Below are 144,179 nucleotides of genomic sequence, written 5' to 3' on the forward strand. Positions count from 1 at the left end.
CCTTGCTCTTTAAGCCCCAGCACATCCCACACACCCCCACATTCACACAAACACACAGGTATAGGCACACACTAGATAGAGCCCACGGGAGCCAGCAGGAGGCTTGCTGGGCAGTCCAGTTCAGTTCCAGTCCCAGACATCTTTCCAGGATTTTCCAGGGCACGGACCTTCTCCCAGCATTCCCTTCCAGTCAGGTGCAGAAGCCTCACTTTTCCCACCCTCGACTCCCCCTACAGGCGGATAAGGTACATGCAACCGAGACAGAGCCTGGGAACCCGGCAGGAGCCAGCTCCGTAGCAGTGACTAGAACAAGCCATCCTCCTCACCCACCCAGGAGCAGGATGCTGTGCATGACCTCCGTGGATGCCCCTTTCCACCACCGTCTCCATGTGCCTAGCGGGGATGCCAGAGTCCTCCAAATGGGAACTCAAAGCACTGGTGATTCCCAAGTGCTTTTCTGGGCTTTGAAAAGTCCCAGGTTCGCCCTGAGCCAGGCTGAGACACAGTATATAGACTCCCTGGGACCTCTTGGGATCCTAAAGATGCCTTGGGCAAAGTATGAAAGGCTAAGAATCAAGGATAGAGGGGCTCTTTGGACTAATGGTTGACAGTCAAAATGTTAAGTCAGATTGCATGGGTGTGAATGCTGTCTCTACTATTTACTGGCTGTGTGACCTTAAGCAAGCGATTTAACCTCTCTGTGCCTCTGTTTACCATCTATATTAAAGGGATAATAATTCCTACTTTACAGAGTTGTATAGATTAAAAGGATGAAATATTAATATATGTAGAGCACATAGAACAGTGCTTGACAAAGGATGGTGCCTACTATTAGTTTCTATGATGATAATAATGATGACGATATTTGGAGCCTCCCCACCAGGCCTGAGCACAAAGGCAGACTGTCCCGGGTCCTCTCCTGCTTTCATTGTCATCTGAAGACAATCCTTCTCTTTCAACCTCCTGGGGTAAGAAAGAATGGGGGGGTGCGAGTGGGTGTGGTGTGTAAGTGAACACATATGGGGAGTCTATTGCAGGGAGCTTATAAATGAATGCGAGATGAGTGTCAATGTGTAATGAGCATGTAGGATTATATATGCACGTGAATACAAGAAAAAGTGTAGAGGGTGTGAAAGTATAGTTTGAGTGTGAAAGCTTAGCATGGTTGTGTGTTGTGAATGTGTAAGGCTGTGTGTGTAAATGTATGGGGTATGGTGTGTAACTTCTGTATAACTCAAGTATCGTGGATACTTGTGTATTTCAGTGTGTAAGGGTGAGTGTGCTTGAAAGAAGCAGATATGGGGTTACAAATGGGTAGTAGGGTTGTGGGTTGTGAATGTGTAAGGATGCATGTGTGCATGAGAGTTGTGTGAGAGTGTGTAAGATTCTGTGTGTGAATGACATTCCCCACCCCAGTCACACATCTCTTGGAGAAGGGGCTTCATCAGAGACAAAGATTCCCCAAGCTGAAGAGGCATTGCAGCTGGCTCTGGGGCAGCCTCAGTGTTTTACCATCTTCAGTGCATTCACGTTTCCTGCAGGGAATGTTGCTGGCTCAGCCTGAGCCCAGCTGTATACCCAGCCCCACTGATCGAAACTCTGAAGCCAGCACGGCCACCTCAACCCTGCGCCGCATCTCCAGCCTGGGAATGCTCCAAGCCTGCAGGACTTGGCATCCCCATTCCCATCCCGAGCCCACACCCTCCTTCTCACTCTGCCCCGTCCCTTGAGGGCATCCAGGGCAGCTCTGAGCAACTAATGAGAAAGCCAAAGCCTCTCCGAGCTTTCTTCAGAGCACTTTGCCTACCTGCCCAGCAGGCCCTGCTCAGGCACAGCTGCCAACTCCCCACCAGAGGAGAACGGGGCCGGGGCAAGGGGTCAGGTCGGGAGCAGAGAGATCAGCTTCAGAGCTCACAACCAATCCCCACCCCCACCCCCAACCAAGAGGCAGGCGCTGCATCCACCCTGCATCTCCTCAAGAAGGCAAAAATCACAAACGGGGGCAGGGTGGGGAGGGCATGTCAGGGAGAAGGAGCCAGTGGTTGGACATCAGAACAGGAGCCCCTCCTTTCATTTAGGGGTCCCAGAGAAGATCTCACTTCCCGGAAGTTATCTCAACTGTTAATACCACTCTATGTGTTAATAATAATTACCACTTAATGAGCACCTACTATGTGTCAGGTGCTTTACACAGTGTACCTCTAATTAACTCCATTTTAGAGATGGGAAAACTGAGGCCAGGCAGGTTAAATAACTTGTCCCAGATTGCACTACTACCAAGGGATAGCAGAGTTATCCAGGTCCGTCCATAAAGGCTGGACCTGCATCTGCCTGTCCTCCAGCATCCCTGTCCTTCCCTCCACCAGGGGGGCTGGGGGAATCCAAGGGAAGAAAGAGACCTGCTCAAAACAGGCAGACCAAGTAGAAGGAGCGCTGGGCTGGGACAGGTGGCATAGATTTACAGAGGAGGGGAGTATGGGGGGGCCTCAGGGAGAAAGGGGGAAAGACTGAAAGTGGAGGAAAGAAGGGTGAGAGGGACCCAGACCTCCGTGATACCAGTTGGGGAGGTGGGGAGGGTGGCCAGGTGCAGTATGGCACCGAGTCAGGAGCAGAGGGGGTGGGCACTGAGCTCTAACCATGTACCTGTCCACCTGGGCCACTGCAGACCCAAGGAGGCTTGGGCTGTCAGCCTCACTGGCCCTCTGGGACCAGGGGTCCCAGACCCCAGGGAGCCCAGTGCTGGACAGTGTCCTGGGTAACTGAACTCCTCAAGACTCTGAAATGTGCCCGGACTTCATTCCTCAAGCTGCCTCGTTCCCAGCAGCAGGGAGGAGCACGCAAACACCCCGGCCTGGGGGGAAGACAAACCCAGTGGACTCCTGAACAATCAGCCAAGGTGCTCAGATAGGCAGGTGCAGAGAAGAGGGCACCCGACTGGAGATGCATGAGAGCAGAGCAAGGCAGGGGCCAGGAAAGGAGTGGAAGTCGGGGGTACGGGAGACAACAGAGCGAGGCAAATGAAGGAGAATGGGGAGGGGGGGAGGGGGATTAATGGGAGGTTTGGAGGGCTTGCTGAGGCCAGGCTGGAGCAGAACATCTTGAGGAGGGACAGAGCAAATCTCATGTGGGGTCCCCAACCCCAGCCCCATCCAAGCTTTCCCAGGCTCAGCTAAGGGTAGTGTCAAAAACCACAAGGGAAAGCAGGGTGTCAGTTCTATGTGGGCTTCTCTGTCTCTCTGGGACTTTATTGGGGGAAAGGAAGTAACAAGTGTCACTTACAGTCCTCTGGACCTACCGAAGTTCTTTTCCAAGAAGGAAGCTCAGAAACCGCATCAAACCCTCTTTAAAAGTTCCTTGGACAGCCTGGTCTGGCGCCAGAGTGGCGGACTGGTGGCGCAGCAAGGGGAGTGGAGGTAGACCTCTAAAGATACTTACAACAGGACCAAGTGAATAAGCAGTAGACTTGGGTCAGGGAGACCCAGGTCAGGAGAGAGAGCGCACTGAGGTGGGAAGGGAATGGACGAGACGACTTCCCCGGCTCCCCTTCCCATGCCGACACAAGGAGTCTTTTTGTGCCAAACCACAGCCCAGAACCCCCTTCTCAGTGGGCTCTCGGGACGATCCTTCTCTACTGGGGGCAGCAGGAGTCAGGTAATGGTTCTGTTACATTATTTTCAAACTCACTTGATCGCCGGTGATTTGTGTGTGGAAAGGGGGAGACTCTGGGAAACACTGATCCAATGCCCTGAGAGCCATCTGTGAAATAAGAAAGATGGTACCCACCAGTGGTCACTGCGAGAACTAAGTGAGGTATCCCTGCACATGTCTGGGGGTGCCCAGAAGGGATCCTAGCCCCGAAGATGAGGTGGAGAGGTCGTCGACAAGTTCTCTCTCCACCCCACAACTACTGAAGAGGGTGTCTGGGCACAAACACCCTCTGGCTCTATGTAGAGCAGTAGCCAGACTCATTTGCATGTCATTTGCCTGTACTCTGGCCACCAATACTTGTCACTCCAGTCACTTCAGAGCCTCTGGGCCCTACATCATCTCCATCCCTCCCTCATGGCTCTTCCGTGACTCCTGAGGGCTGGAGGACCCCAGAAGGAAGAGACCCAGAGCTGGGGGACAAGGGACCCTGGGGCAGGACTTGGAATCTCAACAGGGCCTGTGCCACGGTGGCCACAGGAAGCCTGGTTTAGGGCGACCCCTACAGGGCAATGCCAGAATACAGGGAAGAGGAGAACAAGCAAGCGACTGGCCCCTCCCAGCTCCCAGGTGTCGCAGAAGTCACCGACCCCTTAGCCTCCAGCACGCACTACTGCTCCCTGGCACCAAGGGGTCTGGGGGTAGTACCACGCCCACCCCCCACCGGGATCATGATAGAATCCAGAAACGCACATCCTGCCCCCAATTAGCCAGAGCCCAGGGGGTCAACATGGGTTACACCAGCACCAATGTGAGAATATCTGGGGGCTTTGGGCTGAAAGCTATTCCCCTCCCAACCACTGGACCTATACCGTTGCCCACTTCGGGCGCCACACTTCCACGCTGCAGCCCAGTAGTGAAAGGGATTGTGCTTTTACCTCTGGAAGAATCTGGAACAGGGAAGATTGTGAAAAAGTGGGGAGAACCTCAGACAGCCTGTTCTGAATATGAACCCACCAGGGTCTCTCCAGGTGGGGCCCCGCCCCACAGAGGGCTGCAGCTAGCAGGACTGAGGTCAGGCCATGGAAGGACATCCCTTAGTGGTAGGGCTTTTCTGGGCCCTCTTGGGTAGCCCTAGTTCCCTTCCCACCCAGACTCAGTTCTGCCCATCCAGTTCAGCTGGGAAGGAAACGCAAGGGGAATGCAGCGACTGCAACACTTGATTAGTAAAAAAAATGTCAAAAATGCTCTGAGACTGCGGTTTTCTTGTTGACATACACAAATCTGGCTTTCTCCTTTGGGATCCCTCCACCGGCCGCCCCTGCCTTGGCTCGGCATGTGAATGGGGCAGAGGGCTGGGCAGGGCAGAAGGGCGTGTGTGCGAACAAGTGAAGTCATTCTCTCTGGGTGGCTCCTTTTAATTAGCACCCTGAAAAACTCCCAGCCAGCAAAATTGGGTCTTGCCAACTAGGAGCCCCACCTTTCTGGCTCATCCAGGCCTTGGGGGGAAAGGAAGGAAGGGATGGGGTCTGCTGAAGGCCTGGGCATTTACGCAGGTTCCCAGTCCTCTGAGAACCCATTGTCAAGACATGGTGGCTCATCTTTTGAGAGCCAGCTGGCCTCCGCAAGCCGGGATTGGGTCATTTTAGAACAAGGGAGTAGAAATTGGTAAGGCATTGTTGGAATCATCTCCTTGTCCCCAGCTCCCCTGAGAAGACCAGCCCCTGAGACAAGACCCTTCAGATTACACGACAGGTCATAATGTCAAGTTTCAATCCTGGCCAAGGCACTTGGGCCTCGCTCTGGCCATTTCCATTGTAACCAGCATTCTAAGCACGGAGTCAACTGGCCAAGCCCTGGAATTCAGTCACCAGGGCTGGAAGCAGCAAGTTAACTCCATAAAAGGGATGGAGGAAGCTTCATTTCCCTTCCACCAACACCCCTAGCCCCACCGCCCAAAGGCCATCCCCTTGGCTGTCCATGTCCCTCTTCTCCCTCCAGGCAACTTTGCCTGTTAAACCTCGCAGGATCCGTAAGACCTTCAGTGTTCAGGTTCCATTCTCGGCATGTGCCTCAGTTCCCTGGATCTGCCTCCCTCCTCCCCCCATCAGGCTGGGAGGGCCAGAGGACAGGGCCCAAGTCCCTTCCTCCCCTGGGCTCCAATCCCAGCCGCCAGGAGCAGATGGTACCTGGAGACCCAGACCTGCTCACTGTGAAAGGGGATGGGGGTGGGGACGGGAGTGCTGAGAGTCGGGGCTTTCCTGGAGCCCCAGGTTACATTCCAGTGCTGCTGCTCCAGGGTCACTGTGCAGCCTCAGACACAAGCTCTCCATGCCAGACTCAGTGACCACAGGGGGCCCTCCCAGCTCTGACAGTCCATGGTACCAGGATTATCCAGGCACCCAGTATGCTAATAGAGGAGGGGACACTGTGGAATGGGAAAGCACTGAGTGGTATGGCAGTGGCTTGCAAGAAAGGATTCTCACTGCTGGGGCTGGGGCAGGAATTCCTTCTAGCTTTGCTTCTGGCTCTGGAGAGCCATTTTCAAACTCCAGGGAGGGATGAGGGTCAGGCTAGAGCTGAGGTTGGACAACGCAAGGCAAAGTGGGGGGAGGCCGCTAGAAACCTGTTCAGAACGTAGAAGAGTCTAAATCTAAGGGGTGTTCCTGGCAACTGGTTGTCCCTCTCTGGCTGCTCCTGTAGTGGGATGCACCAACAGAAAGACCACACAATATCAAATTGCAAGCCAATTAGGAGTCTTTAATAGCCAGCCAGAGTCTGCCCTCCGTCCCCTCTACTGGGGTACCAAAGTGCAGCCCCCAGCCTGATTTTGTGCTGGCTTTTAAAGGTACAAACCACATCCTGGGGTTTCTGAAGCAAGTAAGCAAGCAGGCAGGTACAGAAGCGGAAAAGGCTGGGTTTTGTGACCCTGATTTTAGCTAAATTTTTAGCAATGAAAAATTCTCTCAACCCTTCACACTCCCAGGGCCAAGCAGCCAACTCTCCAGGCCCACCACCCTCGCTCATCCACTGGCCCAGAGAATCCGTGGGGAGAGGGCAGCCCCTGCTCAGCCACAAGCCCCGCCCCAGAAAGCCAGGCCTTCAGGGGCCCCCAACTCCATTGGAGCACAAACCCTTTGGAGGTCTCAGGCTGTTGGGAGAGGGTGGGGCCTGATTTCAGGTGACAGTGGAGAGGGGATGGGGTAGCTGCTCTCAGGGAAACAGAGAGGGGCGTGTTGGGAGATGAACGCATCCTCTCCCTGGGGCTGAGTGGGAGCAGAGCAGAGCCTGGCACCGCCCGAAGCCGAGGTCTCCGCCCCCGGCCCAGCTGGGCTGCCTGTTCCCATCACACCCTGGGCAGTAAAACTCGCTTTTATGGTTGTTGCGGGGGTTGCTGTTTTCCAAGGGGGGGAGGGGGAGGCTAGTTGTCTCTGTGTATCTCTGTGCAAATACCCCTGTGTCAATGTGGGCCTGGTCCTCATACATACATTTATGTCTGAGGTTTGGTATGTGTGCCTCTGTCTGTCCGGGAGGGTCTGAGGAATCATCAGAGCTTGCATTTATTATTACCGCACACCACACACGGTCCCGGGGTTACTGCCTTTCATCTCTACCAGAACCCTCTGCTTACTGATAAAGAAGCAGACTTGCAGACATTCAAAAATTGCCCCAAGCTCACATAACTACACTCGATCCCACCTCTCTTTGACTGCAAACCCTTAAACTGAGCATGATGTTGCCACAAATTCTGAAAACAGCTGTGTGTGTTTAGAAAACAGGCCTGTGTGTGCCTGTTTACACACACCTGCTCATGTGGGTCTTTGTCTGTGTGTGCATGTCAGGGCCCAGGCACAGGTTGGACCATCCTCAGCAAAGTTGGGGTCACCAGGGTCTTAGGAACATTCTCGAGGGTTTTCTGAAGCAAAGAACAGAGTATGAGGCCCGGCTGACTCCAAGACAGAGAGGACTTTCGCCATGGAGACTGGTGGATCCAGGGAACACCAGTGTGGGGCCAGACGGTCCCTTGGCCTGGGACGCAGGCAGTCTGTCCCCTCTGAGCAGCGCCCCGCAAAGACCATCCGGGAAGCGCTCAGGGGTCAGCGGGGAAGAAGGAGGGTGGAGGCCGCTTCCCCTGTCATGGGTGTCTCCTGCCCCCCTTAACAAGTCCGTGGTTAGCCGTGCAGCGTGAACCCAGGAAGGGCCCCGCGGAGCGGAGCTGAGAACCCTTGGCCGGCTTCCCCTGACAGCTCTGCACTCTGTCTCCTCCCGCCTCCCCCCACAGCCAGAGACCCCGTTTCGGGCTGGGTCAGGAGTCTCTCAGGGCTGTCCGGGGGGCTGGGGCCGGGGCGGGGGCTGGGGCGGGGGGGCGGAGGGGAGCTGGGGCCTGGGAAGCCCGGCGGCGGGGGCGGGGGCGGGGCCAGAGCGATGGGCCGGGTGGCAGCCGCTGATTGGCTGGGCCCAGCGCTCCCACGGCCGAGCGGGGCCCCGGGCGGCTCCCCTGTACCCGGCTGGCGTGACTCACCCGTCGCCGCGCCCCTGGGGCTGGCGGGCGGCCCAGCCTCTTCCCACCCAGGACCCGCCCGCTAAGCTGGGACAGCCTGACTCAGCAGGGGGAGCCTGGCGGGGCTGCCGCCCTGTTCGCGTCCTACCCAGGGGCCCCGGGGTGGGGGAGAGGCGGGAGCAGAATGGAGAATGTGGGTCCGTCCCTCCGAGAGAATGTGTCTTTCTCTAGAGGAGGGGCTTCTGGTGTCTGTTCTTCTGGGGGTTCTGTGTGTCTCTCCTTGGGGGGTGTGGAAGTCTGTCCCTCTGAAATGGAAAGCTGTAAGCCTGTCCTTCTGGGGGTGTCGGTGTCTCCCCTCTCCAAGGCCTTTGTGGGTCCAGCGGATGGACTCCGCACGTTGTCCCCTCCAGGGTGTCTGAGTCTGTTAGGTCCCCCTAGGGACACACTCCATGAGCCCATTTCAAGATAATCCCTGAGCACCGCACTCCCACCAACAGCTGTTAACAGGACCTTGACCTCGAGGTCCCTTCCTGGGATGGGTACAAGGCCTGGGTCTCAGAGAGGCCTGGACAGGCCTGTCAGGGGCCATATTTGGGGACTTTTTCAGCTCTGGCCTTCCACTCAAGCAAGAGGATACACACTCCCTCCACACTGCCAGGCCCCTGCAGCTCAGAGGTCAGATGCTAACGGTATCCCCCCTCCAACCTCTGCACCCCTTCCCTGCAAGGTCTTAAAATGGTTTAAGAAGAGAACAGGACCCACATTTCTCCAGAGAACTACTGTGTGCCGAGCTGTATGCTAGGAGCTTTATGTTCCTCTTATGTATTGCTTCTCACAGCAACTCCAAAAATAAGCATTATCCCACCTTACAATGAAGAAAGTGAAGCACAGAGAGAGGTGACCTTGGCCAAGGTCGCACAGCCACAGTACATGAGAGTCTAAATTTGAGCCCAGGTCTGTCTGGCTCTAAAACTTCAGCTCTTTCGACTGACTGCCCCTTGAACGAGCTGGTAGTGACCACCCATTATACTAAATCAAAGTTGGGGGGAAACCCCACCAACTCTGCAAGGAGACCCAGTTTCCAGCTTCACACAGGGTTTCCCACCCCAAGGGAGGACCCTGGATGGCTGTGAGAAGGAGTGGGGTACGGAGCAGGGAGGAGAGCAGAAAGAAGTAGAGTGTCAGCACATGTGGGGTTTGGAGGAGTCAACAGAATGTGCCAGATCCCCAGAGGGGAGAGAACTGGGAGGGACACTGTCAGCTCAACCCACACTCACTCCACAGACATGCATGCACATACGCAATGATCGCTGGACACACATTAATGCAATTGTTGAGACCCACACGTGTAGATGCACCGACCCAAGGGTTTGTAGGCATCAGAACACACACACAGGAGTGTATGTCCCACTTACACTTAAACCATGGCTGTGCACATGGTTTATAGAATTGTTACAATCACAGACGCATAAATACAGGAATCAGTGAAGTTGTTACACACAGTGGAGTTGTTACATGGTTTATGGTCGTTTTACACACACAGAGTCAGAAACCATTAAAAAAGAGGAGTTGGGGAGTGGAAAGGATATGTGAATTTGTTGCAAGAAGAAATCAGTCCACGGCCCTGGCCAAGCCCCAACCCAGGAAAGCCAGACCCTCTCCTTTCCCCACAGCCACTCACCCTGGCCAGACCACTGCCAACCATTGCCCCTCTGCTCGCTGGGCCTAAAACCTGAATGACTCATATACACACAGAGAGACACACACAGGCTTGCACACATACAGGCCTTCAAGAAATCACGCACAGGCACTAACACATGTGTCTTCCACAAACGGTAGATGAGTATGCACACACAGGGGTCACTCAGGCACACAAGCCTTCCCACAAACACACATCCATGCAAGACACTCACACACACATACCCATGGGTCAGTCACACACACACACAAAACCCCCCATGGCCCTACAGTCGCCTTGCCCTCACACCCACCCATGGATACATGTGTACAACACAGACAGGAATACAAATGTACAAACAAACAAATGCACAGACAATAACCACGGTTAAGTGTGCACAGACCATTGCCCCTCAAACTTCCATCTTTGCAAAAACAAGGCTCAGGCTTGCCCCATCAGCTCTGTCCCCTCCCTGTCCAAAGACGGGCCCTGCCCTGCCTGCCTGGGCCTGCTTGGGTGGAGCCCTACCTGCTCCCAGTGCCAGCTGCCAGCTCAGCACAGGGCAGGGTGCCGGGTGTGGGCCGCTGCTCCAGCATGTCGCCAGCCCCACCCCCTCTTCCTAGGCCTGCCACCTCAGCATCTGGGACCAGGCCTGGTCCCCACCTAGCCCATTTCTGCAGACAGGGTGAGCAGAGCTGAGGGGTCAGAGGAGGGACCCAGCTGGCAAGACACAGGAGTGGGGGGAGCTGCCCAACTCAGAGCCTCCCAGCATCCCCTCCTCACCGCCCTTCAACATGCAGCCCTGTACACACAACCACTGAGTCTCATGGTCCTGCATGTCACGCATAGTGTCCCAGCACCACCCAGACACACAAACACCCCACCACATGTGGCGTTTAGCACATCATCTCCATAAAATATGCACAGTGAGAAATAAGCATGTCCAGTCACTCAGACTTCTACAGTGTCAGAAGGCCTTTTCTAATTGTCCCAAGCACAGTCAGGCTAGCTCTGCCCTGGGAAAGGCAGTTCTAGAGGTCTTTACACCCCCCCCCCCTTATGTTTGCAGAATGGACACTGGGCTACACTTCATTTTATCCTGCTCCATCCCTATCATGGAGCTATGGTGACTTTGGCTGGGGCAAAGGGCTGGGAAAGGTCACCCCAAATCCATGATCTCAGAGAGCAGCCCCAGGCATGGGCCAAAGAGCAGAAATTGTTCAAAGGCCAGTTTGAGCCCAGGGCTGGAGGGACCCTACGGTGCCAGAAGTGGGTCTGGAAAGAAGAGCGTGTCCTGGACCCACGGCCCAAGGGGCTGGCCTTGCAAGGGCCCTGGCAGACGCAGGTGTTGGGAGGAGGAGGGTACTGACAAAGTGATGGAAGTAGGCTCCCGAGGACAGGACCTGGACTGAAAACCCCCTGAAGCTCCTAGAGCAATGCTGCAGGGGGCCAAGGCAGAGGATTGATGGCCCCAAAGGTTCTTCTCCTGGTTCCCCTCCTCCCTCCTGCTCTGAACTCGAGAGTCAGGCAGCAGGCATTTCTCCAGCCCCCACTGCAAGGCTCTTTCTACCTGGCTGTGGTAGCATGTGTGCTCAGTTTGTGAAAATTCATCAAGCTGTGTACTTATGACACAAGCACTTCTCTGTGCTTATGTTATACTTCAGTGAAAATACTTTTTAAAGAATAATTACCCCACTGTGTTTGGAGCTGTGTGTCTTTCCGGGTTGAAGTGAATATATCTATCCAGGCCTCCCTCTGCCTTTCTACCCAGGGCACATACAACCTCACAGAGGAATCATTTCTCCTCTCCAGAGCCTGAGGCCATACTCTGCACACTTACCACACACACACACACACACACACGTGCATACATGCCCACACAAGCACACACACACACCCGCCTGCCCTCCTACTTCCTCAGTGACAGAGAGGCTGCAGGGGCAGAGGGTGGGGAAGGAATGTAGCCATTTAAACAACTTTCATTTAAACAACAGATATTCACAATAACCTGCTCTCTGTCAGACACCAGAGATATGGGATCCTTTCCAGGCAAAGACTTGGCCCTTATCAAGCTCACTATCTGCCAGGGGAGACTGTAAATGCCATGGAAAGGGCTGTGGTAGCACAGCAAAGGGTAGTGGGGGATCACAACCTGGGGCGGGGGGCTTAGTGGAGGACCTGCGGAGGATCCTAAATTAGGAAGCCAAATGCTCATCAGATGGACAAGAGATGAAAAGTGCATTCCAGGCAGGGGAACAGCATACAGAAAGGCTCAGAGATGTGAAGGTGTGTGACTTCCTCAAGGAACTGCAAGGAGCTCAGTTGCTGGAGCAGAGGAGAGTGGTAGGGCGAGTGGTAGGGGATGCGGCTATAGAGGTGGCTCAGGGGTCAGGGTCACTCCACAGAAGGGATTTTGGCAGCGATGTGACATCATCAGATTCAAACTGAAGGAGTGCTATGGAGAAGGAGCACTGAACTGGGAGCGATGACACCTAAGTTCTCACCCTGGCTGTGCCCAGCACTCACTGACTTCCCTCTCTCTTCGTCTTTCAAACAACAGGGTGCCAGACCTGTGTGCTGCTGACTCACAGGTCATTCTGCTGGGGCAGGTGTCCCCCTTCTTCGAGAGCCAGGACCCACCACCACTACCACCACCACCGCCGCCAACCCTTCACCTGGCCCCAGCCCCAGACCAAGACCTGGCAATGCATCTCCTTTTGGGTCCTGGCCCCGCCCACAGCTTCCCCTGCCAGCCCTGTGCCTGCACCATCCTGCCACCCTGGCCTCAGCCTTCTCTGCTGATGGAGCCTGGAGCCTGCCACCTGCCGGGAATGAAGAAGCCATGAGGGTGGCACTGGTCAATGTGGCGCCCCCTAGGGGAGCCCCAGCTGCCTCTCATCTAGTACCCAAACCTCGAGCGCGCAGTGTAGCAGAGGTCACTCACTGCAGTTCCAGGGCTGCCTTGCCCAGCTCCCCAGTGCTCTCTGTCCCCTGCTGCCCGTGAAACAATGGCCCTTGTGTTGCCATGTGTACAGGTCATTGGTGGATGGAACTATAATCCACCCCAAGCTCCACTCACCAAGCCATCCCCCAGGAAGACGGGTGCTTCCTCTGATTTGCACAAAGGCACCCTGTAGGATAGCCATGGTCAGCAACGCAGGAGCTTCCCAGGTCAGGCCCCTGGTATGGGGCGGAGTAGCCCAGGTGGCAAGTTCGGCTCTAAGGAGACTGTAGAGCGCTTTTCCCTGCTCCTCTGCTGCCTCCTAGTGGACAACTGATGTACCTCTTCGTTTCTCAAATCAGCCTCTTTCCATTGGGCTATAGCTGGGTGGTGGTGCCCATTCTTTAGAGGCTGAGCAGCAGGCTAATGCAGCAAGCCATACTGCAAGAAAAGATGGAAATCCAGGGCTCTCCAGGTTGCTGCACTTCTCTACCTCCCTTGAGTCCCCACTGCAGCACTGCCCCAAAACCGGACTCTCGATGTCTTGGCAAATGGAAGAGGGAAGCTGGTGTTGGAGATTTCACATGCAGCCCCTTCTATCCACTTCTTGGTTTCCCCTCCATCCTTTCTATGCTGGCTCAGCCTCCTATGCTTCAGGAACCAAGGAAATCCTCCCCAGTCCCAACCCCCATCTCCCTATTTTGAACCAGACCCAAAGATGAATTTCCTGTGGCTTGGGTGGTCTTGGCCAGGACAGTGCTTTTTGAAACATTTTAATTAATTGCCAACATTTTTTTTTTTTGCATGGGCAGGCACTGGGAATCGAACCCAGGTCTCTGGCAGGCGAGAACTCTGCCTGCTGAGCCACCGTGGCCCACCCGAGAGCATTTTTTAAACAGGAGATTTCATGAAAAAAATGCAGATTTCTGATTTCTCTTGCAAAGTTGAACACTCTGGGCCATTCTGGGACCAAGTTCCTGAGTGGCTACGGTAGGAGGAAAGAAGCTGCCCTGGACCTGCCCCACACTTGGGGAACCAGGATAAGGGGGCAAAAAGATGCCCATAGGCCCCCGGTTTTTCTGATCCCAGCTCCATACCACACCTCCAGAGACCTCGCACACAAGCCAGTGGACACCCAGCTGCTCTTCCAATGCAGTCTGTACCCATCTGATAGAAATTCAGTATGAGCCATGAATGCAAATCACATATGGAACCTGTAATTTTCTAGTGGCCACACTGAAAAGTAAAAAGAAATAGGTAAAATTAAGTTAAATAAAATATTTCATTTGATCCAATATATCCAAAATGTTATTTCAACATGTAATCAAAGGAGATATTCTACATTATATTTCTTCTTCTACTAAGTCTTCAAAATCTGCATATCTTTATTCAGGCCAGACGCATTTCATATACAAATAGCTAGCCACGAGTGGCTAGGGACAGTGTGGTTCATGACCCTCCCCTCCCAAATAAGCCAGCCCTAGGTCACCTCCAAGCTTAGAAATGCCCAAGAGGAGGGGCTTGGGAACAAGCCACGCAGTTCCAGGAAACAGATTTAGGGGCATTGGGGCAAATAATTCAAGAGTCCCAGATACCTGGAAAATATCAACCCTGGAGTATGGGGAACAAAGCTTCTGTCTGGGTTGGACGAGTTCACTTGATCCCTTGGACTCCTCACCCAGGGTGGAAGGTCATACACAGAGAGGTACTAGCAGAGTCAGCTAAGGCAAGGATGCCATGGCAGGGGTCTCTCTCACCCAGATCTAAAAGTAGCTTTGACTGCCCTTTATATATCATAAAGAATTCTATTTTGCCATAGTCCTCACCATTCCCTTTTACTGTCTTAACAATGAAGCCAAATGTCAGGTGCCATTTACCATCATGCTTATTTTTTGCTTATCTTATGATAAAGATACAAAATAAAATTAAACTGTTCCTCTGAAATTTTCTGTAGTGCATAATCTAATCCAACCTATCTGTATAGCTCATTTGAACAATTGAAACACAGGGAGCCCAGAATAAGAAAGAGGTCCTTTACCGTATAGATTATTGTAATACCTGGATACATCCTAGAATACATCAGACAGATAATCAGAAAGTATTGGCAACGTCCCTTGAGGGATAGGAGAAAAAATATGGAACTATTAAACTTTGCCACTGGAAAAAACCCTGATACTGTGTCAAACTTTAAGGACACCCAAATCAACAGGCCATGCTCTTAATCCTGAGGCTTACTCTTGTGAGGCTTATGTAGGTAGCAGAGGAGCTTAGCCTACATGTAGGCATGCCTAAGAGTTACTTCTGGAGGACCTCTGTTGTTGCTCAGATGTGGCCTCACTCTCCCTAATCTCAACTCTGCAAGTGAATTCATTGCCCTCCCTCCTATGTGGGACATGACATCCAGGGGAAAAAGTCTCCCTGGCGACATGGGAGATGACTACCAGGAATGAATCCAGACCTGGCACCGTGGGATCAACAATTCCAGCCTGACCAAAAGGGGAAAAAGAAGAATAACTAACAAAGTATCAGTGGCAGACAGAGTTCAAATAAGGTGGAGTGGCTACTCTAGAGGTTGCTTTTACACAAGCTTCAGGTAGAACTTTCTACCTATCATAACCTACCAAACCCCAACCAGGACCAAAGAACACCTAGAGCAATTATATAAGATTCCCCAAGGGTTCTAGGCACAGAGTAACTTTTCAGAAACCTACAACCTCCAGATGGGTCCCTGGTCCAGATAAGTCCTGAAACCTAGCCCAGCCTCTCCAGAACATCAGATAGTTTCATCTCCCTACCTTATATTAGTGACAGACCTTTCCAAGATGAAGAATTTAGAATTGCCATAGCCCAAACACCCCTTAAAGAGAGGGATGGAAAGATCAAAGGTGATGGTGGAGTCACACAGTAAAGATAGGATTTAACAAATAAATATGAATGCTGAATCTTTAAATTGACATCTCTTTTAGTCTCCAGTATCTTAGAGCAGCTAGAAGTAAAAGCCTAAAATTGTGGAATCGTAACCCATGTCAAACTCTGAAATATATTCTACAACTAATTGTGGTGCCGTGCTTTGAAATTTATAGCTTTTATATATATATGTTATTTTTCACAAAAAAAAAAAGAAGAAAAAAAGTCGATTGTGATGACAAAAAAAAATATTTAAGCCTTCTAGTTAGAGCAGCTAGGAGAAAAAAAAATCTGAGAGGATCATATGGTCCATGACAAACTCTGGGATCTGTCCTGTAACTACTTACTACTTGTTGACGAGCGCTTTGAAAACTAGTGCTTTTTTATATCTTTGCTTTGTGTATATGTTATACTATACAATAAAAAAGTTTTTTAAAAAAACCGTGCTGCCTGTTTGCAGATGATCAGTTACAGTCCTGAAAGCTGTTACCGCGTGTGCCGGACCAGCCAGAGAGGCCCGGTGTGAGCAGTTAGTATCAATGCCCAGATCAGATGCAGACAATAGCAGCTATTGGGGGAAGGCTGTATTTTAATAAAACCCATAATTGGCGTTTAACAAGAAAAAAAATGAAACTGTTCCTGTACCTACATTTCAATCTATAGTGGGAAGTGGAAGACCCTCATGTTTCAAGAAAAATAGAAGAAAGTATCCTTCTTTGCGAACATGAAGAATATTCCAGTTTGTTTAACCTGCAAACAAAATGTGTCTGTGTCTCCATTTCTTACCCCACATTCCCTTCACTCTTTTACCTCACTGGCTTCAACACTGTGGCGTTTGAATTTGAGATCCTCTAGTCCAAAAGATTTCCAAAATGCCTTTCAGATCTAGTCTCACTGCCCCAGTAAGCCCCCAAAGGTAGACCAGTAGCTGAAAGGAAATACAGTGTCAGGAAAATAGTCCAGAAGAAGGGAGCAGACTACAGGTTTGACTGGGCGCTCCCCACAATGGCCTCCAGGGGGCGCCTGAAGTCTGGGTGAAGAGCCCATGGGCACAAAGGTGACAAGTTGTAAAGCCACCATCCACCACGTCAAGCCCACGGGCTTGGTCCTCTCCTTGGTCCTGTGTTCTAATCACCTCCTCTGCCGTTAGTAGGAGGGTCCGGGCAGGTAAAACAATCTGGAAAGAGCTCCAGATTGAGGAAGAGGATGAAAAGCAGGCAGATGTTTCCGGGGCTCCCTCCACCTTCTTTCTAACCCCTTCCTGCTTTCTGAGGCTCCCTGGGCTGTGTGGGAAGTGATGGTGATGCACTAGAATGAGCAAGAGACACACAGAAGAGGAGATAGAATTTATCCTCCTGTGGGAGCCTCACCATTTATACTTCACAGAACACTGTCACACACATTATTACATTTAATCCTCACAACTACCCTAGGATGTCAGTTTATCGCCATTTCACTGGCAGCAAACTGGGTCACAGATGCAGTGAGTGGCAGAGCCTGCATGTCATTCCAAGGCTTCAGACTTCTCATCCAGTGGTCTTTCCACTTTGCTGCTTTTAGTCATGCGTCCCGATCAGAAAATGCCAGATTTGTTTTCCTTGCCTCCCCCCCAAAAAAAAAATCCTCAGATGACATCTACAGCTATGGAGATCAAATACAAATTCCAGGTTCTGCCTCCACGACTCACAAAAATGTCCAGGGTGGAGTTAAAACCCTTCTTTGTTTAAGTGGAGTGACTGAGGCCCAGAGAGGGAAGGGATTTCCCAAACATCACAGAGCCAGTTAAGGAACAGGGTTGGAAGCCAGTTCACTTACCCACAGTCAGGACTCCATTCACCCTTGGGCTTCTCTGGTGAATGAAACAGTCTAATAAGCTCACCGTATTAAGGTTGGCTTTAGTGGTTTATACCTGCAAACGAGAAGCTAAGCCTACTTATAATTATGCTTAAGATTCACCTCCACAGAGCCTCTTTTGTTGCTCAGATGAGGCCTCTCTCTAAGCCAACTCAGCAGGTGAACTCACTGCCCTCCCCCTCTACATGGGACATGACTCCCAGGGGTCTAAGTCTCACTGGCAATGTGGGACCTGAATCCTGGGGATGAGCTGGGACCTGGTATCATGGGATTGAGAAAGCCTTCTTGACCAAAAGGCAGAAGAGAGAAACGAGACAGAATGAAGTTTCAGTGGCTGAGAGATTTCAGACAGAATTGAGAGGTTGTCCTGGAGGTTATCCTTATGTATTATGTAGATATCCCTTTTCAGTTTATGGTGTACTGGAGTGGCTGGAGGGAAGTAGGTGAAACTATTGAGCTGTGTTCCAGTAGCCTTGATTCTCGAAGACAGCTGTATAACTATATACCTTTTACGATGTGACTGTGTGAGTGTAAAAACCTTGTGCCTGCTTGCTTTTTCTCCCAGCTTCTTGTTTCATGAAGCTTCCCTGGGGACGTTCTCCTTCTTCATCTCCAAAGGTCTCTGGCTGTGGGCACTCTGTTGGTTCTGGTTGCTCAAAAGCTTTTTCCAAATGGTTCCCTCTCAGAGGGCCCCAGTTAGCAATGCCACCTTGAATGGGTGGAGACACATCTCCATGGAAACCATCTAATCAAAACTTACCACCCACAGTTGGGTGGGTCACATCTCCATGGAAACAATCAAAAGATTTCACCCAACAATACTGAATGAGGATTAAAGGACATGGCTTTTCTGGGGTACATAATAGCTTCAAATCGGTACAATCAGCTTTAGTGGAGTAACAAAACAACCCAAAATAACAGCAGCTTAGTTCAAATTGAAATGTATTTCTCTATCAATTTCCAGACATATGGAAATAACCTGTCCAAGGCTACTATGGCACCTCACGAGGGCAGGGTCCCAGGTCTCTTCTGTCTTTTTGCCCTGGCAAGAGTGGCTTCCATTCTGCAGGTCACCACATGGTCTAAAACGGCCACTGAGCTCTAACCCCTAGGTGTGCATTCCTGCCAGCAGAAAGGGAGGGTTCACGCTCACTCTCTCTAAAGATACTTCCCAGAAGCTGCACTCTCCACTTCCATCTACATCCCTTTATCCCATGGCCACGGCTTGCAAAGACAGTAGAAAAATGCGGTCTTTATTCCAGATAGCCATGTGCCCAACTGTAAAGCGGGGATTCTAATTATAGAGGAAAGGGGGAGAATTGGCATTGGGGACCACTAGCAGTCAGTGTCACACTAAATTGCCACTGAGGACAGCAATCACACTGACTCCTTTCCCTTGCCATGTGCTTCTCCCATCCGGGATCCTAATGCAGTATCTGGTTCACCCCAGACACCAACAGATGAATAACCTCGCAGTCAGGGAACAAATAAAATTAAATTTTCTCTGATATTAGTTTCCCAAGTAAGCTGTACGTTTGCAGTCAAGGACCCCATCTTGGTTGTCTTTGTATTCACCTCTTCCCACTCGCCCCTGACCCCCAGGCACTAGCCACTGACCCGCGGCCCACTGCAGGCGGGATTCAGCTCTCTCCAGGCCTTCCAAGCACTTACTAAGGCCCTGACTGTCCCTGCCTTGGGACTGGGCATGGTCCTGAATCTCCCTGAGGCCACTTAGCAGGGAGACCCTTAAGAAGAGCAATACTGCAGCTGTTTCTGAAATAGGCCTTCACAAATTGATATCTCCCCAGAAGGAAGAAGTTTAAAAGGATTAAAATAGCAGAGAAAAAGTAAAGGGGGGGAGGGGGTTAGTGACCATCAATATGGAAAGTTTCATTCTTTTATTTAACAATTTTTTCTTGTTCACCTACTATATGCCCAGCCAGCAACCTGCTAGATGCTGGAGAACCAGTGGAGACCCAGGAGGACGCAGTGTGGGCCTGACCCCTTGGAGCTCAGAGTCTGGAGCAGAAGACTGGCACTGATAAAATACCACTGCGGACGCATGAATATAATCGACAAGGAGAACAGCAGGATATTTGAGAGCTTATTCTGGAAATGCCCCACCCAGCCTGTGATGTCTAGAAAACTCAGAAGCTCCTTTTGAGCTGAACTTTCAAGTCACGAGCAGGAAAACCCGAGTGCTCCTAGGAAAGGCAGCGTGTTCCAAGCAGAGGCAGCACCATGTGCAATGAACCCAACCAAGAGGAAACAGGTTAAAATAAATATTAATAAAATAAAATATTTTTTAAAAAAGAGAAAGAGAAAACATGATGTGAGCCAAGTACTGAACACCGCAGTGCTGGCTGAGAGCAGGCACCGGCCTGTGGGCCAAGCCCAGACTCGGGGCTTCGTCTCGGGTGTCCACACCAGTGTTTTGAGTAAGCAAATCAGATTTGTATTTTTAAAAAGTATCTTCTGGTAACAGGCCCAAAGGAATCTTCCATGATGCAGGGAATCTTTTTTTATCCCAGGTGTGCTAGAAAACGTCCTCGAGCCGTTCCCGTAACACTGGCCCTGCACGTACGTTACTGCACGTATGTCATACCTCAGAGAGAGACAAAGATGACCCTGGGGGCGTCCAAGCTGGCTCACGCCTACCCTCGTGGGCCCAGAGGAGAGGAGCCGTGACTGGCAAACCCTCCAGAACCACGGGGCTGGAGCTGGAGTGCAGTTCCTGAAAAGAAAGAGGAAGTGGTGGGAGGGGTGGGGACGTGGTCCGTGGCCCGAATAAGGGAGAAGGGATGCTGGATAAACAAAGCAACCAACACCCACCGTAATATGTAAAGAGGCAGCCCAGCAGCCGACCCAGGAGACCACCCACCCGTGCTATAGTCCTCTTCCTTCCTTGCCCTCCTTCCGGGAAGAAATGTTAGCTCCCACGAGAAATATTAGCTTCCATCCTTCCTGAGTTTCCTTGCCTAAATGAGAATTTAATTTCTAGCTCTTAGGTTTAAATACCGAAATGGAGATGGGACGGTGTCCCCTAAATGCTGAGTGACCCAGCAGCAAGCAAGGGAGGGAGGGAGAAACACAGGGAGCGGATAGAGGGAGAAAGGGAATTCTCTCTGGCTGTTCCCACCCTCCGCTGAGCAAACCCCCAGGCTGCAAACACTCCTGAAAGGCAGCAGGAGCCCCAGGCCCACTTCCGAGGGCAGGGCCTGATAAGACAGGGGTTGACTTCAGCAGGAATCAGCCTGGGAGGGGCCCAAATGAAAACATTGACTTGGGACTCCAGTGGGCAGAGGTCCGTCTCACCAGGTACCACCCCTGCCCTGGGCTCTAACACCACCTTCTGGCGCCCGGGAACTGGTGAGAGGGCAGGCGCACCTGAACAGAGGGCAGAGGAAGGTGTTGTTTTATGAACATTTTGATTGTGTATGTTTGTAGGTCATGATTAAAAGGAATCTATTACTGCCGGCCACTGCCAAAATAGTTGGAAGGCCACTGCTCTAGATAATGGTGCTGCTCATTTTATCACCAGAGTGAAGTCCTTTGTTGTTACAAGTGTCCACAACCCTGGCCCTGGCCCTGGCCCCAGGACTGGGTGGCAGGGGTTGGGTAGAAGCACAGCTGCATGGAGGTAGCAGCTAGGGGCTAGTGAGGTGGGGCAGGAGAGCCAGTGGCTGGGAAGCCAAGGGCCCAGGAACAGGAGCCCTGGAAAAGACTCCACAGGAAGGCCAGTATCGGAGGGTCTTGCCGGTTAGCCAGTTATTAAAAGGACAGCTGTGTCTAGCTGGAACTCAGCGATGGTGGCAGTAGGAGCAGGAGTGTTGGGATGCACTGCCCCATCCTGCAGTGTCCCAAACCTCAGTTCCTGCCCTAAGCCTTGAGAAAGACAGGTAAGCCCCTTACTCGCATGCTTGATGAAATCTGTGCACGCCCAAACACAACACACCCTACGCATGCAAACACAGAATGCACACACACCTTTATGTATACACAGCCCTGAATACAAACACAGCATGTGAGGGTGGGAAGGGCTGGAGTGAGTAGCAAAGCAAAGTGGGTCTGATTGTGAGTGGGATAGGGAGAAGCCAAGTCCTATAACTTCCCTGGTTTTTAGAAAGTGTGGCCGTTTTACCTACCAATTGCAGGAATTTCTTAGTCCCCGGCAGGAAAAGATGGAATTAAGTTTTTTCTGGCCACTGTTAAAAGCCATGTGCCTGGCTGAGGAGTACAGCCTTAGGAATTGGGACAGTCCTGGGCTTGGATTCTAGCTCTGTCACTTTCAAATTTCCTAGGTTTCTCCAACTCTGCCAATGGTCCTGATGCAGATGTCCATGTGCTATGGCCTCAGCAAAGCAGACCGAAGTCTCTCCTGGTAACATCATCATAACCTACTCTGCCTGCCTCACAGGGTCTACTGCATAGATGAAATGAACCAGGCCTTCCGAGAGCTTATTGTAAACTGCAAAACACTGTGGTAGCAGGCGTGGACTCCTATGGCAATGACCAAGGTGGCACCAAGTTTCAACAAAGGAAGCTCCTTGGAAACAGCCTGCAGAAGCCCAGCCTTCCCGCCATCAGAGGCTCTTCCTAGGCCTTCTCCAGTTACCAGGCCCAGACACAGGCCAGACTACCCCCCCTTGCAGGCCCAGGAAAGAGTTGTACACATAAACATTAGGCTGGTTTGGCTGAGACAACTGAGGCTTTATTTTGGAAAAACCAAAATTTGCTTCTAGGTGGGGTCATGGGCAAGAAGGGGTACCCCAGGTCTCCTGTTCCTTGTGCCCCCCTGCAAAGCTCCTTGTCCCCAGACTCTAGGGCAGGGGGATGGCCTGGGAGAGGCCGCAGTGGGAGTTCACTTCGGCAGGACATCGGACGACTCAGACACCAGCTTCCCATCACGGGTCTCAATCTTCTTCACGACCACCGCCTTGGTAGAGCTGGTGCGGCTGAAGGAGTTGGGGCCCCCACCAGAGCCGAAGCTGGACTGGAAGGAGCTCAGGCCGTAGCTGTTGCCGGTGCCTGGGAGGGCCCCAAAGACAGGGCTCAGCGGACCTGATCAGGGACAGAGGCAGCCACGTGAGCACATGAGCAGAGGAGCCCATCCCCGCCTCAGGCCCCGGGAGCCCCTCTCTGCTCACTCCTTGCACAGCCCTCCACCCCTCCCAGGGATGGGGGATCCAGTCCAGGTCAGCCACACCAGCCACTGCTGGATACATTACTCCAGAATTACCAGGGCAAGAGTTTCAATGTTAGCTATGTGACCTTGGACGAGTCATTTATTAGGACCTCATCTGTAGCTTTCCCATCTGTACAATGGGAAACTATATAGGGGTTGTATAACAAATAAATAAAATAAAGCAATGTGAAGAATTTAGCACAATTCTCGGCACACAGCTACTGATTATTTGGGTGCTTTCTATTAGGAAATATATTATATGGGTCCTGGATGTGTCCCCCATCACCCTGGGATTGCCCCCAAGAGCAGGTGCCTTTTCCTTCTCTTGGGCTCTCAAGTGCTCAAGACAAACAGGATACAAGCAACTGGGGACAATCTCTTCCTGAGTCCATGGCTTCCTACCCTCCTGCCTTCTACCTGCAGGGTCCAGGACACGCACCTGAGTAGCCACTGGAGGACTTCGTGTGAATACTCATTTTCTGCATCCCAGCTTCCAGCCTGTACCAAGAGGAAAAGAGGGGAATCAGGGCCAACTTCTGGCCCTTGTACCAGGAGAACAAGACCCAAGTCCCGAGGGGACGACAGCCAGCGCCCGCCCCTCCCCATCCCAGATCCCAGTGACTGGGACACCAGGGCCAGGAGGAGACCTTCCCCCCAGCACCCACCGGCTCTCCTCGCCCTCCAGCAGCTTGCGGTAGGTGGCAATCTCCACGTCCAGGGCCAGCTTCACGTTCATCAGCTCCTGGTACTCGCGCAGCTGCCGCGCCATGTCCTGCTTGGCCTGGTTCAGGGCAGCCTCCAGCTGGGCCAGCTTGGCATTGGCGTCCTTGACAGCCAGCTCCCCGCGCTGCTCAGCATCAGCGATGGCGGCCTCCAGGGAAGCCCTCTGTGGGGGGCAGGAGCAGGGAAGCAGCGGATGGGAGTCTGGTGTGCCTGACCCCTGGGACCCAGCTACCTTCCCTCTCCCTGACCTGGACTAACCTACTCCGAGCTCAGACAAAACTCTACCAGCAAGACTAGGACCCAGAGCGGGAATGGGGAGCTGGAGCCCCCACCAGACAGCTACCAGGCTCACAAAATTCTCACCTGTGGGACTGTAAGTTATTATCTCCCACCCTAGCTGAACTTTCTTATAGCATCTTGTAGCATCAGAACCCTATTTTACCCTGATATATAAGATAGACGAAATAAAATAATGTTGGGGAACTCATCCTGGACACCAGCCCCCTGACACCCCTGTCATGGCCCCAGGACCAGCTCTGCATCCCTCAGCTTCCCAGGTGCTGTCAGAAGCTGGACTGTAGCTCTCACCTCCAACCCCCGAAATCAGGCCTAAGATTCTCTCCTGGAGCACCGGGCACCCTCGCCCCTTCCTACATTGTCTCCTCCCACCCAGGTGCCTGCAGATGCTTTCCCACCCCTGCCCGCACGCACCTGTCCCTTCAGGCCCTCGATCTCAGCCTGCAGCCGGCTGATGCCCCGGTTCATCTCGGAGATTTCCGTCTTTGTGCGGCGGAGGTCATCCCCGTGCTTCCCAGCCAGCGTCTGCAGCTCCTCGTACTGCAGAGACGAGGAGTGAGGCTCAAGATGGAGCCCCCAGGACTCAAGGTGCCCTCCAGGTCACGTCGTCCCCCAACACACACACCACTGAAAACCTTCCCCCGGCTTCCACCCGGCAGGCCCCATTCACAGCACAGGCCTCACGCACTAGGGCACTGGACTGGCCAGGGGGGAGGGGGCTAGTCTGGCAACCCTGCTCTTCACCTTGATCTGATACATGCTCTCAGCCTCGGCCCGGCTGCGGCTGGCGATGTCCTCGTACTGGGCCTTGACCTCGGCGATGATGCCGTCCAGGTCCAGGGAGCGGCTGTTGTCCATGGACAGGACCACGGACGTGTCCGAGATCTGAGCCTGCAGCTCCAGGATCTCCTACGGGGGCAGGGGGAGGTGATGAGATGCTTTCCCCACCCACAGCAGCTCCTTTTTGCAGAAGGGCCTCCCTTAGGGGACAAGGCAGGGACCACAGAAAAGAAGCAGGTGGGAGTGAGGGCACAAAAGGCCTGGAACACGGAGGGAAGTAGAGCGGAAGTGTGGCAAGCATAAAAGGAAATCTGGACTTGTTTGAATAACCAAAGGACAAGAGGCCATCCATTCTCTCAGCTACAAATACTAAGCCACAGAGGAATCCATTATGGGCCAAAAGTTAGGTCCAAAGGCCTTAGTTACGGAGGGGATCTGAGCTGCAATTGGGTTTCTGCATGATGACTCTGGACAGGTTCTTTCACTTCTATGAACCCATTTTCTCATCTGTGAAATGGGATAATAAACCTTCCCTCATGCAGGGGAATAGAAGAGGTAGAGAATCCATGCTAGGTGAGAATTGGTAGCAGTAATTATTCAGTGCTGGGCCGTTGTCTGTTAGTATCCTGGGGGCTAGAAGGAGTCTGTGGCTAGGCACCAGGGTGGGGGGGACACTAATGGGCTGGGAAACTGACCCTCCAGCCCAAGACCTTACCTCTTCATACAGCTGCCTGAGGAAGTTAATCTCATCAGTGAGCCCTTCCAGGCGGGACTCCAGCTCTACTTTGTTCATGTAAGCTTCATCCACATCCTGGGGTAAGAAGGGGACAGGGGGACAGGGAGCCTGAGCTGAGCGTTCATACCCGACCCCACAACCCAGGGGGACCCCACAACCCAGGAGGAGTCCCCAACATCCACCCCCACCTTAGGGTCTTGTCCTCCAGCCTAGCCTCTGCTGCATTGTTCCTGCATCCCCAGCCCACGCGCCTTTATCTCTGCCTCCTACAGCACACTCTCCTCCTTCTCACACCCAGGAAGCCTTCTATAGCCAGACCTCTGACAAGGATGTCCAAATGCACCTAGCTATCTCTCCATTCTCGTCTACCCTTCCATGTATGCTATGTACCTAGGAGGCACTCAATTGTTGAAATAAATGAATTTGTCCCACTCTTTGGAAACATTTAGGGACAGAACTTAATCGGAATCTCCAAACCCCCATCTCCAGGGCCTTGTTGGGGAAAGGGGTACTCTCTCACCTTCTTGATGAGGACAAATTCATTCTCCATCTCTGTTCGCTTGTTGATCTCATCCTCATACCTGGTGAGGAAAAGACTTAGAATCAGAGGATGAAGGCAAAGGTAAGGCTGTCCTGGGTCTCTTGGAAAGGGCATGAATATCTAGAAAATTTAATTCATGGGAGATGAAGGATATGAGAGGGCTGGTCCTCCCAACCTGACCTTCCTCACATACCCACTCCATGTTATCATCAGCCAGTGGGGAGGCCCAGAACAGGAACTCTCTCTCCAAACCCATAAATACATAGCGGTTTGGGTATATTGGGATGTTAGCATCAGGGACTGACATGAGACCTCAGAGGGACCTTACTGGAGGTCAAGAATAAATAGAGCCAGGGCTGAAAATCTAAAACCAAGGCCAGCTGGCTACCCATCTCTCCCACTGTAGATTTACTATATAAACAGCACATAGTAAATATATAATGTATTGTCCAAATCTGACAGTTCAGAGGTTGTAAGGGGACACTATTAACAATTATGCTGGGACAGTGGGCATAAACCTAGACTGTCCTGAGCAAACCCAGTCTTTTGGTCACCCCACTTATATAGGACTGTATAGCCCCAAAGCAAAGGGTCATAGGGATTGGCTTTTAGTCCCAAGGGACAGGGCAGGGCAACTTCAGTTGGAGAAGGAGAGGTGGCTCACTTATTCTTGAAGTCCTCCACCAGCCCCTGCACGTTGCCAAGCTCTGCTTCCAGCTTCAGCTTTTCCTGGCCCAGAGTCTCCAGCTGCCTCCGAAGGTTGTTGATGTAACTCTCAAACATGTTGTCCATGTTGCTCCGAGCCGTCTTCTGCTGCTGCAGCAGGTTCCACTTGGTCTCCAGCATCTTGTTCTGCTGCTCCAGGAACCGCACCTGCGCAGGGGAAGAAGGAGCAAGAAGGTCTGCATTAGGCCAGGGCTCAGTCTCAGGCGGAGGGGAGCGCATTCAAAGAACTTAACTTGAAGTTGTATTTGCAGAGCCAACAGGTCTTACTCAGCTTGCATATTACAGATCAATAAAAATGGCCAAGTTTTCTGAAGATACTTTTAAAGAAAACGTGATACTAAATAATATCATCTTTATTATACTTTGGAGTAACTTTGGAAAGACTCATGGAGATTTTAGGGAAACTTTAGTCCTACCCCGCTGAAGAGCACTGGAGAACTAATTCTAGCCAAACTCTGCTACTAACCTGTCTGCATAACCTTGAGTTGCTTACTCTCTCTGAGTCTGAGTCTCCTCAACTCTGCCACCGCCTAAAGGAACTCAGGAGGGCCCTGAGCCCCATTTCTGTACAAAGTCACTTTTAGCCAAGGAAAAGACAAGTGGTCTGTCTGCAAACTGAAGACCCCTCCCACCTTCCCCACAGCACTCACTTGGAGATTATTCAGTGCCTGCTAGAAACTGTCCAAAGACAAAGAGGACCTCAGAGAGGTTCTCGCACCCCCACCACACTCCACCCCCACATCCACATCCACAAGCCTTCCTGCCCCAAACACAAAGGTCCTAGGATCCTTGGGCTCAAGCAAACCAGGTCTTAGGAAAAAAAATAGGGCACAATAAGAGAAGAAATTTTAAGAACAGATGGTTCCAAGAAGAGGAATGCAATTAAGTTTAATCAACCCAAAGTTGTTAACTTTCTAAAAAGTGAGTGGACTTGAAAAAGAAGGATGTTTTAAAGGTATAGTTTAGACCCCACCACACCCTCTTTGTAAATACTTTTCTTCCTCAGGTCATTCTGCCCCAAAATAGTAAAAATAATAGTAATTAAAATATCTAGTCCTAAAGGTTTACTTAATGTAGGCCAAGCAGTGCTAAGCACACTGCATTTATCATACCCCCGAAGAGGCAAAAACTCTTTAATCTGCTAGGGATTACTGACGAGGACATCAGATTGAGCAAAACTACCCAGTTAGAAAACAGCTGAGCCAGATGTGACCCAGGAATTTTTTACTCCAGGGCCTGTGCGTAACTACTGGCTGCAAGGACCCCAGAGCTAGCAAAACGCAGTCAAGAAGTAAAGGCACAGGTGCTTAGAGACTTAAGGAACCAGTAAGCCCTCCATAAAGAAAAGGGCAATATCGTTTCATTGGTGAGGGGGTTGGGGCGTGGGGATCCTCCAATTCCTAAGGGCTCTATTCTACCCCAGGATTTCCCTCCTTCTTTTCCCACAATGCCTCCGAGGAGCCAGTCAGCAGGGCGGGGCCCAATCCTCCCACCGCCCAGGGCCTAGGAGCCCCTAAGGCTGCAAAACCCGGCCTGGGATTTTCTGTGAAGAAGCGGAGCCAGGTCGGTGGGGCGGAGCCAGGGGAAAGTAAAAGGGGACAAGGACCGAGTGCGGAGAGGGGCGTTGGGCAACGCGTTATCTGAAGCCATAAACGTTGGGCTTTATAACAGGGCTTGAAACCCAAGCGGACTTTGAGTCCTGAAGGCAGCGTCTCCGGAAGCCAGCCCGGGCCCCGCTAAGAGACCCGACGTGCAGGCCTAGCCCTTCCCACAGGCCACGGCCCCTCCCCACACGGTGGGGGACGGGCTGGCCCCGCCCCGCCCGCCCCGCCCGCCCCGCCCACGCTGCCGGCTCCCAGGGCAGGGGCCAAGTTATGTATGACTCACCCTAGTGCCCCCCACACGCAGGGCCCGGGGCGCCAAGGGCCTCGGTCAATATTTGCCCGTTTGAATCAGGCACCCGCTTCCTTCTAGAATCCTATCAAACTCCGATTTCAAGACAATAAAAATGTTTAGGCACCGGGACCCCATTGGGGGGTCAGCAGGGCAGCGCTAGAAGAAAGGGCTGAGCCTGGCGGAGGCCCCCTTCCCACCGCACAGCTTAACAGCGGTGACTAGTCCAGGACGAAAACCTTACAGAGAGATTAGGACTCGAGTTAGGGATGGTTTTTGAGGGAGGAAGCCCCAGGATTTGGAGGCCCAAGCCGGTCCAAGACCCTCTCCCTGTCCCCGCCCCAGCCCCAACCAGGGCGCAAGGGAGGAGCCCGTCGGAGGTGGGAAGGGAGGTGTTGCCAGGGAGGGTGGGGTCAGGCAGGCGGACCACTGGGGGGCTGGAGATGTGACCACCGACGGGGTGGCCCGGAAAGAGGGTGGGGACCCTCAGGGACCTCACCTTGTCGATGAAGGAAGCAAACTTGTTGTTGAGGGTCTTGATTTGCTCCTTCTCCTGCATCCGCACGGCCTGGATGTTGGGGTCCACCTCCAGCTTAAGGGGGCTCAGCAGGCTCTGGTTCAATGTGACGGATGTGATGGTGCCTGCACCCCCTGCCCCGCCATAGCCCCCGATCAGACCCAGGCCGGCGCCCAGGCCACCCCGGAAGTTGCCGCCGCCGCCCACCCGGGAGTAAGCCGAGCTGATGCGGGTGCCGGGCCCACTCGTGTAGGAGCGGCTGCTGAAGGCCCGGGGGCCGGAAGAGGACACCTTGTAGGACTTCTGGGTGACCCTGATGGACATGGTGGAAGCTGAAGAAGTGGGCAGACGGGCCAAACCAGATAAAAGAGAAAGAGCCGAGGACTGCTGCTTCGAGATTGGGGGACAGTTCCCAAGGATGGCCCTTTATAAAGGGCAACCCAACCCAAGGGGAGGGGGAGCAGCCTCATACCTGAGTGGCTGGGCCCAGAGGGGGCCGGGCCTAACCCGACACCTGCCACCTCCAGGCAGGGCTCAGGTGGGGGCAGCAGAGAGCTGCTCCCACCCAAGGGCCCAATCCAAAACTGCCCTAGAAACCTGGGGAAGACCAACTCAGTGAATGTGAAACTGGAAGGTATCTGCCAGACCTAGTAGGAGCTCCCCATAGCAAAGAGGCTTGCTCAGGGTCACCTAGCCACTGGAACCCTGACTCCTGACTCCTGCCTCCTTCCCTCCTGTGTAAACTGAAGAAATGGGACACGTAGCAGAAAAAGGACCCCTGGCATCTGGTCTGAGCAACTGGCACCTCACAGATACCCTCCGGGGTTCTTCTCCCCACTTTGGGGAACTGTGGGAGTCTGCCCAGACTGGGTTCCTAAACCCTGAACCCAATGTCAACCATACAGTGCCGTGCCAGGTACTGAAGAGGGGCTGGGTAAATATTTGTGGACTGAATAAATGAGCACACACTTTCTGGCTATCTTCCCGCTGTGTCTGTAGATGCAAGATAAAGTGAGATCCAAGGCAGTGCTTTTCCTGGGTACAATCCAATGCTCTCTTCTCCTCCCAAGATCTCAAGATCCTCCGGCCAGGCTGACTACTGTAGGTCTTGCTGAAGGGAACAGAGAATAAAGCACAGGGGCTAACGGGGCTGGGAGGGTTGAGGGAAACACAGAGGGGAAGGGAGCTGGATTGGGAGTCTTCATTGTTCTCATTCTTCCCTGGCAGCGTCATTCCTATAACCCGCAGTGGGTGAGTCAGTGAGAAAGGACAGCGTCGGGGATTGGGGAAGGGACGGAGGGAGGCACTGATATTGAGCAAGTCTGCAGCTGCAGGGACTCTCCTTCTCTTCCCAGGTCCCCACCTGGCCAGAAGAGATGGAGGAAAGTGCCCTGCACCTGTCTCCCTGAACCCATTATCAGACTGAGTCATGAGAGCAGGTTGGGGCACAGTGTGCACCTGTGAAGGTTAGAGAATGGGGAATTAAACAAGGCACCCCAGGCTCTCGGGCGGGGCTGGGTGGAGTAGACCGTGGGTAGAAGGCAGGAGGTTCATGTCCCCGAGGCAGAGATTCCAGCTGCAATTACCTGATGAGGGTTGAATTCTCTGAAAGATACTGCTAGGCGTTAGGTGGGGACTGGATGAATCTTAACTAGAGGGGGCAACAGGTGACGGATACCCAGATCCCCCACCCCCGGGGGAGAGGGACAGGCAGCACATAGTGCCCATTCCAGAGAAGGGGGATGATCTGCCTACTAGGAGGGCAGATATGGATTGCACACCCCCACCCTTCTCAAGGAGAGATGCCCAGAGGACAGGCACAGAACCGCTACCCAGAGGGTCAGTCGGTCCTCAGAGGAACAAGAGACCTGCAACCTACCTCCTTGGGAAACACATAAGTCCACACACAGACAAGATCTCCTCACACTGCACGCACATGCATGCACACACAGAGGGAGACACGCTTTGAAGTCCCTTCCAGAAAGATAAATCCAGATACCGCCCCCCCTCCCCCCCGCAGAGGGAACTCAATGGCCACGTCCTTCTTTCCCCTCCCTCTTTTTTCCCTTCCCCACCCCCATGCCAGGCCCGGGCCTCCTGCCAGTGCTAAACCAGCAGAGGAGAAATCCAGTCAGTGCCTGTTTACACCAGGCCCTCTCACAGCACCTTTAAACAAAGCTTAATTTTCCGCAGAGTGATTTGAGTCCTTATGACCCACTCCCCAACAAACCCCCATCCCTGGCAGGGCTGAGAGATTTCTCCTCCCAGCAATCAAAGGGAGATGAGGACGGGCCTCTTGCCAGGCCAGGGCCTGGGAAGGCGGAAGAGGAGAGGGAGGGGCTGGTCCAACAGGTATGGCAGCTCTGGGAAGGGGGATCTCCAGCTCCCCCTCCTTCCCTTCCCCCACACTGTGATCTGAGGGGCCTCTGGGGTGGAGCTCAGAGGGAAGAGCCCTGACTCAGGCAGCATGGGAGCTCCATCCTGAAATCTCAGTCCGTCTGCCCACCCACCTGCTTCCCTGGTTCCAGGAATGGCTCTTGAGTAAGATGAGGACAAGGGGGCTGCAAGGGGCCCTGTGATTTGCAGGCTGGAGGGCTGACCCAGATCTCACCCAGGGAAAGCCCCTCTTTGCTAGTGCAGCCCAGAAAAACCCAGGGCCAGAGGTCTTTGGATGGGTGCGTTTGCATCTCATTGTCAGTTCCCTATTGCCAAGAGATCCCAGCCCCCTCCTCCCCCCAACACCCTAAGCCCAGGCTTGGTGCAGGAGAAAAGGACAGAGCTGCCCTTTCTGAGGTCCCCTGCCTGTGACTCCTGGGGTGGAGGTCGAAGAAGAAGCCCCAAGAACTAGAGCCAAGAGGCAGGGGAAGAGAAAGCCGGCCTGGGACGGGCCGCAGGTGTGACTCCTTGCAAGGCTTTCTCTTGACCACTGCTCTCTGCTCACCAGGAGGGAAGTTGTTGGAGTGACAGTGCCAACCAAGAGGACACGCCCCCAAACCGCCTTTCCTGGAGAGTGGCAGAGGGAAGGAGGAGACACTATACCAATTCACTGTCAGCCAAGAGTAGGGGCCAGTCCCCCACCCCAAGGAGATTCTGAAGCGCTGGGCAGCTGTGTCAAGGCTTGCCGGGAAGAGGTGGGCAGGGAGGGGAGCAGTCAGTCCAGCACTCAAAATCTTCATCAGAAAAAGTAATCAGAACAAGTTCTCAGGATCAGGACCCATGACGGAAACAGCACATTCACAGCAACAACGTTCACAATAGTCCAAAAAGCCAGAAATCCACCAGCGGATAGATGGATAAAAAAAAGGTGGTATAGCCAGGAAGGAAGCACTGACACATGCCACAGAACCTTGAAAACTCTAGTGAAGGCACCAGTCACAAAAGGCTATATATTCTATCATTCCGTTCATGTGCAAAATCATAGAAAGAAAGCAGATTAGGGGAGCAGGGGGAAAATGGGGGCAACAGGGGTGATTGCTAGGAGATAAATGGGGATTCCTTTTTTGAGTGATGAAAGTGTTCTAAAATTGATTGTAGTGATGGTCGCATAACTCTGAACATACTAAAAAAAATCACTGAATTGTACGCTTTACATAGTTGAATTACATGGTATATGAGTTACAGCTCAATAAAACTCTTTTAAGGGGAGGGAACACCACAGAAGCATAAATTAGCCACATTTATAAAGCAGGACTTTGTATGCCAAATATGTGGGGTCAGGATAGAGGGGAGAGTTTGCCGAAACTCAAGGGGTTCCCCGCCTCTAAGTTAGTAGCAGGCCTTGCCCCCAAAGCAACTGAAATCCATCTAAATAATGAGGCGATTAAAATGCTATTTTTGGCCTAGAGGTAACTGAGTTTAGCACCTAGGTAGCAAGAGCAATTCTTTTAAATGGGGAGCCACAGCTGGTGGGTAACACCCATCAGTCAGTCACATCAGGAATAACAAAGTGAAGTTGATTGCTGGTTTTGTGCCCTGTGCCTCAAGGCCAAAATTGTTCCAAGTGAACGCACAGTAAATGGTGACTGTTGTCTTCATTATGAATGGTTGCTCTGGTTATTAAACCTTCGGGAAGGGCACACAGCAAGCTCCTGTCCCCAGAAGCATTGACACCCAGGCTTACTTACCAGCCATCCATTGTGTTCGCTGTAGGAAGTTTCCTACATCAGGCAGGGGTTTGGAGTTTGGGGTACGGAGCCCACATCTTCCCACCTCTGAGAACCTGTCATCCATGTTCCACCACCATAGAGTTTTACACACAGAAGATTAGATATCCATGAATGTTCTCCCGATTTCAGTTTTGAAGGAGATGTGATCAGACGTTTTTAGACCAAATATGGGGGGAAGGATGGCAAGGTAAAGCCTATGGAGAAGGAAAAGAGAAATAAACCCAACAGCCCGGCAACAACGAGGGCTCTCTCCCCTCTTCCCAACGCTCTCATCTGTCCCCTTGGACAGGCAGTGAAGCCCAGGAGACAGGGATCGGTTATGGTTCAGTCCCTGGATCCCTTCCTTTCACCAGGTTCTCCATCTGGGTGCATGAGACTCAAAGGCGCACAGGGAAGACTAAAAAGGCAGAGGCCCAGATATCTGTATTTTAAAAAGTTTCCTCAGCTGTGGTTTAGCTCTGGTTCTCCATCAAGATGTGTAGGAACATACCCTTCTCCCTTCCCCGGGGGAAATAGGCCAGTCCCCAAGTCCAGAGCGCAGCAGGGTCCTTGACCTTTGAGGAACAAGAGGGAGAGTGGCTCAGCCCCCCAGACTGAGACACCACCTGCCAGGGACACAGAGACCAAGAGAGGACCCGGATGGGCCCCATTCATGGTAGTGGGGACAGCAGTGCCTGGGACCTGGTGATGGGAAGTGAAGGCAGGAGTCACTGAAGAAGGCTTCCTGGGAAACTTCAGAAGCTGCCTTTGCCATGCAGCCACAGGGAGGACCATGAATGGGTCCCTAGAGGAGCCCTAAGGAAGGGGTCTCGCAGGATCCTCACAGGTTCACTGCAGACACTAAGGCCGGGAAAAACGCTTTCTAGAGGTGTGCTCAGTTGACCAGACAGGAGAGCAAGAGGGAGGAAGGAACAGGAAGGAGCTGGGCTCAGGGACGCCCCACCCCCACCCCACCCTGCAAAGCCCTCCAGCCCCCAGGCTGTGCTGCTTGGCAATGGAAGTATTGTCTAGAGGCTTATTGTTCAGAAGCTCCCGCTGGGCGCTGGGCAACCTGAGGACCAAGGGGGTAGGCCCCCACCCCCACCCGACCCCCCACCCAGGCCCTTTACTCCTTCCTGTTTTCATTTGCCCATTCACTCATTCATCCACTCATTTGTTTATCAAGGCACTAAGCTGAAAGGTTTGGGGACAAGAGCTTTTCCTTTGTGCTCTAACCATTTAGGTACAGGTGGGTGCCTCCTCTGGCCAGGGCAATGTATATCCTAAATGTTCCTGTTGAAAAGTGACCATCAGGAATTCTAAAACATGAATTCAGCATATACTGGCAATATACTGGGCACATGCTAGGAAGACTCTTAAGGAATCGGGTCTCTAAAGACCTGTATGTTGGAAGGAGACAGACATATAATGCCACTTATTCTAGTACTGTAATAATGACAGTTATATGGTATAGAAAAATGCTTTGCAAACATTAACTCATTTTCTCTTCATAAGAACCCTATAAAGTATTACTATAATCACCATTTTTACAGATGAGGAACATGAGGCACAGAGAGGTTAAGAAACATGTCTGAGGTCACACAGCAATGTGGCTCTTTGTCCTTGCTCCTAACTACCACATCAAACTTCCAGTACGACAATGGAGGGGCAAGAAAAAGGGCATAGTAGTTCAACAGCCCAGAGACTGTCCTCAGATCAGCAAATTTGCACCTGGCAGGGGACAGGGTTTTAGAGAAGGGGAGTGAAGACAGGCACATTTTGATGGAAAGAGGAGCAAAATCATAACATTGGGCCCGTAGGTCTCCCAGAGAGGCAAGAAGACAGACCCCTGGAGTGGAAAAAGGTGCTGCATGAACTTCATCTCCCTCAGTGTTACCTGAAGTCAGTCTTCAGAAGTTCTTAGACAAGTCAGTCTTGTCTAGGATGAAAATGTCCAATCTCTAGCCCACGTCCCCCAGCCCCAGCCTCTTGGAGAAATCTAGGGCTTCTTGTAAAGGGGAGCCATTTATGAACTGGAAAACACCCACCAGCACTCCTTTAAAGACTCATAATTCCTGGCATTGGGCAAGAACTTTCAAATACCCTGATACCTGTTCCTTGCCAAGAAATCCAGATCAGGAGCCACCCGTTAAGTACACACTAGCCCAGATACCCACGCTGCCCCCTGATGAAAAGAAAGGCCCTTTTCTTGCTTTCCTGATACACTAAGAGCCATGCCCCTTCCACACTTGGCACAGAAGAGTCACACAACATTGAGGGCAGAGGAGGTGGTCCTCTGAGAAGGTTTCTTCTGGTCTCCACATCTCATTCCACCTCACCCAGAGGTAAGGCCCTACTGCTCAGGCCACTCTCAATCTTTTCCATGGCGTTTGGGGAAATATCATTAAACACAAAATCTTCTCCCAACCCAGACAACCTCTCCACAAAGGTAAAAGAGGGAAACAAAAATGTGTTTTTGAATAAGCACTAAACTAGAATGTGATCCATCACAGACTGTCACTGAAGAGACTGCAGACAGAAAGAAAGCTCATTCTTTTTATGTAGCTAGGCAGTTTCAACCCCTTTACATACTCTCCAGAAACCTTAGGGGAGCTGCCAACATGCCAAGGATGGCAGAATGGAAAGGTGAAATGAAACAGGGTGAATCTGGAGTTCACCCATGAAATCTACCAACCCTGGAACTGCCCTACCCAACTTTCTTATGTGAGCAACGGACCCCTGCCTTTGTAAGTTTTCTTACAAAACCGGCCTAGAATTTTCTGTTACTGAGGAAATCATTACTCAGCATGGATGAGTCAGAAGAACTTCAATGTTCAAACTCTGAATTTTCAACATATACCTAGATTTTACCTGCTTAGACCATAAACCAATATACAGCAATGAGGCCCCTTCCCTAAGGAATACTTGGGGATCCACTTAACAGGGCAGAATGCCACACCTCCCCGAAGATACCCACACCCTAATTCCCAGAATCTGTGACTACGTACCTTCTGTGACAAAAGGGACTTTGCAGATATGAATGAATTAAGAAACTCAAGGGGGCAGTGGTTATCCTGGATTTTCCAGGTGGACCCAATTTAATTACAGGAGTCCTTAAAAGTGGAGACTCTTAAAACCCCTAGAATGAGCTAAGACTTAGCATCAGAGGATCGAGAAAACCTTCTCAACCAAAAGGGGAAAGAGTGAAATGAAACAAAATAAAGTATCAACGGCTGAGAGATTCCAAATAGAGTCCAAAGGTTATCCTGGAGGTTATTCTTACACATTAAATAGATATCACCTTGTCAGTCAAGATGTAATGGAGAGGCTGGAGGGAACTGCCTGAAAATGTAGAGCTGTGTTCCAGTAGCCATGTTTCTGGAAAATGATTGTATAATGATATAGCTTTCACAATGTGACTGTGTGATTGTGAAAACCTTGTGTCTGATGCTCCTTTTATCTACCTTATCAACAGATGAGTAAAACATATGGAATAAAGATGAATAATAGGGGGAACAAATGTTAAATAAATTTAGAGTGAAATGCTGGTGATCGGTGAGGGGGAGGGGTGAGGGTATGGTAGGTATGAATTTTTTCCTGTTTTCTTTCTATTTATTTTTCTGAATTGATGCAAATGTTCCAAGAAATGATCATGATGATGAATACGCAACTATGTGAGGATATTGTGAATTACTGATTATATACGTAGAACGGAATGATCAAAAATTACAAATGTTTGCGCTTGTTTGGTGTTTTTGGTATTTAAAAAAAAAAAATTTTAATTTGAAAAAAAAAAAGTGAAGACTCTTTCCCAACTATGGTCAGAGAAAGTGATGTGATGACAAAGAGAGAAGTGAGGTAGCTTGAAGATGGGGGAAGGTGTCATGTGCCTAGGAATGTGGACAGACTCAAGAAACTGGAAAAGGTGAGGAAAAGGATCCTCTCTGTTCTTCCAGAAAGGAATGCAAGCCTGGCAACAGTTTGGTTTTAACCCAAAAGGACCTGTGTCGTACTTCTGACCCCGAAAGCTGTAAGATGATAAGTTTGTGTTGTTCTAAGCCAAAATATGTATGTCTTTATGACCCAAGACAGGTTTGCAATTTGGAGCCCATCTTTTCTCAGAAAACTGGGAGGGGGGCAATCTTTCTTAATGATAGCATTTCAAAGAAATGACTCCCATTCTTGGGAAACATTCTTGAGTTTTGAAATTTGTAAGGAGCTCATATAATCTTTTTTTTTTAATTGCACATATTTCAAAGGATCAGAGTAAAAACTTATCATTACAAGTTTTCTAAAGTAAATGCTAAATGAAAAGGAAGGAAGGAGGAAGTCCCTCTTTACACCAGGGAAATTTTCTTTTCTTTTGGATTTATATTTATCCTTACAGTGATCATGGCCCACATGAGAATGATGTATGTACGGCAGGCTAGGTAAATTGGGTACATAAGGGTCTGCTTGGGACCAACTGTGACCAGGCCTCACTCGGATACTCTCAGCACAGCCAGCGTCACCAGGTCCCCTGGTTGGGACCCTGTGGCTTAGGGAGGCCAATTTGTTTGGGGGGTGGTGAGGAGTTGAGGAAGGAATGGGAAGAAAACAGCTAAAGCCCAGCCTGCCTGGGAGAGAAGGCTTGGGATCTAGGGCACCCATCAGAGCTGAGAGCCATAAACACCAGGCCTGAGGTTATGAAGTTAATGAGATTAATGACATGCTGTAAAAGCAACCACAGCACACAGGTGGGGGTGGGAGGGCAGCTAAAGGGAGTTTCCTCAAGAGTGAGCAGCCCCTCCACAGCCTGGGAGAGGGGTTGCCATATGATTCTGCAACCCCCTTGCTAGGTATACTCTTGGAGGAACTGAGAATGGGAAAGGAATGGACATTGGTGATTATGGCGGCAGTGTTCAAGATTTGCAGTGGATGGAGGTGGCCTAAGGGCGCATCCACTGAGAAATGGAAAGGGGAGCTATAGTATATACATACAATGGACTACTCAGAGGCTGCAAGAAGGAATGAGGTTGTGAGGCATGCAATGAGGTGAATGAAACTTGAGAACAGCATTAGAATGAAATATCAGAAACAAGAAGACAAATATTATCATATATCACTCAAATGGACTAACTATAATATCCAATTCAGAGAACTGAAGTCAAGAGAGCATGGGTTATCAGGTTGGGGCCTATCATAAAGGTTCCTAGATTGTAAGCTTACAGCAGTCACATCTATTCCCAAGTTATAACTGTTATTTCTAAATTCTGAGATGCTGAGCTATTTTGTGTATAACCTGGCTGTTCCCTGGAACTTCGAGTATTTGTGTGAAACCTGAGACTCAGAGGGAGAACTTTGAAGCTATGAAAGTCAGCATTACCCTATACAGCAACTGTTAAATATGTTGAAAAGGTGAATCAGACTACATAAAGATATGAATGAGGCTGATCTGGATAGGACTAAGGTAAATCAGAATAAAGGGTAAAGGATGATATGGTCTATATTTTAAAACTTCAATTTCTATGTGAGACCAAAGGAAGAGATATTTATTTGGTGCAAAATTTATATTTTTGGTAGTGCACCATCTGGTTTGGCTTATATGGTCAGTTTATTGGAACACGATTGCATGGTATCTTGAACAGGGTAGATCTTGTTGGTTTGTACAAGTTACTGTGATGCCCCGATACAGCCAGAGCAATTTGGTCAAAGAATATAAAAGTATTTGCAAAGTCCCCTTAAGGGAGAAAGGAGGAAATATTAAACTCCCCCACCTGGGAAATTCTTGATATTCTCACACATGTTGGTGAGAACCAATTTAATAGGCCAAGCCCTCGATCTCTGGACTCACCCCTATGAAACATTCCTGCAAAAGAGAAGCTAAACCTACTTATAATTATGCCTAAGAGCCACCCCCAGAGAACCTCTTTTGTTGCTCAGATGTGGCCTCTCTCTCTAAGCCAACTCAGCAGGTGAACTCACTACTCCCCCACCCCTGCCTCCCAAGTAGGACAAGACTCCCAGGGGTATAAATCTCCCTGGCAATGTGGGACATGACTCCTGGGGAAGAGCTGAGACCTGGCATCATGGGATTAAGAAAGCCTTCTTGACCAAAAGGGGGAAGAGAGAAATGAGACAAAATAAAGTTTCAGTGGCTGAGAGATTTCAAACAGAGTCAAGGTTATCCTCAAGGTTATTCTTATGCTTTGCATAGCTATTCCATTTTAATTCACAGTGTATTGGAGTGGTTAGAGGGAAGTCCCTGAAACTGTTGAAGTGTATTCCAGTAGCCTTAATTCTTGAAGATGATTTTATAACTATATATCTTTTACAATGTGACTATGTGGTTGTGAAAACCTTGTGGCTGATGCCCCCTTTATCTAGAATATGAACTGATGAGTAAAAAATCAAGGAAAAAATAATTAAATAATAGGGGGATAAGGGATAAAAAATAATTGAGTAAATTGCAATACTAGTGATCAATGAGAGGGAGGGGTAAGGGGTATGGAATGTGTGGATTTTTTTCTTTTTATTGCTTTTTCTGGAGTTCTGCAAATGTTCTCATCATGGTGATGAATACATCCTGTGTGATGATAAAAATAAAATTGAATGTGATGAACTATGTGACGATACTGTGAGCCTTCGATTGTACACTTTGGCTGGATTATATGCTGTGTGAATATATCTCAGTAAAATTGCATTAAAGAAAAAGAGTGAGCAGTCCCAAAGCCAGCCCTGTCCACACCAGTTCCCATTTTACCTGAATCTCAGTGCCCTCCTCTGATTAAAGAGTTTGGCTAAGTGGTCTCGAATATTTCCAAAAGCCAACAACCCAGGTTTACGATTCCATATATCATTCAAGGATTATAAAGAATTTACAATCAATGAGGATTTTTTTTTTCTTGGAGGGTAGAGACTGATAATGATAAGCAGGCGTTTCTGAGTGCCTAAGAAGTGTCTCTGGGATACATTTAAAAGGGAAGCTCAGGCCATGCCCTAAGGACACATAGCGAGGCAGGGTCTCTGCCCAAAACAGACATGCACCCCCCCACGCACGTTCCCACCCCACCCCACGCACACCCCACACACATCCTCAGTCTATGCCATGAACCTACTGTCATCCCCATCACACTTACACTTAGGTACACACGCACCCTCACAGCTCCATCCGTGCCATCCCCTCTCACACACCTGCCGTCACACGTACTCCAAGGTGCACGACTACTCATAACTCAGTGACACACACATACAGGAGGACCAACCACCCCTTCACATCCTCAGTCCACCACACCCGCTCACACACATCTTCCTATGCACATCGCATGCTTATCCCCTACACATACACACCATATCATCCAATCCCCAAACCCACAGGCACATAATATTGCTCTAGACTCTTGCTTGCCAGTTACTGAACCCCAACTCAAATGAGCTTAAGCATAAAAGATAGTTTATTTGCTTACATGTCAAGGAAGTTTGGGGATGCATTTGGCTTTTGGCATGGCTAAATCCAGGGGGTCAGTGATGTCGTCAGTTCCCTGGGCTTCTCGACTGCTCCTGTTTTCTTCTGTGTGTGCTTCATTCTCAGGCAGACCCTCTGCATGCCTCTTTCTCAATCCTTCCAGCTAACGTCCCAAGGCTGACTCTCACGGGACTGACATGTGTCACATTCTCATCCCTGACTCAATCTGCAATTTTTAATTTTTTTATTAATTTTTTAATTTTTTAAATATAACAAACACAAACATTCTTAACATATGATCATTCCATTCTACATATATAATCAGTAATTCACAATATCATCACATAGTTGTATATTTATCATCATCATCATTTCTTGGAACATTTGTATCAGTTCAGAAAAAGAAATAAAAAGAATACAGGAAAACATTCACACATACCATACCCCTTTCCCCTCCCTTTCATTGGTCACTGGCATTTCAATCTACTAAATTTATTTTAACATTTGTTCCCCTTATTATTTATTTTTATTCTGTATGTTTTACTCATCTGTCGATAAGGTACATAAAAGGAGCATCAGGCACAAGGTTTTCACAATCACACAGTCACATTGTGAAAGCTACAATCATCTTTAAGAAACATGGCTACTGGAACACAGCTCTACATTTTCAGGCAGTTCCCTCCAGCCTCTCCATTACACCTTAACTAAACAGGTGATATCTATTTAATGTGTAAGAATAACCTCCAGGATAACCTCTCAACGCTGTTTAGAATCTCTCAGCCATTGACACTTAATATTGTCTCATTTCTCTCTTCCCCCTTTTGGTCGAGAAGGTTTTCTCAACCCTTCGATACTGAGTTCCAGTTCATTCTAGGATTTCTGTTCCATGTTGCCAGGAAGATCCACACCCCTGGGAGTCATGTCCCATGTAGACAGGGGGAGGGCAGTGAGTTTGCTTGTTGTGTTACCTGGGAGAGCGAGACCACATCTGAGCAACAAAAGAAATTCTCTTGAGGTGACTGTTATGCCTCATTTTAAGTAGGCTTAACCTATCCTTTGTGGAGTTAAGTTTCATATGAAAAACTCCAGGATTGGGGGCTCAGCCTATTGCTTTAGTTGTCCCCAATGCTTGTGAGAATACCAAGAATTCTCCACTTGGGGAATCTGAATTTTCCCCCTTTCTCATCATTCCCCCACGGGAACTTTGCAAACACTTTTTTATTCACGCTTCAAATCACTCTGGGATTTATCAGGGCATCACTCTGGACAAACCTACAAAATCTTATGCCCTACTCAAGGTTCCATGTACTTATGGTGTTCAATTAAGCTGTCCACATAAGTTATATTAGGAACTGCACTAGTCAAAATATAAATTTTGTACCAAATAAACATTTTTTGCTTTAGTCTCACACATAAGTTAAAATTTTAAAATATTAATTACCGTCTATTTTCAACACCCTGCAGTATTGACATTCCTTTGTTCTTCCTCATGCAAAAACATTTTTTAATTTGTACATTAAATTAAATGATTAGTCACTATCATTATACACTCTAAGCATTCCTAGATTATACCATCTCAGTCTTTATCGTTTATCTTTCCTTCTGATTCCATTTGTGCCCCCAGTCTTCCTCCCTCTATCATTCTCACATTCAACTTCATTCAGTGTTCTAACATTATTGTATTACAGTTCGGTAGTATTGTGCTATCCATTTGTGGATTTTTACAGTTAGTCCCGTTGCACAATCTGTATCCCTTCAGCTCCAATTATACAATATCTTGACCTATTTCTATCTCCTAATGTCTCTGTTACCAACTGAAATCCTACAAGTTCATTCACTAATGTCAATTCATATCAGTGAGACCATACAGTAGTTGTCCTTTTGTTTCCGGCTAATCTTATTCAGCATAATGTCCGTAAGGTCCATCCATGTTGTTACACACTTCATAACTTTATTCTAACAGCTGCATAATATTCCATCGTGTATATATACCACAGCTTGTTTAGCCACTCATCTATTGACTCAGCTGTTTCCATCTCTTGGCAATTGTAAATAATGCTGCTATAAACATTGGTGTGCAAATGAACATTTGTGTCCTTGCCCTTAGGTCCTCTGAGTAGATACCTAGCAACGGTATTACCAGGTCATATAGCAATTCTATACTTAGCTTCCTGAAGACCCACCAAACTGCCTTCCACAGTGGTTGCACCATTTGACATTCCCACCAACAGTGGATAAGTGTGTCTCTTTCTCCACATCCTCTCCAGCACTTGTCATTTTCTGTTTTATTGATAATGGCCATTCTGGTGAGTATGGGATGATATCTCATTGTGGTTTTGATTTGCATTTCCCTAATAGCCAGGGAAGTTGAGCATCTTTTCATGTGCCTTTTGACCATTCATATTTCCTTTCAATCTGTAATTTTGACTCTACTAGATTATCGGGCCAGCCCCACCCAAACTAAAGAGAAGGGGGGCAGGAAATGGTGTTTCACCAAAAGAGGGGGAAGAGATACTGGACAGGCAAAAACAACACATGTTCACTATATACACTTGCCCAAAGGTACACAAATGAATACGTGGAAGCCTAGTGAGTTGCAAGGGTATAAAGATATCAGTCTATACACTGAGTCCTTGTATAAATAGAAATGCTACCAGGCTCAAATCTACCTTCTGGACCTTATATACAAAATATTGTTATCAGATATGAGTGATTTTAACATATGCTACCAAACCCCAGGGAAGCGGGGAGGGCCCTTTAAGATGGGATTGGGCTTAAGCAAGCTGAGCTTGGAAAAGTAAGATATAATTGGAAAGCTCTGGAAATGCAGTATGTCATTGACCAAAAACAGAATCCTGTGGAATACAGCAGAAAGTCCAAGTGTTAGAGAGCTCCTGAGGGTTTCAAGAGCCATACGGAGAAGTTTGGAGTTTATTCAGGGGCACTGAAGGTGTGGAGGCAGGAGGGTGACAGGGCTAAAGCAGTACTTTAGGAAAATTAAGAGGACTGATGATTGTAATTGGATGGGACGGACAAAACCTGGAGGCAGGAGACTAGAAAGGGGACTATTAAAAAATGCAAGCAATGAGGCCCTAATATGGTAGAAGCCATAGCCTGGAGAGACCTAGATGGAATCAAGATGTAATAGGAATGAAGAACCAACAGGATGTGGCAATTGATCACAGGGCTGTGAGTCCAAGGTGGAGGGAAGGGAGCCAGTGACTCAACTGCCCTCCAGCAGCATCCCTAGCACCTTCTGTTCCAGCCTGATTGATGCAGAGTACAAAACAGCTTCCTCTCTGTCTGTCTGGTTCCTATCTATGTGCCAATTGCTGCCTGGCAGGGCACCAGCCCAAGGTAAACATGTGTGGACCCTCCCCTGAGCACATTATTTACATTTCCTCCTTATCTCTGTTCCTCCCCCCACCCCACCCCCTTCACACCAGCAGCTGCAAGATAAAGCCACCGTGAAGCCCACCATGGTCTTTGGCAGCAAAAGCAAGTGTGGCCAAACCCATTTTCTCCCTTGCTTATCACGCCATGCTTGGAGAACTGTATTTTGCCCTGGTCAAATTCTGACAAATGGGAGCTGACATAAGGGACAGGGAGGTAAATGGAAACCATGTTCCACCAAGACAGAGTTGGGAGTGCCATCCTGGAAAAGCGGAGGCTCCCAGCACGAGTGGAAGCAGAAGACTGCAAGGAGGATGGCGAGCCTCTCCTCTGTGTGGGACAAAGCATGCCGTGAGAAGCAGTGGGGAAGGAGCCCCAGAGAGAAGACTGTGGCCCACTGCGAGCAAAGATTTTCCAAAAGTTCGAGTTTTGTGAAAAGGGAGGCTACTTCATGTGGGAAGTAGTGGCTTCCCCTTCATAAGAAAGGGTTCAAGCAGAACACCAAGCTGACTAGAGCATCAGGTGGCTTGTTGGAGTCTCTGAAACATGTCCTGAGGGCCTACTGAGTGCTCTGCACATGTCATGTCATTTAAACTCATAAAAATCCAGATAGGTAGGGTTCGAAAAGTCCCCAAGTTCACACAGCTATAAAGAGAACAGGAATCAAAGCCCCATCAGAATCCTCCCTTGTAGGACTGACCCCATTCCCGTTTATGCATGCTCTACTGCTCCATGGCCATATATGACCCAAAGCCAAAGGACAGTGAGTGCAAACGAAAAGAATTTGGGAGCCACTCCTTAACTGTATGAAGTTGGACAAGCTGCTTAACCTCTCTGAGATTCCTTTCCCTCACCTTAAAATGGGAATAACAACTACCTCAGTGAACTGATAGGAACATCAGATAAGGGATGAGCCTGACCTCAGTAGGCTTCTAATACACCCTAGTTTGACTTTCACCCCCTCCCTATTGCTGGCTTGTCCCCTGCCTTTCCTAGAGTCTCCCTCCAGGCAGCTTTCCCCCATCCCTCTCCATCTTCCACACCGCCTCCTACGGAATTTGTGTTGGTATGCACTATGGCACCTCTGCCTTGTGAAATTTTAAGTCCTGGTATCCCCCTACATGAAATAACCTTCTTGCAGAACAGCACAGCCTCTCCTGGACCTCTGTGTCCTCTGCAGGACCTGCCTTGCTCACAGGAGCTGCTTAGGTGGGAGAGAGGGCTGTCTAAGAAGAACTGAGGGTAACTGGAAAGACGTAGCAATTAGGGCTTAAAGGAGGTCTATTGGTGCCATCTGAAGTAATAAAGGGATAGCATGCAAAAACTTGCCACCATGCAAAGCAGAAGCTTGCAAATGCAATTCCTGGGAAGCTAACTGTGCAAATTGCGTCCTGCCTACTGACATCCCTTCTTTTCTCCAACTCTCAGTTCAGGGCTCCTTTCCAGGCCAATGATGATGGTGGTGGTAGTGATGATGATGATGGTGGTGGTGGTGCCTCCCATTTATTGGATTCCTACCAAGTGTCAGAGCATCAGATCTCTTACATATATTATTTGTAATCCTAAAATAATCCATGAAGAAGATAATATTACCCTTTTACAGATAAGGAAACTAAGGTTCAAGATCTTTCAGTTGGTCTGATAGAATCGTGATTTGAACACTGGTCTGGGGTAATTCCAAAGTCTGAGCATGCTTTTTTCAGTGATCCTGTTTTATAAAGTCAATCCATAATTCTGTCCATCCAGGAAAGCAGTAATGTGGAAATAATCCAAAACCATGCTTCTTATTTTATCAATTCAAAAAATATATATTACATTCCTTCATTTAACTATAATTTGTTAAATATCTAAATGACCTCCCCTACCTTCCCTAAATTCTGGTGCACTTGAGACACCTCTCCCTACCAATGTAAAGTTCCCTGAGGGCAGGAACCTTATGTCTTGTTGACCCTGTTAGCTACAGCCTCAGAGAAGTACATAGCTGGCACTCCACCAATACATATTGAATGAATTCAGAAAAGACTGACTCAGTCACTCCATCAAGTGTGTGTGTGTGTGTGTGTGTGTGTGTGCGTGTGTGTGTGTCTATAAGAGAAAAAATGAGAGAGAAAACAGCTCACCTAAAGAAGAGCCCAACCTAATCTGCCTCTTAGTTAGAATACAGTAAACCCAAACAGGAACACACTGACCCATTCGTAGGTTTTATGAGAAATCTGTTGGCCGGGGTGTAGGATTAGGCTGGGCTTGACCAGCACAGGCTAGTTTAATCCTAGGAATGTGTTAACAGGCTCCCATGGCAACGCAACTCAGTGTGAGTTTATGAGTTCCCAACATAATTGCAGGCTGAAGCTATCTCTTCCCTCAAGGCACTCCCTCCGGTTCCCACCAACCTTCCCTCCTTCCTAGCCTACCCAGGTTTCCTAGGTGACCATCTAAAGAACACAGAGGAAGCTCAAGCAGCAGAAGCAGCTTCCAGAGCATGGGAGGCAGAGGAGAGAAAGTCCATCCAGGGAGAGGGCCGTTTCCCTCCCAGATCAGTACTTCTGACTCAGAAGTGTCTAGAAGTGTCCAGCAGCAGAAGCCCAACTCCCTTGCCTCTGGCCTCGTCCCAGACCTAAACATAGCCCATGGCCCACAGCCTGCACATCTTCCTCGTCCACTCCCTGGTCAACCCACTCTCCCGCCCACCCCTATTCTTCCAGGCGCCTGACCCCCATCCACTGGCCGCCAGCACCAACACAAGCTCTCTAGAGCTCCACCTATGCAGTCCACGGGCCCAGACACCTTCTTTGTCTCTTTTTGTCCCTCCAGCCAGGCTACACTCCAAGAACCTCCTTTAGGAGGCTCACTCAGACTCTCCCTCCCAGGCTTCTCCGTCTAGCTCTCCAACCTGGAGCCTCCTATTAGATGCCCCCAGCAAGGAACTAGAGTCGGGTGTGGGTCCAGGCACCCCAGGGGTCTAGGAGTTCCCTCAGTCCTTGCAGAAACTTGATGAAAGAAGCATTATCCCCATTTCAGAACTGAGGAAGCTGAGCCTTAGAGTTAATACACAGCTTGCCCAATTGTTCCGGGAGAGCCAGAACTGGTCCCTGGTCTCCCTCCGAAGCTATGTGCCCTCCTCCCTGCCTGACAGTTCCCTCTCTCTGTCCCTGGAAGACAGCTCCAGGTGCCAGGCACTCCCTGCACCATACACTTTTATAGCCTCATTTAATTCTCGCAATTAAACTTATGAAGAAATTACAAACATCCTAATTTTATGGCTGAGGATACTAAAGCTCAGAAACTTTCAGTACACTTCCTAAGCTCACATAGCTCTGAATGTACTAAGGTCAGAATTCAACCTCCGTTTTCTGGCTCCAAAACCCAAAGTGAGGTTTCCCATTCCCCTGAGTCTAGCCAGAGACAGGCTGATACAGGAGGCAGGAATGCAGATTCTCAGGCCCAGCACTCAAACCTGCTTTATGATCTGCCAGCAGGGCTGAAAGGAAGACAAGGCCTGCAGAAGCAGCCTAGCTGATCTGGGGGGGGTGGGGCCAGGGAAGCTGAGAACAGGCCACGCAGTTCTCCTCTTTTTCCGTATATCTGGTCAGTAGACACACCCATAGGTCCTTTCCCTTTTTTTAAATTTTTATTGTTTTATGACATATGATAGATCATTCCAGAGCATGTTACAAAGGTCCTATCCCTTCTATAAAGCCCTACCACCACCTCCAAAGTGATCTACGATTTGTGATTAAAATTAAATGAAATTAAAATTAATTTTTGTTCTGAAAACTGTTAGAGCAATTCTTGGGTCAAAGTGGAACAGCAGGAAGCATATAAATTTGGGAACCAAATAACCCAAGTTCTGCTCTCAATTCAGTCTCTAAATTGCTATATGTCATTGGACAAGTCATTTGCTCTCTCAGAGCTACAGTTGCCTCATTTGTTTCATGAGTGGGTGGAACCATTTGTCTCCAAAATAACTTGAAATTATTTTCGTTTTTAATTGAAATTAATTTGGCGTCTAGAACTTTCATTTTCCCAAAAGTGATTACAGTATAGTGGGAAAAGCATTAAACTTGACACCAAACTTGGGCAAGTCACAACCTCTCTGAGTTTTTGTTTTCTCGTATGTAAAACAAATTATCCAATGATAAAGTTTGTAAGGTTTTCTGTGATCCTGTAAAGCCCTTCACAGTCCCGTCTAGGACTCCCAGTGTGGAGAGAAGTTACTGTATAAACTCTTCTCCTTCTGGGAGGTCTGGAGAGCCAAGCCCCAACCTCCAAGAATTCACCCTTCCTCGTGTCATCTCTGTCTCCTTCAGGTAAAGGGCTCCTGTGGCACGGCACACCCTCTCCTGTGTGTGCGGGTCTACCTGAGGTCCCTCCTTGCAGTGAACGTAAGGACATCTAAGTGCTGGAAGGGAGCAAAAAGGTAAACTGAGGAAGGATTCACTAACCCAAGGGACTAGGAATTGAAATGAGCGAGCAGGGGAGAAGGGAATGGTCGTCTGAAAAAGGAGCTGGTCTGGGCCACATTTCACTGGGATACAGACCTGGTCAAGCTTGAGCCCCCCAAAAAGCCAAGAACAAAGGAGAATGGGAGGGGCAAGACTTCAAAGAGCAAGAGGGAGGCAGGCAGTGCTGAGCAGGTTTGGGGAAAAAAGTGTTCTTGGAGAGCCTGCGATTCCTGGGAAGGCCTGAGTAAGGCGGGACCAGGAGGGATGCAGCCAGAGTAGACTGCTGCCTTCCTCCTTCCTTTCTGGACTAGAAATTGAGCCTAATTCCAGATCATAAATCTTATCTCACACCTCAGGATAGTGAGGCTGCTATGATAGCTATCTCTGGGTTCTTAGGAATGCATCTGCGTCACAGCCGGGGGTTGCGGTGGGGAGGGGGCGTGGAGGGGCGTGTATAGCTGAGTGATTTCAGGGTATGTGGTCCACAAATGAGACGGGAACAAAGGGGAATCTCTTTGACAGAGTTAGGGGGGGTGGGGAGAGATGGAGTAGGGTGACTGGTCCCGACAAAGACTAAGATTCCTACCAGTGAGCCCCAGAGCAGAAATTTCTCTCCCAGGAAAATTAGGACCTGGGGCTGGATGGACACAGCCATCTCAGTTACAGAAATGAGTGGTTCTGAATGCCAGGGTTTATGCATGGTTCTACCTGGGCCTTCATGCTTTCTCTCTCTCCTTCACCATGAAATACTTCTTTTGGTTTTCAAAACTGCAGTTGAATCATGCTCTATCTTGGGAGACAGGATCAGGAGACAGAAAAGGAAGGGGCGCTGATACTAGTTCCAAGCCAGTTAGCTTCTCCCCCTCCCACCCCATCGCAGTAAGAGGGGCAGGGCAGGGTGGAGATTCCAGGAAGGAATAGGAGAAAGGAGGCAGTGTTGTCTGGTTCTCAGTGTCCCTGAGAAATTTTTCACCTCCCTGCTATGTTCCCCCCTCCTCCTCCTCACAGGCAGGTGACACCTGCCCAGGGAGACATGCTGATGTCAAGTTAGCCCCTCTGCAGAAGGAAAAGCTTCAGGCGTGCCCTTAGACACGTACACGCTTCCCCTCTGCCACTTGTGTCCCTGTCCCTCTCCAGCTCCCCCACTTGCTCCAAAATGTCCTTTCCCAGTGCCCAGCCAGACTGGTCTACTAACACTGCTTTGATCCTCTCTCTCTCCCCAGCTCAGAGCTTCCCACTGCCTTCAGCATAAAGGTCAAACTCCTCATCTGGCAGCTAAGGCTGAGCCTTTCGGCCTGGACTGGCTGCTCTCCCCACCCCCTCCCCCACACCCCACCCCGGGCAGGGCCCTGCAGCACCTCCGCTCCCAGTCACCTGCACCTGCAGATCTTACCTTTCCCTAGGTTCCAGGACACCCCATTCATTCTGCAAACATTTACTGAATGAAAACCACACACCAGGCCCCTCCCCCATGAAAGCCTGCCCCAGGTGCCTCTGCCGGAAGTGACCACTCCTGCAGAGCCCCCAAGAATGGCCTTTGTTACACCTCTGGGCCCATCTGAGCCCCACTCCCTGATTGTAAACCTGATCCGGAGTCATTTAACCTGCATTGAACAGGGGCTATTAATTAGACATTCCCCCATGTGTGTGTCATTCTATCCTCACAGTGACCCTGGGAGTTCTTGGGAGTTTGGCATCATTATCCTTATTTACAGATGAGGAGACTGAGGTTCAGAGAAGAAACTTGTCCAGCAAAGGATAAAGCTCAAATCGGATTCTGAGTCCAGGTCCCAAGCACCAGCACCAAGGCACCTCCCTGGAAAGCAGGGGCATGTCTTACATATATTTCTATTTCCCTCAACACCCAGCATGGGAACTTGCTGATTCACTAAATGAATGAATGATTCTATAATTCAATTCTATCCAGATTAGTTCTCTTCTCCACTTATCCCCTATCTTCTCTTCCCAACATGGTTGTTTTCCTACCTTCTCCTCCCCTTCACCCTGGACCCCAAGAATACAGAAGATAAGGGAGGAAAGAAGCTACATTTGGATTGTTCTCTTTAACAGCAGAGGTTGAAGGAAAGCACTGGAAGGAAGTAATCGAGGAAGGAAGTCTCCTCCCTTTAACTCTCACACAGTTTGATAGACCAAGGTGAGCCCCAGCCCTTCCCTGCATCCATCCCCAATTTCAGCAGGACATAGATGGGGCAGGAGGGAGCAGCTGGGCAAGCCAGAGAAGAGTGAGGGGGACAGAGGTGGCCTCCTTCAGTGACTCACTCTCCTTGAGCCACCCCTGGGGGCAAGGAGGAGGAGCTTGTCACTGGAAATTCCAGTCCATCCTTACTAATACTTGGGTGTCAATAAGTTGGACAGGAGAAGGAAGAGCTCTGTTTATCCCAAGCTTAAGGGTAGTCATAGCAAACAGAAGCCAGAGTCCTCAGGTCGCAGAGCAAAAGTCCTGGCCAGGGGTAGAGTCACGAGGGCCCAACGCTCAGGGCCCTGCTGCCAGCCTGCCAACTGGACCAGCTGCCCAGCCCTTGCCAGCCAGGCCTTCCCCTGCAGAGCTGGTCCTGAGAAAGCTGGAGGGTGGGGGAAAGGGAGACAGTCCAGAGGGAGAAGTTGCCCACTTTACAGATCCATCTCTTCCCCACTTCTTTCCAAGTGCCTTTGCTCCCAAGACCAGAGACAGACAGTGATGCTAAACCAGAGGGACCTCTTGGCTTCTGGGTCAGGGAAAAGAAGGGATAGGAAGCTGAGCCAACTGTAGGTGCCAGAAGGGTAGGGGAGGTGCCAGTCAGAGAAGGCTTCCTGGAGAACAAGGCAGAAAATAAGGAGAGTGTCCCAGACTGGGGAATTGACATTGAAAGTTTCAGAGCAGAAGAGGGTGTCTCCTTGGCTGGTGTGAGAGTCCAAAGAGATAGGAGTGTTGGCACAAGATGACTCACCATCACCCCTTCCCCTTTGCTAGTCACCAGAATCATAAACCCCTGGGGGCCCAGAGGGACTCCCCTTGCTTCCATTACCAGTTTGAAATGCTGATTAATGTGCACCTCCACCTCAGGACCCTGTTCCAGCAGGTGGTCTCTGTCTGTGGTCATCTATCTCCCCTCTACCTGCAATCATGCTCAAGTCCTTCCTCCTTAAAAAAGGAAGGAAGGAAAGAATTAAAGGGATGGAGGGAGAGAGGAAGAAAACTGTCCTTGACTCTGTCCCTACCCCCCTCTCACTACAGCTCTCTCTCCTTGCCTCCCAGTCAACCTTCCTAAAAGAAGACAAGATGCTCATTCTCATCTCATCCTACCACTACCTGCCCCCACCACCCTCCATGGAAATGACTAAAATTACCCTAGCTGAATGTGGACTCTTTTCAAATCTGCTTTCCCCTCTTTCCTTCTGGTCCATCCCATCAGGCTCCCACAGCAACATCTCCAGACTCTCACCTGAGCTGCAGATCCGTTCCCATCCAAGCCTCAAACTCAGGAAGTTCCAAACCGAAGTCATCATCTAACCCTCCAGGTCACATTTCCTCTTTTTTTTTGTATGCTGTATGGTGGGGTCACACTTGATTATTTTTCTATGTGAGTCTCCCATTATTGCAGCACCATTTGTTAAAATTTTTGTTTCTTTGTTTGTTTGTTTGTTTTTGGGAAGTGCATGGACCAGGAATCAACCCCAGGTCTCCCACGTGGCAGGCAAGAAGCCTACCATGAAACTATCTTGGCACCCCCACCTCACTCCCTCTTATAATCCCTATCTGATGGACAACATCACTGCCTCCAAAGTGAGATGGGCCACCTGGAGTCCTGGGAATATTAGAACCTAGTTGGAGAGAAAGACAGCAATCAAATAATCACACTAAGAAAACAGAAATACAAAATGCTATGAATTATTTTGATGAGAGAAACACAATCCTATGAGAGTATATCACAAAAGGAACCTGACCCAAATTTGAGGGAATATGGGAAAGCCACGGGGGTTTCATGGCAGAGTTCTCACCTGCCATGCGGGAGACCTGGGTTTGATTCCCAGTGCCTGACCATGATAAAAAAAAAAAAAAAAGGTAATATTTGCACTGAGATCTGAAGGATGAGTTAATTACTTAAAAAGCTGCATGAGAAGAGGATGATCCAGAAACAGGGCATTGCATGTGCAAAGAAAGTGGGTGAACAGGAGTATCACATGTTCCAGAAACAGAAAGAAGCCCAGGGTAACTGGATCAAGAGGGCAAAATTTCAGGAGTATTCAGCGAGGTAGGACCAGACCATGCTGCCTTTGTCAGCACCTTGAGATTTTGGATCTTTACCCTAGAATAATAGAACCTAATAAGGACTAATTAGGTTCAGGGGTGACATAATTTTTTTTTTGAATCCTTCCTGTTTGCAGTGTGTAGAATTGATTAGGTCAGAGCGGGGGCCACGCAGTTCTCCTCTTTTTCCGTATGTCCGGTGAGTGGACACACCCGTAGGTCCTTTTCCTTTTTTTCAATTTTTATTATTTTATGATATATGATTGTTAGATCATTTCAGAGCATGTTACAAAGGTCCTATCCCTTCTATAAAGCCCTATCACCACCTCCAAAGTGATCTATGATTTGTGATTAAAATTAAATGAAATTAGAATTAATTTTTGTTCTGAAAACTGTTAAAGCAGTTTATGGGTCAAAGTGGAATAGCAGGAAGCGTATAAATTTGGGAACCAAATAACCCACCGAATCTAAGGCACTCATTTATTGCCAAGCAGGAGATGGTATGAGGAGAACTTGTGACGACTGTGGAGATGGGAGGGAACAGAGACTCCAGCATCATCTAGGAGGAGAGAAAAGACTTGACGATGGTGGATATAGCGGCAGGGCTGAGAGGTGTCAACAATGATCTCTCTGCTTTTGCCCTAGACACCGTTTTGGATAATGATGCCATTTTATGAAAAGAAGAAAATTAAAAGAAAGCCAGATGAATTTCAGACAAAATGGACTTCAAAACAGGGACTCTGACCTGGAATAAAGAGGGATGTTACCCAGTAACGGAGAGGTCAATTCACAATCTTAAATATGTATACACCCAACACCATAACTTAAAAAACATAAAACAGAAATTGATAGAATTGAAAGGAAGGAGAAATCAACAAATCCAAAATTTATATTTGAGTACTTCAATACCATTTCTCAGTAGTTTAAAGAATAAAAAGATAGAAAATCAGTAACCATATAGAAGACTTGAGTGACACTATGTGATCTAATTAGCATTATAGAACTTTACCCAAAGAGCAGCAGAATACATGTGCTTTTCAAATGCACATGGATAAGTACATGCAGACTCAAAACAAACCTCAACAAATACAGAAGAAATGAAATCATGCAATGTTTGCTTTCTGACCATAAGATACTTAAGCTAGCACTCAATAGCAGAAAATCTGAAAAAACTCCAAATACTTGTAAATTAAGCCTATAGGTAAAAGAAGAACTCATAAGGGGATTCAGAAAATACTATAAATTGAATGAAATGAATAAGAATTCTTGAGACACAGCTAGAGCAGGGCTTAGAGGAAATTTATAGCATTAAATGCTGTGCTGGTTTAAAAGGATGTATACCCCCTAGAAAAGCCATGTTTTAATCAAAATCCCATTTCATAAAAGTATAATAATCCCTATTCAATATTGTATGTTTGAAACTGTAATCAATCATCTCCCTGGATGACTGTGATTTAGTCAAGAGTGGTTGTTAAACTGGATTAGGTGACGACATGTCTCCACCCATTTGGGTGGCTCTTTTGATTGGCTTATTGAAGTCCTATAAAAGAGGAAACGTTTTAGAGAATAGGAGATTCAGAGAGAGCAGAGAATGCTGCAGCACCACAAAGCAGAGAGTCCACCAGCCAGTGACCTTTGGAAATGAAGAAGGAAAACACCTCCTGGGGAGCTTCATGAAACCAGAAGCCAGGAGAGAAAGCTAGCAGACGACGCCGTGTTCGCCACGTGCCGTTCCAGCTGAGAGAGAAGCCCTGATTGTGTTCCCCATGTGCCTTCTCACTTGAGAGAGAAACCCTGAACTTCATGGGCCTTCTTGAACCAAGGTATCTTTCCCTGGATGCCTTTGATTGGACATATCTATAGATGTGTTTTAATTGGGACATTTTCTCGGCCTTAGAACTATAAATTAGAAACTTATTAAATTCCCCTTTTTAAAAGCCATTCTATTTCTGGTACATTGCATTCCGGCAGCTAGCAAACTAGAACAAATGCTTACATTAGAAAAAAAGAAAAGCCTCAAAATAAAAATCTAAGCTTCCCCCTTAAGATACTAGAGGGGGAAGAAAAAGAAGCAAATTAAAACCAAAGCAATTAAAATGGTGCAACCACTGCAGAAACCCAACTATAGAATTACCATATGAACTCGCAATTCCAATCGTAAGTATATATCCAAAAGAACTGAAAGCAGGAACTCAAACAGGTATTTGTGCACTAATGTTCATAGCAGGATTATTCAGAATAGCCAAAAGAGAAAAAATAAGTTTCCATCAAAAGATGAGTGTTTAAGTGAAATATGATTTATTCATACAATGGAAAATTATTCAGCTGTGAGAAGGAATGAAGTTCTGATACAGGCTACAACCTAGATGAACCTGGAAGACATTATGCTGAGTGAAATAAGCCAGACATAAAGGGACAAATGCTGTATTATTTCACTTATATGAAATACCTAAAATATGCAAATTCATAAAGATAGAAAGTAGATAGAAGGGTATCGGGCAGGGATGTGATGTATGGGAAGTTAACACTAGATGGGTACAGAGTTTCTATTCGGGGTGATGAAGAACTTTTGGTAATGGATGGTGAGGAAGATAATACAACGTGAATGTAATTAACACTACTGAATTGTATATTTTAAAGTGATTAAAATAAGAAATCTTATGTATATAGGTTACCAACGTATTTTTTTTTTTTTACAAAAGCAAGCAGTAATGAAATAGGGTTGAAATCAATGACTTTAAAGGTAGAAAAACAAGAGGACACCAATAAAACCAAAAGCAGTTTCTTTGAAAAGATAAAATATTGGTAAACCTCAAGCCAGGTAGATGAGGGTTAAAGACAGGGAAAGAGAAAAAGAGAGGACAGAAACTACCAATATCAGCAATGAAAGAGGGGCTGCATTACAGATCCTGTGACTTAGTAAGATAATAAAGTAATACTATGAACAAATTTTTGCCTAAAAACTTGACAACTTAGATGGTATGGGAAAATTCCTTAAAAGACACAAAATAGCAAAGCGCATATAAAAAAATTAATAACTTGAATAGTTTTATGTCTGTTAAAGAAATTGAATTCTTATAAAAAACTTTTCCGCAAAGAAAAGTCCAAACCCAGACAGCTTCACTGGCAAATTTTACCAAACATTTAAGGAAGAAACAATACCAATTCTACACAAATTCTTCCAGAAAATAGAAGAGGAGGAAACACTTCCCTGCTCATTTTATAAGGCTAGCATTAGCTTGATACCAATGCTAAACAAAACACTAGAAGAAAAGAAAACTATAGGTCAATATTCTTCATGAACACTGACACAAAACTCCTTAACAAAATACTAGCAACTTAAATTCATCAATAAATAAAAAGAATAATACATCATAATCCAATAGAGTTCCTGCTAGAATGCAAGGTTGGTTCAACATTTGAAAAGCAGTCAGTGCAATTTATTTTATCAGTAGACTAAACAAGAAAAATGACCATCTCAATAGATACTGAAAAATCATTTGACAAAATTCAATATCTATTCATGATTAAAAATTCTTAGCAAACTATGATTAGAAAAATTCCTCAACCTGATAAAGAATATGTTCACAAAACCTACTGCTTACGTCATTCTTTTTTTTCCCCCCCAGAGGAAAGAAAATATTTATTTTTCATTAATCTTTTGACTGCGACCACCGTGATTTTGCAGGTTTAACTGAGTAGCAAATTTGATTAATAACACTTCCAAGAGTTCATAATTTCAAGGCTAAGGTTCTTATTAAGGTAACACAGTCATTAATTTGATATAAATGAAGTTGTATAAAAAGGCTGAAAGCAGTTTGTCCTCCTAAGGGAACACATAAATGGCCCAGACTCTAGACTTAGTGACATAAGTACACTTCCACTGTCTAACAGTCAAGAGTTAGAAAGAGCTCAACCGAACATCACAATGCAGAGTAACGCTTTACTTCTAAGACATGTATGCTTTTGTCATTAGCCTGCTTGTGTGAATAAGGCGATGTGTCAAGCACTCACATATAAGAAGTGCAAGGTGTGCAAAGGAAGGGAGCAGAGGCGGTGGTCACAGGCACAGAGCAGGGTCTCTCACCGCGGCCCCTGAGTCATCTTCCCCTTCGCACAGCAGCAGGAGGGCTTTCTTATAGTCTCCAGATGCGTCATTCTTTTTTTTTTAATTTATATGTTTATTAATTAAAACAATAAGAATACAGAAAAACATTAACATATCATTCCGTTCTACATATATAATCAGTAATTCTCAATACCATCACATAGTTGCATATTCATCATTTCTTAGAACATTTGCATCAATTCAGAAAAAGAAATAAAAATACAATAGAAAAAGAAATAAAATGATAACAGAGAAAAAAAGATTATATATACCATATCCCTTACCCCTCACTTTCATTTATCACTAGGATTTCAACTAAATTTATTTTAACATTTGTTTTCCCTATTATTTATTTTTATTCCATATGTTCTACTCGTCTGTTGACAAGGTAGATAAAAGGAGCATCAGACACGAGGTTTTCACAATCACACAGTCACATTGTGAAAGCTACATCATTATTCAATCATCATCAAGAAACATGGCTACTGGAACACAGCTCTACATTTTCAGGCAGTTCCCTCCAGCCTCTCCATTACATCTTGAATAACAAGGTGATATCTACTTAATGCATGAGAATAACCTCCAGGATAACCTCTCAACTCTGGAATCTCTCAGCCATTGACACTTTGTCTCATTTCACTCTTCCCCGTTTTGGTCGAGAAGGTTTGCTCAATCCCTTGGTGCTGAGTCTCAGCTCATTCTAGGGTTTTTCTCAATCCTTTGATGCTGAGTCTCAGCTCATTCTAGGATTTCTGTCCCACGTTGTCAGGAAGGTCCACATCCCTGGAAGTCAGGTCCCACATAGACAGGGGGAGGGTGGTGAGTTTGCTTGCTGTGTTGGCTGGAGAGAGAGGTCACATCTGAGCAACAAAAGAGGCTCTCTTGGGGGTGACTCTTAGGCCTAAATTTTAAGTAGACTTGACCTATCTTTTGTGGGGTTAAGTTTCATGTGAACAAACCCCAAGACTGGGGGCTCAGCCTATAGCTTTGGTTGTCCACACTGCTTGTGAGAATATCAAGAATTCAACTTGGGGAAGTTGAATTTCTCCCAGTTCTCACCATTCGGGGACTTTGCAAATACTTTTCCACTCACTGATCAAATCACTCTGAGATACATCGGGGCATCACTCTGGACAAACCAACAAAATCTCATGTCCTACCCAAGATTCCAAATACTTATGGTGTTCAATCAAGCTATCTACATAAGTTATATTAGGAAATGCACTAGTCAAAATATAAATTTTGTACCAAATAAACATTTTTTGCTTTAGTCTCACAACACATAAGGTGGAATTTTAAAATATTAATTACCATCTATTTTCAGCACCCTGCAGTAATGACATTCCTTTGTTCTTCCTCATGCACAAACATTTTAAAAATTTGTACATTTAGTCACTATTATTATACACCCTAGGCATTTCTAGCTTATACCATCTCAGTCTTTATCGTCTAGCTCAGATGTGTCACTCTTAATCATGGAATGAAGAGAGGTGGCAAAATTCTTCCAGAATGCCTTCCTAATATTGAACAGATCAATCCCACTCCTGGAAACCACAACTTGGATGAGCGTATGCGCCTCAGTCCCAGCTCCTTTCATAGCATAGTAGAGGGTTTCTGTGAGGTAGGTGGGTATGCTTCAAATAGATTTCACAACAGCAAGGAGTAGCTGCTCCAAATTACCAGAAGTCTCTTGATCATTGGTCTCCTCAATTTGAAATCCAGATATGGTCATGTATTTGTCAAACGCCCTTCTCAAATGAGACGTGCTTCGTGTTCCGAATATGGTGACAAGCTTTTCTTCGTCTGTCCCCCCTTAAGTTCCCCAGCTTGAAATAGAGCCTGAGCATCTTGTTCTACCTTAACTTTCATCAATTCTACCATCAGTGTCTCTGTTAGACTGAAGGAGAACCACTAACATCTTCTGGTAGTGCCCTGAAGTATCTCCTACCATATCCTCTTTCAGGCTTGAGCCATATTCTTCTTCATAAACTTGTTCTACAGCTCTCAGTTCTTCAGGTGTCCTGGAAGCCATAATTTCGGTCAGGACTTTCTCATCCGTCCCAGCCCCCTTAAGTGCATGCTTCAGTTCACAGGCATCATAAAGATGAGAAGGTTTCATCAGAGCCACAACTAATTTTTCAGATTTTCCAGTCAGTTCTGATTTCAGGTCATCCAGAAGATCGCTGCCAAGCAGAGGTTTAAAAGCTGCAATGATTTCCTGGCACTGAGCATCGCTTTGGGCTGTGAGCACAGTCAGGATGGTCTCCTCATCAGGCGCCCAGGCCCTTCATGGCCTTGCGAAGAGGACGCTGGTCAGATCCAGGGAAGGCCGCCACCGTGCCCTTGACAACCTGTGCCATGGCAACTTCTCAGGTGGGGAAAGGTAACGCGGAGCTGGACCCGGGACCGGCGCCCAGACCTCCGGGAGAAGGACAGGATGCAGACGGTAGGAGGGCAGAGAGGACGGGACACGCGCCGACATCATTCCTTTTTATTTTTTAACTTATTTATTTATTAAACATAACAACAAACAAACATTCTTACCATATGATCCTTCCATTCTTGGTATATAATCAATAACTCAAAATATCATCACATAGTTGTATATTCATCATCATGATGATTTCTTAGAACATTTGCATCAATTCAGAAAAAGAAATTAAAAAGAAAATAGAAAAATATTCATACATATCATATCCCTTTCCACTCCTTTTCCTTGATCACTAGCATTTCAGTCTACTAAATTTATTTTAACATTTGTTCCCCTATTTTTATTTATTTTTAATGCATATGTTTTACTCGTCTGTCGATAAGGTTGATAAAAGGAGCATCAGACACAAGGTTTTCACAATCACACAATCGCACTGCGAAAGCTATATCATACAATCATCTTCAAGAAACATGGCTACTGGAACACAGCTCTACATTTTCAGGCAGTTCCCTCCAGCCTCTCCATTACACCTTAACTAAACAGATGATATCTATTTAATGCGTAAGAATAACCTCCAGGATAACTTGTCGACTCTGTTTGGAATCTCTCAGCCATTGACACTTTATTTTGTCTCATTTCTCTCTTCCCCCTTTCAGTCGAGAAGGTTTTCTCAATCCCTTGGTGCTGAGTCCCAGCTCATTCTAGGATTTCTTTCCCACATTGCCAGGAAGGTCCACACCCCTGGGAGTCATGTCCCACATAGAGAGGGGAAGGGTATTGAGTTTGCTTGTCGTGTTAGCTGAGCGAGAGAGACCACATTTGAGCAACTAAAGAGGTTCTCTTGGGGGTGACTTTTAGGCCTAATTTTAAGTAGGCTTAGCCTATCCTTTGCGGGGTTAAGTTTCATATGAATAAACCCTAATATTGAGGGCTCAGCTTATTGCTTTGGTTGTCCCCTCTGCTTGTGAGAATATCAATAATTCTCCACTTGGGGAAGTTGAATTTTCCCCCTTTCTCACCATTTCCCAGGGGACTTTGCAAATATTTATTTATTCACTGTTCAAATCACTCTGGGATTTATCCGGGCATCGCTCTGGACAAACCTACAAAATCTCATGCCCTACTCAAGGTTACATCATTCTCAATAGTGAAAGAATGAAGGCTATCCCCATAAGATCAGAAGCAAAGTAAAGATGTTCACTCTTACCACTTCAATTCAACATTGTACCGGAGGTGCCAGCCAAAGAAATAAATCAGGAAAAAGAAATAAAAAGCATGCAGATTGGAAAGAAAGAAAGAAAATTGCCTTTATTCACAGATGAAATGACTGTCTACATAGAAAACTCCAAAGAATCTATGGAAAAAAAAATCCATTAGAACTAAAAAGAGAGTTTAGAAATGTTGCAGGATAAATCAATTATATTTCTATGTACTAGCAATAAACAATTGGAAATTTAAACTGAAAAAAATTATCATTTATAATCAGATTTAAAACATAAAGTACTATAGAATTAACCTAACAAAATATGTGCAAGATTTTTATTCTGAACACTACAAAACATTCATGAGAGAAGTTAAAGAAGACCTATATGAATGGAGAAATATACCAAGTTCATCATTAACTCTCTCCGAATTAATCTGTGGATTTACTGAAATCCCAATCAAAATTCCACTAGGTTTTTATGTAGAAATTAACAAACTGATTCTAAAAGTTGATACAAAAAAAGCAAAGGGCTAAAATAGACAAGAATAGGCAAAATAATTTTGAAAAAGAATAAAGCTGGAGAACATATTACCTGATATCAAGACTTGCTATAAAGCTACAGATATCAAACATTTAAGTATCAGCCTAAGGAATCCATAAAGAACTCTTAAAACTCAACCATAAAATAACAGACAAATTAAATTTTTTAAATGGGCAAAAGATTTAAGCAGACACTTCTGTTTAAATCAAATAAGAAAGATGGCAATCAGCTCATGAAAAGACGCTCAGCGTCATCAATCATTAGGGAAACACAAGTTGAAACCAGAAGTTATCACTACCCACCCATTAAAAAGGCTACAATTTAAAATAAGAAAGAATAAAAATAAAAAAGCAGATGACCAAAGTGCTGGTGAGGAACTCTTATACATGAATGATGGGATGCGAAATGGTACAGCTACTTTTGGAAACAGTTCATCAGTTTCTTACAAAGTTCATTATGTAGCCCATTATCTCAATCTTCAGTATTTTATCCAAAAGAAATGAAAACATTTGTCCACACAAAGACCCCATACACAGATAATTATAGCAGCTTTATTCATAATTTCTAAAAACTGGAAACAACCCAAAGATCCACCTACTCGTCAATGGATAAACATACTGTAGTACATCCATACAATGGAATACTATAGAGCAATAAACAGGAACAAATTCCTAATACATGCAACAATGCGGATGAATTGCAAAATCATTATGCTAAGAAAAAGCAATCCGAGACAAAGGCTACATGTTATAGGATTCCATTCTAGAAAAGGCAAAACCATAGGAACAAAGAATAAATCATGGTTGCCAAGGTTAGAGATAGGAGGAGAGGATTGACCACAAATGGACATAATGGAACTTTTTGAGGTAATAGAAATGTCCTATACCTTGATTACAGTGGTAGTTCAACAACAGCATACATTGCTCAAACCTATCAAACTGTATACCTAAGAAGGGTAAATAGAACTATATACAAATTGTACCTCAATAAATGTAAACTTTTAAAAGAGAAAATCCAGACACAGGAAGAGCATAGGTTTACCCCTGGAAATGATAACTCTAAGATGTGTTTGAAACCTCCAAATGGGGATAATATCCAATGACCAGCAGGAAATACTGGATCCAAACCTCAGAGGAGGAGGTGCTACTGGACGCTATTACAAGGCAGCCTTTCCCCTGACTCCCTAATAAGTTCTTCCGCTTTTGAAACCCTTCCTGAGCATCCCGTCCTCTAAGAGGTTAACCCTGACCCAAATACCTTAAAACCTAGAATGTGAGCTCTCTGAGAGCAACAATCTTGTCTTACTTCTCTTTGCTGTATCCCTAGAGCCTAGAATATGTCTGGCATATAGGAGGTGAATGAATGAATGAATGAGTTCCTCCTCTGGCAGTACTTTGGAACCTTTCATAGCACCCAGCATACGTACTGTGTTGGTCCAATGATCTGTCTCCTCCAATAATAACCTCCTTGATTATTATTCATGATTTTATTGTTCTTTTTATTTTCAGATCACTGTTTCTGGATCTGAATCAAATTGAGTGGCTTAAATCTCCACCTGATCACTCTTCCAGTAGGGGAGGGGGTGTGGAATGGGAGAAGCCTGTTGAGGAGCATCAACTATGCTTCAGGCCCCATGCAGTCATGCACATTTAATCCCTACAGACGAGGAAGCCGAAGCTCAGAGAAGCTCACGTACTTAATCATTCAGCAAGCAAACAGCCGAGCTAGGATTCAAAATCAATGCTCTTTTCCCCAACTTCTCTTTCCCTTGAGATCTTTAACTTGATGATTTTCAGCACTTCTGCCACCTTCAGATGACACCGTCTACTGTACTGACTCCACACTCTGACAATCCCCTTCCCTGACATTCAGCCTCTCATGCTCCCTTGCTTTGAAGATATTTGCTGCCAACTGTCAAGTCAACCCCATGGTCCCTGGATGACTACTTTTCCGCTGAGATCTGGTTGCCCTTTCTTCTCCGCCCAAAGCATCCAAAAGATTCAGCCATCTTGGCGATGTTTTAAGCCTAAGCCTAACCTCCTTTGCCCCTGAATTTCCACTACTCCTGCCCTCTCATCTTTCAGTGAAGTCCACTATTTTCCTCTCCTGTACCCACAATATAGATTGTTTCCTGTGTGCTTGATCTCATCATCAATCCAAACTACGCAACCTCAACAAGGTCCTTAAAGTCTTCACCCATCATTTTATGCATTGTCGGCAGACCATCTATCCACAGTGTGCTGCGGGGCCATGTCTTTCTTGGTCTCCTCTTGCCTCTGTCCCACTGTCCCTATTGCTAGAAAGGCAATTCCATGTAAGGGATACATGCAGCAAGTCCAGCTCTGCCACCTATCACTATCACTTTTCAGGTTTCACCATAAATGTCACTTTACCCAGGATCTCAGGTTACTCTTTTCTGCTGTGGGCTTCTATTGCTCCCTGGACTTGCTCTAGCATAGCACCAACTACACTTTTTGTTATTATTTGTTTATTTAATTGTTGCCCTCTAAACTGTACCCTCTAAGGAAACCTCCGATCAATCCTGCTACCTACAGCAGGATATCTTCCCATTTTTCCTTTCCTTCACTGACAAACTTCTTGAAAGAGAAATCTACATTCTGCCTCTACTAACCACTCAAAACTCCTTAACCCTTCGCCATCCAGCTTCAGTCTCCATCACTCTACTGGAAGTGTTCTTCTTGTCCTCCATCTCTTGATCTCTCTGTGCATCTCACCCTGTGGCCCACCCCTCCTTAAATTTTTTTCTCCTTGACTTTTGTTTTAGTTTCCTTGGCTACTCAAGCAAATACCATGCAATGGGTTGGCTTCAACAATGAGAATTCATTACAGTGCATGGTTTTGAGACCAGAAAATATGCAAATCAAGTTCAAATCAAGACAATGCTTTCTTCCAAAGACCAGCAATCTGGGGCTGGCTGTCAGTGGTCCTCGGTCTTGGTTTTTCTGTCGCCTGGCACACGGCTGCCTCTCCTGGTCTCTCCCTTCGCTTCCAGGTTCCATTAATGTTCAGCTTCTCACTCTCCATGGCTTTCTCTCTGCCTGAATTTCATTCTGCTTATAAAGGACTCCAGTAAGATTCAGATGCTATGCCATACTTTAACTGAAGTACCCTCATCAGAAGTTTCCACTTACAGTGAGTTCACATCCACGAGAATAAATCAAGTTTAAGAAACATGTTTTTCTGGGATACATACAGTTCCAAACCACAGTAGCTTTCATGGCATCTCTCTCTCCTGGATCTCTTCCTGGTTGCTGCTAGCAAGAGTTTGGTCTTCCTTCTCTTTCACCTCTCTTTTCTCTTTGTCTCTTTCTCCTTCTCTTGCCATCAGTCCCTGTGGGTAGTCTCTGTCCACTTCTTTTCCCTGATCCTTTCCCTTAGGCCATCTCACCCACATCGGGGTGTCACCCAAATCCTCTATGTAGGTGGCTCCATCATGTGGTTGTGCAGGTTGTATAGCGCACAGGACCAAGGAAGCATGTGGAGGCTGTGACTCCTCAAACAGTCCAAAGGCACTGGACTTGTGGCCCCCCAAAAATATATGTCCACCTGGAACCTCCAAATGTCACCTTATTTGGAATAAGGGTCTTAGCTCATGTAATAACAGTAAGCATCTTGATATGGAGTCATCTCTGAATGAAGAAAGGCTCTAAATCCAATGATAAGTGTCCTTATAAGACACCAAAAAAGAAAAGACAGGAAAAACCATACAGAGCAAAAGGCCATGTGAAAATGGAGGCAGAAATTGGAGTTGTGCAGTCTGAAGCCCAGAAATGCCAAGGATTACCAGAAGCCGCCAGAAGCAAGGAGAAGGCATGGAGCAGATGGTCCCTCAGTGCCTCCAGAAGGAATCAACCCTGCTGACACTGATTTTGGATTTCTGGACTCCAGAATTGTGAGAAAACACACTTCAGTTGTTTGAAGTCACAAGTCTGTGGTTGTTTGTTACAGCAGCCCTAGGAAACTTGTACCTGAGGAAAGACCCAGCACATCAGGTTCAAAAGGGGAAGAGAGTGTAAGAACAGATGGTTCCATTCCCCCGAGGGGAAGAGGAGGCTGGAATGGGGAATCAGGTTGCTAAGGAAACTCCAGTAAGGGTCAAATTCCCAGGAATCCTCCCAGAGCTTCAGCACCTGGAAAGCCCTAGGCAATTACATGTTGTTTAGCACTGACCCTCCCCCTTCCTTTATCCACTGGGAATAACCCCATAGGCACAAATCCAACTGAAGCAAGGGTACTACAAATGTCAGAACATTCTCCGACCCTACCCAGGCCTGAGGCACAGGGCTTGCTCCAAGCCCTCAGAACCCCTTTCCCTTTTCACACTAGACAGGCAGCTCTGGGAGCACCAAGAGAAATTCTTGAATGCCCAAGATCCAAACTGAATCCGGCACCCAATCCAGACGCAGCCCTTATCATCCCACCTGCCTCTGCAGCTGCACCCAAAGCCTGCCAACTTTCCCCTACTTCCCCTGTCTCTTAGTTTACCAAGCTCACCTCTTGGTCCCTCAGCCTCTCCTAGAGCCCCCTTTCCATGAATTATTTAAATCAAAATTGTTTACTGAGATCTCAATACACACCAGACCCAGGATGCAGCATTAGATTCCCAATCTGTACCAGACACCTTTTCCCTTCCGCTGAAGGAACACCAGCCTACTCTTTTGTTATTTTTTTTTCTTTACAACAACTTGAAAATTTTTAATACTGTCTAACATATACATATAGATAAAGTCCTATTTTAAGAAAGTGTCATACGTAAAAGTATAATCTAGAAGTCTTAATAACTAAGAGGTACGTCAAAGCTTTCTGAAAGATTGCTGGCTTCTTTAAATTATTATTAGAGCAGTTCGTGATGAGACCTACCCCCAGGAGGGTGGTTTGGAAATCATCTGCGGGTACATTTTTTTCTATTTTTTTTAAAAGTTATGCTTACATAGCATACAATTCATCCTAAGTGTACAATCAGTGGCTCTCGGTATCATCACAAAGTTATGCATTCACCACTACTGTCAATGTGAGAACATTCTCATTTCTTCCAAAGAAAAAATGCCTTACCGCCTTTATCCCCCATTATTGATATTTAACTTTGGTATAGTGCCTTTGTTACAATTAATGAAAGAATGTTACTATGTTACTGTTAACTATAGACTTTAGTTTACATTCATTTTATTTGTTCTCGTATAACTCCCTATTATTACACCTTGTGATAGTGACATACATTTGTCCTAGTTCATGTAAGTACTCTCTTATCTTTATACAATTAACCACCATCATTGTCCACTCTAGATTTCACTAAGTTATACAGTCCCAGTTTTTATCCTCTAGCTTTCCTTCTGGTGGCATAGACAACTCTAGCTTTCCTCTTCCAACCACAGTCACATTCCACTTTGTCAATTACACTTACAACATTGTGCTACCCTCACACAGAATTGTGCTATTCCTTTCCGAACCTTTACAGTGAACCTTATTAACTACTCTGTACTCCTTAATCATTGATTGTCCAATCTCTGCCCACTTTCTAGTCCCTGATAACCTATGCTCTTGAATGCAATTCTCAGACTGCTTATAGTTAGCTCATATTAGTGAGCCCATACAATATTTGTCCTTCTTTTTCTGGCTTTTTTCACTCAACATAATGTCCTCAGGTTCATTCACTTCATTGCCTCCTGACACACTCTTGATTCTTATCCCATCCCTTCCTCCGTCTTCTCTCCTCCCCAACAGCCCTGCCTCTAACTCGGTTGCCCTAGGGGCCCTCCGGTGGGCAGGGCCTACTGGCCCATGAGCTGGAACTCCACTGAAAAGAGGGGAAAGGAACTTCAGGGCCCATTCTCTTACCCACCTTGTGGCCTCCACCCCACCCCACTTTAGGGACTTCTCCTTTCTCTGGCACACACTCACACCTTGGGGAAGTCCTTTCTGGAGTCACTCTAACCCCTTTGAGAAAGTGATGGGAGCCGACCACCAGCCCCATGCCTTCCTTGCCTCCTGAATACCTCCCTCCTCCAAGTTGGGTAAAAAAAAAAAAAATTCCAACCTAAGTGGTAAAGCAGAGCCTGAAGGATTACTGGCCCTTATTATCCTCCCGAATCCCCTAATCTCCCCACCATCTGGTTTCCCCAGAGATGCAGGCACCAGCCCTCCACAGGAGAATGTCAGGGGTGGGGTGAGGGAGAGTTGACCCACGTTTATCGGAGTCATCTCAGAGTTTACTCAAGAGTTGAACCTGCCCCTCTGGTTTTGCGTCGCCTCAGCAGGACACTGGAATGCAGGACCAGGTGGGGGCGGGGAACCATTTTCCCTCCTTCAGGCCTCCCCTGGGTGAGACATTCCACATGTCTGTGCTCTGGGAGTCTCTTATGTGGACCCTCTGTTCCACCTTCTCCCAGGACCAGCCTCACAATACTCCATGCCCCTTTCGCCGGTGCCTCATCCTGACCCCAGAGCCCCAAAGCTGGAGGATGCTGGGGGCTGAAACTCCTCCCCCACACTCCACCCCAGCTCTCCTAGAGACTCCTAGACGGTGTGAAAGGCTCTAAACCGCAGAGGAATCTGGAAGTGGTGGAAAGGGACCGGCCTGGGGAGCAGAGGGGGTCGATGCTGGAAGCCTAAGGCTGGTATTTGCCCGATGCTGCAAGAGGTCAGGAATGCAGCCAAGGACTTCAGCTAAGGGAGGTAAGGCCCAATTGGCAGTAGTTCCCATCCCGCCGCTAGCCTGAGTCACCAAAGGCCCTGATATTGGGGACGGGGGAGTTAAATGACTCAGAGAGGGATATAAATTCATTAAGCCATCTTTAAAATTAAATTGACATACACATACATCACCTCTGCCCTCCTAGATGTGCTGGAGCCTTACTCAGCAAGAAATAAATGAGTATTTTATTCAAAGAATGAATGACTGATAATTAACATGCTTGTCCATGTCCATTGCCATCCATGAATACAGGATCGGTCTTACTCTCCTTTTACAAGTGAAAATACTGAAGCTTGGAAGTAACTTGTTCAAGGTCACACAGCTAGCATTAGCATAGCACCTAAATTGATTAAATTCAGCTTAACAAAAGCAGTAGAAAGCAATACATCGCCCGTTTAATCCACATACCTTATTGGGCGATTCTGCACAACATGACAACTCTGGAACCCAGTGTGGGAAGGTTGAAGGTGAAAGCAGGGATGGCTGGCACCAAGCCCAGGAACCTTCCATGCAAAATGAGTGGGCCTTCATTTGCAGGCTATTTTGCCTCCCATTTGCCTCCTGGCCTCCAGCAGGCCCTGGTCAGCTCCCACTGAATACTGTGTGGCTTCCCCTACCTGAAGTGGGGGTGGGGGGTGGGGGGGCCTGGGACAATTCAGGGCCAAACTCTGCATCTGAACTGCACCTCCCCCCTGGCAATCCACAGGTCAGGCTACTCCCAGAGCCGCTTCCCCTCCCAGGCCTATCCTCCTGCCTGCCCTCACCTCTCTGTCCAGCTGGCAGCCCAGTAAGAATCGATAGGCCCATTCAGAGCAAAGAGCACAGTCAAATGCAACACCAGGCCCTGCTGGCCAAATGAGCTGGTGGCAAGGACCGAGTTAAAGGCCCCAAAGCTCCAGGTTCCCACAGTTAATTTAGCAGGGAGTGGTCATTCAGCTTGGGGAGTGGGGGAGGGATGGAGGGTCAGAGAGCCCTGAGAGCTTCCCTACCTCTGTCCTTTTCACCTATATCCTGAGGTGAGCTTCCTGGAGGAAGCAGCCCCTTGGAGTAGGTTTGGGATCTTGAGAGGAGTAGGGAAAACTGGGGCTGGAGAAAAGTTCTACTAAGGAGGGAGAGAGGGACTGGCACTCAGAACTAAGAATCAGTTAGAATGTTTCTAGATGTGCCTGTCTGACCTCCTCGGCCCCCATACCATGTGGCACACAATGTAATCTCCCAGAGGGATTTTTGTCTCTTGTTGACTGCTTTTCACCCAGCTCTGAACAGGGCCTGGCAAACAGTAGATACTCAATAAATACTTGAATTGCAAGTGCTCAGGAGTATTTTTTTATCCAAGAATGTAGGCAAGGCTGATAGATGTGTGAGCAGAAGTGAGGACGTCCAAGTCACAAAACGTTCTGTTGAGGCCAAGCCTCGGGGACATGAGTTAGCCGGAGGGGAGGAAACAAGAAGAGAGTCTGCTTTCATGAATCTGAATATATTGATAAGTGAATGCATTTGTGTGTGTTTGAGAATACACGACTCTACAATATGGGCATGAGTGGGCACAAGTGAGCCTGGGTAGGAGGGAGTGTTTGGGAACCAGGTGCGGTAGGGTGCAAGTGTTTAAACCCCCATGTTTGAGGCTCAGGACTGCGTGTCTCTTCCTCTTCTCCAGCCCCCAGCTTTCCTTCCCCAGGACTTTCCTGGGCTCTCTGATCACCTCCACTCCCACAGGTCTGAGACTGGGGAACAAGGGTGGAGCTTGAGGACAGCTGCAGAGACTCCTACCCAACTCTCTCCAGTCCCCTAAAATCTCCGAATTCCCTACCTGCCAGCACCTCCTCTCACTCGGGGGAGGGGGTAATAATAACGTCATTTCCTGCCCTGGCAAGGGCCAACAGCACCTGCTGCCTTTGTAGGACCCGTTAGCCAACCTCTTCCCGGGGGAGGCGGGGTGGGGAGAGAAGGCGGCCCTGGGAGAGTTTCGCTGGGCGGGGTTCTGGGGGTGGGGGGAGGACCCGGAACGCCCAGGAGCACGCGGAGTCCTGCAGCGGTCACCTGTGGCACGGGGGCCGGGGGCGGGACCTGACCCTCCAGGTCCCCACCCCCTTCCTCCTCAATATAACTTGAGCTCGGGACCCCTGCACCGTCTGCGGCCACATCCCGAGTCCCGGCCTCCTGCCTTCCTCCCCAGACAACATGAGCTTCACCACCCGCTCCACCACCTTCGCCAACTACCGATCGCTGGGCTCCGTCCAGTTGCCCAGCCCCCGGGTCCGGCCGACCAGCAGCGCGGCCAGCGTCTATGCGGGCGCGGGCGGCTCGGGCTCCCGGATCTCCGTGTCCCGCTCCTCTAGCTCCCGGGGCGGCTGGGGGGCCGGGGGCCTGGCCGGCGGGTTGGCCGGGGGCCTGGCGGGCATGGAGGGCATCCAGGGCGAGAAGGAGACCATGCAGGCGCTGAACGACCGCCTGGCCTCCTACCTGGACAGGGTGAGGAGCCTGGAGACTGAGAATCGGAGACTGGAGGGCAAAATTCGGGAACACATGGAGAAGAAGGGACCCCAGGTCAGGGACTGGGGCCACTACCTAAAGACCATCGAGGAACTAAGAGCTCAGGTAAGGGGGCATGGAGAGAGGGAATCCCCCACTCCCAGCCCTGTCTGACTCGTTTGCATACCCCACTGCCTCTGGCTCAAGGAAAAGAATTTAGGGTGGAAACACTGACTCCTCCCTCCCTTCTCTCTCCATCCTGACCTCAACTCCATGTGGAGAAGGCTAGGAATGTGGTGGATTTTTCTATATACCCCTGGCCACAGGGACCCCAAGGGTGGTGGCTGTGCATGGGAGCGCCCTTCCCCAGGAAATAGTGGGAAGTGAGGTGAGGGGGCAGCTTTGGGGAGGAAGCCCACAGCACCCAGAGGGGTGAGACAAGGCAGACACCCTGGCTCCAGCTCCTGGGGACACTTAGGGGGTTAAGCGGATGTGGCTAAGGCTGAGTCATCTAGGAGTAAACAGGAGACCTACCTGTGGGAGGGGCCAGTCCAGGGCTTGAGGGGCCCAGAGCAGGGGGGTGAGCAGGTGCACTAGGAAAAGAGGCCAGGAGAGGGCCAAGGAGAGGATGTATTGGCGCCTGCTGGCTTGTGGGCAGGCCAGCCCGCTGAGGCCCGGCAGGGAGCGGTAGGGAGGGGTGGGGAGGGGTGGGGTGGGGTAGGGGTGGGAGGTGGGGGTGGGGTGGGGGAGGCACAGGTGCAGGGCGGCAGATGTAAAGAAGGATCCTGTACGTTCAGGACACTCCAATTCATGGAACAATCTCTCTTTATGCAACCCCCAGATCTTTGAAACTTCTGTGGACAATGCCCGCATCCTTCTGCAGATTGATAATGCCCGACTGGCTGCTGATGACTTCAGAGTCAAGTAAAGCTGGGGACAGGGGAGCTGGGGGTGGAAGTAAGAATGGGCTGCTCTTCCAGCTGGGGTCAAGTAGAGGCTCACACTGGCTTCTCCTTCAGATGTAGGTGGAGCTGGGTGAACGAGAGATAGGGTCCAGGGGTTTATTCATTCATTTAACCAATTTAGGAACTCATCCCCCAAGTGCCAAGCATAGTGCTCCAGGCATTACCACCTGACCCCTGACTCGGGTTGCTGGTTTGCAATGGGTGTGGGGCTCCTGTTAGGGTATGGCATGGGTGGAGAAGGTTCTGGATGAGACATGGGTGCCCCTCTCTGATCACCTCCACTCCCACAGGTATGAGACTGAGCTGGCCATGCGTCAGTCCGTGGAGAATGATATCCATGGGCTCCGCAAGGTCATCGATGACACCAACATCACCCGGCTGCAGCTGGAGACGGAGATCGAGGCTCTCAAGGAGGAGCTGCTCTTCATGAAGAAGAACCACGAGGAGGCAAGCAGGGCCGCTGGCCAACCAGGAGCCCAGGGGGCAGGAACAGTCTGGGTGGAGGAAGAAATGGGGCAGGGCATGTGAAGGGAGACTTGCAGACATGTTTTCTATTGTTATAAATATTTTATTTTGAAATAATTTTTTATTTTGAAATAATTTCAAGTTTACAGGACAGTTGCAAAAATAATACAAAACCTATGTAAAGAACTCCAACATATTCCCCACCCAGATTACCAAATCACCTTTTAACGTTTTGCTGTATTCTATATATTCTATATATATATATTTTATATATTCGTCTATTCTCTAAACATTTGAAAGTTAGATTATGTACATCATGCTCCCTGAACACTTACTATTTCCATATACTTTCATAAGAAAAAGGATATTTACTTTGTAACCACTTTAAGTACAGTTATCAAGTTTATATCAACTTAATATAAAGCTTATAGTCTATATTCTAATTTTTTCATGTATCGTTATAATGTCCTTTGGACCTTTCCTCCTTTACTATTAGATCCAGACCAGGATCATGTATTGCATTTAATTCTTCCTGGTTTTTTAGTGTCTCTCTCTTTTTAAATTGTGGACATACATTTATATATACAATGTAAGCTTTCCCATCTCAACCACTTCTTAATCAGACTGTCCTCGTACTCAATGGGTCGCACATGCTCTGCAGCTCACCTGAACTGCAGTATGATGAGGTTGAGAGGACGTGAGATAAGGGTGAGAGAATGAGGACAGGTAGAAGCAACTATTTCAGATGGCGAGTAGTGAAAGAATGAGAGCATGCTTGGTAGAGCTGACAGGACTTCCTAGAAGGAGATATAAGGAGCAGGTTTGTGGAAGAGGGACAGGGTGAAGTGAGTGACAGGCATTGGCAGTATGTGGATGGCATTTCTACCTAGAACTGACATTGCCCAGAGTGCAAAACCAAGAGTTTTATCTGGTCTGTTTATCTGGGCTTCTCCCATAGACCTCCTGGAAGAGGCAATCACAGATTATCACCTTATTGAGGGCTCTGATCCTAAGCCCCTTCTCCCTGTTGCCATTCTCTCCTTTAGGAAGTAAAGGGCCTACAAGCCCAGATTGCCAGCTCTGGGCTGACCGTGGAGGTGGATGCTCCTAAGTCTCAGGACCTCAGCAAGATCATGGCAGACATCCGGGCCCAGTATGATGAGTTGGCTCAGAAGAACCGAGAGGAGTTGGACAAGTACTGGTCTCAGCAGGTGAATGAGGAGAAGGGATGGATGCTAGCCTAACTACAGAGGCCCAGGGGAATGGGAGGGAGGCAGGGAGGGAGGGAATGGCCTAATGGACCATTTCCCCTGCAGATTGAAGAGAGCACCACAGTGGTCACCTCTCAGTCCGCTGAAATAGGAGCTGCTGAGATGACACTCACGGAGCTGAGACGTACTGTCCAGTCCTTGGAAATCGACCTGGATTCCATGAGAAATCTGGTGAGAATCCTTACATCACCCGCCCCAACTCCTGTTGATCCCCCGAGTTCCATCATCCTCAAGCCCAACCCTGTTTCAACCCAAATCCTATCCTTCTCATCTTAAATTCCTTTAGTTCAGAAACAGGCAGTTTCTCTTTGCATTTCCCACAGCCCCTATCCCCTGTCCTGATTTTGGGCACACAGTAGATGCTCCAAAAAATATCTCAAAGAGTGAAGAGATGAGCAGACCTGCTGGGACTTTAGACTGCTCTGCTGAAAGTGACAGAGACACTCTCCCCACACTCAGTCAAAGCTCACCCCAACTGCCCTCCTTCTGCCCTCGTAGAAGGCCAGCTTGGAGAATAGCCTGCGGGAGGTGGAAGCCCGCTATGCCCTGCAGATGGAGCAGCTTAACGGGGTCCTGCTGCACCTGGAGTCAGAGCTGGCACAGACCCGGGCAGAGGGCCAGCGCCAGGCCCAGGAGTACGAGGCCCTGCTGAACATCAAGGTCAAGCTGGAGGCTGAGATCGCCACCTACCGCCGCCTGCTTGAAGATGGGGAGGACTTCAGGTGAGTGGGGTCTCCGTGGCACACAAACCAGGGTCAGATGTCATTTCTTCCCCCCAAGGCTGAGCCTTTTTTAAGCCCCCCATGTACCTATTCATTGGTATCTACTGAGTGCCCAACTGATGTTTTCTGAGTGAGTGCTCCTCAGTCTTCAAGGGAGCAACAGTTAGAGGTTCCCTCCTATGGCCTTGCCTTTTCCTTTAGTGGGGGAGGTGGCTAAGGGGGATTTGGAGGCTTTTACTTCCACCTTCCTTGTCCTTGCTCTGCGGGGCAGCGTGTGACTGGGCCTTGGCCTTCTCCTGCAGTCTCAGCGATGCCCTGGATAGCAGCAACTCCATGCAGACCATCCACAAGACCACCACCCGCAGGATTGTGGACGGCAAAGTGGTATCTGAGACCAACGACACCAAAGTTCTGAGGCACTGAGGCAAGAGATGCCGGGTGCTCTTTGGAGAATGGGTGGCCAATAAAGGCTCTGCATGCTCCTTGGCTGTTTTCATAATTCTGTGCGAATACCTTAAGCCAATAGTCACATAGTAATCAGGCAAAACCGCCTCTGACACCAAGGGTTTCATGGGGGTGGGCAAGTGGCAGAAGAGGGTTCCAGGTCCTTTGAAGTACCTTCTCAGAGAAAGCAGAGGAAGCAGTAGATGGGATGGAGCAAGAGCAGTGGGGAAAACTACAATAAAATTGTGGAATCATCCTCGATGAGACCCGGCAATAATAAGGTCACCCGTTGTTTCTGCCTGACAGATGCTCATTAGCAGAAATTTGAGCCAAAGAAGGAGGTGGGGCCAGAGACAGGGGACAGAGGAAGAGGCTGGACCAGACTTTGCCTCTGGGTAGGAAAACAAATCCTACCTGAAAGCAAAGGGTGTTTGTTTCTCACTCTTTTTAAAACCATCTTCCCTGAGTAAAGAATGATCACCTGCCCTACTTCTGTGCAATTCTTGCTCCACCCCTACTTTCCCTCCTCCAATCTTTGCAGAGGTCTACAGGAGACAGATCTTTGGGTCAGGCCCACCAGCTGTCCAGATGTGGTTGAACTTCACTTTCTGAGATTTATTTTAAGAAAGGAGTTTGGGATCATTTTCTGCTTCATCCCTCCCCACCATTTTCCAAATGTGTAAGCATAACAGGGTGTGTTTTCTCAAACCACACAGGTGTCTCCAGAGGTTCTGATGAGCCTCCCCAAGGGGTTGTGCTGCCTGGGCTGGCAATCACTAATTTAATTGGAAAGAATCCAGCTTTTTCTATGGGCCTCTAAAAAGAGCGACCCTTGGCTTAGTCAAGCCAAGAAGGGTAGGAAGGCAAGCGCACAGGTATGAGAATGGAATGACTTCAGAAGATACAAACCTGCCTGAGGGTGGGACAGAAAGTCCCTGGCAGAACCTGAGCTGTACTTGAAGCTGAATCAAGTTGATCAGAGAAACCCAAGATAATGCACTTGATATGATTATCCCTCCCAGGAGACAATGCCTCACAGTTCCCAGGGCACTTATGCATTTGATCCTTGTTATAATCCTGTGAGGTCTGCCAGGCAGCAGCTGTTATTGGCCCTGACTGAGAGGTGGAAGCTGAGGTTCACAGGGATCATGTGACTTGCTCCAGATGACAGAGTTTGGAGCAGGAAGCAGGAACCACATCTCCAGATTCCCAATCTCGCAAACTCTTTCCTCTGAATATTATTTAACCCTAGAATTTTCAGCCCTAGCTGCAAATCTGAGGCACCTGGGGAAACTTTACAAACCACACTGAGGCCTGGGCCCTGGGCCGGATATTCTAATTCAGTTCTGGGGCTGAGTTTTTCAAAAACTCCCCAGGTAGGAACCTATAATTTCCAGAGGGTTCCTAGGCTAGCTAAATCCCAAAACCCAGAGGGACCAGCCTCTCCAAGATTATCAACTAATTGCATCCCCCTATCCTTTAGTCAACAGGCATTGCTTAATGACCGGGAAAAGGATCAAAGGAGAAGGAGGAGTTATAGCAAAGGAAATAGGATTTAACAAATGAGTATGACTGCTGAATCACTGTGTTGATATTTCTTTTCACTTCTGGTGTTTTCAAGCAGCTAGGAGGAAAAATCTGAATTTTCTTTGCCTATGTGTTATATTTCACAACTTTAAAAAAAAATGTGTTGTTGTTTGAAAAAAAAAAAAAGCTCCCAGGTGATTCCAAGAGGCGGCCAAGGTTGAGAGCCAGACCCAAGCTGTGCACTGATTCAGCGTCCTGGCATTCCCTCCGGATGCAGATCATGGATGTGAGTGCTTCCAGCACGTGACTGGAAAAGCCCAGGCCTCTGGGGCAGTCCTTCTCACCCCCCAGCTTGAGAGGACAACTGCCTGAGGGAAAATTAGCAAACTCATCTGCCCCATGTTACACTGTCCCATTCTATCTCCTGCCAAAGTACAATCCAACCCAGGTAAAAATTAACAAATGATACTGGAAGGTGCAAAGCCATGTGTATTATATACTGACATTTGTGAAGAAAAGAAGTACTATATTCACATATAGATATCCTTGTATATGTGACTATCTCTGGGAGGATACATAAGAAATTGGAAATTAATGGTTGCCTCTAAAGAAGAAATTTGGTGTCTTGGGGAGCAAGGGTTGGTAGGAAGACTTATTTTCTGTTGAGAATCCTTTTGTACCTTTTGAATTATGTATTACCTGTAAGAATATAAAAAATAATTTTGGTTGTTAACTGTTTTAACAGTACAGGAACATTCACTTTCCAGGGAAGATGTAGCCATCTTTGTTTCTGTCCCACTCCATCCAAAAAATATTTTTTGAGCTCTGCTCTAGTTTGCTAGTTGTCAGAATGCAATATACCAGAAATAGAATGGCTTTTAAAAGCCACTTAATAATTAAGAATTTAATTTATTAAATAAGAATTTAATAAATAAATTTATTAAATTAATAATTTAATAAGTTGCAAGTTTACAGTTCTAAGGCCACAAAAATGCCCCAATTAAAGCAAATCTATAAAAATGTCCACATTAAGGCACCAACAAGAGGTTACCTTCACTCACAAAAGGCTGATGAAGTTCAGGGTTTCTCTCAACTGGAAAGGCACATGGGGAATCTGGTGGCACCCGCTAGCTTTCTCTTCAAGCTTCTGGTTTCAAGAAGCTCCCCCGGGGGCATTTTCCTTCTTCATCTCAGCGGCCTCTGGCTGCGTGGGGTCTCCACTTCGTGGTTCTGTGGCTTTCTCCAAAATGTTTGCTCCTTTAAGGGATTCCTGTAAACTAATCAAGACCCACCTCGAATAGGTGGAGTCACATCTCCCTCTACTCAAAGGTTATTACCCACAACTGGGTGTCTCTAATCTCCGCGGAGATAACCTAATCAAGTTTCCAACCTACAGCACTGAATAGGGATTAAAAGAGCCGCAAGATGGATCAGGATTAAAATATGGGTTTTCTAGGGTATATAATCCTTTCAGACTGGCGCCAGCACCTTCTATGTGCCAACAATTGTTCTGAGTGCTGGGGATATGACAGTGAACAAAACAGACAAATCCATCCTTGCTGTGTGAATTTTTCATTCTAGCAGATGGACTAGACAATGAATATAATAAAAAATAATGCACTATGTTAGAAGAGGATAAGTTTTACGGGGAAAAATTGAACAAGATATAAGGAATCAGGGGTGTATAAGTTTCTTATGGTTAAGTTTCTTATGGTTGCTGTAACAGGCTACCACAAATTTAGTGGCCTAAAACAACATAAATCTGTTGTCCAACAGTTCTTACAGTCAGAAGTCCTAAAATCAAAGTGTCAGCAAAACTGTGTTCCTTCTGGAGGCCCTAGGAGAGAATTCATTTCTTTGCCTCTTCCAGCATCTAGAGGCTGCCTGCATTCCTAGACTCCTGCTCATCCTCCATCTTCAAAGCCTATAGCATAACATCTTCAGAGCTCTCTCTCCCTCTCTCTCTCTCTCTCTCTCTCTCTCTCTCTCTCTCTGTCTCTTCTTCCATTGGCATCATATCTCCTTCTCTGTCTCCAACTGTCCTGCTTCCCTCTCATAAAGACCTTTGTGATTGCATTAGGCCCACCCGGATAATCCAGGATAATCTTCCCATCTCAAGATCTTTAACTTAAATCACATCTGCAAAGCCCCCTTTGCCATGTAAGGTAACATATTCACAGGTTCTGGTGCTCACGACATGGACTTTTTGGGGACAGCCATTGTTCAGCCCACAAAAGGAAAAGACAGGTTGCAATTTTCAATAGGGCAGTTCAGGTTGGACTCATTCTGAAGGCGACCTCTAAGGAATGAGGGCATTATCCTCGCTTATCTCAGGGAGCAACACTAAGGAGGACCCTCCCTGGAGTACCTGGGTAGCATCCCTCTGCCCTGACCCTCACATTTAGATATCCCCTTATCTGTACGTTTAGGTCCCCTTCAGGACCACATATGATTGGCAAAGGGCAGAGTGTCAACCTACCTCATCCTCTTCTGTCCTGCACCCTGTCACTGACGTCCCTCAAAATACACCAGTTCAAGTCCAATAGCCTCATCTGTCCCCTCATCTTAGCTGACCTCCATGGCACCTGGTCTTGAAGCCTCTGCTCTTGGCATTCTCCTGGCTGCATTCTCCCAGTCCTCACACCCCCACCAACTCCACTTCCTCCACAGGCCCTTTAAACAGGGCTCACTCTCTGATCTTGGCCTTTTCTCTCCCTGAGAATCTGTTTTCATCTCTTGACAGCACTGTCACTTCTGAGCTGAACTCCCAATGTTTATCTCCAGCCCTGGTCTCTCTTGAGCCTCAGAACTGAATTTTCCAACTGCTTGGTTTTCATTTTGCCATATGACACACTTAGCTATTTATATGTCACCTTTCCCATGAGACTGTAAACTCCTGAAGGCAGGTATCGTGTTTTATTCATCTTTGCATCATCCTGAATTGATAATAGCAACAATGGAAATTATAATAATAGCCAACATTTATTGAGCTCACATTAATTCATTTAATCCTATCAACTCTGAGACATAGTGGTGTCATTCTCATTTTACAGTGAAGAAACTGGAGGCTCAGAGAGGTGGACGTTCTCAAGGTCACAGACCTAAATAAGTGACAAAGCCAGAATTTAAAGCCAAGCAACCTAACTGCAACGTTCAAAGGTGGTAGATAAGATGGGTTGGCACTCAGTTCCTTTCCAAATTCTTGCCCTTCTGCCCTTCAGAGTTCAGAAAACTGAAAACTACATTTCCCAGGGGCCCTTGCAGCTAGGGTTCAGGATAGGAATTGCTTCATAATTAGATGCAGATGAATGAGATTGGGAAGGTGGATATGAGGCAGAGACCCTCTCCTGCTAGGTTGTTCCTGGTGACAAGGCTGGTCGTGAGGCTGTTGGATCTTTCTGGAGCAGTGTTCAGTGTCTGCTCGTTTGCTTTGTGCTTGAGAGGTAGTTGTGCCAGGAGGGGCAGGAGTCATGTCCTGATCCCTGGATCTCAGCTGCAACAGCGTGTCCTTGAGGTCAGTCAGCTTCACATCTCCCCACCAGCTCGGGTGGTTTGTTTCCTACGACTGGAATCAAGCATGGAACCTTCAAGAAGGGGATCCGGGAGTGGTTATCTGACTTGACCAGGTATGAAGGCAGTGAGGTCTCAGTTACCAATGTAATGGCAAAACCAGTAACTGCATTTATCACCTGGGGAGATCTGGAAGGACTGGCCTATCGAAGGTGAGGTTTTGCAGACTAGACAGCTGCTGTGACCATTACGGTGAGGTAAAGGAAATCAAGGGACATGGTGTAAGCTGGCTGCTTTGGCTGCCCTGGCAAACTTATGGGGGAAAAACGGCAAGCTTGAAGTTAAAGAGGACCAGGCTGGTACTAAGATGTCTTAAATGAATCTCTCAACTCCAGTAGCCACAGGCTGATGGAGCTGAAGCCTGACCCTGCTGGTTGTTAAGTTACATTATAAGTTGAAATCACAATCCTGCCAGGTCTTATGTAAAAGTAAAAGCATTGGTTGAGGAGAGGAGTCCTAAGAATAGGGATCAGGGCTTGTACTGCATTGAATAGTGTCCCCCCCAAATTCATGTCCACCCCGAACTTCAGAATGTGACCTTACTTGTAAATAAGGTCTTTGCAGATGTAGTTAACATGAGGTCAGTACTTGCTTAGAGTGGGTCCGATCGGTCTCCTTATATGAAGAGGAAGATTTGGACACAGAGACACAAAATTGTGACACAGAGGGAAACCAGCTGGCTGAAGATGGAGGCAGGGTTTGGAGGGATCCTGGGTAAAGATGGGGGCAGAGTTTGGAGGGATCCTGGGTGAAGATGGAGACAGAGTTTGGAGGGATGCTGGGTGAAGACGGAGGCAGAGTTTGGAGGGATGCTGGGTGAAGATGGAGGCAGAGTTTGGAGGGATCCTGGGTGAAGATGGAGGCAGAGTTTGGAGGGATGCTGCCGCCAGTCAAGTCTAGAGGATGAGTCCTCCCCTAGAGGCTTTGGAGGGAGCCTGGCCTTGCCAGCACTTTGATTTTGGACTTCTAGTCTCCAGAATGTGAGAGAATAAATTTCTGATGTTTAAGATACCCAGTTTGTGGTACTCTGTAACAGAAGCCCTAGGAAACTAAGACAGGGCTTTTGGATGTATTTGAGGACGTTGAATGCCCAGGTCTGACTAAGGCTCATTCGCTAGCAGAGGCAACCCCTCCTTCTCTACCTAATGTGGATGGTCCTGACTTGTTCAGAGACTCTGTAATGACCTCACCTAAGGTAGTTTGCAATGGATGCATCAAAATGCATAACCGGGGGCACAAATACAAAATCTTACCCTAGAGGAAACGATTCATAAACCAAAAGAACTGCACAGGTTTTGCTAGTTTGTATAGATATAAACTTGGGGACTATGTGTGGGGTTGATTATAAGATTACTAAACTAGATAGGAATGAACACAGTTTTAGAGTAGCTTAAACTTGTTTAGATCAGTTGAAAGATTCCAAATTCAGAGTGCTGGCTCTAGCAGGGAATGTTTTTAACTCTTTCCTTAGTTGACTGACTAAAACCTGGACTTACTAGTGGTGTACAATAAATGAAGCGGAGGTGCCAGAAATTCTATTGCATAATATGGAGGAAAGAATCCAAAGAATTAGGGAGAGTAGAGTTTGTGGTGGATTGATCATGCACAATTTACCCACCTGCTTCTACATAATTCCCCCAAGAGAGTAGAAGATATTCCTTTTACTGAGGCATTGTGTGTAGCTCAGCATTATCAAAACATGTTATGCTGCTTGTTCCCTGCATGTTTGGGGATGAAGGTGGGAGGTGCTGCCATAGAAGTGGGCTTTCTTGTTTCAATAGAGATGACAGAATTCCAGCGTGGCAGAAGTTGGGTTGCAGCAATAGATCACCAGAGACCAAGTGGGTATGGTTACCTTAAAGGCAATAGGAAAAAATGCAATCAATCAATCAATCAATCAAATCAAATGAAAGCAACACGGTGAAAGCAGTAATCAGAATGATCTCACCCACAGGAATCTTTGGCAATAATGACCTGATCCTGGTCACTGCACTCTTTTGGATGTACAGTTCTATGAGTTTTGACAAATACAGAGACAAATGCTTCTCCATCAAGAGACAGAGCAGCTCCTTCAGCCTGGCCCTTGTTAGTCAAACCTTCCCCTTCTCCTGTCCCCTGGCAACCACTGACTGGTTCTCTGTCCCTACAATTTTGCCTTTTCTTAATGTCATATAAATGGGATCCTGCAGTATGTAGCTTTTTGAGTCTGGCATCTCTCTCTTAGTATAATGCATTTGAGATTTATCCATATTGTTATGCGTAACAGGGGTTCCTTCCTTTTTTATTGCTGAGTACCATTATGTTGAATGGATGTGCCACCATTTGTTCATCAGTTCACCAGTTGAACAACATTTGGATTGTTTCCAGTTCAGGGCATTTAGGAATAAAGCTGCTGTAAACATTTGTATATCGATTTTTGTGTGAACGTAAGTTTTTATTTCTCTTGGGTAAATACCTAAGAGTGGGATGGCTAGGTCATATGCTAAGCGTATTTTTAACTTTTTTAAGAAACGGCCACATTTTGGAAACATTTTGGAAATGTTTTCCAAAATAGCTGTACCATTTTGCATTCCCACTAGCAAAGTATGAACGTTTCACAGCTCACCATCTTTGCCAGCACTTGATGGCATCCATTTATTTTTCATTTTTCATTTCAGTCATTCTAATAGGTGTGGGACAGTTTTACTTGGCATTTCCCTAGTAATGCACTTTAAAATGTCAGTTCAAATCTTTTGCTCACCTCTTTAAATTAGATTGTTTGTTTTCTGATTGTTTAACATCCTCTTGGATCTATGTAACTAAAAATAACAATAGGTTTGGCAAGTGGAGGCCTGTCTGAAGCCATTAACAGAATCATGGCGACTTCCCTTATTCACAGACCTCACTCAAAACTCAAAGCACCTTTAAAGCATGGAGAGACCTAGTATCTTTAAGGGAGAACCCTGCAACAACTCCACAGTATCTACTATAAATCTTCTTCCAGTCTTACCCCCCAAGGTATCTCCAGCCACTCACTAGATAACTGAGCATTAATATATGTCACAGTTTTCTGGAGAAACAGAACCTACAACTGTGCGTTCTGTTTATATTATATAAATACAAAGAGATTTACTATAGAAATCAGCGCAATAGCGGCCTCAAGTTGGAATCTTGATAATGGTGACTCTGACTTCCCCAGGAGAAGCTGGCTATCTGGATTAGAGACAGAAACTCATTCTGACTGATGAAATCCTCAGTTATCCCTTTAAGGCCTCCAACTAACTGGAGAAGGTGACTCCTCTCATTCTGAAGGTAATACTCTCCATTGCTGAGATTGCAGCCATACATGCAATCAACTGACTAATGATTTAATGATCATGAAATACCCTCACGATAACAATTAGGTCAGTTCTAGCTTGACCAAACAACCGGACATGTTACCCTAGTCACGCTGACATGTGAAATTAACCATCACAACTAGGAAAAGGAAAAAAACAGAATTTTCAGGGACAGGACAACAATGTTGCACAACTTTAAGGAGCTCCACTCACATTGTGTTCTGAGTTGTGCCGTATGACAGCCCTGCTCAGAGATTCTTGAGCACTGGCTCTAAGTTAAAACCATTGCAACTATGGTGCACTAGTCAGATTTGGGGTATGGAGGTGAGACCACATATGGGGTATGTAGGTGATAAATGGAATTCTGGCCCAAGTCCATCTTATGGTAGTGAACCCAGGGGGTCCATTAACAAATTCTGTGGTTATGTCCCTAGTTCCTGAAAGTGTAGTTGGACTAGACATACAACTGGCAGAATCTCCAACTTAGTTCCCTGGCCCATAAAGTGACAACTATTACGATAAGAAAAGTCAAGAGGAAACACTTGAAACCAACCCCCATCTCAAAATAGTAAATTAAACCCAATTCCTCAACAATAAAAAGATGAACAACCCACTTTAGAAATGAACCAAATAAAACAAAAATAATTTTTAAAGGGCAAAAGACGTGAATAGACATTTTTCCAAAGAGGAAATATAAATGGCTAAAAAGCACATGAAAAGATGCTCATCACTAACTGTTAGGGAAATGCAAATCAAAACCACAATGAGGGCAGTGCGACGTGGCTCAGTGGTAGAATTCTCGCCTGTCATGCCAGAGACCCGGGTTTGATTTCCAGTGCCTGCCCATGCAAGCACACACACACACACACACAATGGGATATCATTTCACACCTACTAGAGTGACCACTATTAAACAAACAGAAAACTACAAGCATTGGAGAGGCTATGGGGAAATAGAAACACACTTTCACTGCTGGTGGGAAGGTGAAATAGTGCAGCCGCTGGGGAACAGTTGGGTAGCTCCTCGGGAAGCTAAGTATAGAACTGCCAGGTGATCTGACAATTCCACTACTAGGTATATACTCAGAAAAAAATGAAAGCAGGGACAAAAACAGGCATTTGCACACCGATGTTCATAACGGCATTATTCACAATTGCCAAAAGATGGAAACAACCAAGTGTTCAAAAACTGATGAATAAGCAAAGCATGATACATACATACGGTGAGATGCTACTCAGCAGTAGGAAGGAATGGAGCCCTGAAGCATGCGACAACAGGGATGAACCTTGAAGACATTATGTTGAGTGAAATAAGCCAGACACAAAGGACACTAATACGAACCAAACGTGAGCAAACTCGTGGAATTAATACCTAGAATATATGTTACCAGAGGATAGAATGAAGGGAGAGAATGGGGAGCCGATGCTTAATTTGTGCAGAATTTTTAATGAGGTTGATTGTAAATGTTTGGAACTGGGGAGAGGTGATGGTAGCACATTATTGTGACTGTAACTAACAGCACTGAACTGTGTGTGACTGTGGGTAAAGGGGAAGGTCAGGGCCGTGTACTTGAAGGAAAGCTAAAGGATGAGACATGGCCTGTATGACAGCAAATCCCGCTGTGGACAGTGAAGGTGGGCAGCAATACAAATGCAAGAATGTTCTTCCACAAACTAGAACAAATGTATGTCACTATTATAAGGTTTTTATAATAGGGTCGTATATAGGGAAAAACACATCGAATGCAAACTACGGAGTTTATTTAACAGTAATAATATAATAGACTCCCACAAACAGTGACAAAGCTACCACACCAATGGTAAGCATTAATAATAAGGGGTCTAAAGTCTTCTTTTTGGAGCACTGAAAATGTTCTAAAATTGATTGTGGTGATGAAAGTACAACTCATACTGAGATCCACTATGTGTACACGTTGGGTGCATTGTTTTTCATGGGAATAAAACTGCTTTTTTTTTTCGATACCATATTCCTGTAAGAAATTAACAGATTATACCACCGTGAAAGACATGAAAGATGGAAAGATACAAGATAGTAATTTGTACCATGTCCCCATTTAGCTCACCTCTCCATGCTGAGTAGAAGATGATGAGTTTAAGGGAATGACAATAGATTATTATAAACCCAGTCAGGTCATAACTGTTATGATACTGCTATTCCAGATGTATTCATATTTCTGGGGCAAATCTACAAAGGTCCCGGAAACTTCCATATCACTATCAAATTGGCATTTTATTATTTTTCTCTACGCCTCCCCTCCACTTCTCTCCCCACTACTTGATATTTTTGTGGCTGGAAATTTAATTTTGGACAGAAGGGAAAGTACCTGTTTCCCGATTGTAACAGTGGCAGCAGCAACCCCAGCAAGTCAGTTCTGTGGAATTTGGGAGTCATTCCCAAAAGCTCAGCCTAGAGACTACACTGTGGCCCCTCCATCAATAGTGGAAGCCCCTCTTTACCACATGACCTGTTTTATCTATGGTCTCTGTTGCTGCAGCTGAATCCCAATTCCACCAAGAGCCAAACTCGAGCTTGCTTAGGCAGCAAAAGAGAATCTTTCGGTGCTGAAGGCCAAACCATGGGAAAGGCTTCCAGGTGGCCAGGGTCAAGATGGATGGAACCAGGAATATGAGCCCCACCACTCTCTTGAACTGGACTCTGCCCCATCTGCATGTTGGTTTCATGCTCTCCTACTACAGGTTCGTTTTTCTCATACCATAGAGGATGTGACACTCGACGACTCATATTTTCACCTCTCAGTTTCACTATCAGAGGACTCCCTGTCCTCTCCCATTTCAAGTTTATCCACATAATGTTCATGTGGCCGGATGCAGTGATTTGCTGCTTCCACTAGAATTACGTAGTTAAAATAGAAAAAGAAGACATTCCCAAATGAAAAGTGGTGTGTGCCCCAAAATAGATGGTGAGAAAAGCTAGACAGACAAAGTTGTCCATAATATTACTACAGATCAAACAAAAAGATGTTACATTTTCTTCAATTCCATTAACTCAGAGATTTAGGAACATTTTTTAGTCTCAACATTGAGTCTCTTTTTCCAACTCAAATTTCCTAGAAGGAGAAGAAATCTTCAACTTTGCACTTAATTTCATTCAGTCCATAGAGCAAGAACCAAGAAAAGACGTTCTCATCTGAACCAAACCACTGCAGCATAATTTATATAACTTCAACTGCATAAATTAAAACAAGATGAGTGATGTGACTTCAAAAAGCTAGTGCTTGTCTCTGAATCTTTGCCTTTCTTCATATCTCTTTTTCAGAGTCTCTTTTTAAATGTGTGTATCATTCATCCATCCATCCAAACAACCACCCGTCCACTCATCCATCCATCCATCCACAAGAATGAATAACAGCTTTGCTCACTATTAGAACCTACCAGCTAGCATATAGTAGATGCTTTATAAATATTTACTGAAAAGATTAATTAATGGCAGCTTGAACACAGGTATTTACTTTTGCTACTTCTAAAACCCCACTAAAAGGGGAATAAAAGGATTTTTTAGGCTTAAATGTATAGTGACAAAGAAAATGGGAGAGGTGAAAAGAACAAGAAAATTTTGGAAGCTGGAAAGCGGATAAATGCATGGCTCACTGGTTTATCAGGCACAAGAATGCTGAATTCTAAGCTGGTAGTGAGGAATACTGAGAATCAACACCCTCCCTACCATCACCACCCCCACCCCTACCAAAGCCTAGTGATATACAGCACCCTTAGAGGGGTGAAGATGGTGCTAACTGGAGAACTGGCTAAAAGTCTGCTTTAAAAATAATGTCCCCAGATACCCCCATTTCCATTCCATTCCAGGTAACAAGCAACTGCCCCTCACTGGTGTCTATATTCTGAGATAGTAAAAGGGAGGGTTGCTGACTGGAGGACCCCAGGCACAGTTGAGGGTGGGGGCATCATACTAAGAACAAGAAGATCAAGTGAACTTATGCATTCTAGATGCACACACGCATTCATACCACCCAGCCCTCTGTGCCTACTGGGGTCCCAGAACACTGGCAGCCCAGACTCCAGGCAGGATTTTGGAAACCATTTCCTAGAAAATCTTACCAGATCAGGACTTTCAACAACTGAAGACTAGAACTTCTAGGAAAAGTTGATAGGAAAAAAAACAGGGGGAGAAAATAATCAATGAAGCTTAAGAATTTCTCCTAGTACTGAAGGATATAAAATTCTAAATTGAAAGGCCCACTAAGTGTCCACCAGAATAGGTGAAAATAAGTCAACATTAGGACACATCACCAAGAAATTCCAGAAAACTGTAAGCAAAGAAAAGATCCACCAAGCTTCCAGAGAGGGGGGAATACAAATAATTTACAAAGGATCAGGAGCCAGAATAGTTTCAACATTTATTTCTTAACCGCAAAACTGGAGACTAGAAGGCAATGGAACAAGGCCTTCAAGTTCTGAAGGCGCATGATTCCCAACATATACTTACGTACCCAGCCAGACTGTCAATCAGGTGTGAGAGAACAATGCACACATTCTGTAAGCATAAAGGTTTCAGAAATTTACCATCTGTGCACTTTTTCCCCCATGAAGTCACTGGAAGATATGCTCTTCCAAAGCAAGGGTAAACCAAGAACACAGAAGACATGGAACCTAGGAATAGGACCCACTACCCAGTAGAGAGATGAGGGAATCCTCAGGATGCGGGAGAAGGGAGATTCCAGAATAAGGCTCTCTATCAGGGAGTGAGCTATGTACCAGATCAGATTAGAGCAACTTGGAAAGCAATGGAAGAGAGAACTTAAGGAAGATGAGATGTATCTGAACAAATTGAGAGGACATCTACATAACTAGCAGAGAATTAAGTACATAGAAAACTCTGAAAATGTATCATTTAAAAAAAAAAAAGCTTTACTATCTCCAGGGTAAACGAAAAAAAGTGGTGTAGGAAAGGGAACCATGGTGCACTGCGTAGCTCATGTGTAAATCATATTTGCATAGGCAATAATATCAACCCCAAATGCTGGTCTATTCAAAGTTACAATGTCCCTGTATTGGGATGATGGAGAGATGGCAAGGTGTGTGTGTGTATGTTGGGGACATGGGGCTGAGTTAAATTCTTTTCTTCTGTGGTTAAAAGAAAATCAATAAGTAAAAAAATAAGCATATTATTTGGAATACAGGGTAAGCACCAGAAGAATCAATTAAAAGTGTTGTCAGAGTTGCTCCAGGGAGGAGAAACTGAGAAGCAGAGGAAGAAGGGGGAATGCATTTACTTCTAACAAGTCTTTACGATTAATGTCTTTCAAAACTATGTGTAGTTACAACTTTATTACAGCTTAAAAATATTTCTAAATGAATACCTCTATTCTCCATTTATTCAACAGCAGTTGTTAATAACATGCATCCTGTGCCTGATAACCTGTAAAACCTGAGAATATAAACGTGAAAAGCCAAGGCTCCAGGTCCTGTGGGGCCCTGGAACAGAAACACAGCACAGTGACGTAAGCACTTTAAGAGCAGCAAGGAGGCACTAAGGGAACAGCAACTCACAAGTGTGGAATACTTGACCCACAGAGGTCTACAGAAGGGAGGCAATCCCTGGGCTGAGATTTGAATGATGAGTAAAGGGAGAACAAGGCTTTCGGGGGGGCAATGTGTCTTCCCAGATGGAGAGACGAGCACGTTTGGGGGTGGAGAGTGCTGTTGTGCAGGACAAGTGGACAGTGGCGTGGAGGGAGACAGTGCAAGTTAAGACTGGGCTGGTATCAGATTAGGAAGGTCTTTTCTGCAAAGGGTAAGGGGCTCTAGTGAAGGGTTTTCATTAGGGATGTGGTGTGACTAGATATGAGTTTAAAAAATTCTCCCTGGTGGCAATGTGGAGGACAGATGGCAAAGGAAAGGGGGTCAAGAGTAGAAGCAGAAAGACCAGGTAGGAAGCTGTTGCTAAACATCCAAGGTGGGGCCTCTAAGGATCCAAACCAGGCATTGCAGCTGGGGAGAGTGGGGGTTCAGCAGACACTAAGGGAGAAAAAACACTATGAATAAATAGTATGTGGTCACCAACAGGGCAGTTGGGGCTTGCAGGACGAGAGGAGGCGGGGACTTACAGCTGCTTGGGCAACTTGGAGAAAGGTAAATCCATTCACCTAGGCAAGAAGTTAGAGATAAGCAAAATCCCTTGGAAGACATTTTGGACACATCAAGTCTGGATCCACTTTCCAGGGAGAAACACAGTGATGTCATCTTGCAAACTGTTAATCATATAAGGCGAGTGCTGAGAGAGATCTGAACTGGATATATAGGTTTGGAGATAAAAATACGCTATTTATTATTTGTGATGGCTTTGAATACTTTTGTGTCTCCCGCAGTTAATTTTTAAAATGGCTATGTAAGCAAACTGCTTCCAGGAAGATGAAATGGACATATTTTTCCCTATTCCTCCTTCTAAGTACAATAAAAGCCCTGGACATTACATACATAACAAGACTCTGAAAGGTGGATAGCAGAAGGCAGACCAGCTCGGGACTTCAGGACCCAAAGAATAATACGTTAGTGAATTGCTTTGGTTTTCTTTTTGCCATATATAGCCTAGACTTAGAGCAGATGAAGTTGGTAACCTGGAAATGCCAATGAGCTGAAGTCAAAAGAAAAAGTTCTAACATTAGCATGGCCTCTCTAGCCAAAGGACCAGGAAAGAGGCAGCTTAACAAGACAGAAACTTTTAGGCAATAACCCCTGTACTCCAGTAAAACATCACAGAAAAGTTGTATCCCCAACCCCAGCTATACTAGCAAAGGCTTAGTGGAGAGCCTAAACTTTCACCTTCACTGGGCTGTAACTCAACACCCCAACCCCCTCCCAGGAGAGTGGTGTCAGAGAAAGCCGAGAAGAACCAAGACTTTCATCCCAGCTGGATGGTAACAAGCCTTCTCCACCCCCACAGTTTCAGAAGAGACCACCTAGGAACCTGGGCTTCCATCTCCTCCTGGAAGCAATGAGGCGTCCCGCCCACTCCCAGCTGGAGTGGTGTCACAGGAGGTTTAGTATGTGTTAGGACTTTCACCATCATCCAGCACTGATGAGGTCATCCCCAGCCCCATGTTGTCAGTGGAGGCCACACTGGGGCAACAGCGTATTCCGACCCTTTCAGACAGGGAAGTATCACTGGAGACCTAATGGGAAGTTGCAACTCCCACCCCCTCCCGACAGTGACAAAGAGCCCTTCTGCTCCATGCCACTCAGATGTTCACAGAGTCAGAGTGGGAAACCTGGACTTCCATCTGTATCTCTCAGTAGCAAGGCAGTACTCCTCATCCTCTAGCAGAGCAGAGTTGTCGAGAAAGACAACTGAAACAGAGGACTTAAATAAGGACCAGAATCTAATAGCATAGTCCCAGAAATGCTCAGATTTCAATAAGAACTACCTTGTCACGCCCAAACCAGAAATGTCTCAAAGTGAATGAAAGAAGACAATCAATAGATGCCAGCACCAAGATGACCAGAGATGTTAGAATTATCTGACATGATTTTAAAGCAATCATCGTTAAAATGTTTCAACAGGCAAGTACAAACATGCCTGGAATAAATGAAAAAAATAGAAGGTCTCAGCAAAGAAATAATACATATAAAGAAGAACTAAAAAATACAATAATCAAATATTTTTAAAACTCAGTGGATGAGCTCAATAGCATAATGGAGAAGATGATGGGAAAAGCCAGTGAAATGGAAGGTAAAACTACAGGTATTACACAACCTGAAAAACAGACAAAATAAAATAGACAATAAAAAATAGAAATGAGCCTCAGGGACCCATGGGACTATAGCAAAAGATCTAACATTCATGTCATTGGAGTCCCAGAAGGAGAGGAAAAAAGCGTGGGCTGAAAAATTACTCAAATAACTAATACCTGGAAAGTTTCCAAATTTGGCAAAAGACTTAAACCTACAGATTCAAAAAGATGAATGAACCCCAAACAGGATAATTCCAAAGAAATCCACACCAAGAATTATCATAGTCAAACAGTGAAAAGTAAAAGATTAAGAAAAAAGTGTGGGAGCAATGGAAAGAAATGACTTGACCTAAAGAGGGAAAACAATTCAAATGACAGTGATTTCTCATCAGAAACCATGGAGGCCAGAATAGAGTAGATGCCATTTTCCAGTTGCTGAAAGAAAAGAACTGCCAACCTAGAACCCTATATCCAGGAAAAATATTCTCCAGGAATTAAGGAAAAAGCAAGGTATTTTCAAAGGAAGGAAACTAAAAGAATTTGCTACCAGTAGACTGGCTAAAGAAAGTTCTCAAAACAGAAAGGAAATCATAAAAAAAAAAGAGAGAGAGAATCTTGGAACATCAATTAAGAAGAACAAAACAAAGGAAGAAGTAAAAACATGCATAAAAGCAATATCTTTTCCTTCTTCTCTTAGGAGTTTCCTAAATTGTGATATTTGAAGCAAAAAAAATATGACACTCTCTGATGTGAATCTAAATGTAGGAAGAAGAAATATTTAAGATACTCATACTGTAAACAGGTAAGGACAAGAGGACATAAAGGGAAGTATATTTCTGTACTTCACTTGAACTGGTAAAATGATGATACCAGTAGACTGTGATAAGTTTATGTAATACCTAATTAACTACTAAAAAAGCTATACAAAGAAATACAGTAAAAAAAATTATAGATAAAAAAATGGAATTCTAAAAAAAGTTCAAGTCACCAACAGGAAGGCAGAAAAAAGGAAACAGAGGAAAGAAAACCAGAGAGAACAAAGAGAAAACAAACTGAAATGCATAATTGTTACAGAAATGCATAATTGTTACAGAGTTTATGCTTGGAGAGACAGAAACACTTTGGTAATGAATGGTGGTAATGCTAGCACAGTATTGTGAACACAAGAGCACTGAATTATATATTTGAATGTGGCTAAAGGGGGAAATTTTAGGTTGGATATATGCTGCTAGAATAAATTTTATTTAAAAAATCATAGGACTGCAAACATAGACAGTGAACCCTAATGTAAGCTATGGACTATAGTTAATAGTTTGATTATAATATTGTTTCACCAATTGTAACAAAGGTACCATTCTTTTAGTTGCTATTGTGAATGGAACTTTTCCCTTGATTTCTTCTGTTTTTATTGCTTGTATGTAATATTAAAACTTTGCTTGTATATAAAAACATCACTTATTTCTGGGTCTTAATTTTTTATCCTGCCGCTTTGCTGAATTCATTTTTAGCTCTAAGAGCTTTGCCGTGGATCCTGCTTTCTTTTGTGTTTTTTTTGTACATATTTTTTAAATTTTGATTATTTATTTTTTTGCTTTCTTTTGATTGATGCCTACATGATATATTTTCCCCTTCCTTTTACTTTCAACCACTTATATCATTGTATTTGAAGTGAGTTTCTTATAGTCAACATAGTTGGGTCATATATTTTAATTCACTCTGTCAATCTATCTTTTCGTTTGTATTTTTAGAACTTTTGTATTTAATAAAATCATTGATATGTTAGAGATTAAGCTTGCCATTAAAAAAAAAGATTTTTAAAGCATTTATCCCAAGATTTAAGAACATAGACATATATATATAGTATATATATATAACTTCTTATATATATATATAAGCTATATATATATTGTAAAATATATATATATATTTTACAATAGGATATATAGTATTGTGTATATATATATAAGTTATATATATATTGTAAAATATATATATATATATTTTACAATAGGATATATAGTATTCTTTAATTTTTGTATAATAATAATTGTGTAGTAAATAATTTTTTTAAACATTGTAGGTTTACAGAACAGTCATACAGAAAATATAGGGTTCCTGTATTTCTGTTTTCTTTTTATTTATTTTCTGAATTGATGCAAATGTTCTAAGAAATGATCATGATGGTGAAAATATAACTACGTGACGGATATTGTGAGCTATTGGTTATATATCAAGAATGGAATGAATGATCATATGGTAAGAATGTTGGTGTTTGTTGGTGTTTGAATGTTGGTATTATGCTTAATAAATAAAAAAATAAAAAATACAGAACATTTGCTTTCCCCTCTCCAAAAAAAAACACAGTAATCAAAACAGTATGATGCTGGCACAAGGATAGATACATAAACCCATGGAATCAAATCAAAAGCTTAGAAATCAACCCTCACATTTATGGTCAACTGATTTTTGACAAGGTAGCAAAGGCCAGTCAATTGGGAAAGAATCATCTCTTGAATAAATGGTGCTGGGGAAATTGGATCTCCAGTTGCAAAAAAAAAAGCAGAAAGACTCCTACTCCACACCTTATACAAAAGTCAACTTAAAGTGAATCTAAGACTATATAAAGGAGAAAGAACTATCAAACTCTTAGAAGAAAATGTAGGAAAACATCTTCAGGACTTTGTGTTAGGCAATAGTTTCTTAGACTTTACACCCAAAGCACAAGCAACAAAAGAAAATAGATAAATGAGATTTCATAAAAAAAAAAAAAAAACTTTTGTGTCTCAAAGGACATTATCATGGAAGTGAAATGACAACCTACACAATGAGATAAAACACATTTCTGATAAAGGTTTAATATCCAGAGTATATAAAAATAAATCCTTCAACTTAACAACAAAAAGAAAACCCAATTAAAAATGGGCAAAAGATTTGAATGGACATCTCTCCAAAAAAGATATATAAATTGCCAGAAAGCATAGGAGAAGATTCTCAACATCATTAGCCACGAGGCAATGCAAATCAAAGCCACAATGAGATACCATTTCATACCGATTAGAATAGCTGCTATTAAACAATGGAAAATTAAAAGTGTTGAAGAGGATGCAGAGCATTCGGAACATTCATTCATTGTTGGTGGGATGATAAAATGGTGCAGCCACTGGAAGGACAGTTTGGCATTTCCTCAGAAAGTTAAGTGTAGAATTACCATGTGATCTGGCAATCCACCACTGGGTATATATCCGAAAGAACTGAAACAGGGACTCAAACAGATATCTGCACCCTGATGTTCATAGCAGCATTTTCACACTTGCCAAAAGATAGGAGCAACCCAAGTGTCCTTCAACCTATGGATGGATAAACAAAATGGTGTATATACATGCAATGGAATATTATTCAGCCTCCATGAAAAGGAAGGAAGTGCTTATACATGTGGTAATGTGGATGAACCTTGAAGATTATCATGTTGAGTGAAATAAGCCAGACAGAAAAGGACAAATGTTGTATGATCTCACTGATATGAAACAATTAGAGTAAGCAAACCCATTGAGACAAAATCTAGAATATACGTTACCAGGAGAGAGGGTGAGATAGGGAATGGGAATATAAAACTGAAAATGGAAAGGGTTCCTATTTGGAACAAGGGAAATGTTTCGGAGAAGAATGATGGTGATGGTAATACAGTTTTTTTTTACCATAATTAACAGTACTGAGATCATATCTGAACATGATTAAGAGGGGAAATGTTAAATTTTAAAATTATTTTAAAAATTCGTGGATCTTTTGTGTTCAAGGAGCATGATGTATATAATCTATTCCTAAAATGTTCAGAAAATAGGTGGATAGAAGGAGATAGATGAAGGGATCAGTAGATAGATGGATTGACACAGAGAATGATGTGGCAAATATGGCAAAATGTTAAAAATTGGTGTGTCTTGGGCCACGGTGGCTCAGCAGGCAAGAACGCATGCCTGTTATGCCAGAGGACCCAGGTTTGATTTCCAGAGCCTGCCCATGCAAAAAAAAAAAAATTGGTGTGTCTAGTTGGGGGAGAACAGGTATGTTGGAGTTTGTTGCATGGGTTTATATTATTTCTGCAGCTGTGCTGTGAGTTTGAAAGTATTTCAAAATAAAAAGTTTAAGAGACAAAAAAAAAATTCATGGAAGTACACTACGCAAACGGTGGACCCCAAATTAAATCATAGACTATAGTTACTAGTACAAATATAAAAGTGCGCTGTCATCAATTGTAACAAATGTTTCACCCCAATGCAAGGTGTTAATAATAGGGTGGTATATGAAAATCCTATATTTTATGCATGATTATCTGTAAACCCATAACTTCTTTAATAAAAAGAAGAAAAAGAAAGCAGGAGCTGCTGTACTAATATCAGAAAAAGTAGACGTCAAAGCAAAGAAAATTACCAGAGACAGAGGGACATGATAAACAGTCAATCCTCCAAGAAGATTGATCATTCCCAATGCTCATGTACTAAAAAACAAAGTTGCAAATTATGTAAAGTAAAAACTGAAAAAAAAGAGAAATCTACAATTATGGTTGAAGAAGTCAATACTCCTCTCTAAACAATTGATAGAACCCATAGACATAAAATCAACAAAGAAACAGAAGAACTCAAAACCACCATCAACCAATAGGACCTAATCCACATTTATAAAACATTCCACCTCTGCTGGTTTGAAAATGTTATACACTCCAGAAAAGCCATGTTCTTTCAATTCTAATCCACATTTGTGGGGGACAGACCTATTGTTTAAGGTAGAAGCTTTGGTTGGACTGTTTCCATGGAGATGTGACCCACCCAATTGTGGGTGGGACATTTTAATTAGGTGGTTTCCATGGAGATGTGTCTCCACTCATTCAAGGTGAGTCTCTTACTGGAGTCCTTTAAGAGGGAGCCATTTTGGAAAAAACTCAGAGCTGACACAGACAAAGACCTTTGGAAATGCAGAAAGAAAATGCCCCCAGGGAAACCATTTGAAAGAAGAAGCCAGGAGATAAAGTTAGCAGACATCTCCATGTGATGTCTGAAAGAAAAACCTGAACATCATCGGCCCTTTCTTGAGTCAAGGTATCTTTCTCTGGATGTCTGGTTTGGACATTTTTATGGTCTTAGAACTGAAAACTTGTAGCTTAATAAATTCCCTTTATAAAAGCCAATCCATCTCTGGAATATTGCATTTCCAGCAGCATTAACAAACTAAAACACCACCCAACAACAGCCAGAATATTCTTTTCAAGTGCCCATTGAACACATACCAAGGTAGGCTGTATCACGAGTCATAAAACAAGCCTCAAGAAATGTAAAAGGATTTAAAATACACAGAATGCATTCTTTGACCACAATGGAACCACTTAGAAATCAACATCAGAAAGACAATATGAAAATTTCCATACACTTGGAAATGAAGCAATACACATAAATAAGTCATGGATCAAAAATGAAATCTCAAGGGAAATAAAAAATACATTGAACTGAATGAAAATCAAAATGCAACATATCAAAATTTGTGCTAAATCTGTGTTTAAAGGGAAATTTATGTTTGCATTAGAAAAGAGGGAAGGTTAGGAGCAAGATAGCAGCATAGTGAAGTTGGAATTTAGTTCATCTTCCAGAGCAGCTAGTAAATAGCCAGGAACTTTATGGAACAAATGTTGGGGGACATCAATGATCAGATTCATATCATACACCATACTGGAACAGGTGAAACAGCTGAGATCCCACACAGAACTTCAATCTCCCAGGCTGCAGAGACCAGCACCTCTCCCCCAGGGGCATGGCAGACTGGTCTCCCAAGGGAAAAGGAAACAGACTTTGCTAGTAGCAAGGAGTTAGCTAAACCAAGTGTTTGGAGGACTGGATATCCATATGAAAAAGAACGAAAAGGATCCAAATCTCACACCCTATGCAAAAATTAACTCAAAATGGATCAAAGACCTAAACATTAGCACTGAGACTATAAAACTTTTAGAAGAAAATGTAGGGAAATATCTTATAAATGTTGTGATAGGAGGTGGTTTCCTAGATGTTATACCCAAAGCATTAGCAATGAAAAAAGAAATAGGTAAATGGGATCTCCTCAAAATTAAACACTTTTGTGCAACGAAGGACTTTGTCAGGAAAGTGAAAAGGCAGCCTACGTGATGGGAGACAGTATTTAGAAACCACATATCAGATAAAGGTTTAATATCCAGGATATATAAAGAGATTCTACAACTCAACAACAAACAAACAAACCAATTAAAAGTGGTCAAAAGACATGAACAGGGCGGGCCGCGGTGGCTCAGCGGGCAAGAGTGCTTGCCTGCCATGCCGGAGGACCTCGGTTCGATTCCCGGCCCCAGCCCATGTAAAAAACAAACAAACAAACAAAATATAATAAAACAAGAAAATGTTTAAAGATGTTTCCCTTTCTTCCTCCCTTCCTTCCTTCCATCCTTCCTTCCTTCTCTCTGTCTTTCCTTCCCTTCCTCCCTCTCTCTTTAAAAAAAAAAAAAAAAGACATGAACAGACACTTTTCAGAAGAGGAAATACAAATGGCTAAAATGTATATGAAAATATGCTCAACTTCAGTGGCTATTAGGGAAATGCAAATCAAAACCACAATAAGATATCATCTCACACCCACTAGAATGGCCATTATCAAAAAACAGAAAATGACAAGTGTTGGAGAGGATGTGGAGAAAGAACCATACTTATTCACTGTTGGTGGGAATGTAAAATGGAGCAACCACTCTGGAAAGCAGTTTGGTGGTTCCTCAGGGAGCTAAGTATAGAATTGCCATATGATTCAGCAATCCCATTACTAGGTATATATTCAGAGTAATTGAAAGCAAGGACACAAACAGACATTTGCACACCAATGTTTATAGCACTATTATTTATGATTGCTAAGATATGGAAACAGCCCAAATGACCATCAACAGAAGAGTGATTAAACAAGCTGTGGTATATACATATGATGGAATAGTACACAGCTATAAGACAGAAAAAAGTCATGAAGCATCTAACAATATAGATGAACTTTGAGGACATTTTGCTCGAGTAAAATTATCCAGAAACAAAAGGACAAATACTGTATAGTCTCAAAAAAGTACCACAACTGATCCAATATGAAACAGTTCATTTGAATAGCTCTATTACTATTGAGGAAATTGAATTCATAATTTTAAGATTCCCCAAAACAGATTGAGAAAATCTTCTTGACCAAAAGGGGGAAAAGAGAAATGAGACAAAATAAAGTGTCAGTGGCTGAGAGATTTCAAACTGAGTCAAGAGGTTATTCTGGAGGTTATTCTTATGCATTTTATAGCCATCCCCTTTTTAGTTTATAGTGTATTATAGTGGCTAGAGGAAACAGTTTTCAGTACCTGAAGCCGTAGAGCTGTGCTCTAGTAGCCATGTTTCTTGAAAATGATTGTATAATGATAAAGCTTTTGCAATGTGACTGTGTGATTGTGAAAACCTTGTGTCTGATATTCGCTTTATCTACATTATGGACAGATGAGTAAAAAATATGGATAAAAAATAAATGAAAAGGGGGACAAAGGTTAAAATAAACTGAGTAGATTGAAATACTAGTAGTTAATGAGAGAGAGGGCTAAGGGAATGACATGTATGAGTTTTTTCTTTTCTTTATTTTGCTGGAGAGATGCAAATGTTCAAAAAAATTATCATGGTGATGAATACACAACTATGTGATGATATTGTGAGCCACTGATTGTACACCATGTATAGAATGTTTGTATGTCAAGAATGTTTGTATGTTTGTTTGTTGCTTACAATAAAAATATCTTTTTAAAAATACTCACTAAAACAGAAATCTCCAGGCCCAGATAGTTTCACTGGAGAATTCTAGCAAACATTTAAAGATGAATTCATGACCATGCCCATACAATCTCTTCCAGAAAACAAAAGAGGAGAGAACACTTCCCAATTTATTTTATAAAGTCAACATTACCTGATACTATATATATATGAGTATATATATATGTGAGAATATGTAGTATATATGAGAAAACTACTGACCAATATTTCTCATAACATAGATGCAAAAATCCTTAACAAAATATTACCAAATAGAATTCAGCAATATATAAAAGGAATAATACACACAACCAAGTGCAGTTTATTCCAGTGATGCAAGGCTGGTTCATACTTGAAAATCACTCCGTGTAATCTACCATATTAACTAGCTAAGAAGAAAAATTGCATGATCATATCAATTGGTGCATAACAATTTGACAATATTCAACACCCATTCATGACAAAAACTCCCAGAAAATAGTAATAGAGGGGAACTTCCTCAACTTGATAACGAGTGTCTACCAAAAGCCTATCATTAACATTATTTAATGGTGAAAGACTGACTGAATGCTTTCCCGCTAAATAATACAGGGATGTCCTTTCTTATCGTTCTTATTCCACATAGTTCTGGAAGGTCTAAACAGTGAAATCAGGCATGAAAAGGGACTAAAAGGTATATAGTTTAGAAAAGAAGAAATAAAACGGTCCCTCCTTGCAGATGACATGACTCTTTGCATAGAAATTCTGAAGGAATCTAGAAACAATATATTACTAGAACTAATAAATGGGCTCAGCAAGGTCACAGGATACTCATGAAAAAAATTAGTTGTAGTTTTGTATACTAGTAATGAACACATGGACACCAAAATTAAAAATTCAGTATGATTTACAATTGGCCCCCCAAAACAAGAGAGAAATATTAGGTCTAAATCTTAAGACATATGTACAGGGCTTTTTGCTGAAAACTACAAAGCACTTATGAAAGAAATAAAAGAAAATCTAAATAAATTGAGAGATATACCATGTTCATGGATTGGAAGTCTCAACATAGTAAAAACTTCTATTCTCCCCATATTGATATATAGGTTTCATGCAATTCATAATTCACAGCAAGATTTTTGTAGACATAGACTAGATTATTCTAAAATTTATTTGGAAAAGCAAAGGAAGTAGAATAGTTGAAACAATTATGAAAAGAAGTGGGAGGAATCAGCCTACATCATTTGAAAACTTGATTTATACGCCTACAGTAATCGAGTCTGTACAATGTTGGTGAAGGGATACATAGGTCAATGGAATACAATAGGAAACCTGAAACAGACCCACACAAATATACCCAAGTGATTTTTGACAAAGTGCAAAAGCATTTTAATACAGAAACCATAGACTTTTCCACAAATGGGGTGAGCAATTGGATATCTATAAGCAGAAGAAAAAAAAAAAGAACCTCAACCTATGTCTCACACCTTATACAAAACAATTCATTGTTGACTATGACTTAAATGCAAAACATAAAATTATAAAACTTTCAGAAAAGACTCAGAGAAGAAAATCTTTGGGTTCTAAGGCTAGGCAGAGTCCTTAGGCTTGACCTCAAAAGTATGATCCACAAAATGATAAAGTGGACTTCATCAAATTAAAAATGTTTTCACTGTGAAAGAATCTGTTAAAAAGGATGAAAGGACAGGCAATATAATGGTCCAGAGTTTCTGTTTGAAGAGTGATGAAAAAGTTTTGGTAATGGTATGGTAATAGCTATGATGGTAGCATAACATTGTGAATATAATTAATACCCCTGAATTGTATACTTGAATGTGGTTAAAATGAGAAGTTTCATGCTTTATATATGCCACCACAATTAAAATTTTAAAATTGAACAAAGCACAATGTTAAAAAAGAAAAACAAAAAAAGGCAAGCAACAGACTGGGAGAAAATATTTGCAAAACACACATCCAATAAGGGATATCTAGAATATATAAAGAACTTTCGAAACTCAACAATAAAATAACAAACACTACAATTAGAAAATGGACAACAGACATGAAGAGACATTTCCCCAAATAGGATATACAGAGGGCAAATAAGCACATGAAAAGATGTTTAACATTATTTGCCATTACAGAAATGCAAATTAAAACCATAGTGAGATATCACTATACACCTACCAAATTGCTTAAAATAAATAACACTAAATGTTAGTGAAGAGAAACTGTATCATTCATATATTGCTGGTGGGAATGTGAAATCGCAGAGCCACTTTGGAAAACAGTTTGGCTGTTCCTCAAAAAAACTAAACATGCAACTACCATACCACCCAGCAATTGCACTCCTGGGCATTTATTTCAAAGAAATAAAAACTTATTCCCATACAAAACCTGTACAAGAATATTGATAGCAGCTCTATTCGTAATAGCTAAAAACTGAAAATGATCCTGACATCATTCAACAGGTGATTGGCTGAACCACCTGTGGCATCTCTGTCCATACCAAGGATTACTACTCAGCAATAAAAAGGAAGGAACTATTGATACATTGTAACAACCTGAATGAATCTCCAGAGCATTATGTAGAGTGAAAAAAAAAAAAAGCCAATCCCGAAAGATTATATACTGTTTGATTCAACTTACATAACATTCTTGATATGACAAAATTATAGAAATGAAGAATAGATTAGTGGTTGCTGAGAGTTAAATGGGATGGCTTAGGAGGGCAAAAAAAGAGTGTGGTTCTACAAAGACAACATGAGGGATCCTTATCCCTCATGATATGATAACATGAGGTGATGGAATTGTTCTGTATCTTAATTTCATCTATGTCAATATCTTCGTTGTGAAATTGTTCTATACTTTCAGGAGATGTTACTGTGGGGGAAGCTGGGTGACATACAGGATCTTTTTGTATTACTTCTTTTTTTTTTTCCTTAAAAAAAAATCTCCTTTTTATTTCTTTTTCTATATGATCTAAAAAGTCAATGGATGGTAAATTTTTAGCAAAAAATAAACTGTTATATCACAATACTAGAAAACATAAATTTATACCAACAATCTAAAAACTGCTTTTAGATGGACAAAAAACATACATGCAGGGTGGGCCACTATGGCTCAGCACACAGAGTTCTTGCCTGCCATGCCGGAGACCCAGGTTCAATTCCCGGTGCCTGCCCATGGGGGGAAAAAAGCATGCATGCAAAATATTTTTAAATAAAGTACAAAAAAAACAAACTTCTTCTTTTTTTGGAAAATCACTGTGATACAGATTAATAGGCAAATTTTACATTTAATATTGCAAATCTCACCTAAATTTGATAAAATTTTGAAGGTTTTTAATAGCCATCAAAAGAATAACATCATATTCCTAAAGTAATACTCAAATGTTTCACATTTTAGACATTTTCACAGTTTTATTTGGCAAAGAGAAGCCTGCAAAGTTTTTTTATAATTAGGTAAACATTTTATTGAGGTATAAATACATATAGAAAAGTGCACACATCTTTTTCTTTTCTTTTTTAAATTAATTTTATTTATTAAATGTACCAACATACAAACACAAACATTCTTACCATATGATCATTCCACTCTACATATATATCCAGTAATTCACAATATCATCACATAGTTGCATATTTATCATCATGATCATTTCTTAGGACATTTGCATCAATTCAGAAAAAGAAATAAAAAGAAAACAGAAAAAAATTCATACATACCATACCCCTTACCCCTCCCTTTCATTGATCACTAGCATTTCAATCTACCAAATTTATTTTAACATTTATTCCCCCTATTATTTATTTTTAATCCATATGTTTTACTCATCTGTCCATAAGGTTGATAAAAGAAGCATCAGACACAAGGTTTTCACAATCACACAGTCACATTGAGAAAGCTATATCCTTATACAATCATCTTCAAGAAACATGGCTACTGGAACACAGCTCTACATTTTCAGATAGCTCCCTCCAGCCTCTCTGATACTCTCTCAACTAAAAAGGTGATATCTATTTATCACACAAGAATAACCTCCAGGATAACCTCTCGACTCTTTTTGGAATCTCTCAGCCATTGACACTTTATTTTGTCTCATTTCTCTCTTCCCCCTTTCGGTCGAGAAAGTTTTCTCAATCCCTTGGTGCTGAGTCCCAGCTCATTCTAGGATTTCTGTCCCACATTGCCAGGAAGGTCCACACCCCTGGGAGTCATGTCCCATGTAGAGAGGGGGAGGGCGGTGAGTTTGCTTGTCGTGTTGGCTGAGAGAGAGAGGCCACATCTGAGCAACAAAAAGAGGTTCTCTGGGGTGACTCTTAAGCCTAATTTTAAGTAGGCTTAGCCTGTCCTTTGCAGGGTTAAGTTTCATATGAACAAACCCCAAGATTGGGGGCTCAGCCTGTTGCTCTGGTCGTCCCCACTGCTTGTGAGAGTATCAATAGTTCTCCACTTGGGGAAGTTGAATTTTCCCTCTTTCTCACCATTCTCCCAAGGCGACTTCCTGCAAATTTTTTAAATAAATACTTCCAGAGGAACATCCTTTACTATAAAATAAATTTGTGTTATTTAGAAGGACAAATCTCAAATGTATATTTTCGACATATGTGCCATACCTTTTAATGTCTCTGAATCTGGTCAAGATTTTTCTTGTTCATAATCTTTCGTTGCTTTCTCTGACTTACCCTCTTTGCCCTCCCTCTCTCCTCCTCATTTCTTCCATTATTCTTCTTTGGGGGAGTTTGCTTCCATATGCCATCAGACATTTCAGAATGCTTTGATGTTTCTCTGGGCTGTTAATATGGACTCTGACAAGGGTTTCTAATTCATTCCACATATACGGTTTTCATCTCTCTTTGGGCCTTTTCCTCTTGTACCAACCGTGGAAATGGGCAGAGGATTGTTTTTGTCTTTTCATATCAACTAAGTTGCATACTGTTTTTTGACAGCTTATCATATCTTCTGTCAAAGACTCTCACAACATCACTGACTAATGGAACTATGCCACTCACATATTGAAAATGTTGGTTTGTGAAATAATCATAGGCCAGTAATGGGTGTTTTTCTAACTGATCTGCTAATTTCAAAGGGATTTCAAGACTTCCAATGATCTTCTATCTGGGGTCAAAAAAGGAGTTAATCTGTTTTCCCTCATAAATTCACAAAAATCTGTAATTCAGTAGTCTGTAACTCTCCCTTCACACCCTTCACTGATTGAAGGAGGATCTTCTAGAATGGATTGAGTATTGCTAAAGACATGCAAAAATATTTCTCCTCCATGACTACTAAGCTCATGAGTAATGACTCTGGAATCTGACTTGTTTGGTTGTTCCAATAAAACAGAAAGACCATTCAGAAGAAAATGAGTAAAGAAGAAGGAAGGTATACTATTTACATCTACAGGTGAAATTCGATAAGCTCCAGTGCAAGAGTGATTCAATGTTGTTTGTCCTTGGCGTGCACCACTTAAAGTTATTGTTTCTTTAAACGTGGCTTCTCTACTGCTGCTGCCTAGGCGGGCATCACCACTCTTCAGGAAATCGACACGTGCGTCTTGGTGATGGAGTAGTTCTGCATCACAATTGGCTGATGTGTTAGCAGGTTGTTCTTCCTTCATTGGAATATTTGTAATAGCAGTTGATGCCAAGTCAAAATGCTGCTGTACTAAATACCCAATTTGGTGGCAGATGGCATCCTGCACGAACACGATAGAGGTAACTGGTTAAACCTGGGGACAAATCTTTTTTAGGACGATCAGACACAAGGCTGTCTTTCCCAACTTGGTAGGTATGTGTCAAGACCAGCTCCCACTTCTGAATCTGCATGAGATTATCTGAATTCGCAGCAAGCTTATTATGCTCGTGAATTATTTCTTGGACACGGTCCTCAAGCATTCACACATGACTGTCACTTTTTGCATTAGTAATATAAATTATCCATCCTCTATTTCCAACACATTCTGCATTCTCCATTAGTAGAGTATGAGCCTCATGTTGGGATGCTATAATTTGGCAAAGGGTTTCCACCGCTACAACTAGGCCATGCAAAGTACTGCATACAGACAGGACACATATCCGATAGTGGGGCCTTCTTGACTGCTGCTGCAGATATTGATGTTCCTTCTGGTACTCTATCCAAGGATTAGAAGACTCAACGGCAGCAGCCAATGCTGCCATCACCTCCTGCAAATTTTGGTCCTCTTGAGTCCAAGAATTCAAAAGCTGTGCTCCAGAGTCACTCACAATGAAATTCACCAAATTTTTAAAGAAAATACATCATACATTATACTAAAATATTCCATAGAAGAGTCTTCTGAGCAAGTCCACAATGATTTAGATATGGGAGCCATAGGGGTGATTGCTTGGGTCTTATTCTTCCCCAGCATATCAAAATCAGCATGCTATCTGCACGATACTGCCATGTAAGGGCAGTGATCTACAGCAAATATGGTTTTATGAGATTCAGAAAAAAATCTTCATTTTGTTTTAGCTTTCGTGCCTGGTCCTGCAGTGAAAATGAACAGAGGCTATGGACCACATCATGTCTGGAAAAGGCTGCTGGCTGGGTGGAGAGGGTCAGCGCATGTCTGGTACCAAAAAGAGGAGACTCTGCTCCACCCCCCCACCCCACCCCACCCCCACCCCCGCTCATCTCCAAGCACACCGGTACTTTCCAGGCTTCCTAAAATCTTTTTTGTGTTACTTCTTACAACTGCATGCAAGTCTACAACTTATTTCAAAATAAAAAGCTTAATTTAAAAAATGGGTATGTGGAATGTTTTGCATTTATTTTCTAAAAAAAAAGAAAGAAAGAAAAACCCATAAAGTTGCTTTTTAACTATTAAATCCTTACATACACACGCACACACACCCTGAGATGTTTCCCTTTGGGAATGGTGATAGAAAAGAACTCTCCTTTGTGACCTGAGGAACGGGGAAGGAGGTTGCAGGTATCCTGGGTTCCCCCAGAAGTCCCAGGAAAAACCAGGCGCCTCACTCAGGGCGGGGACGGCCCTGAGCCCCCAGGGCTGGGGACCCACTCACCGATTCCACGGGGGCACGTGGGAGGCGGGGTGGCGGCAGGGCATGCCCGTGTCCACGGATCTGAGGACGCGGCAGAGGGAAAGTGGGGAGTGGACTGTAAATTGACTTCACGCGGTTTGCTGGAGCAATGAGCCGAGACAGGCGCAGAACCGGGACACGGCTTCCAAACCCTGCTAAGCATTGGTCCCTCTTCTCGCCAGCGCTTGTCAAACCCTCTCCGCGCTCCCACTGCGTCCGGACTTGGGCGCTTTCTCCCGGTTCCTTCCCGCAACCCTATCTACCTCCCACCTTGGCTGAGGATTTGAGGGGAATTCCAACCAGACACAAAGCTTCTTTCTCTCCCAGTTCCTCCCCTGCCCTCCCCGTGAGGAGCGAGGCCTTTGAGGGCACCTTGGCCCTGCAGACTTGAGGAGGGTGTGGCAAGTGCCAGACCCAGAGTGAGCCGGGGAGGAAAGAAGGGACCCTGCTCCAGGAGGGGCCGAGGCCAGCCCATCTAGGAAACAGACACTGAGCCGGACTGTCTGGGCTGAAATCCCAGGTGAACCACTCATCAGCTGGGTGACCTTTGGCAAGTTCCTTAACCTCTCTGTGCCTTAGTTTCCTCTTTCTGAAATTGGGCTAAAAATAGTGCACACTTCTTGGGGTTGTCAGGAAGATTGCATGTAAAGCTTTCAGAGCCTTGTCAGGCACACAATTAAGTGCTATTAATGTTCCATGTTATTATCTGTAGGTTATGCACCAGAATTCCACATCCCTTCCCAGCTTCCGTGAGTACTCCCGCCCTTTCCCTCTCTGGAAGGCCTCCTCCCAATGTGGTTATACAGGTTATCAGGGAGGAGAAGGGTGGTGCTCAGAGCCCCACCTCCACCCAACCTTTCCCCGGGCTCAGGGTGCCTCTCCCTACCACCTATCCTGGGGAATGCCTCAGCCACACTTGGTGAAGGGAGGTAAGGAGAGCGGGGTTCGGCTCCACGTGGTCTGCGTCACTCACCAGAGTGGAAAGAGCTGGAAAGCTCTATCACCTGAGCGCTGCCACCACCTCTGTGACCTTGAAGCAATCACCACCCTCTGAACCTCCTTTTCTTCATGTGTGAAATAAAGACAATTCCCTTCTCACACACACTTTTGTTGGTGTAAGACACTGGGCTGTTTTGCTCTATCTGTTTTCAGGATCACCTGAAATAGTGCAGATGACAATGAGTCATGAAGTTCCACACAGTTCCACGTACTCTACAATCTTGGATTATGGGAGCGCCCCCAGGGCACCTCTTCCTGCCTTCCGGTTCTCCCACGCACTATGAGGGTAGCTCAGTGAGGCTAGGAACTTTTGTCTGCTTTGTCCTCAGAAATGTCCCTGGCACCTAGCACTGTGTCTGGTACACAGTAGGTGCTCAATAATGACTGAACGAATGACTGAATGAATAGATCAAATTTGGGTGCCCAGGACAGAAACCCTCTTTGTGTCTCTTCTAACATTGGCCTTTGTGTGAGGGTTTTAAAACAATATGCCCCCTTTTGGGTGCTCTCATTTCTAGAATATTATTGGTCCCTCAAGTGAGTTGAAAACTTCCTCCCTCTAATCTTCTAGATCCAGCTCTGACCATTAAAGTTTTGGAGAACGCTTCCAGATTTCACAGGTGAGTGAGGATTATATATTTTCCTACCCCATGTCAAGGGAACCTCAAGTGCTGTGGAAGGATTCAGCTCCACTTGCCCAGGTAGGAGCCCTACAGCCTGCAGATGAGCTGGAGAACTGACCCTCTACACAGGAACAGCTCAGGGAATTAGAATTACAGTGATCCCCAGGCCTCGGTGGTTTCTCCCAAAGGCCCTGGTCAGACCATGATGAAGTGTCCGGTGCTGCAGCAGGGGGATTCCAGGAACTTCTGGAAACCTCTGAGGGCAGTGCAGTGCCCCAGGCATAAGATGCAGCGTTCTGGTTTCCCCGGAGCAGAGAGGAGCAGCAGGGTCACATGAGCCTCTGCCGGATGGGACGGCCTTTCTCCATCACTCACCGCCTTGAGATCTGAAGGCATTCCTTTAATCATTGAGTTTCCTGCAGGCCCTTCCCACACATGCCTGTGTTTGAGTCCTGCTTTTTGTCCACTAATTTACACTCAAATGAAATCCAGATGAAAGGGCTGGGGAGCCGAGGGAGAAGGATCGCAGAGGTTTTGAAGCTACCCAGGTATGGGGAGTGAACTTTCAGCCCCTTATAGGCTGAGCTCTCCATCCCAAATTAGTTCCCTTTTTCGGACTTATATGCACTGCTCCTTTCCCTCTTTTCCTTCAAAAAAGCTACTATGATCTCTTTCAGGAAGGCTTCCCAAACTTCATCATCCCCGTCCTCTTCTCTACCCCAAACACTCTGCTCTTCCCACTTCCCTTCCCAGTATTAAGGTCTAAAGCAGCATATTTTAAATTGAAGAGTGTGACCAGAAGAGTTGGACAACCAGCACATAAATACTTTTAATAAAACGAATAAATGAATAGCATAGAATAGGACAGAATGCATCCTACATGGTAAGAATAAATACTGTTTTATGAAGCTCTTGAATATATATTTACATATACATATATATATGTAAAATGTATTTCTTACTGTGGATTTTAATTTTAAAAATTTAAAAGCCACTAACACTAGGATAACAGGTGAAGCTCTTCAGCCTGTACCCCAGGCCCCTTTAAGAATCCCAAGGGCCTTCAGACAGGTCCCAAGCTAAGTCATTCTAGCCAGAGGAAAATCCTATGCCTTACAAAGCCTACTGAATGAATATTAAGGTAATGTATAACAAATACTAAACTCACGTAAGGTGATGGCTGTCATCTTTTTTACTTTCCTAGGTATTGAAATTACAGAGCCCCCTTCAGTCACTTAAACAGCCTTTGTAAAGGGAAAGTAATAAAACTAAATTGCTGTTTCTTGGGAAAGCTCAGTGTGTTTATCAGCCCCAGGCACCACCTTCTGCTTTGCCTTTGAAGGGCTTTCAGTCCTTCCCTGGGGTCACTCCTGCATTCCACACATGTTCAACGAAGGAGGGGCAGGGACCTACTAGTGGGACAGCTTGCACCTAGCCTAGATCCTCAATCAAGGCCCTTATTGATTCAAAGCACAGAGCAGTCAAACAAAAATCCAAGCAAGGAAACACAAGGCAAAGATAACAAGGTCACAGGTTAATTAAGAGCCAAGGAATGGCGCCAGCCATAGAATGCTGCAGGCATTCAGAGGAAGGAGGGGAGCAGATCATGATTCCTGGCAGAATTGGAACCTGAGGGGTGTTTGGACTTCAGCAATGGCAGAGGTGTGTATTCCAAATGAGAGAATAATAACAAAGTCTCCAAGGCTCAACTGCTTGCCTAGCACATGGTAAATACTCAACAAATAAATACATGTTCATTGGCTTTACTTGAGGTGGGTGAAAAGGGTCCAGGCAATCTAAATCTTTGCTCTTGGCTGTAGCAGCGGCAAGAGAGCGTGGGTGGGCAAATACCAAGCCACAAGCAATACATCACCAGGAAGATAAGCTGGAGCTGGCAGGAGCAGTCCAGGGCATGTAGCAGGGCTGAACAAAGCCAAAAGCACCAACTAAAGGGTCTTGTCCCTGCAGCTATTATCAGAGACTGCCAACCTTCTAGCTGCCCCAAGCCTTTTGCCTAACCAGGGTCTCAAAGGGCCACTGCCCACCTGAGCCCTGCCTGGCACCAGGCCAGCTGTCCTGTGCTCCCCTGGGACTGAGGACCATTAGGTCTCTCTGTTGGCAGGGCCAAGGGTGCCTGGAGGGTCACAGCCCTCATCATATCACAGACTTCTAGGGTCCCATAGACTCTCTCATCTGCCACCTGCTTCCAGGCTTCCTATCATACCAGCCCAGACCTCTATGGGATCCTCTGGCTTGTTCGAGCTTCCACCAAACAAAATGTAATCATCCTTAAAAGGCAGCACAGTACTGTTCAATCCCTTATCCAGATTCCAAAAGTGTTTTGTAACTCACTTACATGCCAAACCTAACCTGAGGCTATTATAGTTTTATACATCCCACTTAGTGTGAATATTCATTTATTTCACTGGAGATATGTTAACGTGTCTGATTCTATGATTCCAAGTGCTACCTCAGACTCCATTGTGGTTTTCCTTTCTTTCTTCTTTCCTTCCTTCCTTTCTTTCTTTCTGCTGTATGGTGGGGTCACATTTCATTATTTTTCCATGTTAGCATCCCATTATCGCAGCACCATTTGTTGAGTTATTTGTTTGGTTTTTGTTTGTTTGTTTTGCTTGTTTGGTTGGGTTTTTTGGAGGAAGTGCATGGGCCGGGAATCAAACCCAGGTCTTCCGCATGGCAGGTGAGATTTCTACCACTGAATTATCCTCACAACCCCTGGTTTTCTTTATGATACATTATATGTATCACATTTTCTTTCCAAAATCTAAAAGATTCTGAATCCCAAAAGTCACCTGGACACTATTAGGTTAAGGGATGGTGTGATACATAAACCCAGGCTTAAGTGTGGAGTGAAAGGATCCTGAGCTAAAACGCCTGCTCCACCCAGAGGTGCATAGGCGCCTGCTGGGCAGGGCAGTCAGGGCCACGGAGCTGATAAGGGAGAAGAGACTTGAGGAATTCCCAGGAAGACCAGACCAGGCCGGGGGCTTGAATGACCAGGGTTTTTGCGTCATTTGAATGAACCCACCTCAGAGTGCAGGCGTGGGGAAGGCAGGACATGAAGCGTGTGACATGCTTAAGGGACTCCGTGGCTAGTGGCTGTATTTACTGCTCCTCATCCCATAAACACGTCTTGACCCCCCGTACCATGCTGGGTCCCTGTGGGTGAGCTCAAGGAAGGACAGAATGAGCACCTGCTGTAAAAGCGACATTGGACTGAGTGGAGTAAAGTAAGTGTTCAAAGGAGAGGCTTTTGGCCTGGAGAAGAGGAGGTCTGGGAGCTAAGGAAGATGGCCTGGGGCATCAGGCGATGTGCGTCCAGGCTGGCTCCCCGCTGCTGCAGCTGACGCACTGCCACTGACAGCGCTTTGCCCTCGCTGGGCCCAGTTTTCCTTATGAACAAAATGTGGGTCTGGTCTAGATCATCTCTGTAAGATCTCCCCCTTGTTTTTTAATTTTTAATTTTTTATTGATATGTATTACATTTTCACATACCATGTAATCATCCAAAGTATACAATCAATAGTTTACAATATCATAAGATCCGTTTTTGGCTTTAACTTTCTATGATGCTAACGATGTGAAAGGCTATTGCTTAGGAGAAGATAAATTAGACCTGGTCTTTGTGATTTTCTGTGACTTCCCACTGGAGTCACAGGAGGCAGATTTCTGCTCAGATGAGGGGCTTTCCAAGGCCTTCTCCCACCAGCTGTTAGCAAGACCTCTGTGCCCAGAGCAGAAGTTGGACGAGGCTCATCCCTGTCGCAGTGAGGCAGCCCGGGCTTTGTGTGTTGTGAGAAGTCAGAAAAGATGAGCCCACTGTCCCCTCCAGCCCAGAGGCTCCGTGACTCCATAAGCACGACCTCAAGAGAGGCTTTGTATTTACAGACTGTTTGACAATTACAAGTAGGTCCATCTAACCTCACCCTTGCAGCAAGTCCACAGCCCTGTTCTCAAGGAGGGAGACCGGACTCTGGAGGGAGAGAGCAGAACTGTCCTCCAGGGCATGTGGATGGGAACTGAGCTGCCCGTTAAAGGAGGAGGACTTATCATCATCTATACTCATGATACACAAAATGCAAATGATGCAAATAGAGCAGAATTTAATGTTGGTGGGGCCAGTGAGGACAAGAGTTGGCCAGGGGTGGAGGGAGGAGCCATGTCCTCACTCTTCTCCCCTGCTGGGCATTTCTGCCCCCTTTACTCTCTGTTTCTCTCCCTCTCTGTCTCTCTCTGTCTCTGTCTCTCTCTCGCACACACACATCCCTCTCTTTCCTTCCAGTGATCCCTCACACAGGTTTCTACCCCCCCACCCCCCCACACACACTCCGTAGCAATGGCCAACCCCAAGGAGGGGATGCAGCCCCTGGCCTTCGGGAGTTTAAAGTGGTTGGCAGACAGCAGGCAGACCCATCCCCAGGGAACCGCAGGTGACTAAAGGTGAGCACAGTCTGTTCTGCTTTGTCATCAGCGATGTGTACCGAGGGTTACAGAGGAGGGCCAGGCTGGGGCAGGAGAAGGGCGAAGGGGCTTCCTGGCCACGTGGCCATCGTGTTGATCCATAAGGAGTAGACTGTAGATGGGCAGTGGGTACGGAGTAAGGGGCGGTGATGGGTCCACCATGAGTCAGAGTTTGGAGAGTTGCCTGCCCTGTCAATGGATAACTCCCCTTCTTCCAGAATTAGGGGCCATTTGAGGAGGGCCCCACACATCATTGAAGTGGGGGCATGGGTGAAAATACCTCCTCCTCTCCTCTATTTGGAAGCAGGTCGAATATATATACACATATTCTTAGAGTACGCTCCCCAAGACTGAGGGGGATGCAGGCAGCACCCCTGCACCAAGCTCAGAGCTGAGTCCAGCACCGCCCACATTTCTGGACCTGGCCAGAAGGAGAAATGGAGTGGTTGGGGGATCCAGAACATAGAGAAAGTTAAGTGACCTGCCTTGGGACAAAGAGAAGGGCTGAATGAAAACTCAACGGTCTGGAATCCTGCCACTCCTGCTAAATCTTATCTCCCTTCCTGTAATACTAGCTCCAAATGGCCCAGTCCCAGCTTCCCAGAGAGATAGCCACCCACAGAAGTCAAACAGCCTTGCCACTGCCCCCACAAGAACCCAGAGAGGCTCACGCCCCCATCCCTTTGCCTTTGAACACACTTATCACCCTGGGCATTCTCCCAGATCCCAGGAATCACTACAGGTCTGCGTTTAGGTGGACCCTCCTTTTCCCCAGACCTGACTTCTCCAGGGAGAGGGGAGGCAGTGAGGCTTTGGTCTGGGGTCACAAAGAGGCCAAGGAGATACTCTGGGGTGCCTCTGTGAGTGAGCTGAGCCTCTAGGCTGTCCCCACAGACCGAGTGAGCTCATTCCAAACCATCCTTTTTGCTCTTGAATTTCTTCCCTCCTGCTTCTCCCACTCCCACCTTCCCCGGCAGGGCTCAGGTGAGAGCAGAGAGAGGCCAGGGGGCACACAGTGAACTGAATCCTTCCCTGGAAGGTACTAGGCCCTCTGGCCCCAAATAGCTCACCCTGACCTTTGCTTCTCAGAGGGAGGGGACAGAGCCCCTCGCCCAGTGTGAGCACATGGTGGGGAGGATCCTTGGACCTCTGGTCAGTGGCTGGGGTGGGGGTGTTTCTCAGGGCTCCCTCAGTTCAGCCCGTACTGGATCTTCACTCAAGGTACTTCTGGGCCCTGAGTCAGTGGCAAGAGCTGAAGGTGAGGAGAGCAGGAGACAGAGAGCATGGGACCCTTACCTCTCTCCTCTGTTCAACAACCCACCAAATCAACAAGTTGTTCCCAGAATTATCTTTAAATCTGCATCCCCCTCCCCATCACCACAGCCCCACCCTCACTGTAAACACCTCTGATGATTTCCCATTGTTAAAAAGGATAAAATCTGTTCCCTTTATCTCTCATTTCATCCCTACCTCAACCCCTGTATTTGTCTCCCTACTTAACTCCCCAATCTCCCCCTTCTCTAAACCCTCTGCTCCACTCGAACTGGTCCCAAACAATGTTTCTTCATTAGCTCTCATGCTAGAGGTCTTCCCCACTTCTTGACTTCCTACATTCCACACCTCTTTTAAGGGTCAGTGAAAATCACACCTCCTCCTTGAAGCCTTCCCCATGACTCCGCCACCAGCTGCTGGGGCTCTCTCCCCCTTGGGATAGTTTGTACTCACACCACTAATCCAGACTGTAATTTTAGTACTTGGGGTGACTGACCCCATATGTTGTCTGCTTTACCTTTCTAAAGGGCATAGGGGAGAGAAGCCCACAGTAGAGGTCAACAACTCCCAGCCTGAACCAGAGTGATGTCTATATAACGATATAAAGGAGAGGTACCCTCCCGGTTCAGAAGCATAGGCCTTATGTAAGGGGGGAAGCCGTAAGGGATGCAAAGACAGACGAAAGATGGGGACAAGGGCTGAGCAAGGGGGTGGAAAGAATTTGGGCAGAGAATAAACTGCAGGGGCTAACGAGGGCAGAAACTAATTCCTGAGAAAGAATGTGGTATTCATCCAAGAAGGAAAAAAAAATGGGAGCTTTCTGGGAAGGTGGGGAGTGGGGTGAGGGGCGCCGGGAGTGTGTGTGTGTCTTATCTGATGTTTACATTCCAGAGGACCCTCCTGCTTCTTCTCAGCTTAATTAAAGAATACCTGTGAATTCCAGCACCCCACTGGAAGGAAAGAATCCAGACCTGCCACCCTACCCCCACGTCCTGCTCCCCTCACCTCTGACCTCTGGCTTGCAGTGAGGGTGGGCTGATGGGAGCAGGGGGGTTGTGTCTCCATTTTCTGTTTCTTAGTCTACATTGCGCTGATCCTTTAAGCCTTGGGAGACAATGTGAGCTGGTCAGGGAGATGTCAGGGTTCTCCTCCCAGCGGAGTGGGGGTGGGGCGGAGTGGGGGAGGCTGGAGAACAGCAGAAATAGCTTTTGAGAGAAATGCTCATTCTCTGAGTCAACCTGCCACCCCCCTCCTGTCTTCTGCCACCACAATGTCCAGGGAGCTGACACTTTGTCTAACTGTCCACTCATCCAGTAAGGCCAACTATGTGTCTACAGACACTTTCACGGTAGTCTCTGCCTTCCATAATATATGATAGAAGCTTCAGTAGACATGCAGGGAGCAGTAGATGCAAAGATTCATCTCACAGAACTAGGCAAGTTCTGAGACAGGGTGACATCTGATTCCTTTGAATCAGTAGAGGTGAGCTGGCTGGTGGAGAGGAGGGGAAGGGCTTTGCAGGCAGAGGAAAAAACATGGGCAAGGATTCTGGACCCCATTGCCAACCCTCAACTGTCGGTTGACCCTCTCTCTCCTACATCAGCTTTCTCTCCTTGGCTAGAACCTTCCCATTAGTATGCAGACAGGTCCTAGCACAACCCACCTTAACACAAACTCCCCAGACACTGTCTCCCTGCAGCTCCTTCCCTAGCTCTCTGTTCCCCTTCACCACTGTCTCCTGACATTATCCTTGGGAGAGTTTTCTACACGCAGGCTCCCCCTTCCTTACCTCTGTTCACTCTTCACCCATCTCTGATCTGGCCTCAGCTCCCATCACTCCACTGAAGATGCACCTGGTAGGTCTCCAGAGACCTCCACATTGTTAAAATGAGTGGACACTTTAATAATTATATTCTTTGGCAGCTTTCAGCAGCTGAACGCTCCACTGCCTCCTTGAAACCATCTCTTTCCCTGGCCTCCTTGACATCTCACTTCAGTTTTTCCTCCAGGCTTCTCAGTCTCTTTTCCTGGCTCACCCTCCTTTACTTGATCTATAAATGCTGACCCATCTCAGGACTGGGTCCTGGATCTCTTCTCTTCTCTTGAGGTACTGTTTCCTAGGGCAATATCAACTACTGCCATGGTTTTAATTATATCATCTATATGTCAAAGGCTTCCAAATTTGGATATCAAACCAAGACCTTTCTTCTGAGTTCCAGAACAGTATATGAACTTTGTACTTGATACCTCCATTTAAATGTCTCATAGGCATCTCAAATTTAACCTGTTCAAAACTGAATTATTGACCTTAGCCACCTCCCAGCTCCTTCTTTTCTTTTAAATTTATTTATTTATGAAACATAACCACATACAAATGCAAAAATTCTTACCATAAGATCATTCCATTCTTGATATATAATCAATAACTCACAATATCATCACATAGCTGTATATATTTTCTGTTTTTCTGAAAACAGAAAAAAATTCATACATACCATACCCCTTACCCCTCCCTTTCATTGATCACTAGCATTTCAATCTACTAAATTTATTTTAACATTTATTCCCTCTATTATTTATTTATTTTTAATCCATATGTTTTACTCATCTGTCTATAAGGTAGATAAAAGGAGCATCAGACACAAGGTTTTCACAACCACACAGTCACATTGCGAAAGCTACATCATTATACAGTCATCTTCAAGAAACATGGCTCCAGGAACACAGCTCTACATTTCAGGCAGTTCCCTCCAGACTCTCCATTACACCTTAACTAAACAGGTGATATCTATTTAATGCATAAGAATAACCTCCAGGATAACCTCTTGACTCTGTTTGGAATCTCTCAGCCATTGACACTTCATATTGTCTCATTTCTCTCTTCCCCTTTTTGGTCAAAAAGGTTTTCTCAGTTCCTTGGTGCTGAGTCCCAGCTCATTCTAGGATTTCTGTCCCACATTGCCAGGAAGGTCCACACCTGTGGGAGTCATGTCCCACGTAGAGAGGGGGAGGGCAGTGAGTTTGCTTGTTGTGTTGACTGAGAGAGAGAGAGAGGCCACATCTGAGCAACAAAAAAGGTTTTCTTGGGGATGACTCTTAGGCCTATTTTAAGTAGGGCTAGCCTATCCTTTGTGGGGTTAAGTTACTTATGAGCAAACCCCAAGATTGGGGGCTCAGCCTGTTGCTCTGGTCGTCCCCACTGCTTGTGAGAATATCAATAATTCTCCACTTAGGGAAGTTGAAATTTTCCCCCTTTCTCACCATTCTCCCAAGGGAACTTTGCAAATACTTTTTTATTCACTATTTAAATCACTCTGGGAATTATCGGGGCATCACTCTGGACAAACCTACAAAATCTCATGCCCTACTCAAGGTTCCAAGAATTATGGTGTTCAGTTATAAGTTATATTAGGAAATGCACTAGTCAAAGTATAAATTTTGTACCAAATAAACATTTTTTTGCTTTAGTCTCACACATGAGTTAAAGTTTTAAAATATTAATTACCATCTATTTTCAACACCCTGAAGTATTGACATTCCTTTGCTCTTCCTCATGGAAAAACATTTTTTAATTTGTACATTTAGTCACTATCATTATACACTCTAGGCATTCCTAGATTATACCATCTCAGTCTTTATTGTTTATCTTTCCTTCTTATTTCATGTGTGCCCCCAGGCCTCCTCCCGCTATAATTCTCACATTCAACTTCATTCAGTGTTCTAACATTATTGTATTACAGTTAGGTAGTATTGTGTTATCCATTTCTGAATTTTTACAATCAGTGTTGCACAATCTGTATCCCTTCGGCTCCAATTACCCAATATCTCACCCTATTTCTATCTCCTGATGGTCTCTGTTACCAACCGAAATTCTCCAAGTTCATTCACTAATGTCAGTTCACATCAGTGAGACAATACAGTATTTCTCCTTTTGTTTCTGGCTAATCTCATTCAACATAATGTCCTTAAGGTCCACCCATGTTGTTACATACTTCATCACTTTATTCTGTCTTAGAGCTGCATAATATTCCATCATATGTATGTACCACAGCTTGCTTAGCCACTCGTCTGTTGATGGACATTTTGGTTGTTTCCATCTCTTGGCAATTGTAAATAATGCTGCTGTAAACATTAGTGTGCAAATGTCCATTTGTGTCCTTGCCCTCATGTCCTCTGAGTAGATACCCAGCAATGGTACTGCCTGGTCATATGGCAAATCTATACTTAGCTTCCTGAGGAACCACCAAACTGCCTTCCACAGTGGTTGTACCACTTGACATTTCCACCAACAATGGATAAGTGTGCCTCTTTCTCAACATCCTCTCCAGCACTTGTCATTTCCTGTTTTATTGATAATGGCCATTCTGGTGGGTGTGAGATGATATCTTATTGTGGTTTTGATTTGCATTTCCCTAATAGCCAGGGAAGTTGAGCATCTCTTCATGTGCCTTTTGGCCATTTGTATTTCCTCTTCTGAGAAGTGTCTGTTCAAGTCTTTTGCCTATTTTGTAATTGGGTTGTCTGTCTTTTTGTTGTTGAGTTAAACAATCTCTTTTTTTATTCTGGATACTAGACCTTTATCTGATATATCGTTTCCAAATATTGTCTCCCATTGTGTAGGCTGTCTTTTTACTTTCTTGATGAAGTTCTCTGATGCACAAAGTGTTTAATTTTGAGGTGTTCCCATTTATTTATTTATTTCTTCAGTGCTCGTGCTTTGGATGTAAGTTCTAAGAAACTGCCTCCTAGTATAAGATTTATAAGATATCTCCCTACATTTTCTTCTAACTGTTTTATGGTCATAGATCTAATGTTTAGGTTGTTGATCCATTTTGAATTAATTTTTGTATAGGGTACGAAATATGGATCCTCTTTCATTCTTTTGCATGTGGATATCTGGTTCTCTAGACACCATTTATTCAACAGACTGTTCTGTCCCAAGTGAGTTGGCTTGACTGCCTTATCAAAGATCAATTGTCCATAGATGAGAGGGTCTATATCTGAGCACTCTATTCGATTCCATTAATCAATATATCTATCTTTATGGCCAGGGCCATGCTGTTTTGACTACTGTAGCATTGTAATATGACTTAAAGTCAGTTAGCATGAGACCTCTGACTTCATTTATCTTTCTCAAGATATTTTTAGCTATTCAGGGCACCCTGCCCTTCCAGATAAATTTGGTTATTGGTTTTTCTATTTCTGAAAAGTAAGTTCTGGTGATGTTATTGGTATTGAATTGAATCTGTAAATCAATTTGGTAGAACTGACATCTAACTATATTTAGTCTTCCAATTCATGGACATGGATTTATTCCATTTATTTAGGTCTTCTGTGATTTCTTTTGACAATTTCTTGTAGTTTTCTTTTTTTAGGTCTTTTGTCTCTTTAGTTAAATTTATTCTTAAATATTTTATCTTTTGGTTGCAATTGTAAATGGAATTTATTTCTTGATTTCCCCCTCAGATTGTTCATTACTAGTGTATAGAAGCATTACAGATTTCTGAGTGTTGATGCTGTAACCTGCCACTTTGCTGTACTCATTTATTAACTCTGGTAGTTTTGCTGTGGATTTTTCGGGGTTTTCGACACATAGTATCATATCTGCAAACAGTGAGAGTTTTACTTCTTCCTTTCCAATTTTGATGCCTTGCATTTCTTTTTCTTGTCTAATTGCTCTGGCTAGGACTTCCAACACAATGTTGAATAACAATGGTGATAATGGACATTCTAGTCTTGTTCCTGATCTTAGGGGGAAAGTTTTCCATTTTTCCCCATTGAGGATGATGTTAGCTGTGGGTTTTCATATTTCCTTTATCATGTTGAGGAAGTTCCCTTCTATTCCTATCCTTTGAAGTGTTTTCAACAAGAAAGGATGTTGAATTTTGTCAAATGTCTTTTCTGCATCAATCAAGATGATCATGTGGTTTTTCTGCTTTGATTTGTTGATATGGTGTATTATATTAATTGATTTTCTTATGTTGAACCACCCTTGAATACTTGGGATGAATCCTACTTGGTCATGGTGTGTAATTCTTTTAATATGCTGCTGCATTCAATTTGCAAGAATTCTGTTGAGGATTTTTGTATCTATATTCATTAGAGAGCTTGGTCTGTAGTTTTCTTTTCTTGTAGTATCTTTGTCTGGCTTTGGTATGAGGGTAATGTTGGCTTCTTAGAATGAGTTAGGTAGCTTTCCCTCCTCTTCAATTTTTTTGAAGAATTTGAGCAGGGTTGGTACTAATTCTTTCTGGAATATTTGGTAGAGTTCACATGTGAAGCCATCTGGTCTTGGACTTTTCTTTTGGGGAAGCTTCGTAATGACTGATTCAATTTCTTTACTTGTGATTGGTTTGTTGAGGTCATCTATTTCTTCTTGAGTCAATGTTGGTTGTTCATGCCTTTCTAGCAAGTTGTCCATTTCATCTACATTGTCCAGTTTATTAGCATAAACTTGTTCATAGTATCCTCTCGTTATTTCCTTTATTTCTGTGGAGTCAGTGGTTATGTCTCTTCTTTCATTTCTGATTTTATTTATTTGCATCCTCTCTCTTCTTCTTTTTGTCAACCTTGCTAAGAGTCCATCAACCTTATTGATTTTCTCATAGAACCAACTTCTGGTTTTACAGACTTTCTTGATTGTTTTCATGATCTCAATCGCATTTATTTCTGCTCTAATCTTCATTATTTCTTTCCTTTTGTTTGCTTTGGGGTTAGTTTGCTGTTCTTTCTCTAGTTCTTCCAAGTGGACAGTTAATTCCTCGATTTTTACTCTTTCTTCTATTTTAATAAAGGCATTTAGGGCAATAAACTTCCCTATTAGCACTGCCTTTGCAGCATCCCATAACTTTTGATATGTTGTGTTTTCATTTTCATTTGCCTCAAGATATTTACTGATTTCTCTTGTAATTTCTTTCTTAAACCACTGGTTGTTTAAGAGTGTGTTGTTGAGCCTCCATATATTTGTGAATTTTCTGGCACTCTGCCTATTATTGATTTCCAACTTCATTCCTTTATGATCTGAGAAAGTGTTTTGTATGATTTCAATCTTTTTCAATTTATTGAGACTTGCTTATTGACCCAGCATATGGTCTATCCTTGAGAATGATCCACGAGCACTTGAGAAAAAGGTGTATCCTGCCATTGTGGGGTATAATGTTCTATAAATGTCTGTTAAGTCTAGCTCATTTATTGTATTATTCAAATTCTCTGTTTCATTATTGATTCTCTGTCTAGATGCTCTGTCCATTGATGAGAGTGGGGAATAGAAGTCTCCAACTATTACAGTAGATGTGTCAATTTCTCTTTTGAGTGTTTTCAGTGTTTGCCTCATGTATTTTGGAGCATTCTGGCTCAGTGCATAAATATTTATGATTGTTATGTCTTCTTGTTGAATTGTTCCTTTTATTAATACATAGGGTCCTTCTTTATCTCTTTTAACTGTTTTACATTTGAAGTCTAATTTGTTGGATATTAGTATAGCTACTCCTGCTCTTTTCTGATTGTTATTTGCATGAAATATCTTTTCCCAACCTTTCACTGTCAACCTATGTTTATCCTTGGGTCTAACATGTGTTTCCTGTAGACAGCATATAAATGGGTCCTGTTTTTTAATCCATTCTGCCAATCTATGTCTTTTGATTGGGGAGTTTAACCCATTAATATCTAGTGTCATTACTGTACAGGTAGTACTTTCTTCTACCATTTTGCCTTTTGGATTTTATATGTCATATCTAATTTTCCTTCTTTTTACCCTTACTGATAGTCGTCATTTCTACATTCTTCTCCACACCTCCCTCTCCTATCTCTTCCTATATGTCTCTAGTGCTCCCTTTAGTATTTCTTGCAGAGTCAGTCTCTTGGTCACAAATTCTCTCAGTGATTTTTTTGTCTGAAAATGTTTTAATTTCTCTCTCATTTTTGAAGGACAATTTTGCTGGATATAGAATTCTTGTTAGGCAGTTTTTCTCTTTTAGTAATTTAAATATGCCATCCCACTGTCTTCTCACCTCCATGGTTTCTGCTTAGAAATCTATGCATAGTCTTTTCGGGCTTCCCTTGTATTGATGGATTGCTTTTCTCTTGCTGCTTTCAAGATTCTCTCTTTTTCTTTGACATCTGACATTCTGATTAGTAAGTGTCTTGGAGTACGTCTATTTGGATCAATTCTGTTTGGTGTAGGCTGCACTTCTTGGATCTGTAATTTTAAGTCTTTCATAAGAGTTGGGAAATTTTCAGTGATAATTTCCTCCATTAGCTTTTCTCCTCTTTTTCCCTTTTCTTCTCCTTCTGGCACACCCATAACATGTATATTTGTGTGCTTCATGTTGTCATTCAATTCCTTGAGTCCCTGCTCATATTTTTCCATTCTTTTCCCTATATTTTCTTTTGCTTGTTGGATTCAGATGTCCCATCCTCCAGTTCACTAATTCTATCTTCTGCCTCTCAAAATCTAACATTATAGGTTTCCATTGTTTTTTTTTTTTTTTTCATCTCTCCTACTGTGCCTTTCATTCCCAGGAGTTCTGTGATTTGTTTTTCCAGACTTTCTATTTCTTCTTTTTGTTCATTCCTTGCTTTCTTTATGTCCTCCCTCGATTCATTGATTTGACTTTTGATGGGATTTTCCATGTCTGTTTGAACATTCTGAATTAATTGTTTCAACTTCTGTATGTCATTTGAATTGTTGGTTTGTTCCTTTGACTGGGCCATAGCTTCAGTTTTCCTAGTATGAGTCGCAATTTTTTGCTGGCATCTAGGCATTTGATTACCTTAAGTAGTTTATTCTGGAGATTGTTTTCACTTTTTTTTTTACCTAGGATTTTCTTGCTGGATGACTTTGTTGTCTATGTGTTCTTTGATATTACATTCAGTTCAGCTTATTCTAGTCCTCTAGCTTAGGCTTTAACAGATCAGAATTTTTCAGTTCTTGTTTTTTTGTTTCTTGCCCTGTCTGTATGTTGCCTCCACTCTCCCCCCTTAGGAGGGTCTATTTAGGTATTATAGATCCCAGCTAGATTTTCCCATACCAAACTGGCCTCCTCTCAGGAAGAGTCACCTGCATCAGTTTTCCCTGAGGGTGAGACTCAGCAGTTTGAAAGGCTTTCCTATTAAGTCTCTAGACTCTGCATTTTCCCGGTCCTGCCCAGTATGTGGCGCTTTCTGTCTGCAGGTCCCACCAGCATAAGGTAATGCGGTACCTCTAACTTCAGAAGACTCTCCCTGCTGGGAGTGTGGTTGAGACAGAGGAGAGGTTGTAGGCTGTGTTTAATCACTTCACTTTTCCTGGCCCCGGGGTCTGAATTCCTTGAGGGAGGGATTCCACTTGAGCTGTGCCCCACCCCTCTCCCGGGGAAGGCACAGGCTCCAGACAAACTCTCAGACAAGAGCAATTCTGTCTATGCCTGGGGCAGTGGAGCCTGAGAAGCCTTGCAGCTGTATCCAAACAGCAGTCCAGCTGTAGAAACACAGTCACGGAAAAGAAAAAGAAAAATCCTTTTCAGAGCATGTCCCCCATTCCTGGGATTTGCCAATCAAGAGCTTAAGTTGGTACATTGCTCTGTGTATCTCCAGGTTCTATGTGCCCCCTCCTTTCCTTCAGGGCCCATATCTTTTCAAATCCAAAAAAACTGTTTTTTTTTTTTCCTTTTTCTTTTTCTGTCAGCTCTGACCCCTCCGCACCAGCGCAAAAAACAGCAAACTCCACTGTTACTTGAGGTTCAGCTGAGCTGGGGGCCTATTTTTAGTAGTCAGAATTTGTTCATTAATTCCACAATTGGAGCTTGGTTGCACTCAGCCCCTGTTGCTGGCAAAGTCCCTTTCCTTTCCCCTCTGGGAAGCAACCTGTGGGGGAGGGGTTTGACCGCTGTGGCTTGGGGGACTCACAATTCTAGGGGGTCTCGCAGCCGGTCCAGCTGGTCCAGACTGGGGTATGCTGTGTGTCCAGTCACTGACGTGGCCCCAGCAGTTGTTCTGTACTGTTCCTGGCTATTTATTAGCTGCTCTGGAGGACAAAGTAAATCCCACACTTCGCTAAGCCTTCTTGGCTACCCCTTCCAACAAGGCCAATTTCCCCAGCTCCTTTTTAGTCATTGCTCATCTCAGGTAAGGACACACCATCCCATTCAAGTGCTTAGGACAAAAACTTGGGAGTCATATTTGACACTTCCCTCTCTCTCTTCCCCACCCTCATCTACACACCCTTGTCCAGGCTATGGGCATCTCTGAACCGCACTACTTTTTTTTCCTTTTTGCATAGGCAGACTCCAGGAAAAGAACTCAGGTCTCCAGCATGGCAGATGGGAATTCTGCCACTGAACCACTGTTTCACCACCCTTAACTGCCTTACTTTAACACCTTCCTAACCCAAGGTCTTCCATGGCATGTAATGGCCCCTCAGCCTTCCTCTACACACTAGCCAGTGTGGTCTTTTTGAAGTATCAATCTCATTATGTTGTTTTCCTCCTTAATATCCTTCAGTGTCCAAATTATTGGTCGGTTCTCTGGTTCTTTTCAGCCCCATCTTTTTCAGTCTCCCCCTCATTCTTCAGCCTTCAACCCATGCTGGCCTTCTCTTGGTTCTTCTAAGCAGCCACCTTGGACTTTCACACTCAGGCTTCCACTACACACACACACAAACACACTCCTATGCACTTACATGCTCGCACATTTCCCCCCTCAATTTGCGCCTCACCCTCAGGGACCTTTCCTTTACCTTCCTAGGCTCTGGCTAAATTCTCATCTCCTAGATCAGTGTCTGGTACCCAGAAGTGCTCAGTGAATATGGGGAAGGAAGAGAGGATGAAGGGAAGAAGGAAAAGGCATGATGACAGGGCAAGGTTTAGAACAAGAAGTGTACAGTGGGAGCTGAAGGATGAGATTGGAGACACCTTGAGCTGCCCCTTTCATTCCAAGAGCTGCACCTCTTTGAGTTGTTCTGTTTTGTTCCTGGCACTTCATCATTATAATGATCTGTTTTATTGAATGGGGTATAGCTGGTGGTATTGTTGACCGATGACCCCAGCTGGCCCTGTGGAAGCTGTACACAGATGAACCTTCTTTTGCCCCCTGGTGGCCATCTCGGCGTGGAGAAAGTATTCCAGGCTAACCTAGCTGTGGTTTGATTTTCTGGTTTATAGCACCACCGTCTGGCAACATGGGCTAATAGTTGGCTTCTCCACCTGCATTCCCCTTCAATTTCTTTTCAACCTTCCCATTGGCAGAGTCCATAGAATCATGGCCTCTTGGAAGGCAAACAGCTGTCCCTGGTCCTGCGTCCTCCTTCATCCTGCGCAGAGTCGTCAGCTGCCATCTAGACATTCCAGATTAGCGCAGTCCTGTTAACGCGGTCTTTCATCTCTGTCCATCTGAAACTCACCATGTTTTTAAAAACAAATTTTGTAGTCTCTCTTTATTTCAAAAGCAGGGTATGTTCATTGTAGGAAATAAGAGCTATTTAAACATCAGAAATAAGAAAAAATTTTAATCTCCAGAATACCATCTCAACGTGACCATTGTTAACACCTTGATCACCCTTCAGGATCTTTTTGCACACACTTCTGTTGTTTCACAAAGGGGAGACTGAATTGTAGATAGTTTTGTAATCTCCTTTACAAAAGATGAGAACATCTTTCCCCATCAATAGATATTCTTCCATGTAGGTTCTAAAAAAATATTCATAAGGATTAACTAGAATTCCCTCAATGGATAGGTAAGAGTGCAAATTATTTAAACAGCCCCTGGTTTGGGGTATTTACATGGCTTTCAGTTTTCTGTTGTCATAAACAGAACCACAACAAACATCCCTCTGGACATTTAAAAGATAATTCTGCACTGTAAATATTCCTTTGGATGGCATGCTGACCCCATTAGTCTGAGGACCTGGGTAGGAATTGCCCTGAGCTTGGCTCCCCTCCAGCAGAATCAAACTTGCAGACTTGGGTCCCTTCCCCTCCCTTTCCCTAGCTCCCCCTTCTGTAAGCACAGGGGCTGCTGGGTTTAGACTTACTTCTCATTTAAATCCCACCCACCCCAGCTCTCAACTTCTCCAGGGATCCCAGGCCTCCTGCTCTTTTCTTGCCTAGGGTGCAGTCAGTATCCCTCTATGTATTAATTTTAACGTGGAGGTGGTCTTTTTAACTTGGCGTTTGTGTCCTTCATAATAATACCTAATGTCTGTATAATGATAGACAGTTTATCAGCTATTTCCATACAGAGCTACCACTCTCTAAAGTGCCTACTGTGTGTCACATACTGTGCTAAGAATTTGATATAAATTATCACTAATCTCCCCAAGTTAGGTAATTGGCCCTATGTTATGGAAGAGGTAACTGGGGTTGAGGGTAAGGCCAAAAGACACTGCAGAAAGAGCTTTGAAATCAGGCCAGAACTCAGTCGGAACTGTTTATTACCTATGAGTGCCGCGTTATTACCAGCCTACCCCAGGGAAGGGTCTCAAGCCTGCAGTGAACGTGAGCGCCCACAGGCAGCCACGCACTGCCTGTCTTCCATGGTCTGCACCGCTGTAACTGAGAAATCAGGCTTTTAGGGATGATTTGGATGGCTGAGTCATTATATAGATATTCCTTTTTGCTTTCTGCTATATTAGAGTAGACAGAAGGAAATACCTGAAATCTCTGAATTGTAATCCAGCTGCCTTGATCTCTGATAATGATTGCATAGCCCTTATCTTTTGCCCTGTGATTGTAAAATCCTTTCGACTAACCTTCGTTTGTACACAGTTATCTGGTTTTTCAACTTTACGGTTTTATAATCACTAAAGACAGTCCCTAATGCTTATTAATGCAGGGTCTTGGGTCAGCCCAGAACTAACCCACCCCAACTCCAAAGTCATCTTGATAACTGTGACTGGATCTCACCAAAATGGGCCTGCCTGACAAACCGTAGCTTGGTCTTTAACCTGCAAGTCACCCATACCTCGTTCTGCCATTTTCTTACATACCTTCTGTGACTGAGCATGTCATCAATCTGCGCATGCTCAATAATTAGATCACCTCTAATTATATCACCTGGGGCCACTGTGCTCTTTATCCTAAACCCTGCCCATCTTTTTCTCAAATAAAATGCTCTCTCTTTGAAGCGCCAGTGTCTCAGGAATTGGTTGTTGAGCGCGTGGGGCAAAAGAATCCACCGCCTTTGTCGGGTAACACCGCCCTCTGTGATTTGCTCGGCTTCACCTTTCCCTGCCTGGACGTGACAGCACTTGAGTTTGAGACCCCTGAAAATATCATCTCATTCGATCATCTGATCGTTAACGATGACTTTATATGGAAGGCAAAGGGGTATAAAGAGCAGGGCGGTGGGAGTGGTCACCCTGGATTAGGTAATAAGGAGGGACATTGTCTCTAGAGAATTTTAGAACAATCATAAATCCAACTAAAAGGCAAACTGCTTTTTATCACCATGCATAGGCAGTTCTAAACAAGGTCAGCAATAAAATACTCCCTGAGAAAGTCTTCCCTGGGTCTGAGTTCTAAACAACCGATGAGGCTGCTCTTCAGTTTTAATAACGAATATGTGAACTTCAGGTTAATGCACTTTTATTACTTATCTTTTCTGGAATAAATTTTATTCTATCTAGAAATTAATTCAGAGAACACCCAGTGTTTTCCACTCTACCCATTAAAAAAATTTTAATGCAATTTTACTGAGATCTATTCACACATCGTATAATCTATCCAAAGTGCATAATCAATGCCTCACACTATCATCACATAGTTGTGTGCTCTTCACCATAATCAATTTTTGAACATTTTCATTACTCCAGGAAGAAGGAAGAAGGGAGGGAGGGTGGAAAGGAGGAAGGAAGGAAGGGAGGGAGGGAGGGAGGGAGGAAGGAAGGAAGGAAGGAAGGAAGGAAGGAAGGAAGGAAGGAAGGAAGGAAGGAAGGAAGGAAGGAAGGAAGGAAGGAGAAAAGGAAGGAAGGAAGGAGAAAAGGAAGGAAGGAAAACCCAAAGCATCCATACCCCTTATCACCCGTCACTGACCACATTGGTACCGTACACTTGTAACTACTGAAGGAATATTAAGATATCACTGTTAAGTATAGTCCATATTTTGCGGTAGGTGTGTTTCCCCTCCATATGTCCCTCTATTATTAACTCCTTGTAATAGTTTCCTTCCTTCCTTCCTTATCTCTTTAGGATACACAAATACATTTCTATAGGTGAAATAACTGTGTCAAACTTCCTAAGATATTAAGTTCATATTGCTAAATTACTAGGCTGTTTCCTCTTATCCTCAGAATGGATATTACCATATTAAAAACCTCTGCTCCTTTGACAGATCCAGGTTATTTTACCTGTATATGTGAGCACTGCTTTGACTGCTAGTGAACGGAACAGCTCTCCCAAATGCCCATGGGCCACACGCATTTTTCCTTTTGGTACCTTTCACTTCTAATTTAAAAACTTTTCTATTTGTTGTTTTGTAAAAGCTATTTACATATTAAGGCCAGTAATCCTTTTTTATTTCATGTAAATATTTTTCTCAGTTTGTTGGTTGTCTTTTTTTTAACGTTTTTTATTGTGAAATATATCATTAAGACAAAAAAGAAAAAAAAGCAATAATTTTAACTTTTTTATTAATTAAAAAAATTAACAAACAAGACATTAAGATATCATTCCATTCTACATACACAATCAGTGATTCTTAATATCATCACATAGTTGCATATTCATCATTTCTTAGAACGTTTGCATCGATTTAGAAAAAGAAATAAAAAGACAACAGAAAAAGAAATAAAACGGTAACAGAGAAAAAAAAGATTATACATACCATATCCCTTACCCCTCGCTTTCATTTACCACTAGCATTTCAAACTAAATTTATTTTAACATTTGTTCCCCCTATTATTTATTTTTATTCCATATATTCTACTCTTCTGTTGATACGGTAGCTAAAAGGAGCATCAGACACAAGGTTTTCACATTCACAGAGTCTCATTGTGAAAGCTATATCATTGTTCAATCATCATCAAGACACATGGCTACTGGAACACAGCTCTACATTTTCAGGCAGTTCCCTCCAACCTCTCCACTACATCTTGAGCAACAAGGTGATATCTACTTAATGCATAAGAATAACCTCCAGGATAACCTCTCAACTCTGTTTGGAATCTCTCAACCATTGACACTCAGTCTCATTTCACTCTTCCCCCTTTGGTCGAGAAGGTTCTCTCAATCCCTTGATGTTAATTCTCAGCTCATTCTAGGGTTTTTCTCAGTCCCTTGATGCTGAGTCTCAGCTCATTCCAGGATCTCTGTCCCACATTGCCAGGAAGGTCCATACCCCTGGGAGTCATGTCCCACGCAGAGAGGGGGAGGGTGGTGAGACTGCTCGTCATGTTGGCTGGAGAGAGAGGCCACATCTGAGCAACAAAAGAGGCTCTCTTGGGGGTGACTCTTAGGCCTAAATTTTAAGTAGACTTGACCTATCCTTTGTGGGGTTAAGTTTCATATGAACAAACCCCAAGACTGGGGCATCAGCCTATAGCTTTGGTTGTCCACACTGCTTGTGAGAATATCAAGAATTCAACTTGGGGAAGTTGAATTTCTCCCCGCTCTCACCATTCCCCGAAGGGGGCTTGCAAATACTTTTCCAGTCACTGATCAAATCACTCTGGGATTCATCGGGACATCACTCTGGACAAACCAACAAAATCTCATGTCCTACCTGAGATTCCAAGTACTTATGACATTCAATCAAACTATCTACACGAGTTATATTAGGAAACACTCTAGTCAAAATATATATTTTGTAACAAATAAACATTTTTGCTTTAGTCTCACACATAAGATGACATTTTAAAGTATTAATTATCATCTATTTTCAGCACCCTGCAATAATGACATTCCTTTGTTCTTCCTCATGCAAAAACATTTTTAAAATTTGTACATTGTACATTTCACTATTATTATTCACTCTAGGCATTCCTAGATTATACCATCTCGATCTTTACCATCTATCTTTCTTTCTGATTTCATTTATGTCCCCAGCCCTCCTCCCTCACATGCAGCTTCATTCAGTGTTTTAACATAATTGTATTACAGTTAGGTAGCATTGTGCTGTCCATTTGAGTTATTATATTCAGTACTGTTGCACAATCTGTATCCCTTCAGCTCCAATTACCCAATATCTCACCCTATTTCTATCTCCTGATGGTCTCTGTTACCAAGGAAATATTCCAAGTTTATTCACTAATGTCAGTTCATATCAGTGAGACCATACAGTATTTGTCCTTTTGCTCCTGGCTAATCACACTCAGCATAATGTCCTTAAGGTCCATTCATGTTGTTACATACTTCATAACTTTATTCTGTCTTACAGCTGCATAACATTCCATCGTATGTAAATGTCACAGTTTGTTTAGTCAACTGTTGATGGACATTTTGGCTGTTTCCATCTCTTGGTAATTGTTAATAATGCTGCTATAAACATTCGTGAGTAAATGTCCATTTGTGTCCTTGGCCTCGTGTCCTTTGAGACAGCATATAGATGGGTCCTGTTTTTTAATCCATTCTGCCAGACTATGTCTTTTGATTGGAGAGTTTAATCCATTAACATTCGGTGTTATTACTGCATGGGTAGTACTTTCTTCTACTATTTTGCCTTCTGGATTTTATATGTCATATCTAATTTTCCTTCTTTTTACCTTTACTCATAGTCTTCCTTTCTACACTCTTCTCCACACCTCTCTCTTCTGTCTTCGTATCTGTCTCTAGTGTTCCCTTTAGTGTTTGTTGCAGAGCTGGTCTCTTGGTCACAAATTCTCTCAGTGATTTTTTGTCTGAAAATGTTTTAATTTCTCCCTCATTTTTGAAGGACAGTTTTGCTGGATATAGAATTTTTGGTTGGCAGTTTTTCTCTTTTAATAATTTAAATATATTATCCCACTGTCTTCTCACCTCCATGGTTTCTGCTGAGAGATCTGCACATAGTCTTATTGAGCTTCCCTTGTATGTGATGTATTGCTTTTCTCTTGCTGCTTTCAAAATCCTCTCTTTCTCTTTGACCTCTGACATTCTGATCATTAAATGTCTTAGAGTATGTCTATTTGGATCTATTCTCTTTGGGGTATGCTGCACTTCTTGGATCTGTAATTTTAAGTCTTCCATAAGAGTTTGGAAATTTTCAGTGATAATTTCCTCCATTAGTTTTTCTCCTCCTTTTCCCTTCTCTTCTCCTTCTGGGACACCCACAACACATATATTCGTGCACTTCATATTGTCTTTCAATTCCCTGAGTCCCTGCTCATATTTTTCCATTTTTTTCCCTATAGTTTCTGCTTCTTGTCGGATTTCAGATGTTCCATCCTCCAGTTTTGAAATCCTATGTTCTGTCTCTCGAAATCTACCATTGGTTTCCATTGTTTTTTTCATCTCTTCTTCTGTGTCTCTCATTCCCATAAGTTCTGTGATTTGTTTTTTCAGACTTTCAGTTTCTTCTTTTTGTTCTTTCCTTGCCTTCTTTATATCCTCCCTCAATTCACTGATTTGGTTTTTGATGAGGTTTTCCATGTCTGTTTGTACATTCTGAATTAATTGTTTCAGCTCCTGTATGTCATTTGAATTGTTGGTTTGTTCCTTTGACTGGGCCATAGCGTCAATTTTCCTAGTGCGATTTGTTATTTTTTGCTGGCGTCTAGGCATTTAATTACCTTAATTAGTTTATTCTGGAGATTGCTTTCACTTCTTTTATCTAGGGTTTTCTTGCTGGATGAATTTGTTGTCTATCTGTTCTTTGACATTCGTTCAGCTTTATCTGGACTTTTAGCTTAAGTTTTGTTTAACAGAGGAGAATTTTTCAGTTCTTGCTTTCTTGTTTCTTGCCCTGATTGTGTGGTGCCTTTCCCCCCACACACTTAGGAGTGTCTACTTAGATATTATAGACCCCAGCCAGATTTTCCCAGACCAAACTGGCCTCCTATCAGGAGGAAAGAGTCACCTGCGTCGGTTTTCCCTGAGGGTGAGACCCAGCAGGTTGAAAGCCTTTCCTGTGAAGTCTCTGGACTCTGTTTTTCTTATCCTGCCCTGTGTGTGGCACTTGTCTGACTGCAGGTCCCACCAGCATAAGATGATGCAGTACCTTTAACTTTGGCAGACTCTCCCTGCTGGGGGCGTGGTGGAGACAGAGGAGAGGTTGTAGGCTGGTTTTAATGGCTTCAAATTACCAAGCCCTGGTGTCTGAACTCCTTGATGGAGGGATTCCACCTGAGTTGGGCTTCACCCCTCCCCTGGGGAAGGCACAGGCTCCAGACAAGCCCCCAAAAGAGCTCACTTCTGCCTATGCCTGGGGCAGTTGCAGCCTGAAAAGTCCTGCTGCTGTATCCAGAGGCAGTCAAGCCTTTGTAGATATACAGCCACAAAAACTTCTGTTTACTTCTCTTTTTTCCCCCTTTTTCTGTCAGTCCTGCCCCCTTGGCACCAGGGCAAAAATGAGCAACCTCCGCTTTGATCAGGTTCACCTAAGCTGGGGGCCTATTTTTAGTAGTCAGAATTTGTTAATTAGTTCCACAGTTGGCGTTTGATTGTGCCCAGTCCCTGCTGCTGGTAAAGTTCTTTCCTTTCCCCTCTGGGAAGCGGCCTATGGGGGAGGGGCGCTGGCCGCCGCAGCTTTGGGAACTCACGGTTCTGGGGGGTGCTTGCAGCCATTCCAGCTGGTCCAGACTGGGGTATGCTGTATGTCTGGTCACTGACGTGGCCCCAGGAGCTGTTCTGTACTGTTTCTGGTTATTTAGTAGTTGTTCTGGAAGATGAACTAAAATGCGCACATTGTTAAGCCGCCATCTTGACCCAGAACAAAAAGCAATAATTTTTAAACTACATTTTAATAAGTAGTTAGAGAACAGATTTCAAAGTTTGGTGTGGGTTACCATTTCACATTTTCAGATTTTTTCTTCTAGCTGCTCCAAAACACTGCAAGCTAAAAGAAAAGCATTATATTGATTCAGCAGTCATACTTGTTAAACCCTATCTTCTCTGTTATAACTCCTCCTTCTCCTTTGATTCTACTCCCAATCTATATGGGGCTTTGGGCAATGCCCATTCTAACTTTTTCATGTTAAAAAGGTGTCAACAATTTAGAATACGGGGGTGGAAACCCTCTGGGTTTCAGGATTTATCTGGCCTAGGAATCCTCTGGAGGTTTTAGGTTTCAGGAAAGTAAACTTAGTACAAGAAACTTTTGTAGAGTCTCAGTTAGAGCCCGAGGTGTTCTTTAGAACTAATGGGAATGATGTTAGTTGGGGTATGGCAAACCATGGCAATTAGCAATATCTAGCTGAAGCTTATGTAAGAGTAGCCACCAGAATAGCCTCTCAACTCCATTTGAATTCTCTTAGCCACTAATAACTTATTTTGTTACATTTCTTTTTCCTCTTTTAATCCAAAAGGCATTGTCGATCCCACAGTGCCAGGGCCAGGCTCATCCCTGAGAGTTATGTCCACATTGTCAAGGAGACTTTCACCCCTGAATGTCATGTCCCACATAGGGAAGAGAGTAATAATTTTCCTTGCGGAGTTGGGCTTAGAGAGGGAAAGCACACATCTGAGCAACCAAAGAGGTTTTCTGGAAGCAATGCTTAGGAATAATTATAGGAGTCTTAACGTCTCTGCCACCGAAATAAGTTTGTAAAGGCAAGCCTCAAAATTAAGGGCTTGGCCTATTTTCTTGGGAGTCCCTAATGTTTGAGAGAGTACCAGGGATTTCCCAGATGGGAAAACTTAATATTTCCATATTTTCCCTCGAGTCCCTCTAGGGACTGTACCAATATTTTTTGATTATTGGCCCACCACAGTCTGGGATATCTCTAGGTATTACATTAAGCTGTATAGAATCACAAGACCTCATTCCCATTCTGGGCTCCATGTGTTTGGGTTGTTAAATGAGCTATCCAGACAGGTTGACTAGACGATGTGTTACAGAAAATTTAGGTTCTAGACCAATAAACCTCTCTGCCTTCGGTCTCATACATTAGGTAAAGCTCTAGAGTACATATACTATCATCTTTTGCCCCGTATTCTAATTTACCTTAGTCCCAACCAGATTGGCTTTGCTTTTATCTCTGATTGAAGCCTGATCTCTTTTTTTAGTTACTTTAACTGTTATTGTTCGTAGCTTCAGAACTCCAGCTCTAGAGGTACTCAAAGTTCCAGGGAAATACCAGCTTATACACATATAGCTCACTATCTCAGAATCTAGAAACACACTTACAACTTTGTACTAAGTATGGCTGATATAAGAGTTTACAATCTAGGCTCCAATTTTCTTATAAGTATTTTCTAAAAGAGACCATAGCATATTTGTTCTTTTGTTTCTGGCTGATTTTGCACAAGACATTTGTCCCCAAGATTCATTTAGTTCATTGCGTGCTGCACAACATCATTCCTTCTTGTAGCCACAAAATATTCCATCAAATATATATATCAAAGTTCATCTTTCAGCTTCTTGGTCATTGTACACTTTGGCCCTCTCCTTCCATTGGGCATCGTGGATAATATCCAAAATAAACAAACCATGTCTTACAGTGTCCTTACTTGGTTGTACATCAGTAGCATTCTCAATTTTCGACTATTTTCACTGGTCCAAGAGACAAAGAACTGATAAAAATAACCTCACCAAATATAAAGTCAAAACCTCCCCTAATCTCTTGTCCCTTCCCCCAATTATTTACCACTGGTATTGCTGTGGTATTGTTGTGTCTTCTTCCTAACTATAGACCATAATATTCAATATCAGTTTTTCCCCTATACCCCTCTATTATTGACACTTTGTACAAGACCAGACCTTTGAAGGAGTTCATGCAAGAACTTATTTGTTATTGTAGTTTAATCAGTGGGATTCATGGCACTAAACATCCTGTTTCTATTATATGGACCTCCAGTATGGCAATATTGCCCCACTAATTAGCTACCATCACTTTTCTCCATTTACTTACATTTAAATTCAACCTCATTGGGTTAACCTTTCCCCTGTTTCTAGCTTTTATGTACCTCTAGGTCCCTTGTATCCTACCATGTAAACCTTTGAGATTACCTTTACCAGAGCCATAACAGATAAATCATACAGTATAGATCCTTTTGTGTCCACCTTATTGCACTCATGAGCATTATGTCCTCAAGATGCATCCATATTGTAATATGCTTCAGGATCCCATTTTGTCTTACTGCTGCATAATATTCTACCATATGTATATATCACAATGTGTTTAACCACTTTCCTGTTGATAGGCACTTGGATTGTTTCCCTCTTTTGGCAATTGTGAAAAGTGCCACTATGAACATTGGTGTACACACTGCCACTGCTTTCAGCTCTTCTGTGTGTATCCTGAGTATTGGTATTGCCAGGTTATAGGGCAACTCGATATTTAGTTTTCTGAGGAGCTGCCAAACTGTCTTCCACAGCAGCTGTACATTCCCACCAACAATAAATAAGTGTTCTAATTTCTCCATATCCTCTCAAACATTTGTAGTTTTGTTTGTTTAATAGTAGCCATTCTTATAGGTGTGAGGTGATATCTCATTGTAGTCTTGATCTGCATTTCCCTTATACTAATGAAGATAAGCATCCCTTCATGTGCTTTTTAGCCATTTGTATTTGCTCTTCAGAAAAATTTCTATTCATATCCTGTGCCCATTTTATAATTGGGTTGTTCTTTTGTTGTTGAGTTGTACCTTTCCTTTATGTACATAGGCTATCAAACCTTTATCCAATATGTGGTTTCTAGGTATTTTCTCCCACTGAGTTGGCTGTCTTTTCATTTTTTTGACAAAGTCCTTTGAGGCACAGAAGTTTTGGTTTTAAGGAGTTCCCACTTACCAATTTTTTTGTTGTTGTTGCTTGTGCTTTGGGTGTAAAATTTAGGAAGCCACCTCCTATTGTTAGGTCTTGAAGATGTTTCCCTATATTTTCCTCTAGGAGTTTTATAGTACTGGATCTTATATTTAGGTCTTTAATCCATTTTTTTTTTATTAATTAAAGAAAAAAAGGAAATTACAACATTTAGAAATCATTCCATTCTACATATGCAATCAGTAATTCTTAACATCATCACATAGATGCATGATCATCATTTCTTAGTACATTTGCATCGATTTAGGAAAAGAACTAGCAAAACAACAGAAAAAGATATAGACTGTTAATATAGAGAAAAATTTAATCCATTTTTGAATTAAATTTTCTATAGAGTGTAAGGTAGAGGTCTTCTTTCATTCTTTTGGCTATTGATATCCAGTTCTCCAATGTCTATTTATTGAAGAGACTCTTCTGTCCCAGTTCAATAGATTTGGGGGCCTTATCAAAAATCAATTGACCATAGATTTCATGGTCTATCTTCATACTCTCAGTTTGATTCCATTGGTCAATACTTCTATCTTTATGCCAGTACCATGCTGTTTTGACCATTGTGGCTTTGTAGTAAGTTTTAAAGTCAGGAAGTGTTAGTCCTCCCACTTTGCTCTTGTATTTTAGTATATCTTTGACTATTCGAGGTCTCTTTCCTTTTCAAATAAATTTGATAACTAGCTTTTCCAAGTCTTCAAAGGAAGTTGTTGGAATTTTGGTTGGTATTGCATTGAATCTGTAGACCAATTTGGGTAGAACTGACCTCTTAATGACATTCAACCTTCTTATCCATGAGCATGGAATGTCTTTCCATCCTTCATTTAGGCCCTCTTTGATTTCTTTTAGCAATGTTTTGTAGTTTTCTGTGTACAAGTCCTTGACATCCCTGATTAAGCTTATTCCTAGATACTTGATTCTTTTGGTCGCTATTTTGAATGGAAGCTTTTCCTTAATTGTCCCCTCAACCAGGTCATTACCTGTGTATAGAAACATTACTTATTTTTGTACATTAATCTTGTATCCTGCTCCTTTGCTGAATTTGTTCATTAGCTCAAATAGCTTTGTCATAGATTTCTCATGGTTTTCCAAGCACAGGATCATGTCATCTGCAAATAATGAAAGTTTTAGTTCTTTCTTTCCTATTTGAATGTCTTCCTGATTGCTCTAACTAGGACTTCTCATACAATGTTGAATAATAGTGTTGACAATGGGCATCCTTGTCACATTCCTAATCTTAGGGGGAATGCTTTTAATCTCTAACCATTAAGTATGATGTTGGCTATGGGTTTTTCATATGTGCCTTTTATGACATTGAGGAAGTTTCCTTCAACTCCTACCTTTTGAAATATTTATAGCAGAAAAGGATGCTGAATGTTGTTGAATGCTTTTTCAGCATCAATCAATATGATCATATGATTTTTCCCTTTCAATTTGCTAATGTGCTGTATTATGTTGATTAATTTTCTTATGTTGAACTATCCTTGCATTCGTAGTATAAACCCCAATTAGTATGATGTATAATTCTTTTAATATGTCATCGGATTTGATTTGCTAGTATTTTGTTGAGAATTTTTGCATCTATGTTCATTAGGGGGATTTGTCTGTAGTTTTCCTTTCTATATAGCATCTTAACCCAGTTTTGGTATTAGAGTGATGCTACCTTCATAAAATGAGGAATTTTTCCTCAATTTTTTGGAATATTTGATAAAGTTCCCCTGTGAGGCTGTCTGGTCCTGGGCTTTTCTTTATAGGAAGATTTTTGATGACTGATTGAAACTGTTTACTTGTAATCAGTTTGTTGAGATCTTCTGTTTCTTCTCAAGTCACTGTAGGCAGTTTGTGTGTTTCTAGGAATTTGCCCATTTCATCTATGTTATCTAGTTTGTTGACTTATAATATCTTCTTATAATTTTTAAAATTTCTTCAGGATCCATAGTAACTACCTCCCTCTTGTTTCTGATTTTGTTTATTTCCATTCTCTCTCCTTTATTCTTTATCAGCCTAGCTAGGCGTCCATCAATTTTATTGATTGGCTCAAAGAACTAACTTTTGTTTTTGTTGATTCTTTCTATTGTTTTTATTTGTTTGTTTGTTTTTTACTCTCATTTATTTGTGCTTTAATCTTTGCTATTTCTCTTTGTCTATTTGCTTTGGGGTTAGTTTGCTGTTCTTTCTCTAATTTCTCCAGATAAACAACAGTTAAGTCCTCAACTTTTGCTTGTTCTTCTTCTTTAAGATAGGCATTTAGGGCAATAAATTTCCCTCTCAACACTGCCTTTGCTGCATCCCATAAGTTCTGATATGTTGTATTCTCATGTTCATTAGTCTCCAGACATTTACCAATTTTTCTAGAAATTTATCCTTTGACCTACTGCTTATTTCAGAATGTGTTGTTTAATTTCTATACCTTTGTAAAAGTGCTGGTTCTTTGGTAGTTATTAATTTCCAGCTTCATTTCTGGTCAGAGAAAGGGCTTTGGATAATTTCAGGTTTACTAAATTTATAAAGACCTGTTTTGTGTCCCAGCATATGATCTATCCTGGAGAATATTCCATGAGCACTGGAGAAAAATGTGTATCTTAGTGTTGGGGTGTGTAACAATCAATATATGTCTATTAGGTCTAATTCATTTATCACAGTGTTTAAGTTCTCTATTTCCTTGGTGATCCTCTGTCTGGTTGTTCTATCTATGGAGGAGAGTGGTGTACTGAAGCCTTCAACTATTGTTGTTGAAACATCTATATCTCCCTTCAGTTTTGTTAATGTTTGCCTCATGTACTTTGGAGCTCCCTGATTGGGAACATAAATATTTATGATTGCTATTTCTTCTTGGTATGTTGTATTTTTCTTTTAAAATGTAGTGTCTTTCTTTGTCTCTTATGACATCTTTACACTTAAAGTCTATTTTGTCTGACATTAGTATAGCTACTCCTGCTTTCTTTTGATTACAACTTGCATAGAACATATTTTTCCATCCTTTCACTTTCAATCTATTTGTATACTTGGGTCTAAGATGCAACTGTCATAAACAGCATATAGATGAATCATATTTTTTACTGATAAAATCAAACAACATACAAACACAAACATTCTTAACATATGAACATTCCATACTTGGTGTGCAATCAGTGGTTCACAATATCATCACAAAGTTGTATATTCATCACCATGATCATTTCTTTGAACATTTGCATCACTCCAGAAAAAGAAATAAAAAGCAAAAAGAAGAAACTCATCCATATACCCCTTACCCCTCCCTCTCATTGACCACTAGTATTTCTCTCTACCCAATTCATTTTAACATTTGTTCCCCCTGTTATTTATTTATTTTTAATCCATATTTTTTTACTCATCTGTTCATACCGTAGATAAAAGAAGCATCAGAACAAGGTTTACACAACCACACAGTCACATTGCGAAAGCTCTATCATTATACGATCATCTTCAAGAAACTTGGTATTGGAACACAGCTCTACAGTTTCAGGCACATTCCTCAGATAAAAAATTCTAAATCAGAAGATAACAGTTAAAACTGCATATTTATGTCAGAGATCAGAAGAGGCTATAAACAAATGTAAATAGTTGTGTCTAGGGGACTCTTTTTCCATAAAGTTGTTCTAATAAATAAAACTTAAAAAGTCTTAGAAATGATACAAAATAGAGACAGATAACAAGGATTATCTATACTTGGCTTAGAGTTTGAGGGAGAAAATAATCTCCACATGAATGACACAGCATCTAGTAATCCCAATTTAGGTAAGTCCTTACCATCAGTCAGGCAAGGTGACTTGAGAGAAAAAATAAAATTGTTTTCCCCTGTTAACAGAAAGCCAGGGTGAACCTACTAGCTAAACCAATGTCTTCCTTCCTTTAGAACTCTCATATGAAATAGAGAGGTCACCCTGTTTATAGTGGGTTTGAATTTAAAAACCCCACATGCTTGGCATCCAGACCACAACCTAATTTGTTGCAATTTGTAGTTCACCTAGGACAAGCATAAGCCCTTAGTACTTTATGCTTTTTTTTGAGCCTCCACACATGAACTGTAAAACTCTTATTTTAGAAATACTATGGCAACTGTTTATGGTGCTAAAGGACAAGGTATAATTTATATAGTAATGTTGATGCTTGTAGCCAAGAAATAAATAAAACTTTTCTTTTTAGGCTGTACAGTTTGCTCTTCTAGGTCTTTAACTTTGAAGGACACATGACCTTAACAAGCAAAGCAAACTAGAAAAAGATGACAAAATAACAAACGTTGCTTTAATTAAAGTCTTCTGCTCAATAGGTACAGATATAAAAATAATATCTTCAAATAGTTTGATAGGAGTCACTCAGAAGCATCCTTGCTGTCTGAAACTTATTGTGCTAGACAATAAAATTTCTTCAAATAAATTCCTTCAAATAAAATTCTAATTTAAAATATATACTATGTTTTGGCAATTATTTTAAATCATTCAATAGTTTACATCATGTTAATGGAATGAGATAGAGATAAAGGCAGTTCACATCTATGATTTTTTTTTTTTCCCGCATGGGCACTGGTAATTGAACCCGGGTCTCTGGCATGGTAGGAAGAATTCTGTCACTGAATCACTGTCACACCGCCCCGCATTCATGATATTTTGAAGATAAAATTACTTCAAATTGAAGTCAATTGAAATCCTTGCTTATGTTCTAAGTATAGTCATTGTGATAAGACCTAAAATATAGCAACCACTACTTTTTCAACATTTTTTAAATTGTGAAATAACACATATTTCAAACAGTAATAAGTTTCCAAGTACATTTTAACTAGTAGTTATAGAACAGATTTTAAAGTTTGGTATGGGTTACAGTTCCACAATTTTTCATTTTTTCTTCTAGTTGCTCCAAGATACTGCAGACCAACAGAAATATCAATATAATGATTCAGCACCCATACTCACTTGTTAAATCCTATCTTCTCTGTTACAGTCCTCCTTCTCTTTAGATAACATATATGCATAAGAGCAATAAATTTCAAAGTACATCATAACAATTAGTTGTAGAACAGATTTCAGACTTTGGTATAGGTTACAATTTCACAATTTTTGGTTTTTATTTCTACCTGCTGTAAGGTACTGGAGGCTAAAAGAAATATCAGTATAATGATTCAACACTCATACTCGTTTGTTAAACCTGACCCTCTCTGCAGAACTCCACCATCACCTTTGATCTTTCTCCCACTCTTCAGGGCTATGCCCATTCTGACTTTTTCATGTTGGAAGGGGCTGTGGGGTTCCTATAGGATAGGGGGATGGGACTAGTTGATGTTCTGGAAAGGCTGGCCCCTCTGCATTTCAGGACTTATAAGGTCCAGGGAATTTTTGATTCACACACAAGTGGAGGGAGAGAGGTGCCAGCGATTCCACATCCCCCAGCATAGGAAGCATTAGGGCTGCAATGCACTCCAATCCCAAGAAGTTTAGTAAACTAGGTTCTAAGGAGACAGTCTGTTTCCTAGCTGAAACAACTGCTCAAAAAATAAACTTTCTCTTCAATGTTCCTTTACTCTTTTTTTCTTCTTCTTTCTTTTGTTGTTCTTTTGAAGATGGAAGAAGAGTAACAACTTCTTTCCTTCCTGAATCCTTCCTCTGGCTTTACTCAGAAACTTGGAGACAGAATTTGTCTATTACACCATAGTGACATTGTTACTGCTTCCTTTAAAAAGAGTGTATAGGGGTAACTAGGCTGCAATTAAATTAAACTAGGGGTTTAATACAATGAAGATTTATTCCTTGTTCAAGCAAAGTCCAGTATGAATCAGGAAACAAGGCAGCTTTCTTTCTGGCAGTGACTCAGAGATCCAGGCTATTTATACCTTATGGCTCTATTATTTCAACCTGTGTTCTCCAAGATCACATCAGCAGGGAGGCTAGAGGACTGTTCAATGACTTTTACATGCTTCGGACCTGAGGTGACACGTTATTTCCATTCACAATCTATTTGCCAAAACTATCACATGGCCCTGCCTAACTGCAAGGGGGCTGCTAAATGTGGAGGGCATCATGGACTCACATTGCGTGAGTAGTAACTGTCTCTGCCATAGGAGCACATGCTCTGCCGCTTGTCACTGTTCCTACCAGGTTGCCTTCATCGCTCACATTGTATGCCTGGCTCCTTACAGGCTTTGCAATGGAGCCCTTAGTGCAGAAAGAGAACCAGGGTTGAGGAGAAAACCTTGTGGAATGCTACTAGGGAGTAGCTGTCACAACAGACCCTACCCCAGCCAGGTGTCTTCCTGCCTTTTCTCTTCTCACCAGCGACAGACTCTACACCTGGGAAGGGACCTGCCACATCTTTCCCACTCTCCTGGTCACACCACTGAAGGGACGCCCACTCCTTCTCCAGGAATGAGAAAGTTCTTGTATTACGACCATTTATATGTTTTAAATTCCTCCTAGTCAAGAAGACTCTCTTCTTGCATTATTCTAATTAGCCTTTGCTCTGCAGCGCTAACTAGAAATAGAACTGGGAAGAAAACCTGGACTACTAGGCTCTTAACAGTATGGATCCCAGTTGAAATGTTATTCAGGAAGACTCAAACGATGTTTTCCCTTAAAAGTGCTCATTTTCATTATCTTTTTTGCTTCCTCTGTTTTTTTAAATTATCAGTTCCTCCTTTTCTCCCTTTGTATTAAATTTTTTTTTAGATTTTAGATATTGGATTTTTAGCTATACCTCTCTGCAGTATTGTTTAATGTGCATCCTTAACTTTTCACAAAATACTTGGCGTTAATCTTGTACTTCTTCATATGGAATGTAGAAACCTTGCAATCATAGATCCACTTACCACCCAACCCCTGCCATCTTTTATGCTGTAATTGCAATGTATTTATTCCATCTAAGCACACTAAAAATTCCACAAAACAATGTTGTGATATTTGTTTTCTACCAATCATATGCATTTTAAAGAAAGATGAGTCCTTTTTATTCACCCAGCAATTTACTATTTCAGATGCTCTCCATTTCTTCCTGAAAATCTGAGTTTCCCCTGGTATCATTTCCCCTCATCTTGAAGAACTTCCCTTAGCTTTTGTTGTCATATGGATCTACTGGTGATGAACTCTCTTAGTTTTCTTTTATCTAAAAATGTGTTTATTTTGCCTTCATTTTCTTAACAGCTTCATTGAGATATAATTTACATACCATACAATTCACCCATTCAAAGTGCACAATTCAATGGTTTGTAGTATGTTCAGAGTTGTGCAACCATCACTACAATAAATTTTTGAACATTTTCACCACTCCAGAAAGAAACTCCATACCTTTTAGTAATCACTCCCATTTCTCTAAGCCACTAATCTACTAGGCAGCCACTAATCTACTTTCTGTCTCTCCACATTCTGGACATTTCATATGAGTGGAATCATGTGGTATGTGGTCTTTCATGACTGGTTTCCTTTACTTAGCATGATGTTTTCAAGGTTTATTCAGGCTGCAACATGTATCAGGACTTCATTCCTTTCTATTGCTGAATAATGTCTCATCATATGAATGCATTTTTTTGTCCACTCATTAAGTGATAGATATTTGGATTGTTTCCACTTTTTGGTTATTAATAATGCTTCTATGAACATTCATGTCCAAGTTTTTCTGTGGATATGTTTTCGTTTCTCTTGGGTACATACCTAGTAATGACTTTTGCCTTAATTTTTTTTAACTGTTCGTTTTGAAATAACTTCAAACTTACAAGAAAGTTTCAAAAAATAAGACAAAAAACAATACATAGAACTCCAACATACCCCTCACCCAGATACTCAAATTTACCAACTATTAGCATTTTGCCACATTTATTAAAGCATCCTTTCTTTTTTTACTTTTTAAATTAATTTAAAAAAATTTTTTTTAAATATGATGAAAGAAACACAAACATTCTCAACGTATGATCATTCAGTTCTACATATATAATCGGTAATTCAAAGTGTCATCACATAGTTGCATATTCATCATCATGATCATTTCTTAGGACATTTGCATCAATTCAGAAAAAGCAATAAAAAGGCAACAGAAAAAGAAATAAAACAAAAACAGAAAAAAAAATTATACTTACCATACCCCTTACTCCTCCCTTTCATTGATCACTAGCATTTCAAACTAAATTTATTTTAACATTTGTTCCCCCTATTATTTATTTTTATTCCATATGTTCTACTTGTCTGTTGACAAAGTAGATAAAAGGAACATCAGACACAAGGTTTTCACAATCACACAGTCACAGTGTGAAAGCTATATCATTATACAATCATCATCAAGAAACATGGCTACTGGAATACAGCTCTACATTTTCAGGCAGTTCCCTCCAGCCTCTCCATTACATCTTGAATAACAAGGTGACATCTACTTAATGCATAAGAATAAACTCCAGGATAACCTCTCGACTCTGGAATCTCTCAGCCATTGACACTTTGTCTCTTTTCACTCATCCCCTTTTTGGTCGAGAAAGTTTTCTCAATCCCTTGATGCTGAGTCTCAGCTCATTCTAGGATTTCTGTCCCATGTTGCCAGGAAGGTCCACATCCGTGGGAGTCATGTCCCACGTAGACAGAGGGACGGTGGTGAGTTTGCTTGTCGTGTTGGCTAGAGAGAGAGGCCATATCTGAGCAACAAAAGAGGCTCTCTTGGGGGTGACTCTTAGGCCTAATTTTAAGTAGGCTTGACCTATCCTTTGTGGGGCCAAGTTTCATATGAACAAACCCCCAGACTGGGGGCTCAGCCTATAGCTTTGGTTGTCCACCCTGCTTGTGAGAATATCAAGAATTCAACTTGGGGAGGTTGAATTTTCCCCCATTCTCACCATTCCCTGAAGGGGACTTAAAGTATCCTTTCTTTCTATCTACTGTCTATCATTTCTCTATACATTTGAGAATAGGTTGCACATATCACACTCTTCTAACCACTTAACACCTCCATGTACATTTTCTAGGAACAAGGGCACTCATATATATAGCCATGTTAAATATACCTGTCATGTTCAAGAACTTTTAACGCTGATATAGAACATGCAGTCCATATTCCAGTTTTTTCAGTCATACCAAAAATGTCCTTTTAGGCATTTCTCTTCTATTATTAGCTCCACTCCATTTTTGAAAGATATTTTCACCGGACATAGAATTCTGTGTTGGCAATCTTTTTTCTACCAGAACTTTGAACATATTGTTTCTTTGTCTCCTGGCTTCCATAGTTTATAAGAAATCCATGGTCATTCAAATTATTGTCCCCCTGCATGTGATGTGTCCTTTTCTCAGAACGCTTTCAAGATTTTCTTCTTATCATTGATTTTTAGCATTGTGACTACTGATAATCCAAGATTTTCTTTGTATTGATGATGTTTGGGGTTGCTGAGTTTCTTGAACTTAACCAAATGTAGGAAGTTCAGGGGCACATTTCTTCAAATATTCTACCCCATTCTTTCACTCTCCTCTCCTTCTGAGATTTCAATAACATGTGTTAGGCCTTTTGATATTGTCCCACAGGTCCCTGAGGCTCTGTTTACCATTTTTTTCAGTCTTTCTCTCCCTTCTCTTCTTCAGAGCACATAATTTCTATTGATCTACCTTCAAGAACAGACTCTTTCCTCTAATCTCTATTCTGCCATTAAATCCATCTCATGAAATTTTTTTATTTCAGATATTGTATTTTCAGTTTTAGAATTTCCATTTAGTTCTTTTTTATATTTTCTATTTCTCTGTTGTGAGTTTGCATCTTTTCATTCATTATAAGTATATTTTACTTTATCTCAATGAGCATAGTCATAATAGTTGCATTAAAGTCCTTGTCTGATACTTTCAACATCTAGGTTACCTCAGGGTTGGCCTCTGTTGACTGTTTTGTCTCTTGAGAATGAGCCACATTTTCCTGATTCTTCTTATGTTGAGGAATTTTCACTGTATCCTGAACATTGTGCATGTTATGTTGTGGAGACTCTGGCTTCTGTTATGTCCTTTAATTGTAGGACAAATAATGACTTCCCAAAGAT

General features: G+C 44.3%; 2 protein-coding genes, 2 long non-coding RNA genes and 2 pseudogenes across 4 annotated transcripts; 1 reads left to right on the top strand and 5 right to left on the bottom strand.

Annotated features, from left to right (window-relative positions):
* Nucleotides 1-22,215: 22,215 nt before the first annotated feature.
* Nucleotides 22,216-29,345, bottom strand: KRT8 (keratin 8). The gene is made up of 9 exons (XM_077110785.1): nt 28,907-29,345; nt 26,453-26,661; nt 25,768-25,828; nt 25,227-25,322; nt 24,476-24,640; nt 24,146-24,271; nt 23,377-23,597; nt 23,151-23,209; nt 22,216-22,587 (listed from the first exon to the last, which is right to left on the bottom strand). Exons 1-9 carry the CDS (start codon nt 29,246-29,248, stop codon nt 22,388-22,390), a joined length of 1,479 nt encoding a protein of 492 aa, XP_076966900.1. The 5' UTR covers nt 29,249-29,345; the 3' UTR covers nt 22,216-22,387.
* A 111-nt stretch (nt 29,346-29,456) lies between these two features.
* Nucleotides 29,457-69,421, bottom strand: LOC143642428 (uncharacterized). Its single transcript, XR_013155656.1, has 5 exons — nt 69,404-69,421; nt 68,002-68,096; nt 40,515-40,739; nt 33,049-33,284; nt 29,457-30,035 (listed from the first exon to the last, which is right to left on the bottom strand). It is a non-coding gene; the product is annotated as an uncharacterized LOC143642428 (long non-coding RNA).
* On the bottom strand, nt 56,658-59,065 carry LOC143690215 (annexin A5-like; annotated as a pseudogene).
* Nucleotides 69,422-69,616: 195 nt separating the features above from the next.
* KRT18 (keratin 18) lies at nt 69,617-73,970 on the top strand. The gene is made up of 7 exons (XM_077110786.1): nt 69,617-70,191; nt 70,907-70,989; nt 71,321-71,477; nt 72,542-72,706; nt 72,812-72,937; nt 73,265-73,488; nt 73,791-73,970. Exons 1-7 carry the CDS (start codon nt 69,775-69,777, stop codon nt 73,909-73,911), a joined length of 1,293 nt encoding a protein of 430 aa, XP_076966901.1. The 5' UTR covers nt 69,617-69,774; the 3' UTR covers nt 73,912-73,970.
* A 4,448-nt stretch (nt 73,971-78,418) lies between these two features.
* Nucleotides 78,419-80,950, bottom strand: LOC143689973 (uncharacterized). The gene is made up of 2 exons (XR_013178978.1): nt 80,648-80,950; nt 78,419-79,024 (listed from the first exon to the last, which is right to left on the bottom strand). It is a non-coding gene; the product is annotated as an uncharacterized LOC143689973 (long non-coding RNA).
* A 21,515-nt stretch (nt 80,951-102,465) lies between these two features.
* Nucleotides 102,466-104,370, bottom strand: LOC143690588 (integrator complex subunit 13 pseudogene; annotated as a pseudogene).
* Nucleotides 104,371-144,179: the final 39,809 nt, after the last annotated feature.

This window comes from Tamandua tetradactyla, chromosome 7 (genome assembly GCF_023851605.1).
Source record: "Tamandua tetradactyla isolate mTamTet1 chromosome 7, mTamTet1.pri, whole genome shotgun sequence".
Classification (NCBI taxonomy): Eukaryota; Metazoa; Chordata; class Mammalia; order Pilosa; family Myrmecophagidae; genus Tamandua; species Tamandua tetradactyla.

Excerpts from the sequence above, each read along its gene's own strand:
- KRT8 (XM_077110785.1), bottom strand. The coding sequence starts at position 29,248 with ATGTCCATCAGGGTCACCCAGAAGTCCTACAAGGTGTCCTCTTCCGGC. Across the intron at positions 25,829-26,452 it reads GTGGAGGACTTCAAGAATAA|GTATGAGGATGAGATCAACA; the intron begins GTGAGCCACCTC and ends TTTCCTCACCAG. Across the intron at positions 25,323-25,767 it reads AATTTGTCCTCATCAAGAAG|GATGTGGATGAAGCTTACAT; the intron begins GTGAGAGAGTAC and ends TTCTTACCCCAG.
- KRT18 (XM_077110786.1), top strand. The coding sequence starts at position 69,775 with ATGAGCTTCACCACCCGCTCCACCACCTTCGCCAACTACCGATCGCTG. Across the intron at positions 70,990-71,320 it reads GCTGATGACTTCAGAGTCAA|GTATGAGACTGAGCTGGCCA; the intron begins GTAAAGCTGGGG and ends CCACTCCCACAG. Across the intron at positions 72,707-72,811 it reads ACAAGTACTGGTCTCAGCAG|ATTGAAGAGAGCACCACAGT; the intron begins GTGAATGAGGAG and ends TTTCCCCTGCAG.